General features: G+C 38.7%; 1 protein-coding gene and 1 non-coding gene across 13 annotated transcripts; one reads left to right on the top strand and one right to left on the bottom strand.

Moving 5' to 3' along the window:
* Nucleotides 1–4,029: 4,029 nt before the first annotated feature.
* KIF20B (kinesin family member 20B) lies at nt 4,030–105,853 on the bottom strand. Of its 12 annotated transcripts, none has more exons than XM_036265274.1 (34): nt 105,705–105,853; nt 104,622–104,769; nt 99,457–99,543; nt 99,226–99,342; nt 98,362–98,500; nt 97,627–97,811; nt 95,304–95,340; nt 94,600–94,827; nt 93,057–93,168; nt 91,835–91,906; nt 91,602–91,748; nt 90,011–90,173; nt 89,164–89,454; nt 85,567–85,706; nt 82,953–83,091; nt 81,578–81,806; nt 79,855–79,907; nt 77,575–77,694; nt 73,558–73,702; nt 56,331–57,546; nt 55,851–55,989; nt 53,737–53,856; nt 51,786–51,846; nt 47,420–47,545; nt 46,438–46,565; nt 44,253–44,408; nt 39,443–39,619; nt 38,094–38,201; nt 36,049–36,246; nt 35,200–35,268; nt 33,183–33,284; nt 32,475–32,625; nt 28,754–28,896; nt 25,874–25,930 (listed from the first exon to the last, which is right to left on the bottom strand). In XM_036265274.1, exons 2-34 carry the CDS (start codon nt 104,766–104,768, stop codon nt 25,889–25,891), a joined length of 5,487 nt encoding a protein of 1,828 aa, XP_036121167.1. In that variant the 5' UTR covers nt 104,769; nt 105,705–105,853; the 3' UTR covers nt 25,874–25,888. The 12 variants fall into 12 exon arrangements, with proteins under 12 accessions (XP_036121174.1, XP_036121167.1, XP_036121169.1 ...); XM_036265276.1 differs by lacking the exon at nt 25,874–25,930 and adding an exon at nt 27,125–27,151; XM_036265280.1 differs by lacking the exon at nt 25,874–25,930 and adding an exon at nt 27,328–27,420 and having other exon boundaries at nt 81,578–81,686.
* A 31,606-nt stretch (nt 105,854–137,459) lies between these two features.
* LOC118632800 lies at nt 137,460–137,564 on the top strand. The gene has a single exon (XR_004960064.1). It is a non-coding gene; the product is annotated as a U6 spliceosomal RNA (small nuclear RNA).
* The last annotated feature ends 6,615 nt before the right edge of the window (nt 137,565–144,179 follow it).

The raw sequence follows: 144,179 nt of genomic DNA on the forward strand, positions 1-144,179 counted from the left end.
GAAAATAGGTCAGGGAGGCCAGGGAGGAGGGCGAGGAACTGGCAGTGAGTGATTACATGCCCATTGGCTTTTACTATTTGTATACTGGATATTAAACAGAGGAGTAGCTAGATCTAACTTGTGTCTAAAAAGATTACCTTTTAGAGGGGGGTAGTTAAAGGGTAGAGTTTTTGTATGTGATCAAAGTTGTTAGCAGTACAAAACACATATATATAATCCATCTAGAATTCTCTATCCAGCAAAGTTGACCTTCAGAAATAAAAGGGAGACTAAAAAAAAAGGACTTTCCCAAACAAACAAACAAACGCTGAAAGAGTTCATTCATCACAACTAGTTCTGCCTTACAAGAAATGCTGAAATGAAAGGATACCAATTAATAACATGAAAATATTCAACGCGCTTGTAAAGGTGTTATGTAGTCAAATTCAAAACACTCTCATACTGTAATATGGTGGGGTGTTAACCACTTAACTCTTGTATAAAGGTTAAAGGATAAAACTATTAAAAAATGACTATAGCTACAATTTGTTAATAAATACAGCCTGATCGATGTGGCTCAGTGCTTGAGCATCGCCCATGCACCAAGAGGTCACCTGTTAGGTTCCCGGTCAGGGCACATGCCCCGGTTGTGGGCCAAATCCCCAGTGGGGGGCATGAAGGAGGCGGCCAGCCAATGTTCTCTCTCTCCCTCTCCTTTCCTCTCTCTAAAATCAATAAAGAAAAACATTTTTAATAAATAAATACACAATATTAAAAAGGTAAATTTATGACATCAAAGATACAAAAGGGGAGGAGCAAAAGGGTGGAATGTTTATGTGATCAAAATTAAGTACAATAAACTGTTACATCTATAAGATGTTTTATGTAAACCTCATGGTAACCACAAAGCAAAAACCTATAAATACATAAACAAAAGATAAGGAATACTGAATCAAAACATACTACTATGGAAAGTCACGAATTCACAAAGATAGGCAGCAAGAGAGGGGGAAAAGGAACAAGGAAACTATAAAACCGTCAGAAAACAGTTAAAAGACAGCATGAGTATATCCTTACCTGTCAGTAATTACTCTAGATGTAACTGGAGAAAATTATCAAATCAAAAGGCATAGAGTGTCTGGAGAGATAAAAGTTCAGACTCAACAAATACTGCCTACAAAAGTGGCACTTTAGCTTTAAACACACACAGGTTCAAAATGAAGGGTGTGAAAAAAAAAAATTCATGCAAATGAAAACCAATAGAGAGCAGGGATAGTTACATCAGACAAATTGACTTTAAGTCAAAAAATGTAACAAGAGACAAAGAAGGTCTTCATATAATAATAAATAGGTCAATTCATCAAGAGGATATAACACTTGTAAATATATACACACCCAACATTGGAGCACCTAAACATATTAACTAACAGATTGCAGACAGATATAGACAACCGTAAAATAATAGTTGGGAACTTCAATACGCCATTTTCAACAATGAATAGATCATGCAGACAGAAAGTCAATGAGGAAACATTAAACTTGAACTATACTTTAGAGCAAATAAACCTCACAGACCTTCTTCTCAAGTGCACATGGAACATCCTCTAGGATAAGTCACATGGATCAAATCATCACATTGTACATCTTAAATTTATACAATGTCGCTTATGTCAGTAAAGCTGGTAGAGAATAGATCACTCTTGCTACTCTGTTCAGAAAACTTTCAGGAGGCCTGGGAGGTGGGCTAAGGGAGGAAGCACACAGAGCAGTTAGCAGGCTGAGCGAGAGGCCACGGAGGTAAGGGGGGCTTGGCAGCAGTGAGGTGATGGGAAGTGATCAGATCCTGAATACATTCCAAAGGCTGAGGCACCAGAATTTCCTAAGGGTTGGATGTGAAGTATAGGAAAGAGGAGTTGAGCCCTGGCTGGTTTGGCTCAGCGGTTAGAGCATCAGCCCACAGTCCAGGGAGTCCCAGGTTCGGTTCCCGCTAAGGGCACATACCTCAGTTGCAGTTTGTCCCCGGCCCTGGTTGGGGTCATGGGGGTGGCAGCCACTCGATGCGTCTCACGTAGCTGTTTCTCTCTCCCTCTTCCTCCCTCTCTCCCTCTCGCTCTATCTGAAGATAAATGCGAAAATGTCCTCGGGTGAGGATTTAAAAAAAAAAAGAAAGAAAGAAAGGAGTTGAGGATGACTTCAAAAATGGAGAAGTCTGTGGAGGACCCTTTTTCTTGGGGAGAGGGATGAATGTGAGGAGAAGGAGGTGAAGTCGAGCCAAGTTCAGCTGCGCATATGCTGTGTCTGAGATGTCTAGTAAACCTCCAGGGGAGATGCGCCCAGGCAGTTGGATGCATGTGTCAAGATTCAGGAGCGAGATTAGAGCTGGAAACGTGAACGGAGACATAATGTTTCGATATATAGGTGGTGTTTAAGGGCATGAGGTGGGCTGAGATCCCCAAGTGAGGGAGCCGACGAGAAGAGGACTGAGGATCCAGGCGGAGCTAGGGCACTCCAGGAATCTGACGGGGGCAGGGGCAGCAGGCCGACCAAAACCTGACTGATGAGGGAGGCCAGACATTAGAAGGCTTAGTATCAAGTACTGAGGAGAGGGAACCTTTAAGTGAATCACATGATAATGGGTCAAATAAGATGATGACTGAGCATAGAGAATGGGATTTAACAGCATGATAGTGATTCCACACTAAACGAAGACTAACAGGCCCTCTGAGACTCCATTCTTCCCCTGGGTATATGCTCATTAATGTGACTGATTTACTAATTAGTGCCAATGTGGGCATTTACTGAGTGTCTTCTGTGTGGGTCAGGCGGCACATTAAGATTCAAAGATTCAAGGGAATTATGACATGGTCTCTAATGTCACAGATCGGGTCTCGTGTTCACTGCGAATAGTCAATTACGGAGCGGGGTGATGCCCACGCCCGGTGGATCCGTGAAGCACAGCAGGAAGAGCACATCCCTGTCCTCCGGAGAGTAGCCAGGTCAGCCTAGGGGTTTAACTCTTGCTCCACTCCTTGCTGGCTGGATGAGCTCAGGCAAATCGACCTTCCTGAGGCTGTCTCCTCACCTGGGAAATGACATCCGCTTCAGAGCATTCTGCAGCTGGTTAAATAAGATTATGCATTTCAGACGCCCAGGAAGACACCTGATGGAGAGGATGTGGTCAATGTGATCCTTCCTGTGGATAATCAGTGTATTAAGAAGCCCATACAAAAGGGCCCAAACCTGCTAACTCTGACACTGCCTGGGGAAGTGGAGAAAATGTCAAAGACAAGGTGACATCTGTCATGAAGGGTAAGCATGTCTGCCAGGCAGAGGAAAACAAGATGCTCCAGGAAGAGATTCCCTGGACAGAGGGTGCTCTCGAACACTGCCCAGTCTAGCCTCTGGAACAGTTCTGACCGGCACCCTGGGAGAACGACCAGCCACCTCAGGGGTCAGGAGAGCCAGGACAGCACAGAGCTGCCTTCCATATACTTTTGACTATGTAGGAAACCCACCCACTGCCAACACAGGAGGGGAGGTTGAGGCAGCCTTAAGGGAAGAAATGAAGGGCTGCAATCTTCACCATGAACAGCTCCAGGGGGCACCATTCACACTGTGCTCTAAATGCACGGCACCCATTAAGCACAACACAAGGAATGGCCTCTGGAATGAGCAGTACAGCTGCCTTGCAGAGGATCCCTCACAGCCTCCACAGTCTCAGAAGAGCCAAGCCATGGGCTCCTTGGACCCAACAAGTGGCCCAGACCCCTGAACCTCCTGCCTAACAGACCCAGGACACTTCAGAACAGCTTTGGAGCAGCCACTGACTGCACTGCCAGGCAGTACTAGGAAGTTGCATCTAGGAGAGGAAGAGCTAACCCGGATATGCAGGCAGATGTGCAAAAATGGAATAGTCTAGATTTTTCTAAGTGTAAGGTAAGTTTGTAGAAGATCATAACTTCAAAAATGTTTTAAAACCATTTCTCCTTACCCCTTCAACCATTTCCTCTTCCATCTCTCTGAGGTGGCTGCTTCTGTGGGATCTTTCTCCACCTTTCCTTGGGTCATTTTATAAGTGGACTGCACTGGGAACGTAAAGATACTTCAGAAGAATGAACGGCTTTAGTGGGACTTCAGGTGTTACCGGTTGGCCTATGGTGAGGAATTTTTGAAGTGAGACTCTTCCCAGTAGAACCCACCTACCTGCTTCCAGGTGTCGACGTAAGAAACATCCAAACCTACAGAGAAAATTGGTGAGTTTATTTGAGCCAAACTGATAACAACTGCTGGGAAGCAAAACCTAAACGAATTGAGAAAATGCTCCTGAGAATGGCGGTTTTGCGGTTTATCTTATATATTACCATCAAAGTAAGAGGCGTAAGGAAGGTTAGGTGAAATCTATTGGGGATAGATTAGGGAGGTGGGGGTAAGCAAAGCTGGGAAATCTCTGAGATCGGATAAAAAGTAAACTGGATAAACAAATACTTCATGTACACTGAGGGGAACAGGACAGTTAACAACGAGCCGTTTTCAACTCGGAGTTGTTGTCTTTCCAATCCTAATAAAATCACCTGTTTATAAAGCCCAGCTGGTGTGGCTCAGTGGTTGAGCATTGACCCCATGCATCAAGAGGTCACCAGTTTGATTCCCAGTCAGGGCACATGCCCAGGTTGTGGGCCCGATCCCCGGAGGGGGGCAGGGTATGCAGGAGGCAGCCAATCCATGTTCTCTCTCATCGATGTTTCTGTCTCTCTCTCCATCTCCCTTCCTCTTCTCTAAAATCAATAAAGAAAAAATAATAACAACAATGGACATTTACAGCACATGGAGATGGTGTGCACAGAACAGGGTAACAGTGGGGTTCTGTGGTTTCCTGCACTGGTGGGAGGTTGTGCCCGAGGGATCTGGACAAAGGGGATTACTCTGACATGCCAAAGGTATGTTATCCTAGATGCAAAAAGACAAAAGACAAGCTCAGTTAAAGTAAAGACTGACTTTTGTCAAGGAAGATACCATCCTAGGACATGACTTCCCACCATGACTTGCTTTTAGTTAGGAAGTGTTAGTTGCAGGCCAGCTGTGTGGTTACGTTCAGTGTCTGAGTTTGTAAGACCACCATGCAGGCCTCCCCCGAGCTTGGCAGGTTTAGTATGTGGCCCCTTGTTTGTCCACACAAGCCCCTGACAAAGAGGGCCTTCACCTGCCCTTCAACTTGACTAACCTCTAGATTCTTTACTTTCTGACGAGGCCCCTGACCAACCTCCCTTGTCTCAGAGCACGTACTCTGGGACATTTGCAATTGTACATTCTTTCTCTGTTCTTTGAGATGTACAAATTCTACAAGCCAGAACTCTTTCTCTAGGACCTGGAAGTCAGCCCTTTGAAATGTAATCATCAAGAAATATAGGGCCCCTACTTCCCACGCTCTGAGGGCGAGAAGGAGCCGCACTTTGGTCAGAGACAGTAAGCAAAACACAGAGGCCTCATCACACTGCCCAAGGTCCTCCAGTACTTTTCCACTTTTCCAGGACTTACCTCAACGTTGCAAGTCCCCCTTACTTTGATTTCAGTGGAGTTGAGTTCCCTCTCTCTCTCATATTGCAATAGTTTTGATCCCTCCTGAATGGAGTCTCCCTTGCCTGTTTAACTGTCCAGTGTAATTTTTCTGTAACAACATCTTCTCTTTTAAAAAGACATCCACTGTGTGAGGCTCTGGGCATTGCCCGGCCTGTTCTCAGCAGGCCAAGGGAAGTTTCAATCGTAGCAAACTCCCAGCTGCTACTTTGCCACCTAGCTAAGAGCAACAGCCTTGTGCTTGGGTTCCTTTCTCATGAGCAGACACAGCAGAGAAGGGGTGGCAGACTTCACTATGCCACACGAGAGTGCATTCTTCCTTTGTCTCCAGGGACCCAAAGCTCAATTCTGTGTATGCGTAAAAATTCATTTCCATTTCTACATTTTTTGTCCTGGTCAAATCAAACCATTTTCTGACAGCCAAAATCTGGCAGAGAGATGGCAGGAAAGAGCACAGGTTCTGGTTCTGGTTCTGCCACTAACTGGCTGGTTTGGTCTTAGGAAAACCTACGTCTTTCCCTGGATATTATCTTTATCAGAGCAGAGAAGTAGAATGAGGATTCTCTGTCTTTCCTTACTTAGGTCCCACTTATTAGCAGGTCACTTAACCTGACTTCCGTCATGGGAGGGCCCACAGCCAACTTCTCCAGGGGAGGATATTGATATAGGCCCCCTGTTGCTCTATTTATCAATTTCTATGTGTTTAAACATTGCAGTGATAGAGCTGAGACTAAATTGTATTGCTATCGTTTCTAAGCACAAGAAAAATAGTAATTCCATTAGGGGTGGAAATTTGTAATCATTTCATTGGCATATATGTTATTGCTACAGTAAATCTAAAATATAAACTTTTTTTTCTTCTTTATTGATTTGAGAGAGAGAGGAAGTGAGAGGGAGAGAGAGAGAAACATCGATGAGAGAGAACATTGATTGGCTGCCTCCTGCATGCTCCCCACTGGGGATTGGGCCCACAACCTGGGCATGTGCCCTGACCGGGAATTGAACCGGTGACTTCTTGGTGCCTGGGTTGACACTCAACCAGTGAGCCACACCAGCCGGGTCATAAAGGTATTTTTAATTGTAGTGGTATCATGTATAATAAGATGAGAGTGATTAAAATAAATAAGAGATCCGAAATAAATAATCCATTGCTAGAGATATCATACTCACCCATGAACCTGGGGTTTGAGTAAGTTACACAAGGAGGGAATGAAGGTTCACACTCCCTTTCCCTCCAACAATTCTGAAATTGGCCTGCATTCTCCCTTAACCCCCCCCCCCCATACACACACACACACCTCTCATTTCTGTGCCTTGTTATGCAGGTCAAGAATGCTGAAGGGTCAGCTGGAAAGCCTAGATTTCCACAAGGAAGGAAAAAAATAATTATGAGAGAAAAGAAAAGAATCAGAGAAATGAGAGAGAGAGGTCTGGGTTTGGAAGAACATTTAGAGTTGGGAGTTGAGAGACAATGAGAGTTTCTTCGAGCTTTCTGTCCATGAGGAATGAGGGGTAATGACTGGAACAAATGCTTAAGTTTTGCTGTTCTGTACATTTGGAATGTTCTTTGCCACCTCATTAGTCTGAGTAAAGTTTTTTAAATCACTCCTTTGTTATTGATGTGGGTTCCCTTAAAATCGTCCCTACGCAGTCCCTGTACACTACACAAGAAAGAAACCCAAGATTGCCTTGTATTATTCAGGTTAGAGTTACAGACTTTATTTTTATCCTGAGCACCGCTCTCCAGCACGTCTGTCATTTACATTACATATTTGTCAGTGATTGCCTGGTGTTCCAGTTACACTCCTGGTGTGGCACAGGTTGTAGTTAGTGTTTGGAAGACTAGGACAGAAAGCCACCCCTCCGCGGTGGCTCCTGCAGCTGTCTCCACGATCTGTACTGAGCTACGGTTTTTCCCTAGTATGATGCTCTTCAACATACATGGCTTGGCTAGCTTGGTTTAAAGGCTCTTCCTGCTCTTACACAAATAGGTAAATACATCCAGCAAGTGCGGTAGTCTGTATCCTTGGAAACATATCCCAGGCTTGATTCTGGACAGAACAGCCACGGAGTCTAGACAGAACAGCTACTGACTCGGCTAAATTGACCTATGGGGTTCTGGCTGTTGACATTCAACTATAAAGTTAGCCGGATCTACCTTCCAGAAGAATGCACACTTTCCTCTCACCGAGGTATGGTGACAAAGATTCTCTCCTTGACCAAATTCTAACCAGGCTCCGCTGAGTTCTTTTCCACAATGCCTCATCCTTGGGTACATCCTCACGAGCCCAATTTTAGCAAGAATTCTGCTAAATCAGTTTAGCCAGAATCCCTCATCCTCCACATCTCACTGTCTAATCAGGTTCTTCATCCTCCACCATCCCTGGGGTGATGTCTGGGCATCCTGGCCTGCCTTCAGCAAGAATCACAGTAGGTCAATTTAGCCAGAATCCCCTCCCCCTCCCTTACGCTTGATGTTTCCTCTTAATAGTTGTCCAACCCCCTCCCTACACACTCCTTCTTGGCTACAAATTCCAATGTTTCCTGGTATCAGGAGGTAAGCCCAATCTCTCCCCTCTACAGAAAAGCCCCATTGTACTACGTCCTATACTGACTGTGAGAGTCCTGACTGAAGCCCGTCTTACTGTCTTAACAAGAGTCATAAATAAATTTTTTTATGGCCAGAAGACCTCAAAGACCAGAGCTGATCACAGGGTGTCCTGCTGGCTATCAAATGTATCTGTGGCAGGATTTGGTTTAAAACTTGCTTTCATCATAACCTAGTAAAAAGCTGGGAGTAGAGCAGGCACATAGAACCCTTAGCAGCTTCTAATCATTCAGAACTACTTTCATTTGCCCAAAAGAACCTAAATGTTGTACATGAACAAGTTGGTTTGAGTCATTTCACAGTGATGATGCAGACTGAAGGTCAGACGATCTCCCCAGCTACAACATTCCACAATTTTACAATTTATCTAGAATGTGCACCCCATGCCTGGAGGCAGTTACATAACCGTGGAGGTGCCCCTTGTCTCTCAGGCTCCGTTTTGGTGTTGATCTTTCCCATCAACAGTAGATAAAGAAAGTGACGAGGTTTTTCCGAAGCCAGCAATCCCCATTTTCAAAGGCATTATTAAGTGGTGATGGCATAATTGATGTTAGCAATCACTGGAACTCAACAATAAGGCCCACCCAGAGAGGGAAATGGGTTTGTTCTCTGACCTGCTTGTCCAAGGAGGCTTCCCCCTGAGTCATGCCACCCCAAGGGAGGTATTATTTGTGGAACGAAACTGTTCCACTCCCTTCCTCCTTACTTGTCTGGATTGAAAGCCTCGTACTGATGTCTCCTGCTGCTCTTTCAATGGAGGGTCCTTTCTCCTGCTGCAGAAGTTCTGCCACTTCAAGGGAAAACCAGCTGGAGACCAGGAAATGGGATTTTAAACTCTCTGGGTACCTGGCACTGACAGGTAGAGGTGCCTACATGAACTACTGGTTATGTTTCCATAGAAACATGAAGCAGTTTGGACATCCAATGTTAGCATTAACCAGCACTGTTCCACAGACAAGCTATCTCTCTCATCTCAAACCAGATTCAACTCAACCCAGTATTTTGGTGAACACCTAGTATGGGCCAAGCACTGTGCTACTGTGAGTAAAAAGGTGAATGAAATGGACATAGTCCTTTGACCGTATGAAACTCAAGTCCAGCAGATCCAAGGTACATTAAGAATGTAAACCAAGCCAATTAGGCCATTTCTCAAGAGGAAAAATTTAAAAGATGAGTAGAAGTGATAGAGAGATAGAGTGTGAGAACTTTTATAAATAAATGCAAAATTGGAGATCCATGTTTTAAAATGTTTTTCACTACTAAAGTGAGTGCTCAAAATGTTAGAACATCACTGCCCACAGCAAATGACCCCCAAACTTCACTTCACTTAGAATTCCCCAAGGTGCTTATTAAAAGGACAAAGTCCCAGTTTTTACCCCTACTAATGATGTTTGGTAAATTTGAAGTGAGGTCCAGGAAACAGTTTGATAAACACTCCATGCGATTTTGATGAGTCCTGTTCTGCAGACAAGTTCCCTGAAAAGTTAGTTTATTTTCTCTGCCCTCCACTCTCAACAAAGGACGTTGTCTGGGGCTAGCCCACATTTCAATTTAGGGTGAGGAGTGAATTTTCTTTGTTCGTGAGTTTTTGTGACATTTGAACGTCACCAGACCCAATTGATGCCGGCGAAGGCTGGCCCTGCCCCAGCACAGTCCAGGCCCTCCAGGCCCTTGACTCGTGCAGGAAAGAATTGAAGGCAAGTCTGAGAGAGAGGAAAAGCAAGTTTAATTCAGGTAGAGACAAAGTGGATAGGATGCCCCACTGTCAAAGAAGCAAAAGTACATGCCAAGCGGACACAGATGAACTCGCGAGTGAGTGGCGTGCGCGGTCAGTCAGTTCTTAGAATTTTATGTTTCCAAGGATGGGTTATTCCTGAACTTTGTGGTGCCAAAGTCTGACTCTGCTAATATGGTCCATTCCATAGTGTCATGGGGTTCATTCCCTTGGGTCCCCCGTCTACGTGTGGTGTCAGTTTTCATTATAATAATGGTGTAATGAATTTTGCTGTCATTCTCTCGTCAATTTTTCCTGCATCTTGGCTTGACCTGGTTTTGGCCAGCTCTTATTGTTGGCTCCTGCAAATACTGCCGGAGCTTCCTGCCGTAAACTGTTTTCCCTGTGATCATGGGTGGAGGTGGGTGCTATCGGCCTGTTAAGTCCACTCCTACCCCCTCATCCACTTGTCAGGAGGTTCTCTAACTTCTTTCTATCGTGCCTCATGAACAGTTTGCTTATTGGTTATCCAGAGTGGCCTCAGTGACCTCTCTAACTTCTGGGTCTCCCCAGTAACTAAAGAGTTCTATTTTGTGACTCTGGGAACCAATCCCCCACCTGGACTTCCCTTACCCTGACCCCAGCCTACAGCTCCAGAGTTCACCAAGGTGGTCGCTTTCTCAATGATTTACCTTGGTCCTTTCCAGTAGGGTGACTAACTGTCCTGGCTGGTTCAGAATAAAGAGGTTGATGGGAACTCAGATTTTTAGTGATATCTGGAGCTAAAAAAATATTAATAATTGTCCTGCAACGTTCTAAGTTCTTCTGGCTAGGCTAACTGTCAAACTAATGGAAACAAATTAACAGGAGAAAATTAAAGTTTGATACATGTGCACAGGGAATTCACACGGCCATCATTCCTAAGACAGTGAGGCAACATTGGGTGTATGAGATGTTTGGACAAAGGAGAAAGGAGGGGAGTGGGGTATGAGATTTCAGAAGTGAGAATGGGTGATTAACAGGTGGTTGAGAAAAAGACAGGTGGTTGAGGAAGACATAGGGCAAGACAACCCTTGCCAGGTGACTCAGAAACCATGGGACACAGGGATATTTAGCTACCAGATCCCTGCCTAACGCCCTGCTATTTTCCATACTTAGTTCAAGTTAGACTAAGGTAACTTCCTAATATCTCCTTCTGGAAACAGATTTTTTCCTGTCTGAGTCTCTTGGGCAGGAAAGTGGGAAGGGTCAAGGGTTCTTTCTGAGTCTTCTGTTTGTTAATAAGCTGCTTAAAATCAACATCCCAAAAAGCAACTTGAGGGTGGCAGAACTTAGGTCAGATATATCCGGGGAAAGCCCAGGTAGACCAAGATGCGTTGGTTGGTCCTGGGAACAATAAGCTTGGCTTCCAATCAACATCCGGGCATTTGAAATTCTGGAATATCAGGCCAGAGCCAAAAAACAACCACCAAAAAACAAGTGAATGATTCTTAGGGATGGTTTCTTCAGTCCAATCATTTCTAAGGCTTTTATTTTCCATCAAACTTCCACCTAGATCCATGGAAACAGGACTCAGAACAAGGTGATTCCCTGGAATTTGAAATTCTCTTGTCAGTTTTAGCTGCCTGCATCTTGGCTTGCAGACACTGCCTGCAGACACTTGAAAAGGCTATTTTTACATGTTCCTAATGCTATTTACAGGGGGAGAGTAGTTAGCAAACCAGTGTCCATGTTTGTAAGTGTTGTCTCTCTCTCTCTCTGGCTCCAGATGCTCAGGAGTAATGTGCGTTCAGTCCTGTGGCTTAAAGGGTTGTAGCAGATTCAGAAGAGAACTGCTCCTCCCTTGTAACCTGCATTAAAGCAAGAACTGGAAAGAGGGTTGGGTGAAATCCCTTCCCCTCCATTTGTGTCCAGTCCCTGCCACCCCAGGCTTACAAGATTGCCTAGTGAGAACGTCTTTCTTTCTGCTGCTGGAGGAAGAAATGAGCCAATATTCACTGTGAATCATCTGTGCGTTAGGACCTGCCACAGCTATTTTAAAAGCCCACTCTGTCTTCATCCTCAAATCAACCCTAGGAGGAAGGCATTTGCAACTGACTTTGACAAATGTGGAACTCAAGGCACAGAGAATGTAGGTAGCCTCGTCCGGGCTGCACAGCGAGGTGTGGAGCAGAGATTCACCCGCAGACATGGATCGCTCTCCCTGAGCCACAGCTTCCCCTCCACCTGCCATGCTCTGCTCCTCCCCACGGGGTCGCTGCTCTTTCCTCCTGTTCAGTTTAACTAACATAAAGCAGGGGAGGACGATACGCTTGAAAACCCAGAATTCAGCAGTGGAAGCTCCCAGGCTCTCTCCCTTCCCCCGAGCAGCACCTGGATTGTCAGATGGGCAGCATCTATTCAACTACTCCCCCCCACACACACACACACACACACCGCTGATGTGCTTCTGGCTGGGCTAATAACCACTTCACAGACAGATTTACAGTAGGAAATAAAAATTTTAATACATGCACATGGGGAAGTCACATAAGCATGATTTTTTCCCCAAAGACAGTGAGGCAATATTGGGAATACATGCCTTCAAGGCAACAGGGGCTTAGATTTTAGAAGTAAGAATGACACATTTACAAGTAGTTGAGGGAGAGGGGAACACATGTTGGGCAACTTCTGGCTGGGCCACCCAGAAACAATGGGACACAGGGGTATCTAGCTAACAGACCCCTGCCTGAAGCCCTCCTATTTATTTAATGCAAGTTAGGCTCAATGGGGCATCCTAAGATTTTCTTCCTGAAGCAGAGTTTCTGTCTGAATTTCTTGTGTAGGAAATGGGGGAAGGTCAAAGGTTTTTTTCTAAATCTTGTTTCTTAATAAACAGCTTAAAATGAATATTTTTAAATAAATATTTTGCTGCCTCAGGGCAGCAAAACTGTAATTCCCTTCAGGTACCAGGTTTTCAGTGCATTGCTATTGGGCGGGGGGGGGCATGAAATGTCCTCTGCCCTTCTGACTTCTGGCTTAGCTAAGAATCAGGTTAACATAAGGCAGATTCATAGGAGAAAAATGACGAAATTGTTACGTATGTGCACATGGGGATTCTGTAAGAATATGAGACCCCAGGACAGATTGGCAGTTAAGGCTTATATGCTATCTCAAGCTAAGGAGAAGTTTAGGGGGAAGGTTGAAGGTTTCTTCTGAGTCCTTTGTTTCTTAAAAATAACCAACTTAAAATAATCAATAGCCCAAAAGGCATTATTTTGGAGTAGCAAACTCTGCTTTCTCTCACTGTCAAGAAACTATTCTTTAACTCCTAGTTTGAATGATAAACCCATAAACTATTCTCTCCAGTGTGCTATTGTAGACAGAGTTAGGGTCAAGCATCTATTACAACAATTCTGGCCACTCACTGGGGTAAAATGAGTGGAAGGCATAACTAGTTGGCATTCCCTTAAAGACAATGTCTTGCACCTGTTCACAATATAGTGGCTCAAGTGGATGTGCCCATTTGGAGTTGAGGAGAATACATGTCTGTGTAATGGAGCTATAACATCTGCGCTGCTGACTTTTGGGGCCAGTTGGACAATCAAACCATAAATCACAAATTGCTTCTCTGTCTTAGGCATCAAGTTACATTTCTCCCCAGGTAAACACATATCTCTCACTTCCAGCCCCATTTTGTAATGTGCTCCAGTACAAATTCATTTGCCAAGCATACTGCTAGACATAGAGATAGCAAGATCCCCTCTCTGATGTGCCCACATTGTGGAAAGGGAGGCAAATGTAAAATATACAAGTAGAATGTAGTATGCTGAGGGCTATAATGAGTGTGCATAAGCATGAACCACTATGCACACAGGAGGGACATGTGAGACAGAAGCAAATTGGAAGTTAGACAAAGACGAGAAGGTAAGTTGGAACCACAGCGACAAGAGAGCATGATCCAAGGCTCAGCGGCATGAAATGCCATAGTGTGCTCAAGGGACTATGACTAGTACTGATGCTATTGTAATTAGCTGGTTATTAATAACAGACAAAGAGCAAAGGGAAGGCCGGACATTATAGGCATGTCATTGGGCAGCTTCACCATGAAGCTGCAACTCTGCACTCCCCAGGCCCGCTCCCTGAAGGTCACCGACGGAAGGGGTCCAACGAAGCAGAGATAGAGGCATGCATGATGAAGTTGGGGTGACTAGGAAAGGGGCCTGTCAGTCACACGTGGGAACAGAGTTCACTGGCCAGAATGGACACGGCCACTGCAAGTGCATGAAAACTTGGAAATAACACAATTCCCTAAACAGAGGAGCTCGGCCTCTTGTTGCTCTCGACTCTTGGCTCCTGGGGCTCTTTGGCTCCTGTTTCCTCGCATTTGCACGTGTTTCCTCCATAGCCACACGGCTCTGGGAACCCCACATGAATGAACTGGTGGACTGCGACTGGGAACACAAACTGAGCTAGCCTGATGCTGGACTGGATTGCTCAGCGGGGAACAGGAACTCTGGACACTGGGTCTGATCGTAGCTCTGCCAAAGGCAAAATGGGACTCCTTCCTTGGGGGGACTGAGGGAAACGGGACCTTGGAAACTCGGGGACGAAATTCCATGGAAATAAATTCTCTACAATACCTCATGCTCCCATGGAGGCCTCTGTAAATTCTTATTCCAGTGGTACTCCAAGAACCCCACGTTCACCAGTAACAACATAAACTCGGTAATAAAAATTGACAATGAGGTTAAAAATCTAGCTCTATAACATAAAATGGAAAACCACCAGAAAAACTTTAGGCAGGAATTAACACAGTCAGATACAGGATTCGGATAAAGCTGTCTGGAGGGGGTATGGAAAGGGATCCAGGATGGAGTGAAGGGCAGGGGGAGGGTAAAAATCCTGGCATCAAACAGTACCACGTGGTCCACCTAGAGGAGGAAGATAGTCTTGACTAGGGTGATAAGGAAGGGAAAGAGGAGACGAGAAATATTTAGGAGGTCAAATAGACGAGATGTGGTGGTTGGTTGTACATAAATGGTATGGGAGCTAAAAAAAAAATGTAATACTTTTTCTCCTACCTCGTAAGTTTTTCTAGCTGGGCTAATAATCAAATTAACAGGGACAGATTAATAGGAGAAAATAGGATTTTAATACAAGTGCATGGGCAATTCGCATTAGCATGAAAATTCCAAAGACAGTGAAGCAACATTTGGGTACACAAGACATATTGGACAAAGGAGAAAAGGTGGAGAATGGGGTGTTAGATTTCAGAAGTGAGAATGAACGATTTACAGACAGTTGAAATACACATGGCAGGCAAATTCTTGCTAGAAACAACTGGACACAGAGGGTATCCAACTAACAGACCCCAGCCTAAAGCCCTCTTGCTTGTCATACTGAATTCAAATTAGGCTCAATGAGAATCTTAGGATTCCCTTCCTGGAGTGGACATTTCCATCTGAATGTCTTAGGTAGGAAGGGAGAGGGTCAAAGGCTTGTTTCTGAGTCTTGTTTCTTAATAAACAGCATAAAAATCAATATGCCAAAAGGCTGCCTCGGAGTTGGAAAAGCCTCCGTTCCCTTCAATGGTACAAAAGGGAAAACAAAAAGTGACATTTGCCTTTCTACGTGGGTAATAATCTGCCAATTTAGACGTGAAGTTCCCCTGTTGACTCCCAGCACCCTGTCTCCATCCTTCATGGTCACAGATTGAAACAGGTAATTCTTTGTGTGCTTGTTAAAATAAAACACTATGGGGAGAGCGGGCCTGGGTTTGCATATGTGTCTCCCCAGCACCCCACCGTGAGCGGCAGAGTCAGCATCCATACATCCTGTCAGAGAGGAAGACAAATACCAAACCCCGCATGGTATCACATGTATGTGCAATCTAAAAAAAAGGTTGAACTCCTAGACAGAAGGAGAGAATAGAAAAGTGTTTGCCAGAGGCTGGGCATGGGAAAAGGAGGGAGAGAGGGAGAAGTCGGGGAACGGGTACACACCTGAGGTTACAAGGTAACCAAGGTCGGAGGATCGAAAGTACAACGTGGCGACATTAGTTGATAACACTGTCTTAAAAATAGCTGCGAAAACAGAAGGTAAAGAAATGCTCTCTCACATACACACAGAAGGTGAATATGTGAGGTGATAGACGTTTTAATCAACCTGTCGGGGGGAATCTTTTCATAATGTACATGAATATCAAATCATCACAATGTACACTTCGATTATCTGTTTGTGTTTTTTTTGTTTTTGTCAGACCATAATAAAGCTGAATAGTTGCCCAAAAGTTCACAATGAGAAAAGGAATATGCAGGAAGAAACGACACTTGAACGAGCTCCTTTTGGGCCGTGGTGAGTTTGAAAGGACTGAAAACATCCCGGTGCAGAGAACCAGGAGGCAGCTGGAGAGTCTGAAGCCCGGGAGATGGGCGGAGAGGACGATGTTCGCGTTCCCAGCTTGCACTGACAGCAGGGACGTGGGAAGGGCCTCAGGAGCCGCCCTGGTGGCTTCAACCCTCCCGGGACTGACTTCCTGCTCCCTCTGCCTGCTGGAAGCCCACCGTCACCGTGCCCTGGGCTGCCCACGGAGCTGGCCTAGGACACGCTCCCGGAGACACTTCTGTGCTGTGCTCAAGGGAGGGCCCACCGAGGTCCTTAGGACCCGAAGAGACATCATATGCTGATCCTCTCTTTCCCCACCTTTTACCCACCCAGTTCTCCCGAGTTCTTTGAACAGCCCCTGGATTCTGTGAAATCCTCCCTCGCTGGGCAGGATGGCAGAACAGCAATTACCCTGAACATCCAGCCATCGAATCGAAACTGCCACTGTGCCCCGTCAAAACGTACAACCCTTGCTCTTTCCCATCATTCTCCAGTCGGATACCTTTGTGTGTCATCTACCCTTAGCTCAAGCTAGGCCGGTGTTGATACAAATACTGTTGTCTACTGCCATTGGCTTATCGTTTCCATCCTGTTGTCTGGGTGCTGGGCCCTAGCAGGGTCTGTGTGCTTTGACCTGTGTGTGCCCTGGAGAAACCACGGCTGGGTCAGGTAGGGTGACGGCCTGGCTTTTCTAGCACCGCTCTGTTGAAAATAGTCACCCAGTAACCAGGTGACACGTCAAACTGTGCCTTTTGGCTTGGAAAATGTAGTTAGGGCAGGAATGCTAGGTAGATTGCATGGTATTTACAATGAGGCACTTAATATATGCTTTTTAGAAATAACGACCAAAAAAGGGAGTTGAGCTTCTAAACTAGTTTTGTCTAAAGCCCATAGGGCTTCTTTAACTGAAAAGGTTTAAAAATAAAAAATAAACAACTAGAAAAGATAAGGTCTAAGGTCAATAAAATAAATATATTTATGTCTATGTGCCAATATAACAACTTTTTAGGGATGAATCAATAGGAGTAAATGTATCTGGCTACCACAGGAAGCCGCACCCCCCACCCCATAGCAAGTTGAAGGTATAGGCCGTCCTAGGAGGACCCACTGGGACACGGGCTCCTCCTGCCTGTCCTCGGCCATCCTTAGTTATACTGGCTCTGTCTTCACACGTGTCACCTCGTGGACAGGGATGGCTGCTCCACCTCCAAGTTTTGTGTCCCCAAGAAGATGGGAAAAGAGGGCTTGAGGGAAAGGAAAGAATTTTTTTTGTCATTTTATTCTGGAAGGAAAGCCTCCCCAGTGGTTTTTACCTGCATCTCTGTGACCAGCCACAAGGGGACAGAGCTCAGGCTTGTGGCTTTCACAGCGTCTGTGAGAGAGCTGGGCAAGGGATGGGAGCAATGAAAGGTGGGAGCTGCCAATCAAGTACTGCAGATTTAGGAGTACACGTAAGTTACATTGTTACATCTGCATATTCCCTGTGAGCATATCTTAAACTAATTTACTCATACTGATGTTGATTTCTATTTGCACGATTCTTGGAGCAATCTTATGTCAAAATCTTCCACTGTATATGAATATTAATACCATCCTTTTTTACATGGTCTGTTTTATCAAAGTGAGCTAGGAAAAGGATTGAAAATATTTCTAGATGCTAGTTCAGTTAATTGGGTGACTAAGACATATTTTTATCCACATTATTTTTTAAGTTACTTCCTGGAATTTTTCCCAGTGGCAGCAAGACTATCTTTGGTGGCCTGGCCTGAGTGGCTCTGCTGGTTGAGCATCTTCCTGTGTACCAAAAGGTTGCTGGTTCAATTCCTGGTCAGGGCATTTGCCTGGGCTGCAGGTTTGATGCCTCTTGAGGGAGTATACAAAGGGTAATTGATAAATGTTTCTCTCTCTCTCTCTCTCCTTTCCTCTCTCTAAGCATCTCCTCGGGTGAGAATTAAAAAAAAAAAAGACTCTCTTTGGTTGGCAAGCAACAGTACCAAAGCTAATTTTACCCACCTTGCCACATGTTTGCCCTGCTTGGTACATTACATAAATTGGAGTTGCTGCAGCTGTACAGAGAATGGGCTTTGTGTGGAGCCTTTTCAGGGAGAAGTGCTTTGTCTCCATCTGGTGGACAGTCTTATCTTTGCAACATCAGCGCAGTTCTCACGCCTGGCTGCACTTCAGAATCACCAGGGGTGCATGTAAACAATCCCAATACCCAGGCTCCTCCCCAAACTAATTCAGTCAGGTCTGGGGTAGGACCAGGCATCAGTATTTTTTTTTAAAGATCCGTAAGTAATTTTAATGTGCAATTAGGGTTAAGAACCACTGAGTTAGAGGAAGCTCCAAATTGGTGAGAAGTACCGGACCATCATTACTCCAGTAAGACTGCCATAAAGGAAAAAGAACTAAGTGGGTAAATTCAGTAATCTGATAGAGGTCCTTTTACAACTTCCAGAGGGTAAGACATCAAGGAGCTGCTAAGGATACAAGAAATTTAAATCCAAATCTAAATTACTTCTTGTGTGACTCTCGCTATGATGAGTAGAGTGTGCTGAGGACACACACAATCAGCTGAGTCCCTGGGCAAAACTGTCAAGTAGTTTCAATCTGACTTGGGTACATTATGTGCTTATAGACAATTTTGTTACACACTTTCTCATTTAATTCTCTCAAAAACCTATTGTGGTTATTCATTTTTCCAATGGGTGTCCACACACATCTAAGAACAGAGCCCTAGATTATCTTAGGTGCCCACTCAGACCCTACTTTAAACTTATTTTGCTGAATAACACCGTATTGTATAATTGAAATTTGCTGGAGGAACTTAAATTTTCTCACACACATACAACAGGATAAATATGTGAGATGATGTGTTCACTTGGAGTGTGGGGAATCCTTTCACAATATATACATACATCAAATTATCACTTTGTACACTTTAAATATCTTGCGATTATTAAACCTCAATAAAGCTATAGAGAATAAGGGAATTGGGGTAAAGATTATATGAGCATTCTGTGTAAAATCCTTATTCTTGCTAATTTTCTGTAATCTTGAAGTTATTTGCAAATAAAAGGATGGTTTAAAAAAAATGTTTTAAAACTAGCTCTGGCTGGTTTGGCTCAGCAGACCAGTCTTGGGTTCGATTCTAGTCAAGGGCACGTACCTTGGTTGCAGTTCAGTCCCCGGCCCTGGTCCCAGTCATGCGGGAGGCAACCAATTGACGTGTCTCTCTCACATCAATGTTTCTCTTTCTCTCTCTCTCTGTCTGTCTCTCTCTCTCCCTCCCTCTCTCCCTCCCTCTCACTCTATCTGAAGATAAATTGAAAAATATCCTTGGGTAAGGATTAACAAAAAAAAAACTTTGCCAAGTATGCTTCTTTCTCAACTTGCTATCTTTAATTTTTCAACTGATTAGATTTATTTAATATACATTTGTCAAACAGTTGATCATTTTGAAAGGAAAATATATCAAAAGCACATATACAATTATAAAAGCTCTTATTATATGTGTAGCATAGAAAATACATTTATTATTTTTTACATATTCTAGAAGACATTCAAATTCAAACGAGTCACTACCTTTTTTAAAAAGCTTCTCAAACTAATTCCTACTGATAACAGCTCCGTTTTCATCGTGATACATATATTATTGGTATCAAATTTTGTATTGAAAAGACCAGTGCTGCTGGCATGTCTGTGTTGGATTGTCTACTGCGAGGGCTGGCAAACTTTCCTGTACTGGGTCAGATGGTAAATACTTAGGCTTTGCAACAACTCTGTTGTTATAGCACGAATGCAACTCCATATAATACCTAACTACAGGGCAGGACTGGGATCTAATAAACAGTCCCCTGGTCTATTGGGTCAATGATATGTATCTTGTCTTAAAATTCCCACATAATGTATTATCTGAGAAACATTTTGTCTCATTTGTTTTCTATTAAAAATTTCAAAAATTAGGTTTTACTTTGACCAACAATCCATGTACATATTTTATCTTGATGACTTTTAATGTAAATGGTTTTATGGTTATTCATTGCCAAATACGTTTAAATGACCATCTAAGGATAACGAGAGTCCCAAAATAAATGATACATGGAGTGATAACACGGGGGCTAAGAGTTAGTGTATAAATTGCGTTCCTGAAGCACACCCCTGCTAGGCCACTGGCCTATCTGCCCTAGTTCTCAGGACTAGCAACCATCACTCATATTGCTGAACTGGTGTACAAAATGCACTAAAATTATGTATGTAAGTTTAAATTATACATAGTACCTAACCATACTGAGTCCATACCTTGAGGCCTGTTTGCTATTGTACATGGATTTATGATTTTGATACACATGGAAGGTATTAACTGGAGAAAATAAAAAGTGAGTTTTAGAACCAAAAGACTAAACAGACCAAACCTTTACTAATAATGGCCGAAAAGAAATAATTTTGGGCCCTGGCTGGTGTAGCTTAGTTGGTTGGAGCTTCATCCCATGCACCAAATGGTCTCCGGTTCGGTTTCCGGTCAGTGCACATACCTGTTTCGGGTTCAACCTCCAGTCAGGGCGTGTACAGGAGGCATGTGGATGTTTCTCTCTCCCTCTCCCTTCCTCTCTCTCTAAAATCAATCACACACACACACACACACACACACACACACACAAATGTGTCCTTGGGTAAGGATTAAAAATTTTTTAAAAAATAAAAAACTTAAAAAAGCCCGGCCAGTGTGGCTCAGTGGTTGAGCATTGACCCATGCACCAAGAGGGCGCCGGTTTGATTCCCAGTCAGGGCACATGCCCAGGTTGTGGGCCCAGTCCCCAGTGGGAGGTATGAAGGAGGTGGCTAATCGATGTTGTCTCTAATCAATATTTCTATCTCCTTTCCTCTCTAAAAGTCAATAAAGAAAAAATATTGAAAAAATCTCTTAAAAATAATTTTTGTATATACTATTAATTAGATTAGGTCATGCTAGCTCAAGCCTTAGGTTCAGAAAACCTAAAATAAAGGCTCCCACTTGTGGAAGTTTAGCCTATATGACCATGAAACAGGTCTAAGCAAAGCCTAAATTTCATTAATGAGTTCCATTATTTTGGGAAACTAGAGACGTGTGTGTGTGTGTGGGTGTGGGTGTGTGTGTGTGTGTGTGTGTGTTTCTGTAACACTGAGAGTTCAGGTAAGGGCTTTGAAGAATCTAATTAGCCAATCTGGTCACTGTTTGGAATTTTACCAAAGCAGATATATTGACAGACTTTATGCTTTACAAAGTATATGGAAGGGAAGGGGAAAATGCCCATTTTGACCAATTGCAAGTGTAGCAATTACAGCTGCAGTGATGGTTGTAAACAGAGTTCAAATAGCTACAGTGCTTTCATCTTGCTCCTAAGCAGTGATGGGAGCAAGAGCAAGATTAGTCGGGAAGCCAGGCAGCTGGGAAGTGAGGCACATTTTGATAGGTAGATCAGGGAAACCAAACATTCACTAGCTTTGCCTCTACTTGAGGCTTCAATTTGCCTTCCCATGAACTGCCTGTATCTTCTTTAGTGAAGTATTTATTCAAGTCTTAAGCAGACTTTTATGGGGTTGGTTGTGTTACTACAATTTTGTTTCTTATATATTCTTACATATATCTTTTGTCTAATTTATGTAATTGCAGTATTTTCTCCCAGTAAGCACCTTGCATGCTATGTGTTGTTCTCAAGATTTTCAAAACTCTGCTGTTTTTCAAAATGAAGAATAAAAACCACATGATCATATCAATAGATGCTGAAAAAGCATTCGACAAAATCCAGCATCCATTTCTGATAAAAACGCTCAGCAATGTAGGAATAGAGGGATCATATCTCGACATAATAAAGGCCATATATGAAAGACCTACAGCCAACATCATACTCAATGGACAGAAACTAAAAACATTTCCATTAAGAACAGGAACAAGACAGGGATGTCCACTTTCGCCACTCTTATTTAACATTGTACTGGAAGTCTTAGCCACAGCAATCAGACATGAAGAAAAAATAAAAGGGATCCAAATTGGAAAGGAGGAAGTGAAACTGTCATTATTTGCAGATGACATGATATGGTACATAGAAAACCCTAAAGACTCCATCAAAAATCTATTAGACTTAATAAATGAATTTGGCAAAGTAGCAGGATACAAAATTAACGTCAAGAAATCGACGGCATTCTTGTACATCAATGATGAACTCACAGAAAGAGAAACTGAAAAAACAATCCCATTTACCATCACGCCAAAAAAATTACGATACCTAGGAATAAACTTAACCAAAGAAGTAAAGGACCTATTTGCAGAAAACTACAGGTCATTGAAAAAAGAAATAGAGGAAGATATAAAAAAGTGGAAGCACATACCCTGTTCATGGATTGGAAGAATTAACATAATTAAAATGTCCATACTACCCAAAGCAATCTATAGATTCAATGCAATCCCCATCAAAATACCAACGACATATTTCATAGAACTAGAACAAATACTTCAAAAGTTCATATGGAACCAAAAAAGACCCCGAATAGCCACAGCAATCTTGAAAAAGAAGAACAAAGTAGGTGGAATCACAATACCAGATATCAGGTTATACTACAAAGCGACTGTAACCAAAACAGCCTGGTACTGGCACAAGAACAGGCATATAGACCAGTGGAACAGAACTGAAAATCCAGAAATGGACCCAAGGCAATACGCTCAATTAATATTTGACAAAGGTGGCAAGAGCATACAGTGGAGTAAAGACAGCCTCTTTAATAAATGGTGTTGGGAAAATTGGACAGCTACATGCAAAAAAAAATGAAACTAGACCATCAACTTACACCATACACAAAAATAAACTCAAAATGGATAAAAGACTTAAATGTGACCCGTGAATCCATAAAAATTCTAGAAGAAAATGTAGGCAACAAAATTTCGGACATCATAAGGAGCAGAATTTTCACTGATATATCGCCTAAGGCAACAGAAATAAAGGAGAAAATGAACACATGGGACTACATCAAACTAAAAAGCTTCTGCACAGCAAAAGAAACAATCATCAAAATGGAAAGGCAACCCACTGTATGGGAGAACATCATTGCCAATGATGTATCAGATAAGGGGTTAATTTCCAATATATATAGAGTGCTCATACAACTCCACAAAAGGAAGACAAAGAACCCAATTAAAAAATGGGCAGAGGAGATGAATAGACACCTCTCCAAACAGGACATACAAATGGCCAAGAGACATATGAAGAAATGCTCAACATCACTAATCATCAGAGAGATGCAAATTAAAACAACAATGAGGTATCACCTCACACCTGTCAGAATGGCCGCCATCAACAAATCATCAAACAACAAGTGTTGGCGAGGGTGTGGAGAAAAGGGAACTCTAATACACTGCTGGTGGGAATGCAGACTGGTACAGCCGCTATGGAAAACAATATGGTGCTACCTCAAAAAATTAAAAATTGAACTTCCATTTGACCCAGTGATCCCACTGCTGGGAATATACCCTAAGAAGCCTGAAACACCAATCAGGAAGAATATATGTACCCCCATGTTCATAGCAGCACTATTTACAATAGCTAAGATCTGGAAACAGCCCAAGTGTCCACCAGTAGACAAATGGATAAAAAAGCTGTGGTACATATACACAATGGAGTACTATGCAGCGGTAAGAAAGAAAGATCTATCCTTTGAGATGACATGGAGGGACCTGGAAAGTATTATCCTAAGTGAAAGAAGCCAAGCAGAAAAAGACAAACACCACATGATCTCACTTATATACGGAATATAATGAACATAACAGTCTGAGGAATACAGTAGACCCAGACACATGGAAGTAGGGCACAGACTGACATCCCTCAGAAGAGGGGATGGGGGGTGAGGGGGTGGGAAGAGATAAACCACAGAACTTATATGCATGTATGCATGACCAATGGACATGGACAACTAAGCCGGGGACAGGGTGGAGGGGGGTGGGGTGGGGGTGCCAATGGGGTAAAAAGGTAAAATATCTGTAACAAAAAAATAAATAAAAATTCATAAAAAAAAAAAAAACTTTGCTGTTTTTTCTGCTTTCCAATGTTCTCTTTATTGTTGATTTTCAGTAGTTTGACTACCTTCATAGTGTTCTTGGGTTTATTGTAGGATTTACAGAGCTTCAACATTTCTTCATAAAATTTGTAAAATGCTTGGCCACTATTTCTTCAAATATATTTTTCCTGCCCCTATTTTCACTTTTATCCTCCTGGATCTCCAATTACATGTGTGCTAACCCACTGGATACTGTTCTTTGGGACCCTGATGCTCTATTCTTCTTCCTTTAATCTCCTTTTCTTCAGATTGGATTTGAATTGATCCATTTTCAAGTTTACTGACACTTTCTTCTGACATCTCTAATCTGCTGATAAATCTATCCAGTAGTTCTTCATGTTATTTTACTTCTCTGTTGTTAACAATTCACTTGATTTTCTTTATACCTTCCATTTCTCTGCTGAAATTCCCTGCTCATTGAGATGACATTTCTTTTAAATCTTTGAATATGCTTTAATAGCCACTTAAAAGTTTTTGCAAAATTCAGCACATCAGTTTTTCTTAACTGCTTTAAAAAAACAAAACAAAACAAAACAAAAAAACATGGGACTTTTGCTATTTCTTTCCATACGTACTTACTTGACTCAATATCAACACACTATAAAACATATGTTGTAGAGAATCTGTATTGTATCCTCCCCTGAAGAGTGTTAATTTTTATTCCAGTGGGCATTTTGATTACTACTTTCAATTTATGTATGCTCTGTTAGTATGAATCTGTGGAAAGCCGAAGGTGTTTCTAAAGCCCTTGCAGATCTTGTCGCAGTGTGATTTCAGTCTATATTCAGGGACATGGACATTTGTTTACGGTCTGAGAGCTGAAATAGAAAGGCAGTGTTCACCCTGTTCAGCCTTAACTGAGAACATGCATGTTGGGCAACTCAAATTTTTCCCACACTGTATGTCTGAGAATGACTACAAAAGTGCCTACAGTACTGATTGGGGCATTAAATAAATTTTAGCAAGTAAGAAAACTTGTAAATATGTAATCTCTGAATGAGGATTGACGATGTATTTATTTTTAGCCTAATAAAAACATTTCCGTGCTACCCTGGCCGGTTTGGCTCAGCAGTTGGAGCGTCGGCCTGCGAGTCCTGGGCTCGGTTCCCGCCAGGGGCACACAACAAAAAACAAAACAAAACAAAAAATCATTTCCGTGCTTAAAGAGATTACATAATTAACTATTTTGATGGTCTTTCCCCTAAACATGGTATTATCTCCTAAAGACACCAAAGATAATTACTCTTCCTGATTTAAGGTCATCATTTAATAAAGTAAACAATGTTAAAATACAATAAAGTCTTTAGGTTTTAGATATATATTTGCTCTTAGATTAAAAAGCTCCATTTGGCAACAATTCTTGAGGCGTGTTTGGTTTTTGCCCCTTGTTGTTTTGTTTTTTAAACAAAAGCTCAACTTATTTTAGCTGTATAATCTAGAGAAAGTAAATTTTATAGGTTTGTTTTCTCATCCATAAAATGAACAAAATGCATTTCCAAGATCCTTGCAGGTCTAAAATTCTACCTTTTCTAACTATCAATACTTTTGGCCTCTAAATGCTATCTCCTTTTTGTAACTTTCTGCTTCTGATCTTCTGTGTCCTGGAAAAATAAGAAAGCCAACTCCATTAGATTATAAAAATAGGATATTTTTCTAAATTATGCATCTACAGTAGTTCCCCTTATCTGCTCTAAGAGCCCAGTTGATGCCTAAAACCATGGAGAGTACCAAACCCAAAATATATGTTTACCTCCTACATACATGCCTATGAAGTTTAATTTATAAATTAGGCACAGTAAGAGATTAACAACAATTTAATAAACTAGAACAGGTATAACAATATACTGTAATGAAAGTTACGTGGATGTGGCCGCTCGTTTCAGGAGACCCCTTGCTGAAAGCTTTGTATACAGGCTCAGTGCTTTCTGACGCAAATGTTGCTGTCAACCGGAACACGTTTTCTGTTCATGCCTTCCGCCACAAATTCAATGCCTTATCCATATTGATCACACGCTATGGCCAAAACTTTTGGAGTTTGAGGTGTGACAGCAAAACTAGCAACTTCTTTTGCCTTCTTAATTTCACTAAGACCTACATTCTTACCATAGATCTTAGCAACCTCAGCATACAATTTTTTTCTTCAAGTTGAAACTTTCACCTTTTCATTTAAAGAAAGCACTTTACAGCTTCTCTTTGGCATATCTGAATTGCCAGAATCATTATTCTTGCACTTTGGGGCCATTAAGTAAAAGGGTTACTGAACACAAGCACTGTACTATGACAGTCAATCTGATAACCAAGCTGGCCACGGACTAATGGGCGAGGAGAGGATACAGCATGAATACGCTGGACAAAGGGATGAGTCACACCCAGGTGGAATGGGGTGAGATGGAACAAGACAGTGTGAGATTTCATGACGCTAATCAGAATGGCGCACAATTTTAAACTTAGAAATTGTTTATTTCTGAAACTTTCCATTTAATATTTTTGAACCATAGCTGACCCAGGTAACTGAAACCAAGAAAAGCAAAACTGTGGATATGGGGAGGACTACTGTGCATATTTTGGCAACAGGAGATCTGTACGCACTTACTCCCTGGATCTTAGCTGTAATCCAAACAGATACATAAAATCAGTGGCATTTCCTAACAGAGTAAAAACAATTCATAAGACACTGTTAAATATAAGTAATCCAAATAACTGACCTGTGGCGTCTATGTCTAGTAAAACAAAAATAATATCTTTCCTAGGATCCTCACTGATCCCATGCCTGGGATAATAGAACAATACATAAGTTTGAAAAGAAGCTATTATAAAAAAGCCTTAGAAAAGAAGACAAGTAAATTTATTGTTGACTTATTTTCTTTATTGAATTAAAATTACTATGTATAAAACAGCAATGTATATACAGAGAGATTTAATACCATAATATATACAACTATCTTTAAAGTCAGGATGCAAGTATCAATAATTATGAATATAAAATTTATATTAAGACATCCTCCATAGTGATTTATTTGGCTGTTTTAGTTCGAAGTCGTCGTTTGAGAATCTGATGATCACTTTCCTTCACTCTATGATCCATCAAAATCTAAAATAAACAATTACACAATTTTTAAATAAAAATAAAAGTTTATTATAATTAGTAAAATATGTTCATGTGCTTATTAACTGAAATAATAGGTACATTATATTTTTTTTGTGTTCTTAGACTACAAGTATACTATCTTCTTCCAAAAAAAAGCATACCTAAAGTAATATATTTTGTAAAACATTATTTCAGCACTATATAATTCTAGAATTAAAATAGTCTACGTTCTGTATCAAATTCAGGACATAGCCCAGCTGGTGTCGCTCAGTGGACTGGGCATCATCCCATGGACTGAGAGGTTCCAGTTTGATTCCCGGTCAGGGCTTCAGGCTCGATACCTGGTAGGGAGCATTCAGGAGGCAGCCGATTGATGTTTCTCTCTCACATCGATGTTTCTATCCCTCTCTCCCTTGTTCTCTCTCTTTAAAAAAAAAAAAAAATTCGATAAAAACATATTTTAAAAATAAATCAATAAATTCAGGTGACTCAATTTTTAAGAAATTATCTTTAATGGCAACAACTATATAACTTAACAAAGTTGAAAGAGAATTATATTGCAACTAAAAAAAAGAAACAATTTCAGCCAAGGAAGGAAATTATGTACTAATCAGACAGATGGTGAAAAGTGATGAAGGGAATAGCACTTCTAATAGCATGTCCTAACTGACCCCATTCTTTGCCACTTGCTTTTAAGTGTCCATCCTACATCTGATAGCTGCTGTTGCAAAAAGACTCCCTGATTTTTCTTGGCCATTTCCTGCTGAAGGCTTTTCCTTTAATTACTTTTCTATTTTCACTTTCCTCCACTAGGCAAATGTAAGCATGATAAAAAATTAGAACTTTCCCTGTAACAGCACAGTCTGTTCTGAGTGAGGAGAATGAGTCATAGAGTCATGGTGACAAACGACAGTGTTTTCTCAATAGAACCTGGAAGGCTTAGAGGGAAGGTGGGAGGAAATGACTGAGTGTCAGTTCTGCATCTTTACCAGGCACACTGAAGCCCAGATTTGTACAGCTCTGTGATAGAGATAACAGGAAAAATAGATGTTAAAGGCAAATTACTAAACAGTGATCATTCTACCGATGGAATTAGAATTCCTGATTAGTTTATAAATGCAAATGAATAAATTTGTATGCAATAATGTCACATTTATATTTAATTACCATAAATTTAACACATTTGATATCCAAAGTATAACATTTAAAGCATGTTTTAAGAGATTTAATGTAAAGAATAAAAATTCAAACTATTATAAAATTCAAAATGCTATGAATACTTCAGAATTTAAAATAACACAGTTTTACTTTTAAGAAAACTGAAATATTAGCTTACCACTTGGCCAGATATATCAATAGGAGATGAAATTTCATTTGTATATAATTTCCGTTTGGCCCGTTTTGGTCGAGATACATTTTCCTTACTTACTTCTACATTTGAGAGCTTTGAAGAGCTCATAGTTTCAAATATCTTCTTTGCTATGAAAAAATATATATTAGTTAAATCCTGAAATAATTTTCTAACTGCAAAAGTTTAAAATTCTTAATAAAAAAAATAAAAGACCAAATAAAAAACAAAACACTGTAATTTATAAATGGTCAAAGGACATGAATAGACAATTCACAAAGAAAAAAAGTAAATGCCTAATAAACACATGAAATAAGGATTAAGAGCAAAAACAAATAAGTAAACTATCATTTGACTAGTAAATTATAGTACCATGGTAAGCTTCGGGCATTTTTAAAGACCTGCAAGAGGTTTAGGCCACGTGAACAACGAAGCAGGACACAGAGTGGACCGTGCAGCACTGAAAATAAGGGGGCAGATCTAGCTCAGTACCCACATGTAAACGTGTCCACAGGAATATTAAGTAAAGGTAGTTTGTAACTGTGAGCCCTTTACTCACAGTTAAAACACACTCTCTCACACACGCGCACACACAGTAAGAGATAGCAAATTGCTAACAGTTGACTGCTTCTGGGAAGTGGCATCGAAATTTTAAAATTTCTTTGTACATTTTTAAAATTTTAACAGACACATAATGGTTTTAATAAAAAATATATTTCCATTTGGGAAAACTCCTGGATTAAAAAATCCAGCTCCATAAGGTAAGTTATATTTTTTAAAAAACAGTAAAAACATTTAAGGAAACATGCTAAATTAAGGTCCTACTTGTCAAGGGCTAGGCTGAGCTTCAGAGAGCTGAGCTGCCTGCCAGGTGTCAGAGTATCCAATTAAGACAAGCCAAATAAAAGTAACACTTGAGCTTTTAACCACTTACAGCAACAGAATAAGCAAGATGTTAAACCTGAGAAATCACCAGCTCCCATCCACTCCTTTTCCATATTTTTCCATTTAACTATTTGCTATTTGTCCCTCCAGAGATTTTCTATGCTTGTGCAAACTATACCTAAATACATGGGTGTGTATTTTTTTAAATATATATACAGTTGATCTGGTAAGTTTGAAGTCCCCAAACTGCTCAGAGACATGTGGCAGCAAACTCACAGGAACACCGGTCCACTCTCCCCTCTGAGACAATGTTGAGCAGCCTGCTCGGACACTAACAGTGACAACAGCTCAAGGTGGTTCCATTTCAAAGTGATACTGACTACATTCCTTTTGATGCTGACTCATCTCTGCAACCTGGATTTTTCAGAAGCTGAATTTTCAGTGGTTGTTTGGTCTTAAGTACCAAAGAGATGGAACTACTAGGTGTTTCTTTAGGTGCAGGAGCACAATAAAAAGATTACTGAGTTTCAAAGGCATTTTGAATCAAGAAAGTTTGGGAACCTCTGTGTAAGTTTTACAGAAAGTATATTTACACAGCCTACCTGAATCAATTCAACTGTCCCCTGCCTTTTTTTTTTATGAATTTTTATTTATTTTTTTGTTACAGATATTTTACCTTTTTACCCCATTGGCATCCCCCACCCCACCCCCCCTCCACCCTGTCCCCGGCTTAGTTGTCCATGTCCATTGGTCATGCATACATGCATATAAGTTCTGTGGTTTATCTCTTCCCACCCCCCCACCCCCCATCCCCTCTTCTGAGGGATGTCAGTCTGTGCCCTACTTCCATGTGTCTGGGTCTACTGTATTCCTCAGACTGTTATGTTCATTATATTCCGTATATAAGTGAGATCATGTGGTGTTTGTCTTTTTCTGCTTGGCTTCTTTCACTTAGGATAATACTTTCCAGGTCCCTCCATGTCGTCTCAAAGGATAAGAGATCTTTCTTTCTTACCGCTGCATAGTACTCCATTGTGTATATGTACCACTGCTTTTTTATCCATTCGTCTACTGATGGACACTTGGGCTGTTTCCAGATCTTAGCTATTGTAAATAGTGCTGCTATGAACATGGGGGTACATATATTCTTCCTGATTGGTGTTTCAGGCTTCTTAGGGTATATTCCCAGCAGTGGGATCACTGGGTCAAATGCAAGTTCCATTTTTAATTTTTTGAGGTAGCACCATATTGTTTTCCATAGCGGCTGCACCAGTCTGCATTCCCACCAGCAGTGTATTAGAGTCCCCTTTTCTCCACACCCTCGCCAACACTTGTTGTTTGATGATTTGTTGATGGCGGCCATTCTGACAGGTGTGAGGTGATACCTCATTGTTGTTTTAATTTGCATCTCTCTGATGATTAGTGATGTTGAGCATTTCTTCATATGTCTCTTGGCCATTTGTATGTCCTGTTTGGACAGGTGTCTATTCAGCTCCTCTGCCCATTTTTTAATTGGGTTCTTTGTCTTCCTTTTGTGGAGTTGTATGAGCGCTCTATATATTGGAAATTAACCCCTTATCTGATACATCATTGGCAATGATGTTCTCCCATACAGTGGGTTGCCTTTCCATTTTGATGATTGTTTCTTTTGCTGTGCAGAAGCTTTTTAGTTTGATGTAGTCCCATGTGTTCATTTTCTCCTTTATTTCTGTTGCCTTAGGCGATGTATCAGTGAAAATTCTGCTCCTTATGATGTCCGAAATTTTGTTGCCTACATTTTCTTCTAGAATTTTTATGGATTCACGGGTCACATTTAAGTCTTTTATCCATTTTGAGTTTATTTTTGTGTATGGTGTAAGTTGATGGTCTAGTTTCATTTTTTTGCATGTAGCTGTCCAATTTTCCCAACACCATTTATTAAAGAGGCTGTCTTTACTCCACTGTATGCTCTTGCCACCTTTGTCAAATATTAATTGAGCGTACTGCCTTGGGTCCATTTCTGTCCCCTGCCTTAATAGCCCCTACCCTTCTCTATTCTCCTCACCTCTAGTCTCCAATTTATCCTATTGCTACCACTCAGGTAACCTCATGAAAACCCACTCCTCCACCTGTCCGCTCCTCCCCAGTAATCTCTCCACAGTCTACATGCCAGAAGCATACTGCTACCTGGGATGGCCTGCATCTTCCCTATACTCTCCTGGTACTCCACCTCTGTCAAATTGTCCTCTCTTATAGATTGTGTATAAGTGTGTGTACATATATATGCATGTTTTTGTTTATGTATGATGTACACAGAGTGCACATCTAAGCATATATTAACACATAGGTATTAATGTGGCTAAGAAAAAAGCATTAAGCAACTAAACTCAATAGATATTTATGGAAGTATATGGTTTTGATAAATATGAGTAGGTAATATTTATCTATACATAGAAAAAACCACTAGAAGGATATTATACCATGACAGTAACAGTGATTATCTCTAGCAGGTGTAATCCTGCCAACATTTCAATACTAAGTTAAATTTCACATCTTCTATAAAATCTTCCCATAGCCCCTAATTAGAATAGCTCATTTCCCTCCATCACGACCACAGCACTTTGCTTGTACCTCTATAACTACATTGAGCAGCCTGCTCTGGAACAGTTCCTTAAATGTAGGTCTTTCTTCACTACATACTGAACACCTAGGCATGTCATCCTTTCATGTTTCCTCCCACAGTACCTAACACAGGACAGCGTACACCTGAAATATAATAATTGTTGAGTTTGTATACCCATCAGATATTAGGACATAAAGGGCATTTAATTAATTTTCTGCAAACCTTTTGATTGAAGAATTGTTGGAGAACGTTGTAAGAAGTCTCCAAATTTCTGCAGCGTTCCTTCTTTTTTCTTAGCGGCCAAGTTTACATTAACTGCAGATGCCTGACTCCGTAAAGAATATGTTTTCTGAGATGATGGTCGTGTGGTAACCTAATAAACAAACATTTTTTGTTATTGTTGATGAGAACAGTTAGAAGGAAATATAACAGCCACAGTTGAATTAAACAGGCCAGACTCAGGTTATGAATTCTCAGGAAATTTGCAATTAAAAACATGAGGGAGCCCAGTCCCATGCACCAAAATGTTGCCAGTTCTATTCCCAGTTGGGGCACATACGGCAGGCAGCCAACTGGTGTTTCTCTTTCTCTTTCTCTCTCCCCCCTCTCCCCCTTTCTCTCTCTCTAAAAATCAATGGACATATCCTCAGTGAGGATTAAAAAAGAATACAAAGAGGATGAAAGGGCCAGGAAAGGGCAAAGTGAGTGTGACAGGCAGTGCTATGTTGAGAAGTGAACACATTAAGAAGTGACTGCTACTGGCCATATGCTAACATTCTAAGCTGAATCAGATGAATAGAAATGGAAGACAAATGAGTTATAATTGGACAAAACTGGAAAATTACTAATAAAATTTGACATCTTTAATTTCATCTTCTACTTTATAAATATAACATTAAAATGGCCAATTTTGGACATATTAAGACCAACCGTTTGTTCCTTTTTAACAGAAGAATTTCTATGCTCAGAAGCAGGTGACTTCAGATTAGTTCTGGGTGTTGTATTCTTCTTATTTTCACATTTCACCAATTCCTAAAGATAATACATTTCAGCACCGGTTAATTTAGTGACAATATTTTCTTTCTGTAGACTCAAAAAGAAAGAGAGAAAGGGGCGAAGAGGGGAGGGGGAAGATAATGGTTCTTAACCAGGGATGATTTTTGACCCCAGGGGACATGGGCAATGTCTGGAGATATTTTTGGTTGACATTGCTGGAGGAAGTGGAGTTTTATTGGCAAATAGTGGTAGAGGCCAGAATGCTGCTAAACACCCCTATGATACACAGGACAGCCTTCCTAAAGAAAGAGATTATCTAGTCCCACATGTCAACAGTGCTGAAGTTGAGAAACCCGGACTGAAAGTTATAAATTTTTCCCAACTTCATTTGAAGTATTGAAGTATTATTGACATATAACATATAGAACTTCAAGCTGTACAATATGATAATTTAATACATGCATATATGCAAAATGATTGAAGGTATTTTTTTACACACCATACACAATAAAATCATGAGCTAAATGGAAAAGATGAGAGGGAGAACGTCTTTTATTTGAACCTCGTCTTTAAAATACAGCACAGCAATATGCCCTTTCCTCAACTTCCAAATCCTGCAAAGTATCCATGTCTAAGACCTCTAAGTGAAATCTGGCAACACTGAAAACAAAATAAAATAGAAACAAATAAAAATCTTCAATATAAACACAGGCAAAATGTGAAAATTAATAAACACACTCTGGCCAGGCCCACACGTTCAGTGGATGAGCATCACCCCAAGGACTGAGAGGTCCTGGTTTGATTCCTGGTCAGGGCACATGCCTAGTTGCAGGCTTGACCCCCACCCAGTGCAGGGTGTGCAGGAGGCAGCTGATCAATGTATCTCTCTCACACAGATGTTAGTATCCCTCTCTCCCTTCTCTAAAAAAATCAATAAAAAACATATTAAACACACACACACACACACACACACACACTCTGTCTTCCTTACTAAATAGGCATGACATCTTAGGAAAAGCCTTTTGTAGTATTTATTATTAACTGAACTGAACTAGTAAAAATCCTAGTTATAACAAAGATTATAAGCATAAAAAAGGAAAAAAAGGCAAGAAGAGAAGCAGAAAAAAGATCATGGCTGAACCTCAGAATTCAAGTCACCAAGTAGAACCCATTAGGGTCATAAGAAGCAGACTTCCTTAAAGGGGAAGACAGATGGCATCATGGGAAGCAAACAAAGATGACAGACTGTCACTCCATCACACCTGTAGTGTTTGATAAAGAGCGCTTTGGAGTCTTCACTGGAACAGAATATAACACTGTATATAAAATTTTCATGAGGACCTCAATTTATTACAGCAATGAAGAGCTGGCAAAATCAATTACAACTTGTAAGTTTTACATGATTCACCTAACAATCTATATCTATTCTGAAATACACGTGTAGTGCATAGGAGAGTATAAACCAACAGTAAAATGAATAATTGGCCCGGCTGGTGTAGCTCAGTGGATTGAGAGGAATCAATCTCAATGGAGTCCTCTCCCATGGACTGGTTCCATTCCCAGTCAGGGCACATGCCCGGGTTGCAGGCTCGATTCCCAGTAGGGGGCATGCAGGAGGCAGCCAACAGAAGTTTCTCTCACATCAATGTTTCTATCTCTCTCTAACTTCCTCTCTAAAAAAAATCAATAAAAACATTTTTTTAAGTGAATAATTATATTTTAGCCCTCTGCATACACAGCAAAGTTTCCTTTTCCCTTGAATAAATAAATCAAGGAAAAGTCAACAGAGATGATAAAATTAAAATACTTAGTATTTTAATGGTATAAAATGTATTAAACACAAATTAAATATAGAATAAAAGCTAACTAAGTCTCTACAAAACAATCTTGAAAGGTGTTTTAGGTAGAGCAAGAAATATACTCAATAACATTCATTTAACAAATTTATTACCTGACAGAGAGCCTCAGGAGTATGGTTAATACTATTTCTGCTCTTCCACCAGCTTGAAAATATAGTACTCTTTAAAGGTGTAAAAAAAAAAAAAAATGTTGAAGATAAAGTTATTGTGCTAGAGAGCTTATAATTAGTTTTAAACTTAAAACAAGTTACTTTTAAAATAAACATTATCATTTATTACCTATCTATGACTTGTGGAACAAAAACTAAGCATATCATTCTTTTACTTCCAAAAGGAGGAAACTGAGGGTCAGAAAGTTTATATGACACGGTAGAGAATTTGATAGCCCTACAATCAGAAGGCTGCAATAAGAAGAAGTAAACAGTTTTTAGCCTATCACTAATTAGAGGTCCAATTTTTAATATACTGGCTGTTAGAAAAAGAATTTCTCTTCTAAAAGAAACCATACAGAGTTATGACAACAGAGACCTAAGATTTTAGTTAAATAACAAAGATTATACTCAAGCAAGACAGCCATTTCAGTTTCTCTAATTTCTTTATCACCCATTTTTCTCTTCCACTGAGGGAAAAGTGACTAGCTGGAACAGGATACACTGAAATAGCTCTCCAATAAAACCCACCACCATTTCACTTAACACAACTTCACTGAGACAGGGATAAGCTATATATTTTAATATCCATGACAGTTTTGTTTGAAGGACTATTAAACTACAGTGATATTGTTAAAGAGTATAGACTATGTCATAAACTATGACTTGGGTCTCTTAACAGCAGTGCTTATGAATAGGAGGGCAGTGTAACAGAGTTTAACTATGTATTATAACTGAGCTCAATAATAATCATGTTTGCTTGTTAAATTCACTCATCAGTTAAGTATTTACCTCCTCCATTTCATTACTCTTCCTCTTTCGAGCCTTTGAAATCTTAACCGTCACTGGTAAGGTACAACCAGGGTGCTTCACTGCCATTTTGTTTGGCCGCAAAGGTGTAAATTGAATCTCTAACTCAGGTTTTGGAAATCGAGTAGTTTGATTATTTTCTGTTGACACTTCACAAGAGTCAAGGACTACAAATTCATCCTACAATAGAATTAAAAACAAAAACAAATCTTACTTGCAGAATATAATTTAATAAATCGCAAAGAATTAAGTCTCTCAAATACCTATTAAAGACAATGAATTAGAAAAGATAAAAAGTGTGCTTGGATTAAATTTGCCAGAGCAAGGACAGAGATTGGATTACCATCCACCTTCTCCAAGCTTATACATGGTACATTAAAATCAAAGAAAACTAACAGATCAGTATTTCCCAGTATGAGCCTAAGAATTATCTAGAGAATTTGTTTAAAAGATTCTCGGACCCTATCACAAACCTACAAAATCAGAACTTTCCAAGAGTCTAGAATTTTTAATAAGTACCCAGTTTATAGTTGTTTAAAGTTTGCTGCAAATTCTTTGCTACTCTTCCCAATGAGAGATGGAGTTTCATTCTTTCTGTGAATCTGAGCTGGCCTTAGTGACTTCTACGACCAATAGGAAATAACATCCTGGTTCTTTTGAGGCTCAATCATAAGAAGCCTTGTAACTTCCACCCTATATTTTTGGAACACTAACTTATAGGGTACTCTCCCCTCCTCAAAATGCCTGGCTTCAGAATCTAGCCACTGTGCTGTAAGAAGCCCAAGCCACAGGGAGAGCCATATATATGACCTCCCCAAATCAGCTCTGTGAATGAATCATTTTAGAATTTCAGCACAATTGAACATGTCGATTTCATGAAGGCAAGACAATATGCAAAAAGCCTAATAATACCATTCTCCAAAACTATCAAGTACACAATAACTGCTAGAGTTCTTAGTAGAAAATTGCAATCAAGAGGTTTTAGGACAGCATACATAAATTTATACAGAAAGAAATGTTCCATATGTGATTGCCTGTGCAATCAAGAATTAATCTTGTCCGTGGATCAACTTCAATCTTTTCTACAAATAGTGTGATCTGCAGTGGTCCCTAAGGTCAGTACTAATTATCTGAAAAGAAATGGCTCAGGTTATTTCCCTAGATTAAAATGCCCTTCTCTTCTTGTTCTCTGCTTGGCAAAATTCTAGTCACCCTCATGACCCTGGATGACGTTAACTTCGCTAATCCACATCCACAATCACTTGGGCAACATTTATCATATCTTCCTCAGTCAGTGTTTCTTCTTAGTACTGTGATCACAACAGTTAGCTCAAAAGGTAAAGTCAAACACAGTGGTTGGTCATTTATGTATCTGTCTTAATAGATTCTTTCCTCCTTGAGGATGGCAATCATTCCTTATTTATGTTTATATTCTCAGTATTTAGCGAGGTTCCCAACACATGCTCCCAATAAATGTGTAAAAAATTGTTTTGAAGAATTTTATCTTCAAAACTTTAAATGCATAAAATTTTTATCTACTTCATATAAAATCTGAGGATCTCTATATTATCCAGATTCACAGAATCCTAAACTCACTACAAATTATGGAAATTCATTGTGAGTTATTGAGATTTGGTGTCAAAGTTATTAAGTGGGTATAATTTTAAGAAGATACTATTTACTAAAATACTAATTCAAAAGACCTCTCAGAAGGGCCAATAATCATCCCTGCCTTTTTATGTGGGATTTTCTAAACTGACCAACAAGTTTGTTTATATTAACATATCTCTTATTTGAGATCAATATTATTTTTAGAGGAGATTAATATTTGGAGACCTAATCTCTTAAAAGAATCTCACCTCTACTCAGAAGCCTTTAGCTTTCTTTCCCACAGCAGAAAGAATATATAGCTAATTGTACAGCAAAGTACCTACAATAATGGATTAAATTATATTTGCTTTTCTTATTTGATGATTAATGGTCATGTAAAGAGAGTAAAAAGGTGGACTGTGTTACCAAATGCCTACCTCTACTTCATTGCTGGCAATTTCAAAACTTGTTGACTGAGGTTCAGTTTCAACTCCAAGGTCTGTTGAACTCATATGTCTGGGCTTGCTAAGCCTGGTTTCTTTTTCCTAAAGTAAATATTAAAGCAACAAGTCATTGTAACTGAAAATAAACTAAAACACTTCACCTAAAGAACAGAATATCAAGATCTGAGTGGACTAAACGGGAAGTAATCAAAGACTTATTCAACGACCACTTAACTCTCTTCCCTCCTCTCTTCCATCCTCGGAGACCCAGGAGAGGCTAGACAATTCTCCATCCTCTTCTGAATTTGATATAAAGAGAATTCGAAAGATTACTTTCAAATTCCAAGGTGTTTACATATACTCTTTCATTTTACTTTCATTGTAACCTTTGAGTTAGATTTGTCAAGAACCATTATTCCTACTTTCCAGATGAAATAGAAAATGACATAGCCAAGGCCTGTACTGAGTTGGGATTTGAACCTTGATAAAACAATTTTAAAACTAGTGTCTTAGAAATGCAACTATAGCATTACAGTAGAAAAGACCATACTGAAAACTAAACCTTTCCTGCTAGACACTACACTGTTCATACCACTTTCTCAGTCATATTCCTAAACCCTACTTAAGGGATCTATAAAGAAGTATTAGAGCCCTGGCCAGTTGGGCTCAGCGGTTAGAGCATTGGCCCATGGACCAGAGCTGGGTTTGGTCTTGCTAAGGGCACGTACCTCAGTTGCAGTTTGTTCCCGGCCCCAGTTGGGGTCATGTGGGTGGATACCAGTAGATGTGTCTCTCACATCAGTGTTTCTCTCTCTCTCCCTCTTGCCCCCTCTCTCCCTCCAGCTCTATCTGAAGATAAATACAAACAAGTGTCCTTGGGTGAGGATTGAAAAAAAAATTAATAAGTATTAGATTACATTTTTAAACTTGATAAATTCTGATGTGTGCCTTCTCATCACTGCCATCAAAATAAAAAGTCAACACTTCTTTCTGTCACCTACCCAGAACTATCAAATAAGAAAGATTCTATTGAATTAAAATGTGGGGACAACAGCATGTACTGACTTCCACTGACGTAGAAACTGAACTGTGCTAGTTGTTTTTCACAAATGCTCTCAATTACTTTTCAAACTCTATTTAGGAAGACAACATTATCTCTGAACCAATTATAATAATAAACTCTATAAAAACTCAAAATTCTTGAAAAATATCCATATAATTTTTCAAAGTCTGATTCCCCGCTGATCTACTGAAACTTCCTTTTTTAACCTTTATAGTTAAACAATTGTGAAAAATTTCTACGTTCAATTTTTTTAAAAAGCATAAAAGAAGATTCTACTGACTGTTTTAGAAGCCTCTGATGTGATCCTTCTCAACTGTTCGATTTCGTTATCTTTCTGAGAGTTACTGGAAATCAGTGCTTTCAGCTGTATTTCTAACGCTGCGACCAGCTGATCCCGTTCTTCTCGCCACTTTTGAAGGTTATTATCTTTCTCTGCCAGCTGTGCTGTAAGTATTTCCTAACCAGGAATTAGAGAAAAATGTTAAAGTATATCTTGAAACATTATGTATTGAAAATTTTTTTGAAATTCTATTGTAACACAATAAAAATAACTGTGAACAAGATGCATAACAAATTACATAATCTAGAGAGACTACTTACTGTATTTGTAAAACAAAACACATGCCTTTAGATATATTTAATGTCCACATGCTGTTATTTACCCCTAGACCATCTGATTCCAAAAATCAGCTTATTGGTAACTTCTTTCAATAAACAATTATAACTCTGAAACTAATATCATTACTGAGAAACAAGAGGATAAAATACAGTAAATCAGCCCGGCCAGTGTGGCTCAGTGTTGAGCATCGACCCATAAACCAAGAAATCACCAGTTCAATTTCTGGTCAGGGCACATGCCGGGGTTATGGGCTCGATCCCCAGTACAGGGTGTGCATGAGGCAGCCAACTGATGTGTCTCTCTCATCAATATTTCTCTCTCTCTCCCTCTCCCTTCTCTCTTAACAAAAAAAAATTCAATGAAAACATACTTTTTTAAAAAATACAGTTAAACAAGTGACAAAATGAACGGCAACAAATAGAGAAATGAAAATTTAAAAAATATGTGCAAGACCTAAATATGAAAAACCGTGAAACACTGCTGAAAGAAATTTCAGAACACTTAAAATAAACAGAGAAATAATCTGTCCAAGGATCAAAAACTCATTATTTTTAAGATGTCAATTCTCGCCCGGTCGGCATGGCTCAGTGGAATGAGTGTCGTCCTGTGGACTGAGAGGTCCCGGTTTGATTCCTGGTCAGGGCACATGACCAGGTTGTGGGCTCGATCCCCTGTGGGGTGTGTGCAGGAGGCAGCTGATCGATGTTTCTCACATCGATGTCTCTATCTCTCTCTCCCTAAAAAAATCAATAAAAACATTTTTAAAAAATGTCAATTCTCCCCAAATAAACCTAAAAAAGATCTTAAAATTTTTTTAACTTCCACATCTATAAGTCTATTTTAAATGTTTTTTATAAATTGATTTTAGAGAGAGAGAAAGGGAGAGAGCAAGGTCGAGAGAGAAGCATAGATGTGGGAGAGAAACATAGATCAACTGTCTCTTGCTTTTGTTTCCTAAAATTAACTAGAAGCCTAAAATAACTAATAGCCAAAGAGACATAGTTTGGAGTGGCAAACTCTTTTTCCCTTCACCCCTATCTCACTCCAACACAAAAATCAATTCTAGGATCTAAATATGAAAGGTAAAATCCTAAATAGAACATAAGAAAATACACGTTCTTGAGGTTCATTTGAGCTAAAATAAGTTCAAGAAATTATACTCTTCATGAAAAAGTAGTAAAAGAATAAAAAAGTAAACTAGAAATGGAAAGAAGGTAGGTACTCACAACACATTACAGACAAGGGGCTCCTGTCCAGAAAGTATAAGCAACTCTTACATATCAAAAAGCCCTTCCTTTGTTTCACTGTCCCCAGCTTTAATAAGGTACTCTCAAAATCACCTGGACCCATGCCATGAAATCTTCCTTGAACAAAGTCAAGAACCCATACATTCCAGACTATGCTAGGGCAGACCTGCCTTAGTCCCAGTCCCTTTCCGATGACACTTTGAAGATCAGTGTGGCATTCTACTACAGTTCCACATATGATTTAGCTAGCCATTCTATTCTTAGCTAAATATGTAACAGAAATACATGCACATGTGCACTAAAGAAAATGTTGAAATGTTTATAGAATTTACTCAATAGCCTCACACAAGAAATAATAATCCACACGTCTTCAACATGTAAATGAATTGACTATGGTATCATCATGTGCTAAAATACTCAGCAATGAAAATAGACTAACTCTAGCTATATGCAACAACACTGATGATCTTGACAAACATACTATGTGAACAAAAGCCAGGCACAAACAAATGTATCCTATATATTTACATTTATATAAAATTCAAAATAGTCAAAACTAAGGTATTAAACTAGAACATTTAAAGACAGAATAGATAGTACCACTGGAAAATAAACAGAAGACAGGGCCTTGATGGTGACAGCAATGTTTGTATTTCTTGAACTGGGTGGTAGTTAAGTTGTTGTTGGCTTCACAATAATTGTAAAGAAATACTTAGGAAAAAGGAAGAAGCTAGCTTTCTCTAAGATTAACAATTCGAAGTAGCTTTACTTGCTGGTGTTGCTGCCAGAGGGTCGACTAACTACAAAAAGAAAGTGGCCCCATTCCTGGTTTGGAATTAGAGCGATTATGAGAGCCAACAGTTTTAGTTTCACTTCTTGCATCTTATTATTACCCAGAATGGCTTGTTGGGCTGTGGGACAGAAACAGAGAACCAGCAACAACCTTTCCTGTTATGATAAATGCAGCATCAGAATCCCACTCAACCTAACACTTCCTGAAGGTACTCCTCCTAACACTTCCTGAAGGTACTCCTCCAATCTTGCAGAATTGGTACATGCAATGAAATATATTGCCACTTCAGCCCAGCTGGTGTGGCTCAGTGATTCAGTGTCGACCCATGCACCAAGAGGTCGCTGGTTCGATTCCCGATCAGGGCACATGCCCAGGTTGTGGGCCAAATCCCCAGTGGGGAGCATGCAGGAGGTGGCCAATCGATGTTCTGTCTCATCAATGCTTCTCTCTCTCTCTCTCCTTTCCTCTCTCTGTAAAATGAATAAAGAAAAAATATTTTAAAAAAGAAATATATTGCTACCTCAGAACTGTAGCAATGACAAGTATTAGTCTCACATGATTTGGCATATGACAAAAAAAGTCAAGACTCTAAGAAAACATGACAACTAAATATGCAAAACCCTAGATTAGATCCTAGACCGGGGGGGGGGGTGTATAGGAAAATGGGTAATATTCTAATAAAGCCCATGATTTAGCTAACTGTGATATAATAATATAAATTTGTTGATTTTGATCACTACACAATTAAGTAAGATGCAACATCAGAAGTTGCGTGATGGGTATACAGGAATTCTCTGTACTAGTTTTGCAACTTTTTAATAAATAAAATGATTTGAAAATAAGAAGCAAAAATGTTTTTAAAAATCAGTGGAAAATCATTTTTATTTATTGAAAATTAGCATTACTGTCTTCCCTGAAAAGTTTAGCTGTTATCAGTAAAATTCTGTCATAAAGGCAATACCAACAGACAACAATGTCATACTACCAAGGTACTATTATTGTAAATAGAGAACCAGTTTTTCATTTAAAGATAATGTTACTATGTTGCTCAGTAGTTTCCCTAAGATCAATGATGCCTTTTAACTGTTTTTTGATTAGCAACACTGGGTGTCAAATAGACTAAATTGTCAGTTAAACAGGAGGAAATAAAACAAGCTAAGACAGAATTGCTGTAGGACAAAAAGCTAGGCAAAACTGAAAGTTATTTCTACCTATAGCCTACTGGAAATTATTTAGTTAACTTTTTTAAACGTACTGATAAAATTAGCATATGAGATCAAATAGACACACCAAGTTAGTAGAATGCCCAGTTCAAAATGTGGGGGGAAAAGCTTCACAATGCAGTAGGGATAACCCTGTGACCGTCAAAAGGAATAAATTTTAAGTTCTGTATCTCGATAAAAATGTAATTAGGCATTTCCCAATTTGCTTTAGAGGATGAAAAACATTTAAAATAAGAACATAAGTGAACTTCAAGATAAAATGGGACAGAGAGTCTTCTTTTCTTTTTGGTACACGCCCTTAGTGACTCTCTGGTCCACAGACCCACACTCCAAGCGCTGAGCCAAACCGGCCAGGGCCAGAAGAGTCTTCTTATTGTCCAAGAAAGAATGTCCAAACCTATAGAAAAGTTTTATAAGAGTTTATTTGAGCCAGATTTTTGAGGGCATGCCCAGAAGCAAGAACTCAACAGATTGAGAAAATGCTCAGGAGAATGGCAGTTTTGCAGTTCCTTTTACTCATTAGAGTCAAAGGAGAAAATGTAAGGAAGGTTACATGAAATCCACTGTGGTAGATTAAGGAGATAGGAGAAAGCAAAGCATGGAAATTTCTAGGATTAAATAAAAAGCAAAATGGGAATACACACTTCTTTTACATTAGTGGGTACGGGAATGTTAATAATTAACATACACAGCACATAGAGATAGTATGCAGGGAACAAGATAACAACCGAGGGTTCTGTGGTCTCCTGCTCTGATGGTCTTACACTCTGGTGCCTGCAACTGTGCCTTCAAGGGGTCTAGAAAAAAATTACTCTGACACTTCAAAGGTTTGTTATCCTAGATGCATAAGAACAATGGACAGAACTCACTTAGAGATTGAACTTTGCTAAGGAAGCTATGGGCCTAGGATGTGACTACCCACCATGGCCTGCTCAGTTAGGAATTTGTGATCAGAGCATCCTGTGTGGTTGCTTAGTCACTGAGCTTGTCAGGCCTGCCATGTGCATCCCCTCACCCCCACCCCAGCTTGTCAGGTTTATTATACAGCCCTTTTTTGATTCACAATACAAATAGAAAAGCTCGCTTTAAAAACAGAAAGAAAGAAAACAGTCAACCATATAGAGACAGATAAGAATCCCAGAGATAAATTTAACAAACCAAAAACAGCAGGTGAAATACATTAAAGAGAAAGCATAATTGCTACCGACCACTTCATTTTGTTGCTTTAAACCACGGTCTCTGTCTTCAGCATATTTTTTCATTTCTTTGTTTCGTAGAGTCTCAGCTTCTTTTGCTTGAGTGATCAGCATCATTTTTTCATCTAACCATTTCTTTCTATCAGATTTATATTTCTGTTCAGATTCCTTTATATAAAATCAGTACAAATAATTATCACATGATTAAGTAGTCAAAAACTTATTTTTATACCCTTTTCATAAAACCCACTTTTTACCTTTTTAAAAACTTAAAATTGTTTTTCTTTTAACAGTGACAAGATCCGTTTATTTCAGCTTATAAAATGAACACTGTTGGTTTGTTTTCCTGAGCAGTATTTCCCTTATAAACTTCACTTTGCTAAGAAGTTCATTATTTAAAGACTTTAATCAGTGAGCACAAGAAGAAATAAATATTAAATTCCTGAAAGAGCCCGGCCAGTGTGGCTCAGTGTATTGAGCATCATCCCATGGACTGAAAGGTCCTGGTTCTATCTCCCGTCGGGGCACATGCCTGGGTTGCGGGCTCGATCCCCAGTAGGGGGCATGCAGGAGGCAGCCAATCGATGTTTCTCTCTCACATCAATGTTTCTATCTCTCTCTCCCTTCCCTTCTAAAAAAAAAAAATCAATAAAAAAAATATGTATTTTTTTAATTCTTGAAAGAGCTACAAAGACCAAAGTCTTCCTAAATGCCAGGAGAAAAAAATACTTGATGGTCATTTCTAATTGTATGGTTCCAAAAATAAAATATTCCTGGGTACATAAGATGTCAAATAAAGAATAGCTTGTGTGCCCTGGCCGGTTTGGCTCGGTGGTTAGAGTGTCAGCCTATGGACCAAAGAGTCATTGGGTTCAGTTCTGGTCCAGGGCACAAACCTTGACTGCGGTTTAGTCCCTGACCCTTGTTGGGGTCGTGCGGGAGGCAACCAATCAGAGCATCTCTCTTACATTGATGTCTGTCCGTCTCTCTCTCGCTCTCTCTTTCTCTCTCTCTCTCTCTCCCCTTCCCACTCTATCTGAAAATAAATGGAAATATATCCTTGGATGAAGATTAAAAATAATAATAACTTGTACAATAGGACATTTATTAGTTTAAGGATCACTGAGAACAGCTGGACAGAGAATATAGATGACCAGTAATTTTCAAAGTGGTTCAAAGGCATCTAATTTATACATTCAAAATTCAAATAAACAAAAACAAAACACCACTTTAAAATATATATCCTACTGTTTTAAGAACTTCTAAAACAACTGTATTAGATGAACTATGGCAGTCCATTTCAGAATTACAAATGTTATCATCTGAGATATGTGATTATATCACTCGAGAGCAATGCAAACATTCCAATACTCCTTAATATAAACATTCTCAATATAGTTAATGTATTTTTTCATAGTTAATAGAGCATTTACTTGGAGTTTTCACAATGGAGAGGGTAAATTCTAGAATACATAATGAACAGTTACAAAAGAAAGTAACATTTTTTTGTATTTGTTCAGCATCTGATTACATTCAGCCTGAATTGAAGAAAATAATTTAGAGGCAGCTAACTTTTCAAAATCATTATTATGTTTTAATCATTCTCAAATCTAGTTATGAATGCAACTCCTAATGTACAAAATTTTAAACAGTATTTGGAAAATCTCATTAAAAACATATTCCCCTCACATGTATTCTATACACAGTATGTTAGTTGAACATGGAAAAAAATACAAACACTAAACAGAATATCTTCTATACAGTATGGTTTCAAATATGTCCAAGTGTCCAGATATACACCTCTGTTCTTTTCCAACTTAACAATTACATACTGAAAAGATTTACAATAATCAAAATAATTTTCCTAATGGTCATCTTCTTAAAAACAGTATTTGATGAATAAGAAGTGCAAGGAGTAGAAAAATAGGTAAGACATGGTGATTTAAGTATTAAATATATAGAATATAAAACTGAAGACCCAACCACTGTATTTTCATCAGCAATTAGTTTGTGTTTTGGGAATTTCCACCCTGTGTCATTTTAATGTATACTGAAAAAATTATATCAATATATTAGCACTTCCTAGGAATTATTTTAGCCATATCTGAGACAATTATAAAATATTTACTGAATTCTCCTCTCATGAGAAATATAATGACTACATAAGACATTTATACACCTATAGATAAAATCATACCTGTAATGCATCTTGAAGTTTATTGAGCTTTTTACTAAGCACATCTGTGTTATCCTCAAGTTCCTTGTTTGACCTTTGATTACTTTTGGTTTCCAGATCTTTGTACTTTTCCTTCAAATTCTCCAATTCTATTTGAAAACATAAAACTTTCTTTAAAAGCACATTCAAATTTTACCATTTAGAGATATATGTGGCATGAGATACAAACAAGAATCACAGGGCTCAGAAAAAGAACACAGATCAAGATAGAACTAGCCCTGGCTGGTTTGGCTCAGCGGTTAGAGCATCAGCCCACGGACCAGGGAGTCCTGGGTTTGGTTCCCACTAAGGGCATGTAACTTGGTTGTAGTTTGTCCCCAGCCCTGGTTGGGGTCATGTAGGTGGCAGCCACTTGATGTGTCTCTCAGATTGATTTTTCTCTCTCTTCCTCCCTGTCTCCTTCCTGCTCTATCTGAAGATAAATGCAAACATGTCCTCCAGTGAGGATAAAAAAAAGACAGAACTAGAACTATACTAAAAGCCTCACTGTTAAGATTTCTTACCAAATTCTTAGAGAACAGGAACTAGGGCACCCACTGAATAGTGTTCAAAGTATACAATATAAATTAAATGCATGTCAGTCTTAATTATATAGAAATGGTATTCTGAAGGATAGAATCAGAGTATTTATATAAGATAATACTAAGAGCTAGATAGATGTAGTTGAAAGTGTATTCTTAACATCTGGGGAACCAATGCAAGTTGTCATCCAGTTATTATGAACCTGTCCTTCTTCCCTCTTTACTGTACACAATTTTACTTAGATAAAACAATTATGATCACATTGGAAAATGGCAAGTGACAGGACATTCCAAAATCACACTAAACGTCTTCATTATAAATTATTATAAATACTATAATACATTAAAAAAGAAAGAAATCTAGAAAAATAAAGAAAATGCAAGAATATGTCTTGAGATATTCAAGCAATCTTGTCTTTTACCTGTGGCCAGCCGTGCAGCTTCCTCTAATTTAGCTTCGAGCACTTGATCTTGTTCTACCTGGGTCTGTTCTTGTTCTTCCAGTGTCATTCGCATGTCTTCAATCACTTTTTCTTTAATACTTAGATCTAAAAATTTGCGGTGAACATTTTAGAAATTACTAACATCTCCATCTAGAGATCAGATTTTTCTTGAATTGTTCTAAAAACTAAAATACACTTTTATTAACTATAATAGGATATGAGTTCCATGTACACAGGAACTTTGTCTTATTCACTGCTGTACCCTCACTGCCTGGAACAGCACTGGCATATATAAAGCACCAAATAAATATCTAATGTACAGTAGATGCTTGAACGATTTAAAGAATGAATGGATAGAGGGCAAGATTGAAAAATAAAAGGGAGAGTGAGTGGAAAGGGAGAAGAAAAGTTATCTCTATTTGCAAAAGACCCGACCTTATATATAGAAAATCTTAAGGAATCCAAGAAAAAGGAAGAAAAAATAAAGAAAACCTTATTAGAGTTCATAAACTAGTTCAGCAAAGTTGCAGGATACAAGATCAATATAATCAAATCAATTCTCTTTTTATAGAATACTAACAAACAATCCAAAAATGGTATTAAGGAATTAATTCCATTTTAAAAAGCATTTCAAAGAATAATATACTTAGAAATTAACAAAAACGTGCAAAACTTACACACTGAAAACTAAAAAATATCATTGAAAGAAATTCTAGGTCTAACTAAATAAAATGATATCCCACATTCATGACTAATACTGTTAGGTTGGCAATTTCCCCACATAGACACTCAGATTTGACAAAATCCCCATCAAAATTCCATCTGGCTTTTTTGCAGAAAATGACAAGCTGATCCTAAAATTCATGTAAAACTCCCAGGAACCCCAAAATAGCCAAAACATTCTTGCAAAAGAAGAACAAAAGTGGGAGCATTCACACTTCCCATTTCAAATCTTACATAAAGCTACAGTAACAATACAGTGTGGTACCAGCTTTGAAATAGACATATAGCCCTGGCTGGTTTGGCTCAGTAGTTGGAGCAAAGGCCCAGTCAAGGGCACATACCTGGGTTGCAGTTTGATCCCCAGCCCCAGTCCTGGTCACGTGGGAGGCAACCGATCAGTGTGTCTCTCTCACATTGATGTTTCTCTCTCCGTCCCTCCCTCCCTCCCTTCCACTCTTTCTAAAAATCGATGGAAGAATATCTTCAAGTGATGATAAGCAAAAAAAAAAATTGAGAGTCCAGAAATAAATCCTTATATTCATGGTCAACTGATTTAAAGATAATACAATGGAGGAAACAGCCTTTTCAGCAAATGTTGCTTGGACGACTGAATCTCCCTATGCAAAAGAATTAAGTTAGATACCTACCTCAAACAATATACAAAGTTATACTCTAATGGATAAACTCAGAATGTATCAAAGATCTAAAAATATAAGAACTTAAACTATAAACTCTAAGAAAACCTAGATGACTTTGAAATAGGCAATAGTTTCTTAGACATGACACCTAAAATACAAGCAATCAAAAGAAAATAGGTTAACTGAAGTTCATCAAAATTAAAAACGTTTATGCATCAAAGAACAATGCCAAGGCCCTGGCTGGTTTGGCTCAGTGGTTAAAGCGTCGGCCTGCGGTCGGAGAAACCCGGGTTTGGTTCCCGCTAAGGGCACGTACCTCGGTTACAGTTTGTCCCCGGCCCTGGTTGGATCGTGTGGGTGGTAACCACTCGATGTGTTCATTTCATGTCAACGTTTCTTTCTCTCTCTCTCTCTCTCTCTCTCTCCCCCCCCCTCCCTCTCCCTCTATCTGAACAAAATATCGAGAAATGTCCTCGGGTGAGGATAAAAAAAAAAGAACGCTGCCAAGTAGCTGAAGAACCCAAAGAATGAGAGAAAACATTTGCAAATCCTTTATCTGATAAGGGTCTAGTATCCAGAATATATAAAGAACTCTTACAGCTCCATAATAAAAAGACAAATAACTCAATTTTAAAATGGGCAAAGGGCTTAACAGAAATTTCTCCACCGAAGATATACAAATGGTCAACAGATGAAAACTAGATTATCAGTATCATTAGTCATTAAAGAAACACAAATAAAAAACACAATGACATACTACTTTATACTCACCAGAATGTTAAGTTAGATAGTATTCCCAAAAATTGTATGTTCACCCATTATGAATATGACCTTATTTGGAAATAGAGTCTTTGCAGATGTAATCAAGTTAAGAATAAAGTCATACTGGATTAGGATGGGCCCTAAATCTAGTATGACCAGTGTCCTTACACAAAGAAGGAAATTTAGACAATACTCATGACGAGAAGACACCAATACAGACACAACAGAGGGAAGATGGCCATGTTAAAACAAAGGCAGATAGGAGTTATACTGACACAAACCAAGAAAGACAAAGGATTGCCATTAATTACCTGAAAAGACAAGAAAAGATTCTTCCCTAGAACCTTCAGAAGAAGCATTTCAATATCTTTTTCTCAGGGCTGTGAGAGAATAGTTTTTGTTGTTTTAAGCTACCCAGTTTGTGGCACTTTGTTACAGCAGTCCTAAGAAACTAATAAAGATAGCTATAACTTTAAAAAAGAAAAATAACAAGTGCTAACAACATCATGAAGAAACTGCAGCCCTCATCCACTAATACAATCATTGTGAAAAACTTGTCAGTTCCTCAGAGTTGGACATAGCTACCATGATCCAGTAGTTCTCCTAGATATATATCCCCAAGAGAACTGAAAATACACATTCACTCAAACACTGTACACAAAAATCCAGAAAGGCCAAAAAGTGGAAACAATCCAAATGCCCATCAACTAATACATAAATAGTGACCTACTCATATAATGGAATATTAGTTAACCATAAAAAAAGAATGAAGTACTTACTGATACATGCTATAATATGGATGAAACTTGAAAACATGCTAAGTGAAAGAAGTCAGACACAAAAGGCCATATGTTATATGAATCAACTTACATGAAATGTACACAACAGGCAAATCCATAAAGACAAAGTAGATTAGTGGTTGATAGGGACTAGCTAATCGGTAAACAGGGTTTCTTTTTGAAGTGAAGAAAATGTTCTGGAATAAGATAGTGGTAGTGATCTACAACCTTATGAATATACTAAACCCACTAAAACATATACTTTGCAAAGGGTAAAATTTATGATATATGCATTATATCTCAATTTTTTTTAAACAAATTTACTGAGATAGGTAAGTGAATGGCATTCAGTATTTTTTTTTTTTTTAAACCCTCACCCGAGGACATTTTTTGATATTTTGTTCAGAGAGAGTGGGAGGGAGGGGGAGAGAGAGAGAGAGAGAGAGGGAGAGAGAGAGAAACATCGACATGAAAGGGACACATCAAGTAGGTGCCACCCACACAACCCAACCAGGGCCGGGGACAAACTGCAACTGAGGTACGTGCCCTTAGCAGGAACCAAACCCGGGTCTCTGGGGACCGCAGGCTGACGCTCTAACCGCTGAGACAAACTAGCCAGAGCTGGCATTCAGTATTTAAGTAGAAACGTAGAAGCCAGGAACACCTCAAGAAATAAAAATGCAATTTTTTGTCAAGGGGTGAGTGAATGATGAAAAAGAGAGGAATCTATATAATTTTATAAACAGAAAATCAGGGGTAAGCAGTGGGTAAGAACTCTGCCAAAGTGTGCATGAGTACCACAAGTAGACAACAAAAATGTGTAAATAATGAAGGCCAGCAATATGAGCACTTACAAGAGTGTACCTAAGTGCACTGTGCCATTGTGACATTCTTTTGAGTTAATAAAGTTATTGTAATAATCATAACCTGCTTGTGTTTTTTCATATGAACAGGTAAACTTATTGTATATAAGAAATTTTTATAATATTTCAAATTTAAAAATCAATACAATTTGAGTTTAAAAAGCATAATTCAGCACATACAAGTTAAACCTAAAGTTTTAAATGGTTCTTTTAAACTTTATAAAAATAATTTTTTTAATGTTAAAGTTATTTTACTTGAAGTATATTCTTTACATGAATTTTGTCTAGAAAACCATTTCATGCATTGTGACCTATGTAACTTTGTCTTTATTTTTCACATAATACTGGCCATTACCTAGAGATCAATGTAGCTTTCACTGAATATTTCTTAAGGTTAAAATTTCAAGAATAACTTTACACTGATATGTTACTCATTAGAATCAATGCTTTCTCTTTTGACAATGTTATAGCTTATATTGCCCTCACTTTACTTCAGAATTTTCAAAGGCAAATTGTTAAACCAATTATTATTGCAACTATTTTGCCAGTCATTTTATAGAAGTAAAGGTTTGTTCCTAACCTTTGCATACTCTCTCATACTGTTGTATAGTTTCTTCCACTTTCTGAATACTTAACTGCTCCTGCAAAATAAAAGAATATGAATTAAATGCAAATATAACAAACACACAACAAATTTAATAGTGAGGACTGAAAACAAGGTTCAATATTAGGTTTGAAATCTGTCTCCTACAAAGCCATTAGTCTCAGGCTTCCAAGTTTCTTACAACTTGGAGAAAATGGCAGAGGGAGTGTAAAAAAAAATAATAATAATAGTAATAACTTTATAACTTTAATCTACCTAAAGTTACTGCCCAGTTACTTAACATTTTAAGTTATTGCGTTATTTTATACACCACAAAAAAAAGCTAATCAGGGAAATGGAGGTTTACTGTGTAGTTAATAAAGGAGGAATAAGAAAAACCATTAAAAAGTTCCTTATCAGCAAATTCAAATGCAGAAAAATAGGGCCCTCTATCCCCTCTATGTAGAAGTAGATTGAAGGTCTGAAAAATAACCTAAGCCTTAAGAGCCAAGATTTCAATTATGGGCAGTGAAAATCCTGCAATTCCAGTTTTAACCTGTCAGGTAGTTCAACCTTACTCCTTATCTCATCTAACTTCAGCACTGTGTTCTCACTTTACAAGTCTTAGCATGAATTATTACAGACCTGGAAATCTCTGAATTGTATTACGAAAGTACAGATTTCTTTATTAGGATTATAGTCAGTTAAAATTTTAAATCATATGTTTACACCTGAATATTCATGTTTGTTTCATTGAAAAGTAAACATGCAAAGAATATAATGACCTTTCTTTATTGTTGCCTTATCAATTAATTGGTGTCAAGTAAAATATAACCATTTAAGATGCTTAAGTGTCACTTTAAAAAATTTTTTACAAGACCTGAGCTTTTTCTTTTTACTTTTTGTTTTGAAATAATTTTAGATTTATAAAAGAACTGCAAAGATGGCAAAGATTTCCTGTATAACCTCCACTTAGCTTCTTCTAATTGCAACATCTTCTATTACCATGGTATATTCATTTTAAAATCAAGAAACTAACATAGGACACAAACAGCAGCTGAGTCCCAAAGCTCTGCTATTTAGAAAATGGAAACAGACCTGGCCAGTCTGGCTCGGAGTTAAGAGTGTTGGCCCACTGACCAAAGGGTCACGGGTTCCATTCCCAGTCAAGAGCACATACCTGGCTTGCAGGTTTGACCCTTAGCCCTGGTTATGGTCATGCAGGAGGCAACCAATCAATGTGTCCCTCTCACATAGATGTTTCTCTCTCTCGCTCCCTCCTTCCCTTTCACTCTATCTAAAAATCAAAGGAATAATATCCTTGGGTGAGGATTAACCAAACAAACAAAAAAAAGAAAGAAAATGGAAACAATGATTTTTGTATGGAAAAAAGAAATCAGCATGGTATAATACTATCAACAGTACAGACTATCTGGATTTCACCAGTTTCTCCACTGATGTTCTAGGATGCCATACATGATACAACACTGCATTTAGTCATCATGTCTCCTTAGTACCCTATCTGTGACAGTTTCTCAGTAAATTTTTCTTTAATGACCTTGACACATTTTATTAGTCAGTATTTAGTAAAACATGCTCAGTTTGGATTTGTTTGATATCTTCTCACAATGAGACTGAGTTAGTGGATTTGGAGGAAGAATACCATAGAAAAGATGTTCCCTTCTGATCACCTCAAATCTGGAAATCCATGTTACCAATATGGCTACCTCAGGTGACACTACTCTTGAACACTTGGTTAACATTGTGTCTACCAGGTTTCTCCATACTCTAATCATTAGAAGCAAATTACTATGACCTTATTTAATTTTAATCAATTTGTTTTTCAATTCCAAAAAAGGTCAAAAGATAATTTGGTATAAAAAACTGATTTCTTTAGACACTAAAACATACAGACTCTACTTAAACCATCCTTTTAAAAAACTCATACCTTGAGTTGCTGAATGGTTCTCTGTTTCATATCAATTTCCTGAGAACATTGGTTTTTCTTTTTCTCTAGTTCATTCATTTTAATCCTCAGTAATTTTTCCTCATCACGCATTAGAGATACCTACAAAGTAATGATTATAAAACAAATTAAATACTTCTTTTAATATTAATTGCTTTTAGTTTAAAATTCATGGCCACTAGTTAAAGATTCGTGTCCTTAAAGACCCATTAAAAAATTAGCCCGGTGTGGCTCAGTGGTTGAGTGTCAATCCATGCACCAAGAGGTCACCAGTTCGATTCCTGGTCAGGGCACATGCCCAAATGGTGGGCCAAATCCTCAGTGGGGGGCATGCAGGAGGTGGCCAATCGATGTTCTCTCTCATCAGGGTTTCTATCTCTATCCCTTGCCCTTCCTCTCTAAAATCAATAAAGAAAAAAAAAAAAAAAACATTAAAAAATAAGATTCTAACATAGTACAAGATTCAGCTTCAAAGTATCAGAATATTTCTTATAACTAAAGGAGAATGCATATGAAGAAATCATTTTTTTCTTACATTTTAAGAATCTCAATCTCTGTAAGTGCTCTCAAAAAAGAATCAACAGCATCTTGCATACAACAGCAAAATCATTAGCATAATCAAAATCAAGAAAAATGGCAAGAGGGTGAGGGAATATGTAATTCATATCCTCAAAAGGCTAAATTTCCTGAATATGTAATAAACTTCTTTAAAGCAATAATAATAAAACCAGCAACCCAAGCTAAAAAGACAAAGGATATGAATACACAGTTCACAGAAAAAAAAAATTCAAGTGGCTTTTAAACAAAAAGATGCTGACTCATAATTAAAGAAATGTAAGTAAGATTTATAGTGATACTCTCTTTACCTGTCAAATTAGCAAATATCAAGAAAGTATGATAAAATACTACTTTGTGGGTAAGGGTATAGAGAAAAACATTTCTCGCCCTGGCCGGTTTGGCTCAGCGGTTAAAGCATCCGCCTGTGGTCCAGAGAGACCTGGGTTCGGTTCCCGCTAACGGCATGTACCTCGGTTGCAGTTTGTCCCCGGGCCCCCGGCCCTGGTTGGTTGTGTGGGTGGCAGCCACTTGATGTGTCCCTTTCACGTTGATGTTGCCCTCTCTCTCTCTCTTCCTCTCTCTCCCTCCCACTCTATCTGTGCAAAAAATGGAAAAATGTCCTCGGGTGAGGATTAAAAAAAAAAAATAGAGAAAAAGATATTCTCTTATTCTCATACATTACTTTCAGCACATAAACTGGCATAACCTCTAAAGAGAGTAATAAATATCAAAATTACAACTGTACAAACCCGTGACCCACAAATTCTACTTTTAGGACTTATAACACAGAAAGAATTGAAAATGTTCAAAATGACATTGCTGTATAATATGAATCAGCAAGAGAGTAGAAACTATCAGAACTGTCCAACAATAGGGGACCAATTAACTCACTGTAAATACATTTTATAGCCATAAAAAAACTTTAGAGACTTTTTAAATCCTGACATGAAATACTATTAAGTTAAAAAAAAAATACAAGATTTATAACAACACTTATAGAATGTCTATATTTTTTATAGGAAGAGAAAGAAAGAAGGGCAGAAGGCAGGAGAAGTAAAAAGAATAATAACTGATAACACTCAATACCTTGCAGAGAAACCCGGTGGCTGGGAAGGTAGCAGTTTTTCTTCTTACTGTGGGTTACTTTTATATATTTTGAATTTGGAATCATGTGATTGTATTTCCTATTTTAAAACTAAACTATAATAAAAACTTGTTACAATTGCACTGCATCCTCTCCTAAATATTATCTGCAAAGTAAGTTTTCTTTTTACATTTTGGGGGGAAACTTGAATTTAGCAGTCCTTAAGAAAAACAAAAGACCCCAATCCTACAAGCGGCACATATTTTTCTAAATGCTGGACATTCTTCAGTTTAAGCTGACTCAATTTTCTTTTGTGAAATAACTGTTTTCATCATTTTAACAAAAATTATGGAGTTGCAAATGTTCTGTTCCATCCCATAGTGTCTAAACTCAATATATAAGAAAAACCACTTTTATCATTTAAATCAGATGCAAAGCTTTTCAAGTAGCCTACCTCTTTCTGTACTTGCTTAATCTGCTTTTTGGCATCAGTCAGCTTCTCCTTCAGCTCAGCATTATCTTCCTCCTTCCTCTGAAGATCTGCTTTCAGGGTCTGGATAAGAGCAGAGCTTGCCGAGAGCTCCTCTTTCAGCCTATCAAACACAAACCACTTTTCTATAGTGACATGCCATCAGTCACTTAGGATCATACGTGTAAGACAGTAACAATCTACAAAATCATAGCTTTTCACAAATTTAGAATGTCCAAACCATGAATGAGTCCTTCAGAGAAAATTTCAGATTTTATAAAAAGATCTTTGTATATAACTATTGTTCCAAAGGTCTATATAAACAAAGTTGAAGTTCTTCACTCATCATACATGCTCTACTTCACCAGATTGTTATGACCACCTAAATTATTTAAAAGCTACATAAGAAAATCAGTAAAATAAATGCTTTGCATATTATAAATATTTGAATAATATTTAGCTTACTTTTCTGTCTCCTGCCAGTTGGTTTCTTTTTCCTCTTCCTTTAATTGAAGGGAATGCTTTGCATCTTGCAAATTATTTGTTAATTGTGTGATTTCTTCTTTCAATTTGACTTCCCTTGCATTTAAATCTTTGATGTTTTTGATACAATCCGGATGATTTGCTTGAAATTCCTTCAGATTTTTTTCTAGCTTCAAGATGATAGATTCCTTTTCCAAAATTTCTTCTTCTAACTTGGCTGAATGACTACATTCAGTTTTCTGAGTTTCTAAGATTGTTTCAAGTTCCTTTATCTGCACTTTATAGCAGGCAATGTCCTGTGTAAGTTCTGAAAGTGCTGTCTTTCCTTCAACTACTTGCTGCAGTTGAACATTGAGACTAACATTTTTTTCTTGCAATTCTTCTTTCAGTTGCTGTATAAGACTTTCTTTTTCTTTTAGTAGGGCATCTTGATTTGTATTCTCTGTTTTTAGTCTCTTCTTTTCATCCTCATAGCCTTTTAGTTCTGCTTGTAATTTTTCAATTTGTCGTTCCAGTTCCTGGATCTGATGACTTTTTTGGGAGGAGGCCTTTACAATCTCCTTACATTCTTCCCAAATGGCATCAATACTAGAGTGAAAAGAACTTTCCCTATTGGGTTTAACCTGCTTACTTACCAAATAATCACTACCCAAAGGGTGTAACTGTGTATTTGGCAAATCCTCCTCCTGAGAACCACTTGAGAGATCACGGAGATTGAGGAAATCTATGTTTGAGATCTGAGAAACTGAATCAAGGGTTCGTAGTTCATCTATTTTTGCTTGCATCAATTTTATTTGTGAAACATTATTTGTGATGTTTCTTCCAGCGATTTCTATCTCCTCTGACAATTTTATGATCTTTTCCTTCTGTTCTTGATTTATACCCCTCTGCACTTGTAATTCAGAAACGGCATTGTCATAAATTGACTGAATTTGCTGGATATCTATACGTAAAGAAAAGCTCTTCTTCTCAGAAAAAGAAAGTTCCTGCTGCAAACCAACAATCTGTTTACTTAATTCTGCTTTTTCTTCCTTTTCATTTCTAAGTTCATTCTCAACAATGAGTAATCGTGTTTTCAGCTCTTCATTATCATTATTTTCTTGTAAAACTCTGTTTTCCTCATCTTCTGAAATACTCTGTTGCATTTTTTTACTTTTATTTTGGTCTTCAGTGATAGTTGAACTAGCATGTATAGGTCCTTTAAAAGAAAGGAAAATTGCTATTAATCTGGCAAACCTAGATAAAACCAAAAAGTAATCAGATTAAGCTAATATTCACACATAGGAAACATAAAAGCCAATGAAAAATAAATAAGCTACTGAGTGATAACGCAAAACAGGTTGCAAAACATACATGGTATAAACCCATTTATGTAAAAATTACAGTTCTGTAAATTAATGGAAAGAGTTAGCAATGGAAGTATACCAAATGGCAGTAGCTACCTCTGAGGATTACCAGTTATTTATACTTCCTTTTTATAACTTTCAATATTGTTTCAGTTTTCTGCCACAAATCTTTATTATCATTATAATATGGGACAGAAGGAATAAGATCACATGAAACACCCCAAGACATCCATATCCTAAAGTACAGTTTTAGAGTACAATTATATGAGAGATCTACTAAATTGGTGATTTAAAACTGAAGTACCTTAATTTTTCATGGCTAAACGGGGGGGGGGAGGCCTTGAAAATCTGTACAGAGTTCAGTTAATTAAAACTAAATAAAACTTTCCTTTTTTTCAGGCTGAATATCTACATTTATAGAATATTTCTACCTGCCCTACTTATTCTACAGAATAGTGGTAAGAGGCACAAATAGTTAATATATAATGTATGTTAAAGTATTTTGGTCCTGACTGGTTTGGTTCAGTGGCTGAAGTGCTGACCCATGGACCAAAGAGTCTCAAATTTGATTCCAGTCAAGGAAATGTACCTCGGTTACAGTTTGGTCCCCAGCCCTGGTCCTGTGAGAGGCAACCAGTAGATGTCTCTCTCTCTCTCTCTCTCTCTCTCTCTCTCTCTCTCTCTCTCTCTCTCTCTTTCTCTCCCTCCCTCCCTCCCTCCCTCCCATCCTATCTGAAGATAAATGGAAAAATATCCTCAGGTAAGAATTAAAAAAAGAAAAAAAGTATTTTATAAATGTTTATATAAATACAAGAGCTTTAACAATAATATATGCCATAAATTGAACTATGCCCAGTGAATATTCACTATTAGCTAAAACTTAATATTTAATGTTCATTTTGACAAGTCAATCCACCTCACACAACTGTCAAGTAAAATTATGTTCAAGTTTTTCTTGCAGATTGTATGATTAAATCTTGAAACATAATTCTTAGTCCTCTAGATACACACATTTATTTTTTTTGTTCTCATATAATTTCCATTACTATAATCAGGGTCTAGTGAATGTATCACATCATAGGAAATCATTTCAAAACACATAAGAATCTGACTCTATGGGTCTAAACTTTTGTTTTTCCTGCTCTATTTCACTTCATGATTTGATGTTTATACGTGAACTTTTGACTTTTATTCACTATTGATTTCACCTATACTTTTATTTGGTATCCTCACTAAGCATGTAAGATTCAAATTCCTCATGCTTAAAGAATCCAGCTAGAACTGAAGTACAGCAGTACTAAGCCACAAAAGCAAAAGACAGTTTTAAGGGAGGATTGGCTTGAAATCCTCCTTGTTAAAAAAACCTATTACTTTCAGTGCAATGAATTAAAAAAGTATATTTCGCAATTCTTTTCTTTTTAGTGAGCCCCCATGTTATCCTATGCATATCAGTGCATATTATATTGAAATAATGTTTGTTATTCTTACCTACTAGATTCCAAACTCCCTGAGAGCAGACTCTATGACTCTACTCATCCTTACATACCTGGACAATAATGCTAAATGAAATATTTTTAAATTTTACTACATCATGTACATTCTCCTTTTCTTTTTTTTTTTTTTTTATTCTCACCTGAGGATATTTTTCCATTTTTTGCACAGATAGAGTGAGAGGGAGAGAGAGGAAGGGAGAGAGAGTGAGAAACATCGATGTGAAGGGACACATCGAGTGGCTGCCACCCGCACGACCAACCAGGGCCGGGGACAAACTACAACCGAGGTACGTGCCCTTAGCGGGAACCGAACCCGGGTCTCTCCAGACCGCAGGCCGACGCTCTAACCACTGAGCCAAACTGGCCAGGGCCATTCTCCTTTTCTATCTCTAAGACATATCATTGTACTAGAAAAATAGAATTTTTGCAATTAGTAACCTATTTTAGTTCTAGATATACAGTATACAAATTCAAAACCTGACATACTTCAGTTATATTAACTTGGTTACTTTAGTGTAATTTTATATTTAAAATTTTAAGGTCCTCTCTTTACATTTTATTTTTTTCTTTACTGATTTGAGAGAGAGAGAGAGAAACATCAATGAGAGAGAGAGCATCAACTGGCCCTGCTTGCCCCCCACCGGGGACCTGACCCACAACCTGGGCATGTGCCCTGACCGGGAATCAAACTGGCAACCTCTTGGCACATGGGTCAATACTCAACCTTTGAGCCACACTGGCCGGGCTACAACATCTTTTTACACAATGGTGATTCTCTAGTTTTATTGGGCAGAATTACCAAGGGAGCTTTATTATTAAAATGCAGATTCTTGGGAACAAATACCAAAGATACTGATTTGATAAATCTGGTGTATATTATACACGCAACACATTTAGAATAACTGCTCTAGGCATTTTTTTTTAATTTCTGGAAGAAGTTGACAGTCACCTGTGTTATACATCTGGAATTTACACATACCAGTTGCTTCATTACCAAGCCCCTATCTGGCAGTCCTATTACATGTAATGTAGTTATAAGATTTAAGCTCATGAGTTTTTCCCCTGCCTCTGGCAGGCTTTTGTGAATCCTAGATGAGAGATGACAGTAGCCCAGGAGATACACATTTAATGAATCTGTTCAATGAAGAAGGCAACATGATTTTAGATCATAAAAAGCTCTTTCAAATGAAATCTACCATCCTACATACAAATAAATGTCTTAACTTCCTATATACTAATCACTGTTGAAGTTGTGCGCAAACTAATGAAAAGGATAGCATTTATGAAAGGTTGTTCATCATGTAATATGGGGAAATAAACTTAAGTGATTATTTGTTCTCAATCCCAGCCCTCTACCAGTATCAATTTGATACCAAAGCCAGACAAAGGCATAATGAAAAGAAAATTACTGGCCACAAATCCTGATGAAGATAGATGCAAAAATTCTAAGCAAAATATTAGCAAACCAAATTCAAAAGTACACTGAAAAGATCATACACCAAGAAAAAGTGGGATTTATCCCAAGGATGCAAACACGCTCAAACATATGCAAATCAATAAATGTAATACACCACATTAACAAAATAAAGGACAAAATCATATGATTACCTCAATAGATGTAGAAAAATCATTAAACAAAATTCAACATCCTTTATGATAAAAACTCTCAACTGCCCTGGCCGGTTTGGCTCAGCGGTTAGAGTGTCGGCCTTCGGTCTGGAGAGACCCGGGTTCGGTTCCCGCTAAGGGCACGTACTTCGTTTGCAGTTTGTCCCCGGCCCTGGTTGGTCGTGCGGGTGGCAGCCACTCGATGTGTCCCTTCATGTCGATGTTTCTCTCTCTCTCTCTCTCCCTTCCTCTCCCTCCCACTCTATCTGTACAAAAAATGGGAAAAAAAAATATCCTCGGGTGAGGATAAAAAAATAAAAATAAAAAAAAATAAAAAACTCTCAACTGCATAGAGAGGAAACGTACCTCAACAGAATCAAGGCCATATTATGACAAGCCCACGGCTAATATCATACTGGACACAGAAAAGCTGAAAGCTTTCCCTCTAAGACCAGGAACAAGGCAAGGATGCCGACCCTCACCACTTCCATTCAGCACAGAAATAAAACTGGCCCTGGATGGTTTGGCTCAGCGGTTAGAGCGTCAGCCCGCAGGCCAATGAGTTGTAGGTTCGATTTTGGCCAAGGGCACATACCTTGGTTGCACTTCGTCCCGGCCTTCATCGGGGTCGTGCCGGAAGCAACCAGTCAATGTGTCCCTCTCATGTTGATGTTTCTCTCCCTCTCCCGCCCACTCTCTCTGAAAAATATCCTCAGGTGAGGATTAAAAAAAGACACAAAATTGTCCATTTGCCGATCATGTGACCTTATATACAGAAAACCCTAAATACCCCATCAAAAAAAAAAAAAAAAGTAGAACTCATAAAAGAATTCAGTAAAGTTTCAATACACAAAATCTGTTGCATTTCTATGTACTAACCATAAACAATTGGAAAGAGAAAGTAAGAAAACAATCCCATTTACAAGAGCACCGAAAAGAATAAAATACTTAGGAATAAATTTAACCAAGGAGGTAAAAGATCTATACACTGAAAACAATAAAACACTGGTGAAAGAAATGAAAAAGATACAAATAAATGGAAAGATATTCTGGGTTCATGAATTGAAAGAATTAATATTTTTAAAACATCCATACTAACCCTGGCAGGTTTGGCTCAGTGTTAGAGCATCGGCCTGCAGACTGGCGAGTCCCAGGTTCGGTTCCCGCTAAGGGCACTTACCTCAGCTGCAGTTTGTCCCCTGCCCCAGTTGGGGTTGTGTGGGTGGCAATAAGTCAATGTGTCTCTCTCACATCGATGTTTCTCTCTCTCCCTCTTCCTCCATCTCTCCTTCCTGCTCTATGTGAAGAAAATGCAAAACTGTCCTCAGGTGAGGATAAAAAAAATAAAATAATAAAAAATAAAATATCCATACTACCCAAAACAATCTACAGATTCAATGCAACCCTTATCAAAATTCCAATGGCATTTTTTACAGAAATATAAAAAACAACTGTAAAACTCCTAGAAAACATAGGTGATAACTTCCTTGATTGGTCTTACAGATGATTTACTGGACTTGACACCAGAAGCAGAGGCAGTAAAAGCAAAAACAAGCCCTGGCCAGTGTGGCTCAGTCGATTGGGTGCCATCGTGTACACCGAAAGATTGCTGATTTGATTCCCAATCAAGGTACATCCCCAGGTTGTGGGCTCAATCCCTGACTGAGGTGTGCAGGAGGCAGCCAATCATTGTTCTGCTCTCATACTGAGGTTCTCTCCTTTCTCTCCCTCTCCCTTCCTTTCTCTCTAAAAATCAATGTAAATAATCTTAGGGAAGGGAAGGGAAGGGGAGGGAGGGGAGGGAGGGAGGGAGGGGAGGGGAGGGGAGGGGAGGGGAGGGAGGGGAGGGGAGGGGAGGGGAGGGGAGGGGAGGGGAGGGAGGGGAGGAAAGGAAAGACAGATAAGTGGAACTACATCAGGCTAAAAAGCTCTGCACAGCAAAGAAAACCATCACCAATGAAAAGACAACCTATGGAATGGGAGAAAAGATTTATAAATCATATGTCCAATAAGAGGTTAATAGCCAAACTAAACAAAGAACTCATAACTCATACAACATAAAAGCAAAAATAATAATAACCCAATTAAAAAATGTGCAAAAGACCTGAATATACATTTTTCCAAAGACATACAAATGGCAACTACGTAAATGAAAAGGTGTTCAATGTCACTGATCATCAGGAAAATGTAAATGAAAACAAGATACCTCACACCTATTAGACTAGCTGTTATAAAAAAGAGTAGAGATAAATTCAGGCATAGATGAGAAGAAAAGCAAACCCTTGAGCACTGCTGACAGGAACATAAACCTGTATAGCCACTATAAAAAGATATGGAGTTTCCTCAGAAAATTAAACAGAACTACCATATGATCCAGCAATCCCACTCCTGGGTATATATCCAAAAGAAACAAAATCCGTATCTTGAAGAGATACCTGCATCACATGTTCATGAAGCATTATTTACAATAGCCAAGACATGGGAACAACCTAAATGTCCATCAGCAAATGAATGAATTAAAAAAAATAATTGTAGCCTAGCCGGTGTGGCTCAGTGGATTGAGCACCATCCCATGGACTGAGAAGTCCCGGTTTGATTCCCAGTCAGGGCACATGCCCAGGTTGCGGGCTTGATCCCCAATAGGGGACATGCAGGAGGCAACAAATCAATGTTTCTCTCACACATTGATGTTTCTATCTCTCTCTCCCTTCTTTTCTCTCTAAAAAAAAAATCAATAAAAACATATTAAAAAAATAATAATACAAACTTTCAGTTATAACATGATTAAGATCATAGGAACTCATGTACAAAATGGTGACTATAGTTAATAACACTGTATCATATAACTGAAATTTGCTTAATGAGTGCAACTTTAGTGTTCTCACCAAAAAAGACAAAAGAGAGGGAAGAAACGGTAAATATGCAAGGTAATGGTATGTTACTGGTGGGATAGTGGGAATCCTATATGTATCAAATTACCACATTTTACACTTCAAATACATTATAATTTGTCAATTATAGCTCAATAAACCTGGAAAAAAATCATCACGTTTTATACTTTAAATACAGGGAAGGCAAAGGTTCACAGTTGTTCATATGTAAAATCATGTAATAATTAATAAATAGAATAAACTCTGTGTCTTGCATACTCACAACTGTAAAACTTTTGCCCCATCCTGTATATTATAATTTGTCAATTACATCAAAATAAACCTGGGAAAAAAATCCCAGGTTTCTCAAGATACTTATTTATCCCCAGTGAAAGTAGGCTCCCACCCCAAAATTGCAGTATAATCAGGGAATCTCACCTCCTTACTTCATCCAAGAATTTATCCAGTTTTACTTTCCATAGTATACATGCAAAAACAAGCTGTATTGTATGTTTTTACTTTTCAAATACAATCCATATTCTTTTCTTCACCCAACTGTCTAAATGCTTTTGGGCAGCTGTAATTGTGTAGACCCATTATAGAATCCCAAGATCTCTTATTTAATACAGACTAATTTTAAAAGCTCACTGGACCAAGTTATATTACCTATAATTTACATAGCTATCTCCTGCCTCAAAGAGAACGGGAGAAACATGGCATTACCCCTGCTGTACAGACTCACTTAGATTCTCAGTTTATTCTAAGGGTTTCAGCTACTCTGGAATCTTAAAGATTTACCCTTACTTTACTTTTTTTTTTACAACAAACCAGCCCACTAACTCTTATAGATTTTTAAAAATAATCTTCAACCAATATATCTTATAAAGTTGTGGCAAGTCATCCCAAAGTGAAATAACCTGGTCTTCTCCACTGGTTCAGACTTCTGTTCTACTTTCTACTCAACGTAATTCTCTACTTCTGATAATATTTTCATACCTATGAGTTCATCCGTGGAAATCACCGAGAAAACTAAATGATGATGCTAAGAGCCCTGGTTTTTTTTTTCATTAATAAACATTTAAAAAATTCTCTTACCCTTTGCCCTGGTTGGTTTTGCTCAGTGGTTAGACTATTGGCCCATGAACCAGAGTTGTGGGTTCGATTCTGGTCAAGGGCATGTATGTCAGTTTCAATTCAATCCCCAGCCCTACTTAGGGTCATGCGGGAGGTAGCCGGTAGATGTGTCTCTTTCACATCGATGTTTCTCTCTCTCTCTCTCTCTTTCTCCCCCTCTCACTCTACCTGAAAATCAATGGAAAAATATCATCGAGTGAGGATTTAAAAAAAAAATCATCTTAACCTGTAAAAAGATAAATTATAAAAATGTCTGGCTCTGGCTGGTAGGCTCAGTTGAGTGTCATCCTGTGCACCGAAAAGGCACATACCCAGGTTGTAAGTTTGATCCCTGGTTGGGATGTGTATGGGAAACAGCTGATCGATGTTTCTCAATGTGGTTTCTCTCTCTCACTGATGTTTCACTTGCATGCATGCGCGCGCTCTCTCTCTCTCTCTTCCCCCACCCTCTCCTCCCTCCCAACCTTCCTCTCTGTCTAAAGTCAATAAAAACATCTTTTAAAAATATGTCTGAACCATTTATTAGGAAAGAGAGATGAGATCTAAGCAACTTAAAAATGACAGCAATCAGGAATTCAGAGCTCACAAATAGATCCTGACTCTTTCAAAAGAAGAGATTTGAGTCATGCATAATATACACACAGTCCCTGAACCCTAAAGTGAATATAGAAACCTTCTGTGATCAAGTAATGTTCTCTTAATTTCATTATATTTCAAGAACCAGGATACAATTGGTGATCATTTTGTAAGTTATATAAATGTCTAACCACTATGTTGTACACCTGAAACTAATATAATTATATGTCAACTGTCACAGGAAAATATTTTTTAATTAAAAAAAATATATAATACATAATAGAAGGCAAATTAAACTAATTTATTTGTACCTGATTTTTTTTCAGATATCTGTACTGTTTTTTCAGAAATGTTTTAATGTTTTACAATCAAAAGATTTATAAAACATATTCAGGACAGCCTTGTTAGGGGGAAATTAAAATTAGTCCAACAGTAAAAATAGAAAAAACTCTATAGTATCTTACAACTTACTTATAAACAATGAGAAAGAAAGACAGTTAACTCTTTAATTCAATATTTACACTACATGCATCCTATACTTATTGTTGTAAAAAAATTAGTTTTAAATAAAAAAATCTTATCTCTGCTTTGTCTCCTTCATCACTATCTGAAGGCTTATTTCTTGGACTGGTTACATGGTTACCAGTTTCCCCAAATATAGATACAGTGACCTCCAACAAGTAAATTCACTTTAATAGAAAAGAAGCTCTGCATTCCCCCTTTTTTTTTTTTTTAAATCCTCACCCGAGGATATTTTTCTATTTATCTTCAGGTAGAGAGAGAGGGACAAACAGGGAGAGAGAGAGAAACATCGATGTGAGAGGAACACATCGACTGGTTGCCTCCAGAATGACCCAGACCAGGGCCAGAGATGAACTGCAACCGAGGTACGTGCTCTTGGCTAGAATCAAACCTGAGACTCATTGGTCCACGGGCCAATGCTCTACTGCGGAGCCAAACCGGCCAGAGCTGCATCCCCTATTAAGAACAGAAAACATTCTTCCAAAGAAACAATCAATTCCCTCCTATCCTACTGATTATGAGAGTCACATGTTTTGTTCTGGAGATTTTTTAAAATCAGGGAAGGAGGGTGGTTATGGCTATAATTTTCATATGATCCCTTATGTAATCCCTAAAATGTCTAAAACATAAATAATGGAGAAGAAACCAATGTGGTTATGATTTTAAAAAGAAATAAAAAGTTATGTTCCCTAAATTTACTCAAATCTACCACATCCAGATTATTTAGCTATAGTTCTTACATAATCTTCATGAATGGGTTACCTTTAGGATTAGTCATACTGTGTAACACTTGCTCCTAGCCACTTCCTAGTTACCTACATTCTCAACTAGTCTATGACACTGACCGAGGTGAAAGAAAGAGAGGAACAGGCCCTGGCCGGTTTGGTTCAGCGGTTAGAGCGTCGGCCTGCGCTCCTGAGAGACTTGGGTTCGGTTCCCGCTAAGGGCGCGTACCTCGGTTGCAGTTTGTCCCCGGCCCTGGTCGGTCGTGCGGGTGGCAGCCACTCGATGTGTTCCTTTCACATCAATGTTTCTCTCTCTCTCTCTCTGTTCCTCTCTCTCCCTCCCACTCTACCTGAACAAAAAAATGGGAAAATGTCCTTTGGTGAGAATAAAAAAAAAAAAGAGAGAGAGGAACAGTGCTGTGGAAGTCTCAACAAGATTATCCTCCCGGTAGCAAAACACCCCTCCTTCAATGGATGAAAGAAGGCACATGCAGATTAGTCTCAAGCTACCAGCTCACACTAGCACTGAATATCCTAGAAACCATTTACCTAATGTTGTATTAGCCTTTAAAGTACCTAGTTTTAAAAACATTCGCCCTGGCCGGTTTGGCTCAGCGTTTGGAGCATCAGCCTGCGGACCAGAGAGTCCCGGGTTTGGCCCCCGCTAGGGGCACACACCAAACAAATAAATAAAATAAAATAAAAACATTCACTTTAGTTAGGTTCTGTGAGGTGTTTATTATGTTGGTGTGTCACCCAAATGTTTTCATACTTGACAACCTCAGTAGGCTAGCACTATTTAATTTATTTTACTAATGACCAAAGTAAGACTTAACTTACCCATTTTTCTCAAGGTAAAGCAGCTAGCCAGGTTGCCAAAGCTAACGTACTTTCGACTGCGGGTCAAGATGGCAGCGTAGGTAAATGCGGTACTCAACTCCTCCCACAACCACATCAAAATTACAACTTAACTATAGAACAACCATCATTCAGAACCATGTGAAATCGAACTGAATGGAAGCCCTATAACTACAAAATTAAAGAACAAGCCACATGGAGACGGGTAGGAGGGGTGGAGGCACGGATGGGCTGGTCTAAAACCCATGTGTGGAGGATAAAAATCATCCACCTATGGAGTATAAAAAACAGGACGGAGACCTTGGCTGGGAAAGTCCTCCTCCCTGGGGAGCAAAGGGTTCCCATCCCACACCAGACCCCACCTCCAGCTCAGGGTTCCAGTGCCAGGAAGAGAAGTCCCCATAACTTCTAGCTGTAAAAACCAGCAGGACTTGAGGCTGAGGGAGGCTGAAGCTGCTGGAGTCCCAGGTAGTTCCTCTTAAAGGGCCTGTGCATGGACTTACTCAGACCCACTCCCTCCAGGCTGCAGCACATAGGAGAGGAAGCTTGAAAGGTGCCAGAGACATACAGGGAAGAACTGAGTTGTTTGGCATCAGGGCAAGGACTAGAGAGGCAGCTTTCTCCTGGACAGATGTGCTGGTGGAGGCTGCTGTTCCTTTGGGGCAGGAAGGCAGACGGGCACCATATCTGGGACTCCAGCAACTTGGCTCACACTATTTGCCCTGCCCTGGTGATTCCCTGTGGCCAGGCCCCACGCAACTTTTAGGCCCACCAAGCTGTTTCCAGTGGCTTTACCACAGAATTGGCCTGTTTTGGCTCCTGCTTCAGATTTTCCTAAGTTCTCTCAAACAAGCAGCATCTGGCCACAGCAAACCCCATACCTCTCACTAAATGACCCAGGCTTGGCAATAGAAGCAGCCAGTCTTAGTTCACAGCTTGGCTTTGTCAGGGCACCTCCAAGCCCAGTACAGGAAGCAGCCATCGGCAGATCACTTTGTAGCTTATGCCAGATTGCCCCGGGTAGAACACAGGCAGTGGCTGACCTTGCCCCAGAGCCAGCACACCCAGTGTACAGCTTCAAAACACATCGAAGCACCACCACCCAACCATCTCCACAAGTGACACACTCAAGGAATTGACTCAGTGGGTACCAGAGCCCTGCTACAGTAAGTCTTGCTCTGTGTGGTGGGCCCCTGCACAGCTGATCCTTCAAGGTAGTCAGAGGTCTGTGGTCAGTGGGCACAGCCAGTCCTTGCAGCTGATCAGCTTGAGTAAAGCCCTCCCACTAACGTGCCAACAGCAATCAAGATTCCATTACAACAGAAGGGTAGATAGTCCACATGAGGGGTGCACCTCAAGGGCTTAGCTGGGTGACCAGGGAGGCTGTGATACTGACCCTTACACGATACCTACTATAACAGGCCACCTTAGGAAGCCTAGGAAACATAGCAACTCTACCTAATACATAGAAACAAACACAGAGAGGCAGCCAAAATGAGGAGACAAAGAAACATGTCCCAAATCAAAGAACAGAACAAAACTCCACGTAAAGAACTAAACGAAATGGACATATGCAATCTGACAGACCCAGAGTTCAAAGCACTGCTTATAAGGGCGCTTAATGAACATAGTGAGAATTTCAAGGAACACTGTGAGAAAGTCAAGGAACTTAGTAAGGACCTCAAGAGCATAATAAAGGCCCAGATAGAAATGAAGGATGCACTAAATGAAATAAAGAATAATCTAGACTTCCAGTCAAGATGGTGGCGTAGGTAAACGCAATATCGCGTCCTCCCACAACCACACCAAAGTTACAACTACAGAACAACCATCATTCAAAACCGCCTGAAATCAAGCTGAATGGAAGTCCTACAACTACGGAATTAAAGCAGCAGCCACATGGAGACTGGTAGGAGGGGTGGAGGCGTGGACGGGCTGGTTCCACACCCACGTGTAGCGGATAAAAATTAGGACACCTCGGCTGGGAAGGACCTTCCTGAGGACCGAGGGATCCCTGTCCCACACCAGGTGCCCCGCTCAGGGTTCCAGTGCCAGGAATAAAAGTCCCCATAACTTTTGGCTGGAAAAACCAGCAGGAACTAAGGCTCAGGGAGGCTGAGGCAGGTGGAGCCCCAGGCAGCTCCTCTTAAAGGGCCCGCACACGGACTTGCTCCCTCTAAGCTTGGAGGGGAGGCAGCTCAAGGGGCACCAGAGACATATGGGGAAAAACTGAGCTGTTTGGCATTGGAGCGAGAACTGGAGAGGGGGCTTTCTCCTGGACAAACGTGCTGTCAGAGGCCTTTGTCCCTTTAGTGAGCCCTTCCCTGGGTTGGCAGACAGCCGCCATATCTGAGACTCCAGCAACCTGGCTCACACTGGTAGCCCCGCCCTGGTGATTTCCTAAGGCCCCACCCCACCCAACATTCAGGCCCACCCAAGCTGTTGCCAGTTGCTTTACCAGAGGATTGGCCTGTCTTGGATTCTGCTTCAGGTTTTCATAAAGTCTTTCAAACAAGCAGCATCTGGTCTCAGCTAGCCCCATACCTCTCATTAAGTAATACACAGAAACAAACACAGGGAGGCAGCCAAAATGAGGAGACAAAGAAACAGGTCCCAAATGAAAGAACAGAACAAAAGCCTAGGAAAAGAACTAAGCAAAATGGAATTAAGCAACCTAACAGATGCTGAGTTCAAAATACTGCTTATAAAGATGCTCAATGAACTTAGTGAGAACCTCAGCAAACTTAATGAGGGCCTCAAGAGCATAAAAAAGGACCACTCAGAAATGAAGGAAGGAAATGAAGGAGGCACTAACTGAAATAAAGAATAATTTACACAGATTCAATAGTAGAGTAGATAAAGCCAAGAAGCAAACCATTGATTTGGAATATAAGGAAGCAAAAAAAAACACCCAATCAGAACAGCAAAAAGAAAAAAGAATCCAAAAAAAAATGAGGATAGTGTAAGGAGCCTCTGGGACAACTTTAAGCATGCCAACATTCTCATTTTGGGGGGTGCCAGAAGGAAAAGAGAGAGAACAAGAAATCGAAAACCTATTTGAAACAATAACGGCAGAAAACTTCCCTAACTTGGTGAAGGAAACAGACATACAAGTCCAGGAAGCACAGGGAGTCCCAAACAAGATGAACCCCAAGAGGCCCACACCAAGACACATCATCATCAAAATGCAAAAGGTTCAAGACAAAGAGACAATCTTAAAACAGCAAGAGAGGCCCTGGCCGGTTTGGCTCAGCGGTTAGAGTGTCGGCCTGCGGTCCTGAGAGACCCGGGTTCGGTTCCCGCTAGGGGCACGTACCTCGGTTGCAGTTTGTCCCCGGCCCTGGTCGGTCGTGCGGGTGGCAGCCACTCGATGTGTTCCTTTCGCATCGATGTTTCTCTCTCTCTCTCTGTTCCTCTCTCTCCCTCCCACTCTACCTGAACAAAAAATGGAAAAATGTCCTCGGGTGAGGATAAAAAAAAAAAAAAAAAACAGCAAGAGAGAAGCAGTTAGTTACCTACAAGGGAGTTCCCATAAGGCTGTCAACTGATTTCTCAAAAGAAACGTTGCAGGCCAGAAGGGAGTGGCAAGAAATATACAGAGTGATGAAATGAAAGAACCTACAACCAAGATTACTCTATCCTGAAAAGCTGTCATTTAGAGTCGATGGCCATATAAAGAGTTTCCCAGACAAGAAAAAGTTAAAGGAGTTCATCACCACCAAACCATTATTATGTGAAATGTTGAAGGGTCTTTTTGAAGAAAAAGATAAAATACATGAACAAAGAAAATGGCAATGAATACATATCTATCAACAAGGGAATCTACAAACAAAACAAACAAGCAGAACAGAAACAATCTCATAGATACAGAGACTATTTTGCTGGTTGCCAGATGGGAAGGGGGTTGGGGGAATGGGTGAAAAAGGTGAAGGGATTAAGAAGTAGAAATTGGTTGCTAGACTGACAAACCTCAAAGGGAAGGGGGTTGGGGAGTGGGAATAAATAAACCAAAGAACTTATATGCATAACCAATGGACACAGACAACAGTGTGGGGAAAGGCAGCAGGGGGGTGGGAGTGGGGAGGAGGGGATCAATGAGGGGGAAATGAGGAACATCTGTAATACATTCAACAATAGAATAAAATAAAAATAAAAATAAATAAAAAGAATAATCTACAGGGAATCAATAGTAGAGTAGGTCCAGCCAAGACACAAACCATTGATGTGAAATATAAGGAAGCAAAATTCATCCAATCAGAACAGCAAAAAGAAAAAAGAATCCAAAAATGAAGATAGTATAAGGAGCCTGGGGGAAAACTTCAAGAATACCAACATTCACATCATGGGAGTGTCAGAAGGCGAAGAGAGAAGGCAAGAAATCGAAAACCTATGTGAAAAAATAATGACAGAAAAGTTCCCTAACTTGGTGAAGAAAACAGACATACAAGTCCAGAAAGCACAGAGAGTTTCCAACAAAGATGAACACAAAGACATCCACACCAAGACACATCATCATCAAAATGCAAAAGGTTAAAGACAAAAAGAATATTAAAAGCAGCAAGAGAAAAGCAGTTAGTTACCTACAACAGAGCTCCCATAAGGCTGTCAGCTGATTTCTCAAAAGAAACTTTGTAGGCCAGAGGGAGTGGCAAGAAATATTTAAAGTGATAAAAAGCAAGGACCTACAACCAAGAGTCCTCTATCCTGCAAAGCTATCATTTAGAATAAATGGACATATAAAGAGTTTACCAGATAAGAAAAAGCTAAAGGAGTTCATTACCACCAAATCAGTATTATATGAAATGTTGACGGGTCTTCTTGAAAAAGAAGATAAAAAAATATGAACAATAAAATGGCAATAAATACATATCTATCAACAACTGAATTTACTAACAAAATGAGCAAGCAGACCAGAAATAGACTCATAGATACAAAGAAAGTTTTGTTGACTGCCAGATGTGAGGGGGTTGGGGGAATGGGTGAAAAAGGTGAAGGAATTAAGAAGTATAAATTGGTTGTTAGACTGATGAACCTCGAAGGGAAGGGGGAGGGAAGGGGAGGCAGGAAGAGATAAACCAAAGAACAGAAATGCATCGATGCATAACCAATGTACATAGACAATAGTATGGGGAAGGCGGCGGTAGGGGTGAGATCAGGGAGGAGGGGGTCAAAGGGGTGAAAAAGTGGAGACATCTGTAATACATTCAACGATAGATAATTAAAAAAACAAATAAACCTTCAGCCGATGAGGGTCACTGGTTGATCATCTACCCATGCACCAAGAGGTCATCAGTTCGATTCCTGGTCAGGGCACATGTCCAGGTTGTGGGCCTGATCCCCAGTAGGGGCATGCAGGAGGCGGCCAATTGATGTTCTGTCTCATCGATGTTTCTCTCTCTCCCTCTCCCTTCCTCTCTCTCTAATATCAATAAAGAAAAAATATTTTAAAAAATAATAAATAAAGCTAATGTACTTTCTCTTAGAAAGCCCTACCTCCCTAAATCATACTACAAAAGTTTTCCAAAAGAAAGAATGAATTGTTTAGAAAGAATATAAACACTGGTGTTTTCTTCCACATAAACAGGAAGATAAAGAGTAAGTATGCACCTACTTTTTTTTTTTTAGTTAATTCTATAGTAAATACAAGAACTCGAACACATTTGTCTTTAGTAATGTCTAGCTCAAAGTGTTCCTAGAAATGTCCTTTTCTCCAAATGAATAAAAAAAATGCAAAGGTAGAAAACAATTTGGAGAGATTTGGGCAAAAAAGAGTACCATCATGATGAAAATAAAAGAGCTATGTTTTAACTATTATAAGCACAGAAGTAAAAGAAATATAGGCTTGCAAAGGTGATAAAAGCACAATATCTAGAAATATATTTATTATAATAAAAGACAGCTTTAAATACACCCATCCTCTAGACAATTCATAACATGTTAGCATAAATACTACGGACACTTAGATTTCCTCAGGGTTTTTTTCTTAGACAAGTAAATGTCCTCCATTTGCAACTTGTCTGTGTACCGGTTTAGGAACTAGCTTTCTCAAGGCCTCTTGATGACAAATTAAGTAGTACCTTTCTTTGCTGGTGGTTCATCTTGTTGAAGTTCATTTTCATTTAATCTTTTTTTTCCTGGATAATTTTTAGTTTTGCTGTCCTTAGGAGTTGCATTACAAGCCAATTTATTGTTTATTATTAATAAAGATGTACCAGCCTTGTTCTAAAATAAAATAAAGTCAGATTAGTGCAATATAAAAAGCTATGATAAATGTAAAAACTATATAAATTGTTTCCATAGTCTAGCATAAAAATTTTATTTTCAAATTTGTTGAAAGATTTCCAAGCTATTTCCTAAGTCTCACCCTAAAATAACTAATGGCTCTGCAAATGTGTAATATTAACTGTGTACACTCACTAAGGACAAAAAGAGCTTGTCTTAAAGTCAGTTAAACATGTAGTTTCACCTAATACATAAAAATAAATTCATCTTTAGATTTTCTAAGGTGATCAGGTGAATTACAGACTTGTTTGAGAATAACTATAGAACCCTAAAACACCTACCCCTAAGTCACATATGTAATGTGCTCTGAAAAGAAAAATACAAAAACACTAAGACAAAATTGTTTCTTAAACTTTTACTTAAAACCTTCAGCTCACACTCTAAAAATTCAACAAGAGTTTTGTTTTGTAACCAAACCCTCTCAAAGACAAGTACTAATGTCTTACACTTTAAGAACTCCCATGAAAAGTTTTGACCATAGCCTCTAACCCATGTATATTCAAAGACAAATAGGCTACATACAGCTTTAGATTTGAGTTCTTAGTTTATCTAAATGATAAAAATCTCTCGGATTTTTTTTTTTTTAAGGCAGGTACTATGCCTCTCTAAAAGGCTGGCAGAAAGGAGGTACAATACAGTGTTATCCAGAAAGAGGAAGGTAAAACTCAGCAGCTAAGTGCACAGCTATAAAGTAATCAAAGGTACAGTATAGACACGGATTTTTTTTTAATGCAGAGATTACTTAAATCCCTATATATTGGTAGCAATCCATTTTGAAAAAAAAATTTATAAGAAAACAAAATGCCATGTACATTATAAAATCAGCAAACATTTTATTCTTAAGATAAAGATAAAATTACTTTTTAAGTTGTGGATTATTGAAAAAAAATGTTTTCAATAAAACATTTCAATAATGTTTTCAAACATTATTCAAACAGTCAATAAAACATCCGTAAAAGCAATGTTTTTAAGAGATATCTTTAAACAAAGGATGTCATGAAGAACAATCTCTGTGCTTTCTCACAATTAGCACCTTGGTGTTACTGATAAATGACAAAATCCTGGGATAGATGATCACACCTCTGACAGAGCTAGAGAGTTTTCAACTCCATGACAGGTTCAGCTGTCTCCTTCCCTCACTCTTAAACCTATCATAATGACCTGATTATTTTTTTCACCTTCATATTATACAATCCTCACCAAAAAAATCTATCCTCCACAGCTCAGTTATTGAAAGTAATGTTTTCTTTCAATAACTAGGGTATGTTTGGTTGAAAGAACCATAAGGAACCGCCATTCAAAATAACCACCATTTTCCATCATTAGAGTCACTTTCAAGACCAACTTTGGAACAGTGACCCTAGATCAACAGTTAATGAGCACAGTCTGGTTAAGTTCCAAACTACTTCTTACTTTTTATTTATGTATTTATGTGAACAATTTAGCACTGTTATAAGTTAGCTGATAACTGTTTATAGGCAAGGACTACTAAATTAGAAATAAGCTTATTTTATATTGCTTTTTTACTATTACTTAAACATTACTAACACATACTATAGAAATTAATGCAAACATACTACAGAAATAATTATTATTCCTTGTTAAATTATGAACAATTTTCTTTGAAACTGTACCACCAGAATGATCTCTCTGCTTTATTTTTCTTGTTTTTATGTTCCTTCACCAAACCAAAGATCAGACATAACATCCAAATCAAGTGATCAGAGCAAAAGCATGTGGTAAATAAACAAACAAAAGTGCTGAGAGCCTTGAGGCCCAGCAATTTAGTTACTGGAAAATGCAAGCCCTACATTCCAAAAAGTTTATCAACCCTCTTATTTCACAAATAAATCTGTTCTTCTTAAACCCTGCCACCACTACTCAACTATCCTAAATCAAAGGCCTCATGAACTATGACATGAACTCTTTCAAGAGGCTTCTAACTGGTTTCTCTGCCTCCAGTCTAATTCCATCTCAATCCCATCCTCCAAGTTTCCAAAAACATCTACTCAAAAAAAAAACCAACTTTGCTACTCCACTACTTAAAATCACTGACTCCTCACTATCTACAGAATAAAACCCAAATTCTCGAATGCACTGCTTATAGGCCTTCCACCATCTTACCCCAATCTACCCCCTGCCTCACTTCTCACCTTGCCTTGCATCAAGCTTTCTTCTTGAACAACAAATTACTTATACTTTCCTGACTGAAAGGCTTCTCATTTCCATGACTTTGTGCATGCTGACTGTTACTACTGAAGGTCAATATATCTTCTTGTCTCTTGTGGCTATGAACTACATACACCCTCTGTCTACTTTAAACCAGCTAAAAATTTTAATCACCCTTTAAAGCTCAGCTTAGTCATTTTCATCTCCAGAAAGTATTCCCTAAACACCGCCTAATTCTCAGCTTCTTGCACATACTGACTACCAATGCACTTTTCACTATTATTGTGTTTATGTGGTTTCTCTCTTACTGGGGAGTTGTTAAGGGGACTACATTTTATTAATCTATGTAATTCCCAGAATCTAGCATAGTACCCGACACAGTACCCACTCAGTAAGTGTTTCTTAACTGAAATAATTTTATGCTTCTCATCCTTACTCTCTGCGTTACAATGATGTTTCTCTCAGTTCGGGCACAGAAAATCGGATTAAATAGCCCAGATAATAAATACCAATAGAGAGGCCTGTGACCAGAGATTAGACAGAAGGTAAGCCACTCTTCTAGAATGCTTATTTACCCTTGTAGTATCCAAAGCCCACCTAAAGTTGAGATGATTCAAAGAATGTTGGTGGGTATGAGAGTATGACTGTCAAGATACAAAAGAGGGTCAATAGTCACATAAGATACCACTCTTGCTTCTTCTGGTCAGAAAAAACATATACAAAAGCACCTCTAAATCAAGTAGAGGTGTTTGGATATTAGGTTACTCAGTCTATTACGTTATTACCATATATTTTACCATTTCTACTTAAGAAATAACTTGAAGCTTGCAATAAACACCCTAAGGGAAAACCAAAAACCAGTGTTTAAGCATCATCCCATGTACTGAGAAGTTGCTAGTTCAATTCCTGTTCAGGGCACATGCCCAGATTGTGGGCTTGATCCCCAGTAAGGGGGCATGCAGGGGGCAGTCAATCCATGTTTCTCTCTCTCTCTCCCCTTCCTTCCCTCCCTCTCCCTTTCTCTCTAAAATCAATAAAACATATTAAAAAAAAAAAAAAAAGATAGGCTAATCATCTTAGACTAAACTAATTGAATATGAAATTACCTAAATTTGTATTTATGAAACCTTTAAAGGCCACAGTACGTAATGGAATGTTTTAAAGAAAATATCCTAGCTTAATTAAGCATACGAACATTATCCAAAATGCATACAATAAAAACAAGTTTCTAAGGAAAAAAACACCTTATTTTACCAAGTTTCATTTATAGTTCTATATATACATACAGATATAGATAGGTTTAGATAAAGTGATAGGGATCTTTATGATCTGTGGCTATCTAAGCATATCAAAGTTCCTTTTACCCCAGAGCTCCCCTTCCAACTAGCTGAGGCTTAAACTTGCAAGGGCTAGAAATTCTTCTCATACCATATTCTTCCATATATGTTCAAGAGGCCAAATGACCTCCTCTAAGTTCTCAACAATTCATATTTGCACAACAGTAAACTGAATTCAAGAACAGAATAAATAATTTAACATTCTTAGAAAATTAGTCTGTTATTTAAGCCATTTTAAATTATTTTGAATCAAAACATACTTTTTAATGTAATTTATAATGCAGAAAAATAAAGTTAAATTCTTACACTGCTTTGAAATGTGTCTTCCACATGAAATTTTAGGTTCTGAAAGTTGTTAATAGTATCCTCTTTGTGATCAATTATATCTTTCAACTCTTGAATTCTTTGATTCTGCATAAGTATTTTCTTTGGAAAGAAGAAAAATAGCAGTGTTTAGTAAATATATTTAAGGATAACTAAAATACAAATACAATGCAGTTTTAGAACTCTTTCAAAATTTGGGGGGGGGGGGTACATGCCCTTAGCGGGAACCGAACCCGGGACTCTCTGGTCCGCAGGCCAACGCTCCAACCGCTGAGCCAAACCGGCCAGGGCAGAACTCTTTCAAATTTTAAGACTAAGTAAAAATACCAGAGATCACACACTATGCACAGCATGGTATTTTTGTTTTAAAGATAACATGTTTAGCCCGGGCTGGGGTGGCTCAGTTGGTTGGAATGTCATCCCATGCACTGGAAGGTCTCAGTTTTGATTCTAAGGTTTCAGGTTTGATCCCAGGTCAGGGCATGTACGAGAAGCATGTACAGGATATGTACCTCTCTCACATTGATGTCTCTGTGTCTCTGTCTCTCTAAGGTTTCAGGTTTGATCCCAGGTCAGGGCATGTATGAGAAGCATGTACAGGATATGTACCTCTCTCACATTGATGTCTCTGTGTCTCTGTCTCTCTCTCCCTTCCTCCCTCTCTAAAATAAATTAAAATAATGTGTTTATAAAAACAAAGGAAAGAAAAGCAATATAGCCCTGGCCGGTTTGGCTCAGCGGTTGGAGCGTCGGCCTGCAGACCAGAGAGTCCCGGGTTCGGTTCCCATTAGGGGCACGTACCAAAAATAAAAAAATAAAAATAAAAAAGAGAAGCAATATAGCATATTGGGTAAGAGAAATCTGTATTCAGACTCTCTAGGTTTGAATCCTTATTGTTCTACCTTCTACCTGTGGCACCCTGGGCAAGTTATTTAATGTCTCTGTAAAAACCAAAAATAACAGTATCCACATCAGAAAGTTGTTCTGAGATTTAAATGACTTAATATATGCAAAGCACCTAAAAGAATACATAGTAAGTGTTCTATAAAAAAAATATATAAAGTAAATGTCTAAAAGAGCTACCAACCAACTTATTGATTTTTCTCCCTTTTTTGTAATTCAGGAGAAAGATTACAGGGGACTTTTTAAATTTTCTATCTTGTATAGTTTAATATAACTGAATTTTTACAAATAGGATCTACTATTTTTATAACTAGAAAAAAGGTAAAAGGTTAGGAATGGTCTAAACAGTAGCTGTAATGTCTTCTGCTAAGTACATTACTGTGGCTATTTCTTTAAATACTGGGTATTAGACACCAAGATCTTGAGTTATTTATATCTGAGCATATCTTTTTTTTTATCCTCACCCAAGGACATTTTCCCATTTTTTGTTCAGATAGAGTGGGAGGGAGAGAGAAGAGAAACATTGACGTGAAAGGGACACATCGAGTGGCTGCCTCCCGCACGACCCCATCCGGGGTTGGAACAAACTGCAACCAAGGTATGTAGCCTAAGCGGGAACCGAACCTGGGTCTCTCTGGACCACAGGCCAACGCTCTTAACCGCTGAGCCAAACTGGCCAGGGCTATATCCGATCATATCTTCAAGTATTTAGTTCTTCAATAGGATGAATGTAAGTTAAAACAAGACTCATGCCAAAGAAGGTCAGAAAACATCGTAACTTTAGAGTTCTAAATTTACTTCATCTCCATGTATGCTTATAATTTCATATTTAGACCTATCAATGTCAAATCTATCTACAACCATTTGGAATGGTTATCTGATCTAAAGGGAGAAGATGCCAGAGATCTTCAGAATTCTAATGCTGCAAACTACTCAGGCCATATCTCATAATTTAAAATACTCAGTAATGTGAGACAAAATAAATATAGTTTAAATCATATAATCATCACTATGTACCTAGCTAAAAAAAATGACATAGATCTGTATATGCTGATGTATTAATCTCCAAGACATCTTTTAAGGGCATAAAGCAAGACACAGAACCATAATCCCATTTGTGTAAACTCTAACAAATGTGTGTATGTGTATGCATGTATGTGTTATATTATATATATATATATGTAAATATTTTCTGCAAGGGCTGAGATATGAAGGTGAAGATACGTCTTTTTTCAATATTTTAATCAATTCATTTATTACTTTAATTGTGTTTAAAATAAATTTACCTTGTCATAATTCATGCCCCTTCATTACTTATCAAGTTCTTTATCAAGACAAAAATAAAGCTTAAAGTATTACCTCATTAGATTTCTCAAGCTCTTCAGCCAATGAATTTAAGTTAATTTCTGACTCTGCAAAAAAATTAAAATACTGAAAAAAACATCTAAGCACCTAAAATAATATTATCACTAAATAATCACAAAACATAAGCTGCTACAGTAGACAGTTCAAGTAGTGTTATCTTCAGGAAAAAGAATTCTGACAGTATCAGAAGCACACAGCACTCAGCTACTAATTCTATCATCAGAGGGTAATGTTTTTGAAAAATCTACTTTAAACACTCAGAGTAAAAATGAATGACATATGCTAAATAGTAAAATATTTCTAGCATAACTTTAGAGAAGAGAAGGAGCTAGTACCTTTCTGACTGCTTTATAATGTAGAGGCACAACTTACCTATTTTCTTTCTTTTTTAAATCCTCACCTGAGGATATTTTCCCATTTATCTTCAGGGAGGGAGGGAAGGGGGGAGATAGAGGAAGGGTGGAAAGGGGGGAGATAGGGAGAGGGAGAGAGATAGAGAGGAAGGGGGGGAGAGAGAGAGGAAGGGAGAGAGAGAGAAAAAAAAAGAGAGAGAGACATCAACTGGCTGCCTCCCACACAACCCCAACCAGGGCCGAGGACTGAACTACAACCGAGATATGTGATCTTGAACAGAATAGAACTCTTTGGTCCATGGGCCGACGCTCTAACCGCTGAGCCAAACCGTCCAAGGGCCTTCTTTTAAAATAAACATATATATATTCACGTGCACACACACACAATTGATTCAGAGAGAGGAAAGGAGAGGGAAAGAGAAATAAAAACATAGATGAGAGAGAAACATCAATTGGCTGCCTCCTGCACAGCCCCTACTGAGGGTCGAGCCTGCAACTAAGGCATGTGCCCTGAACAGGAACTGAACCAGCAACCTCCTGGTGCATGAGAAACGCTCAACCAACTTAGCCACACTAGATAAGCTTACCTGCTATTTTCTACCTATCTTGTTTCAAAGAAAAGGGCACAGTATTTCATCTAACTCTCTTGAAACCCAGATATGATCATCAGAGCTAGAATAAAGCATCAATCTAACAGACTTCTTGAGACCTCTCACAAGAGTCACTCTATCCCAATCTTGCAAGCCAAGAGTAGACTTTACTACTGAATGAATTCATTAAAAATATGGAAGAGTTCATAAACAATAAAGAACAAAATTTACAGCTTTACAACTTCCCATGAGATTTCTTAATTTGCTCATGAACTAATACTAGTTTTTTTTTTGAGAAGTCCATTTTCTAATAATATTAATATAAAACTAAATAAAAGCAAACATATATTTTAATAGTAAATTACTATAAAGACATAAAAACGGTAAAATACTAACTATGTTAATCCAATCAAATAATTTTCTGGTCACTATGGTAAGTAAGTTGCATAAATCTCTTCTACTGTCTTGGCCAATGGCTCAGTTGGTTAGAGCATTGTCCTATACACCAAAAACGTTGCATGTTCGATTCCCAGTCAGGGCACACACATACCCAGGTTTCGGGTTCAATCCCCGGTTGGGGCATGTACGAGTATGAGGCTGTTTCTCTCTCACATTGATGTTTCTCTCTATCTCTATCCCTCTCTCTTCCTCTCTCCCTAATATCAATAAACATATCATCAGGTGAGGGTTTAAAAGAAAAAGAGCTCTTATACTAACCAGCTGTCTTTTTATACATTTATATCATCCAAGTATGAGTAAAATACAGCTACTTACCATTTTCTCTCTTTTTTAACTCTTCCTGGGTTTTGATTAATTCTTCTTTGGTTTTAGCTAATTCAGCTTTAACTTGATTAAACTTTATTTCTAAACAAGCAATAGCTTCCTGGGGGTCAGCAAGAGATGCAATATATAAGTGAGCAATTTCAGCCTGTTTCTTAATATCAGTGACATCATCTTGAAGAGAATCAATAATATCTTCAATTCCTACATAATTATGTGCTTCCTAAAAATAGCAAAAACCACATGCCTAATGTTAACAGTGGCTTTCACTCTTACAGTGAGATACCATCTGATTTAGACAGTTTTAAAAATACATAGCAAAAAAATTAACAACTTGAAATCATTTAAAATAAATTATATCAAGTATTTCCAATTATGAAAAAGTTGTGTTCTATTATTCATTTTCTGTTTTATGGAACATGAGACATAGATCCCCATTCAAAACAATGTTGTAAACTATGGTAACATCATACAACAATTATGATTATCTAGTTGTTATACTTTCAGTTATAATAATGAGTCTTCAAAGGTTTTGTTGGGACAACCAAGAAACAAAGCTCCCTTTTCCCAGCTTAGACCAAGACCCAAACCATTTCAGGAACACAATGACAGTTTTTGACAGCAAGAGCCTGGACATCACCAACACAGGCCCCCAAACTGAGTAATTAAAAAATGAAACAAGCCCTGGCTGAGTGGCTCAGTTGGTTGGAGCACTGTCCTGTGCACCAAAAGGTGGTGGGTTCTATTCCCAGTCAGGGCATATGTAGGAGGCAGCCAATCGATGTTTCTCTGTTTCTCTCTCCCCTCCATCTTCTAAAATCAACAAAAATAAAACAACAAATAACCTCAAAGGGATGTGATCAATTTCAGCTTCAGTGGAAACAGCAGAAAAGAATAATGTTTCTTCAATAGTAGGAAATGGTTAGTTGTCTAGCAAAAGCTATCCTTTTTATATATAAACATTTTTTGTTTTAATCAGGGCAGTAAGTAAATGGCCCCATTAGGTCCCTTATAACTTTAAAATTCTTTAAGTTTAAGACAAATCTGAGAAGAGTATCCCACGATCAGACCAAAGGGAACCTACCTACCTACAATCAACACGACTCAAGCAACACCAAAATGAGATACAAATGTAAGAGATACAAATTTTCCAAGTCCAAAGCTATATTTAAGTTATGTGTGTTTACATTTCTAACAAATAATACTTAATTATAAAAAGCTATGCCCAGCCAGTGTGGCTTAGTAGCTGAGCTACATAGTAAGTCTTTTAATTCTAAAATACATTAATGTTTCACATCATTTAATTGACGTGGTACATTAAATCCTGGTACCAAAATCCTCAACAGATTTCATACTTCAGTTAACATACTTTGGTTTCAACTTTCATTGCACAATCTTGATTTACTGGTTCTTCCTGAGGGTCAGTTTTACCAACCAAATCTTTGAAGATGGCCAAACGACATTCAGCATTTTCTTCTAATATCTCTCGTTCCTGACGGAGTGTTTCCCTGCAGAACAAATGAATCCCATTAACAATGAATAAAGGACTATCTTGTGTTTTGTTTTAAATTTCTAAGATTAAGAACATTATAAATTAAAATAAGATTTAAGTAATTATCCATGTATAATTCAGAATCATCATGGAGATTAATAACAGCTATTTTTAAGCCTATAAAGTGAGAATTCAGAGACTTCCGGTCAAGATGGCAGGTAGGTAAACGTGGTATCGCGTCCTCCCACAACCACATCAAAGTTACAACTACAGAACAACCATCATTCAAAACCGCCTGAAATCAAGCTGAATGGAAGTCCTACAACTACGGAATTAAAGCAGGAGCCACATCCAGACTGGTAGGAGGGGCAGCGGCGCGAGGGGCAGCAGCAGCGGTGGTGGTGGCGGCGCCACGGGCTGCCCTCACACCCAAGTGTGGCGGATAAAAATCAGGAAGCTCCCATGGCTGGGAAGGTCCTTCCTGAGGACTGAGGGGTCCCCGTCCCACACCAGGTGCCCTGCTCAGGGTTCCAGTGCCAGGAAGAGAATCCCATAACTTCTGGCTAGAAAATCCAGCGGAAACTGAGGCTCAGGGAAGCTGAAGCGGCTGGAGCCCCAGGCAGCTCCCTAAAGGGCCCACGCACGGACTTATCAGACTCTCTCCCTCTAAGCTTGGAGGGGAGGCAGCTCGAGGGGCACCAGAGACACACAGGGAAGAACTGAGCTGTTTGGCACTGGAGCGAGGGCTGGGGAGGGGGCTTTCTCTGGGACAGATGTGCTGTCAGAGGCCTTTGTTCCTTTGGTGAGCCCTTCCCTGGGGCGGCAGACAGCCACCATATCTGGAACTCCAGCAACCTGGCTCACACTGGTAGCCCCGCCCTGCTGACTCCCTGAGGCCCTGCCCCGCCCCACCCAACTTTCAAGCCCACCCAAGCTGTTGCCACTTGCTTAACCATAGGATTGGCCTGTCTTGGATCCTGCTTCAGGTTTTTCCTAAATTCTTTCAAACGAGCAGCATCTGGTCTCAGCAAGCCCCATACCTCTTATTAAGTAATACACTGAAACAAACACAGGGAGGCAGTCAAAATGAGGAGACAAAGAAACAGGTCCCAAATGAAAGCACAGAACAAAACCCCAATAAAAGAACTAAGGGAAATGGAGATAAGCAACCTAACAGATACTGAGTTCAAAATACTGCTTATAAGGATGCTCAATGAACTTAGTGAGAATCTCAGTGAAGTTAGGGAGGGCCTCAAGAGCATTGAAAAGGACCAGTTAGAAATCATGGATACACAGTTAGAATTGAAGGAGGCATTAACTGAAATAAAGAATAATTTACACAGCTTCAATAATAGAGTATGTAAATCCAAGGAGCAAACCATCGATTTGGAATATAAGGAAGCAAAAAACCCCCAATCAGAACAGCAAAAAGAAAAAAGAATCCAAAAAAATGAGGAGAGTGTAAGGAGCCTCTGGGACAACTTCAAGCGTGCCAACATTTGCATCTTGGGGGTGCAGGAAGAAGAGAGAGAACAAGAAATCGAAAACCTGTTTGAAACAATAATGGCAGAAAACTTTCCTAACTTGGTGAAGGAAACAGACATACAAGTCCAGGAAGCACAGAGAGTCCCAAACAAGATGAACCCCAAGAGGCCCACACCAAGACATATCATCATCAAAATGCAAAAGGTTCAAGACAAAGAGAGAATCTTAAAAGCAGCAAAAGAAAGGCAGCTAGTTACCTACAAGGGAGTTCCCATTAGGCTGTCAGCTGATTTCTCAAAAGAAACTTTGCAGGCCAGAAGGGAGTGGCAAGAAATATTCAGAGTGATGAAAACCATGAACCTACAACCAAAATTACTCTATCCTGCAAAGTTGTCATTTAGAATCGATGGACATATAAAAACTTTCCCAGACAAGAAAACGTTAAAGGAGTTCATCACTACCAAACCGTTATTATATGAAATGATGAAGGGTCTTTTTGAAGAAAAAGATAAAAGGTATGAACAAACAAAATGGCAATGAATACATATCTATCAACAATGGAATCTACAAACAAAACAAACAAGCAGAACAGAAACATTCTCATAGATGCAGAGAACATTTTGTTGGTTGCCAGCTGGGAGGGGGGTTGGGGGAATGGGTGAAAAAGGTGAAGGGATTAAGAAGCACAAATTCATTGCTAGACTGACAAACCTCAAAGGGAAAGGGGTTGGGGGGGTTGGAAGAAATAAACCAAAGAACTTATATGCATAACCAATGGACACAGACAATAGTGTGGGAAAAGGTGGGAGGGGGGCGGGAGTGGGGAGGAGGGGGTCAATGGGGGAAAAATGTGGAACATCTGTAATACATTTTACATCCAACAATAAAGATTTGAAAGAAAAAAAAAAAAAAGTGAGAATTCAGAAGCCACCTAATATAGAATAAGTTTTAAAAAATTAAAGTGAATAAAAACCTCAATTTTCAGAACATGAAAGAAATAACTTACTTAAAGTCAGCTTCTCGTTGAGCCAAATACTGAGTGAACTCCTGTGTAACTTCTTCACGAATTCTAAATTCCAATGTTAACTTTTCTTTTCTTTCATTTACCAGTTTTATTTTCAAGTCTTCTATTAAATCCAACAGTTTCTAAAACATACAAATATTAAAATTCTAATAAAAGAATATATCCCAAGAGAAATATTGTCCAAATATTCAAAATAAAACTTTTCATTTAGTAAATTGTAATTATGCATCTTTTTAACAGTGATAATATTCTCACTGAAAAGTATTTGCAGAGATTCATTAATCTGAAAAATCAGGTGGACCATTTCAAATTTCAGAAAGACTTTGAGTAACTGAAATGTCTCACTGCCTACTATACCAAGAAAAGAAAGGAAAGAAAAATTTGAGCATCTATTATCCCTCACCAGTGAACTGCTTTGGGGAATTAATATTTGATTTCATTCAATCCACACAATTTTCTGTGAGCCTGGTAGTAGCATCTACATTTCCTGGCTGGGGAAAGTAAAGACCAGGTCTGTAGTAAATGCTTACAGTTGGGTTTAAAATTAGTCTGTCAAAATCTAAAGCCTAAATGTTATATAGAGCAGTTACTAAGTACCCCAAAACACTTTCCAAAATGGCAAAAAAAGATGTTACATAAACTTATGCTTACATAAACTATCCAAGTGTGAGCAACAACTCTATAGTCTTTGAACATAAATGTATAATCATGTAATATGGACAAAGAATAAAGCAGTTAACACTTGACACGGCCAAAAAGTTTGTAATAAAATAAATCATAGAATTAAGATAGCCTGATAATCTTCTGTCCTGATTAAAGTTTCTCAACAATACGTTAACTCTCTCAAGTCCATGGATCTTTCAATGTCCCACTTTCATATTTGAAAATACTTTTATAGATATCCTGACTTTGAAATTCCACTTCCAAGAACTTATACTGAGAAAATAAGTATATAACATGACCCAGTGTTTTGGTTGTTAAGCATGGTTATGACAGCATTGTTGTTTGGTAGCAGTAGTTGTGTTTAAATTTTAAAAAGTAGAACCCAACTCCGTAATTACACAGAAGAGATTAGTTCAATTATTGTACCATCAACTACTATAATAATGATGGCTTATATTTTACAATTCATGCTTTTCACATTTTAAAATAAAAAAAAAATGTTATAAAACAGATGTATGGTAAAAATCCATTAAGTAGTAGATTAGAAAGATCTTTATATTTTCCCATCTTTATCCTCTTCCAGGTTCCACCATGATTACATAATACTGTCATAATTTTAAACAACCACATAGTTTCCCACTGTTTAAAATAGTAAACAGTGATTACAGAAGAAGTACTGTGGGAGATTTAGAAAAATCTGCATGAATGTGGGAATACCTTGGGAAGAAAATTGGTTTATCTTAATAATTCTCAACATTTAGATTTTTATCATTGTCAGTATCTGATAAAGATTTTGCTGAAAAAAATTCTGGCTACTTATTCTAAATAAATTGTAAGTCTAAACATTCCAATCAATGTTTTATAACAAATTTCAATGTTCCCAATCCTTCAATTAAAATACTAATATAGCCCTGGCCAGTTTGGCTCAGCAGTTAGAGTGTCCGCCTGCGGTCCGGAGAGACCCGGGTTCGGTTCCCGCTAAGGGCACGTACTTCAGTTGCAGTTTGTCCCCGGCCCTGGTTGGTCGTGCGGGTGGCAGCCACTCGATGTGTCCCTTCACGTCGATGTTTCTCTCTCTCTCTCCCTTCCTCTCTCTCCCTCCCACTCTATCTGTACAAAAAATGGAAAAAATATCCTCAGGTGAGGATAAAAAAAAAAAAAATACTAATATAAAGCTTGCAAAGCCTAATCATTTTCATTTTTAAAATTAGAAAGAATTGCCCTGGCTGGTTTGGCTCAGCAGTTACAGTGTCAGCCTGCAGACCAAAGGGTCTCAGGTTTGATTGATGGTCAAGGGCACATACCTGAGTTGCAGGTTTGATCCCTGGCCCTGGTGGGTGTTGTGTGGGTGGCAATCAATCAATGTTTCTCTCTCTCTCCCTCTCCCCGGCCCACCTTCCACTCTATCTAAAAATTAATGAAAAATTATCCTCAGGTGAGGATTAACAACAAAAAAGAAAATTAGAAAAAACTTTGATGAAATTTTTATTTTATCTATCAACATTATAAGATATGCATTTCCACTATCTATTATAAACTCTAATCCATTAACTGTAGCATCATTTTCCTTAGTAAATTCAGAAATACTGGTAACATTTCAAGTTTAATTGACACTATATATAAACATCAGCTTTAAGATAAGTACGTACTAAAACAGGACTATTAATGGCTGTTTGTCACTGAGGGAAATACTAAACTACAGAAGCCCAAGGTAAGCGAGGTCCAATCACAGTGACCAGACAACTGGAACTAGTAGCATCTGCAGTTTTCATTCTCATTTCCAAAACAGGTGCAAGGATGGCTTTCAAGGACACTGAAGTAAATTATTAAAATTAGTATTTAACCCAATACAGTGTCCATCTACTTGGATTTCTATGGTCCAAAAGAATACTATGATGTGAGATGTTAACACCATTAAAGCACATCCATGAACACAAGGTTACTGTATTTGGACAGAGGCTATTAAACCTTAATTATGTAATTTTAAGATAACCAAGCAATTTGTTTTTGAGGAAATACTGGGTAGACATTTTGAGCTATGTATTTAACAGTGCAAAGTAAAAGTTTGATGTAATATACAAAAATCATTGGGCAAAAAGATATTGAGGAACAAAATATGCACATGGTCTTGAAATATGATCCCACAGATGATATTCTTTTAAACCAGAGAGATCTGAAACACAATACCTTAATGAAGTGAGCAAAACAACATTAGCAAGAACAGGAAAATTAGACATTATGTGGCTCCTGATGTGATGCAATGGGAAATTCACAACTTCACCTATATAACAAGCTTGCCTAAAGTGTTAAAACTGGATCACAAGGAACTAATCAAACAAATCCAGATTGGGGGTAATCTAAGACAACTGGACTCAATTTTTCAAAAATATCTATGCTATATTATATTAGAGATAATTAAAGAAACATGACAATCAAAAGTAATGAGTTAAGTTTAGTTGTAGACGAAAAAAAGTGGCTATAAAGGACATATTGGACTCACTAGAGAAATTTCAATGTGGACAGTATAACAGATATTATTGTATCAATACTAAAATGCTTAGGTATGAAAATGGTCTGTGATCATGAGGGAAATATCAATGTTCTTAGGAATATATGCTGAAGTAGATATAAGGTATCATTATAACTGAATCTTGCTTTCAAATGGTACAGGAAAAAAAAGTGTATTCAAATACTTGAGAATTAAAGCAAATATAGTAAAATTTTAACAAATGGCAAATCCAGGTGAAGTGTAAATGGATATTCATTGTACTCGTCCTCTTGTAGATTTTAAACTTCTTTAAATATAAAATTGAGAAATAAAAAATTTAGTGTTATTGGAAGAGAGGGAGCCTTGCATATTAACTCTAACTTCAGAATAATAATAAGCCAAGCTTAGAAGTATGAGTTAATACATACTCTCTTCTCCTCATGGCTAATGGAAGCCTTGTCTTCCTCTAGTGTTTTATTTAGATCTTCATCAGTAAGTTGAGTCTCCACATTTTGGTTTTCTTCAGCTACTTCTAGATCCTCAACCAAATCTTCATCTTCCACCAGATCTTCCAGACTACTTTCCCATGAAATTGTAGATCTTTTTACATTTAATATTTTATTATCTGAATTATTAATGTCTGATGGCATATCTTGAGAAGATTTGACAGGTCCATATAATTTCTCTTGAGAGGAATTTAAAGTGTCTGGAACACAAACCTGTTAAAATATCCAATGTGACTTTTAATACAGAAAGGCAAGAATTAGAACTGTCCACTAAAAAATAATTTTATAAATATTAAGCCAAATAACAACTAGAGTGTTTAAAATAAAACCAAGGCAAACAAATATTCAAGAAGAAATTGGCACCCTTAAATGAGCATTCTGATAACAAAAAAGCTAATTACACATTATACTACAGGTAAATTTACTGGGTTAGGTTGTTAGTACTACTCCTAGCAGGGGGCAACCCGATTAGCCATAAATAAACCAGAATGGAAAAGCCTACAATTCACTGCAAGAATAGTACTCATACTTTGTAACAGGTGTCTATGATTAACACTTATTACTGAGGTCATTTCAATCCTAGCAGGGGTAACTTTTCAATCTTTACCCACATCCTCCTCCTTGGTAAAACATTTACATTTTTAATTTTCAATTATAATCTTAGATTTGGTTATAAGAGCAAAAAATATTGGCTATTCCAAGAAAAATATCATTAATATTTCAATAATAAGAGATTTAATAGATTCTGCAGAAGTTTGAATATATTTACTTTTTGTGCAATGGCTGAGAACTTCAACACATTGAGTGTTTCGTCATAGGCAAAACAGCATTGGCTAATGTTGACAATCATACATATCTTCCCTTTACCATGAAAAAAACTTTGAAAATAGTGGGTCAGTTTACTCTCCCGGAAAGGCACATGCTGTTGAAACCTATGGAAAAAATTTCAAATAATTATAAGTTAAAACAAATTCCATGAAGTCAAGATGCTGATAAATTTTACAAAGGAATAATTCACCTAGCTATCATGGACTAAATTCTAGGTTAGTGATTACTTCTGTCTGTAAAAGTCATTTTCTGTTTATGCTGTTTTCTTTAAATACTACTACTGCCCTGGCTGGTTTGGCTCAGCAGTTAGAGCACTGACTTGTGGACCAAAGGGTCATGGGTTCGATTCCCAGGCAAGGGCATATACTTGGGTTGCAGGTTCAATCCCCAGCCTGGTTGGGATTGTGTGGAGGCAACTAATTAATGTCTCTCTCTCTTTCTCTCTCCCCACTCTACCTAAAAAAAAAAAAAAATCAATAGAAAAATGTCCTCAGGTGAGGACTAACCAAATAAATAAATACTACAAATAATAATAATACTCATAATTATAACACATTAGGTAAAATGTTAAGAAAGTCACACAAAACTGGATTGTGTTCTTTAGTGTAAAGCAGTTACAAAATATATGCCATGAAACACCTTAACTAGATAAAAATAATGATGACTGAGAATTTACTCAGCCTAAAAGGTTCATTAATGCAAAAATCTATCACATCTAGAAGAACACAATGTAAGAATAAAGGGATTTTAGAGAACCCTATGGTGTAAAGTGCCTATTGATATATATTTGCTATGAAAAATATTGTGAGCCCTGGCCGGTTTGGCTCAGTGGTGAGAGCGTCAGCCTGCGGTCTAGAGAGACCCGAGTTCGGTTCCCGCTAGGGGCACGTACCTCAGTTGCAGTTTATCCCTGGTCCTGGTTGGGTCATACGGGTGGCGGCCACTCGATGTGTCCCTTTCACATCAATGTTTCTCTCTCTCTCTCTCTCTCTCTCTCCTCTTCTCTCTCTCTCTCTCTCTCCCTCCCTCCCTCCCACTCTATCTGAACAAAAAAAATGGAAAAAAGTCCTCAGGTGAGGATAAAAAATATATATATATTGTGGTTATTTCATGAGTCACTAGCATGTACTAACACTTTTTTATTTCTACCATTTTTTTAACCCTAGATTTGAGTATTTTATTTATTTTTTATTTTAGAGAGAGGAAGGGAGAGCGAGACACAGAGAGAAAACACCCACATGAGAGGAAAAATATCAATCAGCCACCACCCCCACACACCCCAACTAGGGACCCAACCAGCAACCTGGGCATGTGCCCCAACCTGAAACTAAACCCACCACCCTCCAATGCACACACTCCAATCAACTGAACCACACTGGCCAGACATCCTCTGAGTATTTTAATTGTAATCTATACATTGGCATTATATAAGGAGCAGGTTAAAAACAACCAAAATTTTCTAAAACTAGTGAAGTTGAAAGCTTAAGTATTATAATACTTAATATGCTAATAACACTTTCAGCAACACTTACTTTGACTTTTCACTGTTCTTCAAAGCATTAATACACTTTCCCAGAGTCAACAAAGACGTGTTGATATTCCCAGTCTCTCTTAACCTTTCACCTTCATTCTGTGTCCTCATGCTTCGTTCTGAACCAGCAAGATCACATAAAGACAATCTGAATAAACGAACAAAAAAATCTTTAAAAGTTCTTCAAAACAAAACAATTAAAAATAACTACAATATGAAAAATGCTCAACTTACTCACTGACTCTCATTACATGAGGCATTTCAGAATTTTCAATCTGTAATATTCGAATAGTGAATATGCTGTGACTAAAAGAAATATACAAAGATCAAGTGTTACGTCTCATTTTAATTTCTGTATTCTAAACAGGAGCATAGCATCTAAATCAATATCTATTTATATCCTAATACTAACCATAGCTTCAGCACTAGATTTTCTAATTAACTGCCAGATATTATCATCCAGTGTTCCACTACCATCTATATTCCCTATGGTCTAAAACAAGTATCTTATCTTTCATTTAGCCCCAAATCTCTTGAACCTACTCCTTCTCTTAACACTCAACTTCTAATCTAATCATTGTAAAGTCTCCATTTGCTCATTATTAGTTAAAATAGTATTATGTAAAGCTAATCTTCTTTAAATATATACCTAAAGCAAAGCATCTATCTGGCCTAATATGGGCTTATCTGGATCATATATTATCTTCATAACAAACTGAGTATGAGGGTTCTTTCCCACTTAAAAAAAAACCTGTTTTAAATATCTCATTCCTTAAACATATTTCCTTTTGTCTCTCATCCCCCAATACCTCCCTTCAAAACATCCAATTTTTTCTAAATGGTTCATTAACAATCTTTTTTTATTTTAATGTGTTTTCATTGATTATTTTTTTTCCTGAGACACAGAGAGAAATAAAGAGGGAGGGAGAGGTAGAAACATTAATGAGAGAGAAACATCCATCAGCTGCCTCCTGCACACTAGGGATCGAGCTGCAACCCAGGCATGTGTCCTAACCGGTAACTTCTTGGTGCATAGGATGACATTCAAGCCATTGAGTCACACAGGTCAGGCAAAACATCCTATTTTTAATCCCTTGAGATTCTCTCTTAACAGTATGCACATAGTGTTTGTGTTCATGGGGTAAATGGAAAAGACACAAAGCAAAGTCCTGCATTATAGGTAACTCTTAACACGTTATGCTCAGATAGTCACATAAAGAAAGTAAAAATACCTCAGAGACTTCATGCAAATTAGTAAATGTGTTGTGAGAACAAGAAATAGCACTGACAGTTTTATGTGTTTAGCACTCTTAGTTTACAGAATGTTTTTATGCCTATGAATTTATTTAACATATCAGAAAACCTACTGCCCACTTTAAATTTCAATTAGTTGTATTTACATTAGCACAGAATAGCCTGGGTGTTTCAGGCTTACCCCATAGGTTTTATTCCTTACCTTCTACTAGAAGCATTGTTCATTTTTGTGAAGGCAACACTCTGGTGCTTTATGCCTAGTTTTAAAAGTCTATACGCTTCTTTGGAATCAGACACTTGAACCCATTGTAGATCTTTAAAAATAAAAAGGACACATATCAATTAATAAAAACCCAGCATTGGTTGTATAATGTAATCTCACTGAATATTTGTAATCTCTTTTCCCAAAGACATTTAATGTAATCTTTATTTTAATAACATGCCCTAGGTGGAGTCAACTCAGCTATTCCATATTCCACTAGAAAAGTGGTACACAAAATAAGAATATTTTAATAATCTTCCAATATTTAAGTTATACAAACATGCAAAGTATGTTCTTTTATAGTCACCCAAAAGAAAAATTAAAACACAGGTAAGCCTGGCGGGTATGGCTCAGTGGACTGAGCATCATCCAATGGACTGAGATCCCGGTTCCATTCCCATTAAGGGCACATGCCTGGGTTGCAGACTTGATCTTCAATAGGGGGTGCGCAGGAGGCAGCCAACTGATGTTTCTCTCTCACATCAACATTTCTCTCTCTCTCCCTAAAGGAAAAAAAGAATCAACAAAAATATTTTTAAAAATCAATAAAAAAATAAAAACAGGTAAGATTCCTTAGAATTAGACATCCAGGGAAAAAAAAGGAAACAAACCACAGTACATATTAAACCTACAAAACTACCTAGCTGTGAAACATTCCAGATTACAACTCATTAATGACTCATAAATCAAATTTATTTAGTCATCACCAGCATGTTATAAAAATGAAGTAGATGCCCTGACTGTGTTGTTCAGTGGTTAGAGCATTGGCCTGAGCACCAAAGGATTGCAGGTTCGATTCCTGGTCAAGGGCATGTACCTGGGTTGCAGGTTTCATCCCAGCCTCGGCTGGGGCGCATGCAGGAGGCAGCCAATCAATGTGTCTCTCTAACATTGATGTTTCTCCCTCTCCCTCTCTTCCACTCTCTAAAATCAATGGAAAAAATATCCTCAGGTGAGGATTCATACAAAAAAATGAAGGAGAATATAGAAAACATCAAAGTGCATTCCTAGTAGTAAGGATAAGTATAATTAATAAAACTTCTGAGTCATAAGTATATATACATATATTTATACAGAGGTACTGGGTCACCATGTTATTATGTATGTATCTCCTACTGCGAGTAGTGGTTTAAAAGGGTTGGAAAGATACCATGTGGAAGAATAGACACATCTCTGAATCCCCAAAGTTTAGACACTTTTACAAAGCAACAGAATAATGTGAATATCAACACACACAGCTTTCCCCATCCTTAAAAATTCAATCAATGATACTCAAATAAACACGATCCTTACTAAAATAAACCTATATTCAGGTTTAATTAACATACCAAATATATTTGCAAAGTACATACTTCACTTATTATCTTAATGTTAATTATTAGTAATAAAATTTTCCATTTCTAGTTTCCTTTATATAGCTAATGACAAAGCCTAGAAAGGAACTTCAGAGCAATAAAAAAAAAAAAAAGTACAATTAGTATACCTTTTATAAAAGAATAGCCCTTTACATCTTGGGAAAGGCGTAGCATCTTTCTCTTCTGGAACTTGGATGACACAGGAACAAACAAGTCATAAATATATTCATTATAAATCTCAAAGAAAGAAACCCACAGAGAAAATTTTATATTATTATCCATATTCAAGCTAGCTTGTTCACAATCTTTCATGGATTCTTCAAACTCTGAGATATTCAAAGAGTTTGTTAAACTTCCTACAGAAAATAAAAGAAGATAATCACAATTAAGCAATTAACCAAAAAATAAGAAAACAGATCAAGACTCCTATATTTCAAAAACTAAGTATCCTTAAATCTTTTGACCAACAATGTTAAATAAGTTTTGGACCAGGGCAGATATAAATAATATTTGTTTTAACCAAAGTCTGGCTTCCTCTTATCTTTTCTTTTTGAAAATATACCAATGAACTAAACTGAAATTAAATGTAAAGGACAAAAATAGAATAGTGTCTACCTTGAATTTAACATGAAAGTTACAACCAATGAAATATGTATCTGTGATATTAAATCCAAATAAAACTTTATAGTAACTGACATTTTATATAATTATGTACTATTTTCCAAGTATTATTATGTCATTGAAGAAATTAAATCACAAGTTTTTCAAAATTTAAAAGCTTTTAAATATATTTTTCATAATCAACATTTTAAAGGTGAGAAAGAAACCTTACCATAAAGACTATCATAATTGTCATTCTGCATAACAACCTAAAACAGAAAGATTTCAGAAGTTAAAAACCATTTTTAGTTAAGATTAAGTAACCAGTATATTAATTACCTATCCAAATAAGTCAACAACCAAATCACCACCCTTCATCTACTTAATTCAATGACTTCTGTCCATTAAATTTTTTTTTATTGACTTGAGAGAAAGAAAGACAAAGACTGAGATTTGTTGTTCCACTAATTTATATATTCATTGCTTGCTTCTTATATGTGCCCTGATCAGGGATCGAATCCAAACCTTGGGAGTATTAGGATGACACTCTAACCAACTAGACTGCCCAGCCAAGGCCTATTAATTTTTTTCCTAGTTAAATAATATTTTCACAAAGGAAATATGGGAAACTACAGTAGAGTATTAAAAAGAGTATCCTATATAATCCCTGCCATTCCGGGGCAATCACTATTAATATTTCAATACATTCCCATTTATTCTTTTCTCCAAACTTACTGCACTGTAACCTTTTTCTCTCTATAATCAGCATTTATTTATAAACATTTACTGGCTGCATAACTGAATAAATATAAAATGACTTAATTATTCCATTATTGAACATTTATACTATTTACAAGGGTGTGTCATTAAAAATAATAAGATAAATATCTTACTATATTACTTTTTATTCTGTATGCTAATAATTTCCTTAGGATATATACCTAAATCTTTTTCTTTTTTAATATTTCTTCTCTATTGATTTCAGAGAGAAAGGAAGGGAGAGGGAGAGATAGAAACATCGATGAGGGAGAATATCGAATGGCCCCTTCCTACATGCCTCCCACTGGGGATTGGGTCCACAATCTGAGCATGTGCCCTGACCAGGAATTGAACAGGCGACCTCTTGGTGCATGGGTCGACACTCAACCAGTAAGCCACACCAGCAGGGCTATTTAACATTTTTAATTTCATAGGAAAAAATCTTATTTTGTTTTAAATAGATAACAGGAAAATTTTTTTCATTATTAATGATTAATTTTCTCTATTATCTATGAAATTATCTACCAATCTCCATAATTTCTGTTAAAATACTATTTTACTTTCACAGACCATAATCATAAACTCTGAATTCCACTAATAAACAACTTTTTACTACCTTGAAACCCTGAGTTATAAATGTCTTAAAAAAGAAAATCCCCACCATATTTTGGTAATATTTATAAAAACTATTGATAATTTTTAATAATCCCGAATAGGATAAATATCCGAAAACAAAATCTAGAAGGAAGAGGAGAAATAGACAAAAAGAAAAAAAAGAGGTAAAAACATAACCTAATAGATACATGAATTGAGGTAGTAAGAGACTTAAAATATATTAAATGAAAGAGCAAGTTAAAGAACATGTGTATAGTAAAACCTCATTTTTGTTTAAAAGACTATATCCTACATACAAAGATATATACTACTACATATATGGCTGTATTTGTGTGTGTATATATATGTACAGACATACACAGGGGTGAGCAAAAGTAGGTCTACCATTTTAAGTATGCAAATCAGCTTATTCTTTATTATTATGTACTATTAAATTATGCATTTGTATTACAATGTATTTGTATTACCTACTTTTGACCACCCCTGTATAGAAAGCTCTGTGTATAGATTTTGTAATACAGAAAAAAAGATCATAAAGGGTATTTTTCAATCTGTTAATGGTAGTTTTTTCTTCAAAAGTGAAATTATAAGAAATTTTCACATTTTATTTTTTCATATTCCTTTCTTAGATTTTGTGTATACATATTACTTTCAATTTTTTTTAAACTTTTAATCATTACATAGTAAGTACAATGCTGTTTCTACACGAAAAGATTTCAGAACCATTTACATTTCTTTTGTTTAAACATTTCTGCTGTTTGTACAATGTAAAACAAGAGATGTCTTCAAACAAGCTTGTAATACTTTTCTCAAAAAGAAAAGACAAGCCCTGCCTGGTTTGGCTCAGCGGTTAGAGTGTTGGCACACGGACCAGAGAGTCACAGTTTCAATTCCAGTCAAAGGCACATACCTCAGTTGCAGTTCATCCCAGGCCCTGGTGTGGGTCATATGGAAAGCAAACAGTCAATGTGTCCCTCTCACATCAATTCTCTCTCTCTCTCTCCCTCCCACTCTATGTGAAGATAAATAGAAAAATATCCTCCAGTGAGTATTAAAAAAAAAAAAAAAAAAGACAGCTATCACAACCATTAACATTCCAATATAGGCTGAAACAAACTAAAGAGCTTATAAAAGGTCATGATTTATATATATTTTAGATACTAAATAAAATACTTCCATACCTCTTTAACTTGCCGAAGCAATGCACTTTTGCTAGCAATTTCTTCTTTCTCTTGGTCTGGTGACAACCGTAAATATTCTCTGGATCTATGTGGTTTAAGGTTCATTTTTGTATACAGCCTTCCCTGAAGACTATCAAATAATACATTCAAAGTTCGAGGCAGAATGCCAATATTTTCTTCTGTGCCTGTGAAAAGAATTTTTGTTTTATACTCCCTCAAAGTTAAGAAAGCAAGAACATCCCTGGACTACCAAGGCTCCTTTTATACCACCATAGGCAAGAGTAAACAGCTAACACAAAAAGTGAAGAATTAGTCAGTTTATCACTTCGGTCTCTACTGCATAATAGACATTTTATCAACTATTATTTTGACACAAAACCTAAAATTTTACCTTCAGATCAAGCTATAGATTTGCAATCACCCATAATCACAAAATATAAAAGTAAAATGAAATATAAAGTGTTTCCCTGGTTATCCATACTTAATTCACTATGTCACATTAATCGTTTTTCTGAATTTTTATGATCTACTTCTCTATCATATAGATAAAAAAGTTTCACAAATGAATTAAATCAATCTGAATTAAAAGCCATCAGGAGTATACATTTAATTATTCTATTACTATTAAAAATGGAGCAAATGTACTAGGTAATGGAAACACAACTAGAAGCAAGTATTATATGAGTGAACATTAGTACTTCCTTTTTCCTTTCCAGCAAAAATAAAACAATTTACCTTGAAATGTGTATGTTTTTCCTGAATTGGTTAGCCCATAAGTAAAAATCAGTCGACTTTGTCCTTTCAAAAAGTCTTTTACTGGCTGCATAATGCAACTCTGGAAGAATTCCTTCTGTGTTGTTTCTGGACCAAAAACCTAAATAAGCATTTTTTTAAAACAAATATTTTTAGAAAATTCAAGTTAATATTCACAATGACTTCTACCCTCTCTCTCATGTTTAAAAATTTTATAATCATTTTATAAGATTCATTCTTAAAATAGGTGCCATATCCCCAACTCCCACAAATACACTTGATAGTTTACCTACTCTCATAAAGTTTTCAAGATAGAATTCTGGCCTAGCCTAATAAGTTTTCATCTGAATTCTGGAAAAAAAAAGTTTAAGCCCTGGACGGTTTGGCTCAGCAGTTAGAGCATCGCCCTGTGGACTGAGGTTTGAGAGTTCAATTCCCAATCAAGGACATGTACCTGGGTTGCAGATTCAATCCCTGGCCCCAGTTTGGGTCAAGTGGGAGGTGGCCAGTCAATGTGTCTCTCTCTTCCCCTCCCTCCCTTCCACTCTATCTAAAATTCAATGGGAAAATATCCTTGGGTGAGGACTAATAAAAAAAATAAATAAATAATATATGTTACTTCAAAAAAAAGATTTTAAGAGCTAAATTGTGATTTATTCACTTCCAATATGTATTTATAGACTTGAAATTTGAGTCCTATCCTTGAAAAAAAAATACTAGTGCCTAAGATCTAAGTTCCATAAGCACAAGATGTATATAGCTAATTATATACAATCATGTAGCACTTTAATCTAAGATAAGTCTCTTTTCCTTAAAAAATCTTGTTTCACATGGGTACTTACTTACCTTAGAAAAACTGAATTTCTGTGCCATCTGCCCAGAGCTTTTCTCACTTAACCGAGCAAGGATACTTTGAGGATCTTTCAGCAGAACAGTCTGTGGGTCCAGCATATACACACAGCCCTTGAACAAACAAATAAAAACAATAATAAATCCCACAATAAATAATTAAAACAATTATATTTTGCCCATTTAATGAAGATGTAATGGTAAAACCCAATTAAATTCGATACAAACCTCAGACTCGTGTTCTTTTTCTGACTGTGTGAATGGTCTTATTCGAAGACAAACCTGAAGATAATCTTTGGAGTCGAAACTATTTGCCTAAAAATGAAGAACAAAATAATTGTACTTAAAAAATACAAAATATGGCTTCTCAGAGATCATCCTTCTTTAAATCAGCTGATTGTTACATAACAATCAATCTGAGATTATACAAAATCTCTAAGCAAACAGTGATTCTTCTGTTTTTAAGCATGTTATATGTATTAAAAAAAAATCTGCTTTTAAAAAAAAGATATGCGCCCTGGACAGTTTGGCTCAGCGGTTAGAGCGTCGGCCTGCGGTCCGGAGAGACCCGGGTTCGGTTCCCGCTAAGGGCACGTACTTCGGTTGCAGTTTGTCCCCGGCCCTGGTTGGTCATGCGGGTGGCAACCACTCGATGTGTCCCTTCACATCGATGTTTCTCTCTCTCTCTCTCCCTTCCTCTCTCTCCCTCCCACTCTATCTGTACAAAAAATTGGAAAAATATCCTCGGGTGAGGATTAAAAAAATAATAATAAAAAAAAGATATGCAAAATTTCCTCTACCTTCTATATTTATACTTAAGGTTTACAAGTAAGTCTTTTTTCCAATAAAATCCTAACCTTTCTAACTAAATACTAATAACAGGGTTCTAAAGCACTAAAACATAAAACTCTAGAATAAATCACAAGTAATCAGAATAGTCTACTAACCCAATTGCTCAATTCCATCATGCATTTAGAGTATTTTTGCTATATAGCATTCTCTTTACTGCTTCCTTTAGGGAAGAAATAAGCCTAGCTCATTTCTTAAAATGAATGTATTATATCCATACAAAGATTTGTACACTAAAGTACATAGGAGCTTTGTTCATAATACCCAAACAGTGTAAACACAAATGTCCACCAGCAAGTGAATAGATAAACAAATAGAATATCCATAGCATGGACAGTAAAAAGAAATTACCTTCTTTTACACACAACATGCATGAAACTCAAAATAATTATGCTGAGTGAATGAAACCAGAGCTCCCACCAAAAAAAAGAAAACATGACTTTATGATTCCATTTATATAAAATTCTAGAAAGTGCATACTCATGTATACTGACAAAACACTGATCAGTGGTGACTTGGATGTATGATGTGAGGAAGGGATTACAAGGAAACTTTTAGGGATGATGAAGATATTCACTATCAGATAGTGACTATCTGATTTTAGTGATGGTCTTATGAGTATATGCATATGCCAACACTTGTAAAAGTTTATATTCCAAATATGTGCAGTTTATTGTATCTTAATTATACACCAAAGCTGTTAAAAATACTTGGCTGGGTGGCTCAGTTGGTTGGAGCATCATCCTGTACACCAAAAGGTCTCAGGTTCGATCCCCTGTTGGTCCATGTACGGGAGGCAATGATTTGATGTTTCTCTCTCACATCAATGTTTCTCTCTCTCCTCCTTTCCTTTCTTTCTAAAATCAATTAAAAAACAAAATATATATATATGTGTGTGTGTGTGTGTGTATATACATATATGTGTGTGTATATATATACATACACACACACCCTCAAGTGAGTATAAAAATAAATAAGCTGTTAAAAATATGGTTTATAATAACATCAAATACCATGAAATATTTACAAATATATTTAAGAAAAGACATGAAAGACCTCTCTTCATTGAAAAATACAAAACACTGCTAAGACCTTAAAGACTAAATAAAGGGAGAAATATACCATGTTCATGGATTAAAATGCTCAATATTATTAAAAGATCAATTCTCTCCCAATTGATTCATAGATTCAATGCAATCCCAGTAAAATATCCCAATAGGCTGTTTTGCAGAAACTGGTAAGTCAATTTTAAAATTAATGAATATGCACAGAACCTAGATAAGCCAAAATATTCCTAAGAAAACAAAGTGAAAGTATTGATACTACTTTATTTCAAGAATTATTATAAAACTACAGAAACAGACAGTAAAGTGCAGCTGTAAGGATAGACAAATAGGTCAATGGAAGAGAATAATCCAGAAATATATCTACATATAGATACAGTCATTTGATTGTCAATAAAGGTACTTAAACAATTTAACAGAAAAAAATTGAAGTATTTTAAACACATAATACTGAAACAACTAGATAAGTTTTCAAAAAAAATCCAACCTGAACCTCTATATCAACTATAAACAAAAACTAATTCAAGATGGATAACAAAATATAACAAAACAAAAGCTACACCCTGGCCTTGTTCCTCAGTGGTTAGATTGCCGGCCCTTGCACCTAAGGGTTGCAGGTTTGATTCCCAGTCAAGGGCATGTACCTGGGTTGCAGGTTCAGTTCCCTGCCCCAGTGGGGGTTGTGCAGGAGGCAACCAATCGATGTGTCTCTCTCAATGATGTTTCTTTATTTCTCTCTCTCTCTCCCCTCCGTCACTCCCTTCCACTCTCTCTAAAAATCAATAGAAAAAATATCAAGTGAGAATTAAAAAAGCCATTTCTAGATGAAAATAAACCTCTAATAAAGACACCATTAATCTGATAAGAGATATGTATCTACTCTATATATGAAGATCTCTCAGAAATCAGTAAGACAACCAACCTAATTTTTTTTTTTTTTTTTTTTTTTTATCCTCACCCGAGGACATTTTTCCATTTTTTACTCAGATAGAGCGGGAAGGAGAGAGAGGAATAGAGAGAAACATCGATGCGAAAAGGACACATCGAGTGGCCGCCACCCACACGACCCAACCAGGGCCAGGGACAAACTGCAGCCAAGGTACATGCCCTTAGCGGGAACCGAACCCGCGTCTCTGTGGACCGCAGGCTGACGCTCTAACCGCTGAGCCAAACCGGCCAGGGCCCAACCTAATTTTTAAATGGGGAAATTAACTGAAAAAATATTTTATAAAAGAAGTTACAGAAATGGCCAACATACTTGAAAAAGTGCTCATTAGGGAAATACAAACTAGAACCCTGATAAGGTTCTACTGCACACTCAAAATTACCAAGTGTCGGCCAAGAAGTGGAGGAACTAAAACCTGTACTACTGGTGCTAGTATAGTCACTTTGGAAAACAAAGTTCCTTATAAAGTTAAATATGAATTTATTTTACTACATATTTAACCAAGAGAAAAGATAACACAAGTTCACAAAAAGGCTTCTGCATAAATGTTCACAGCAGCATTATTTGTAAGGGCCCAAAACTGGAAACCACCCAATATCTATCACATTATAAATGGAAAGAAATATGGCATATCTGCACCACGGACTACTACTTAGCAATAAAAACTAATAAAATTACTGATACATGATGCATGATGAATCTCAAAAACACCATGCTCAGTCAGGGGTCGGCAAATTTTTTTTCTGTAAAGAGCCAGAGAGTTAATATTTTAGGCTCTAAAGGTCCTACTATCACTGCCACAAGTACTCAATTCTGCCATTATAGTACAAAGCAGAACTAGAAAACAAATAAATAAATGAGTATGGCTATTTATTTATAGATAGTGAAGTTTAAATTTAATAAAATTTTCACATCATAAAATATTATTCTTGTGAATTTTCTTCATTTAAAAATGTAAAAACCTGCCCAGCTGGTGTGGTTCAGTGGTTGAGCATTGACCCATGCACCAAGAGGTCGCCAGTTCGATTCCTGGTCAGGACACATGCCCAGGTTGTAGGCCCAATCCCCAGTGGGGGCATGCAGGAGGTGGCCAATCGATGTTCTCTCATATTGATGTTTATATCTCTCTCTCCTTCTCCCTTTCTCTCTCTCTAAAAACAAATAGAGAAAAAAAAATTTTTTTTAATGTTAAAACCATTCTTAGCTTGTGAGGACTACAAAAACAGGCAATACAAAAAAGGCCATTATTTATTGACCCTTGTGTTAAGTGAAAGATGGCCACACAAAAGACTACATAATGTATGATTCCATTACAGACCAAGAGGCACTTGTCTCCTCCTACCTTCTTTTCTCTTTCTTTCATATTAAATGAGCCAAAGTGAAAGAGCCTGACACATGATGGTATTAAATAAGCATTGTTCTTTCATCTTGTTCCCTATACACCCCTTCCCCTTCCATCATTATTTATAAATTGGGTACGTCCCAATTTATAAAGCATCAAAATTAACAATCTAAAAGGTAATAATTAGAATACTGAATCAAAGTCTAAAAAGAGACAAAGCAAACACTACAGTGGTAGTAGGTAGGGTGGTGAAAGGACTTTTATTTCTTTTTTTTTTTTTTAAGTATTTCATGTTTATTGGAGAAACCATACAAACAACAAAATAATCAAAGAAAATAAAATCCACCCAGAATCATCAGCATTTTGTAATATATTCTTCCAGTCATTTTTCCATGTGTGTGCAAAGACTTTTCCTTCTTAAACACTACTGAGTTATTTTAACTTTTAAAAATCTGTATTTTTTTTTTTAACTAAGGCCTGCAATTCCTAGGGGCATAGTGGAAATTGAAAAGGAACTGTTATGTATTCAAGGCACCAGGAAAAAATCACTGAGATAAAAAGTGTGAGAGCTAACAAAAAAATAATTATCTTCCCACCTTCTAAGTTCTTCTAGCTGGGCTAAAAAGTTAAATTAACAGAGACAGACTGATAAGAAAAACTGTCCAAAGTTTAGTATACAAATGTACATTTGAAGGACAATAAGAATATGAAAACCGCAAAGAGGCACTGGGCAATTCAAGCTTATATGCCATTATGAAAAAAAGAAGGGAGGCAGGGGTTTCAAAGGGGAAACAGGCAAAGACCATAATACATGTAAACAAATTCCTGCCAGGTAACCCAGAAACATGGGACCAGTAGGGGGAATCTAGTTAAGAGGCCCTGCTTGGATCCTTCCTACCAAAATGAATTCCAATTAGGCTAAGATGAAAACCGTTATGATAAACATGCTAAGATTCCCTTCCTGGCCTTTCCATCCAAATTGCCTTAGACAGGAAAGGGGGAAGGTCGTTTGTTTCTTAATAACCAACTTAGAATCAATATCCCAAAAGGCTCATCTTTGGATGGCAAAACTTTGGTCCTCTTTAGAAGGTTGCCTTAAATCCACAAAGTTTGGAAAGCTCTGCTCTACTGGTACCTGTTTGCCACACATTTCCACTCAATCATGATTATGTAATATTTTTCTTGTACTTACCTCAGTGCTTGAAGCAACTAAGGAAAATTCACGAGAGAGATCAAGCTTAATGCTGTCAAAATTTACTTCTGAAGGCCTTGCAATCGGGTCAGCACTAAAAACATATGATGGTCTAGGCACCCCATCTTGATTTAAATTAGGCTCCATTCTGCAAGAATAACAACAACTTCTTTAGACATTCTTAATTTTTCAGCATTTCAGACTATGGAGTTTAAAAAGTCTGAGTCTAGCCCATACTTTTGCCCATATAATTAGATTTCCAGAGAAGGAAAACATTGGACTGCTTCATCTATAACATGATGACCCATGGGAAAAAAAAGATCAAATTATTTACAGATTCTGAATCAAATACAACTGGACACAGCCTACCACTATTATCCATATGATCCAACCTATGAATAAATTCATCAAAAGAGATTTCATTAGTAAAGGTAATCCATAAACTAAGACAATATAAAACATTTATATTTCTGTCTAAAATTAAAGGTCAATATGGAATAATACATCAGTAAACTATTACAACTAAATGAAACATCGAGTCACTAAACGTAAATTTAGGGATAACCTTAACTGAAAAAAATATTAAAATTTAAAAATTTACTGAGAATCTACTAGGTGCATAATACCAGGTAGAAAGAGAGCTCCCTCTTGTTTTTTGACATTATGAAATATCCAGAACAGTGACTCCCAAACTGCAGTTCCTGGTTCAAGAAAGTTAATAATGGGCATCCACGGGTGTTATATAAATGAGCCAATATGGACCCTGTATACTGGTCCTACGTTGTTTTCTTCTCCACAGCAGGCCAGGAACACCCACTGAAATGCCAAACTCACATTTTTACACATCCATTTGCTTTTAATATAGCTCAAACAAGCTTATTTTAGCCATTTAGAGCCTAACTGCTTTGCATATCCCATGAAACTGTATCCAACATTTGCTAGCCACAGAACTGTGAAGACCCCTAGCCACTGATGCCCTTTAGATTTTATGCCTCAGGAACTCCATGCTGTGTTGCTGAGTAACATCACTTAGACACCTAAGTCCTCTTTCTGGTTCTCCTCTCCCGACGCCCAGTTCCTTACCTTCTGTCCCCTTCTAGGTAGTGGCCCTTCACTATAGTCTCTGGAAGGTTTCATGCTGTGGGGACTTCTCTTGCATGCAATCCTGTACAAGTGCTACCCCAATAAAGCTCCTCGTGTGCTCCTGCCACTTTGCAGTCATAGCTTTTTCCTTGATAAGTCCTGAAACCCCACAACTCAATATAACAAGGTTGTTTTTCTAAATTGCAAGAAGACTAAGAAAATTTTACATTTACCTTCAACAAGGCCCAATAAACTACAGAATCAACCTCCATACAATTAAACAAATGTAACATCCTATTTTTTTTTTTTTTTTTTTTGTATAATCAATGATGTAATGAAAACAGGGAAAACACTTAAGTACAATTTGCTGGAATATTTCAAACATGCAATTTATGGGTGAAAATTAAGAAAAGGGTATCTGATAGAGTAAAAAATGACCACTGGTCTGGAACATAGGCAAAATGCTTGCAAAAACATTATAGTACTGGCTTGACATTTTATAATTCAGATTTCATACAAATGCTCAGGAAACTGGAAAGTAAGCTTCATTCTTTGCCTTCAATTAATTTTTTTCTCCCCAAAAAAATGTATTGATTATCTTCTATAAAATTCCTGAATTAAAAATAATTATTCCTTAATTAAAAATAATATTTGTGCCTCAGTGGGTCGAGTGTGATCCCATGCATGGAGAGGTCGCTGGTTCGATTTCCAGTCAGGGCACATGCCCAGGTTGTGGGCTCGATCCCCAGTATGGGGGGTGCAGGAAGTAGCTGATTGATGTTTCTATCTCTCTCCCCTTCTCCCTTCCTCTCTATCTAAAAAAATCAATATATTTTTTAAAATAATATTTTTATATCCTTTAAAAAGGTTATAGTACATTGTACTTGTTCATATGCTCATTTTTCAGTAAATATACTTTCTTAACAATTATAAAATTGTTGAGATGTACTGTCACTTCCTATACATATATTTAGTTAACTTCTACTTATGTGGCCTCCCTAAGTAGACTAGAAACTTCTTGAGGGCAAGGACTTTGTTTTATACTACTCTACCTCCTACAACAAATTCGGAGATGTAGGAGTAATGACTGTCTAGTGACTTAAATAATGATAATAAAATCCTCTATACTACCTCCCCTAAAATATGCACTTTTTTTTAATGATAACTTAAACAACAGCAGAGTTCAAGACCTCATTCCTCATTTCAGAAGGCTGTTGCCATGACTGAAAAACTGAATCTTTATCTTTGCTCCAGGAGAGTCCATGATTGAAGATGGGGTGGTGGGTCTGCTACTGAATGAGGTCTTTTTTTCTTTTCTTTTCTTTTTTTTTTTTTTATCCTCACCCGAGGACATTTTTCCAGTTTTGTTCAGCTAGAGCGGGAGGGAGAGAGAAGGAGGAAGGGGGAGAGGGAGAGAGAGAGACAGAGAGAGAGAGAGAGAGAGAGAGAGAGAGAGAGAGAAACATCAACGTGAAAGGGACACATCCAGTGGCTGCCTCCTCCACGACCCAACCAGGGCCGGGGACAAACCGCAAGGGAGGTACATGCTGTTAACGGGAACCGAACCGGGTCTCTCTGGACCACAGGCTGACGCTCTAACCGCTGAGCCAAACTGGCCAGGGCGGAATGCGGTTTCTTAATGTCATCAACAAAATATAACCTCAAAAAATGTCTTCATGACTAATTGATAAGTCCTTTATATTATTTTGCAACTTGAAATCTTGGATCTTGGACATCTAATAAAATATATACACTGCTACTCTGCTTCTGTGTAAACATGCTACCTTATTTTAAAAACAAAAACCTCAATTTGATCACCTTAAACAAGGATCACTTAAGGCCATGAATGTGTCAACCAGTCCTTCAACAAGGAACCTTAGAGAATTGTGACATTAGAGATTAGAGAATCTCTGAAGCAGTGGGTAGAAGATGGGGGAAACCTTCCAACCTAGCTGATGACAGACAGCAATCACTGCACTGGCCACACACACCCCCTTCCTCTTGGCACTGCAAAGCCCCAGGCACCGGCAGCAGCCTGGAAATAAATGCAGAGGACCACGGCTGGGCTCACACGCAAAAGAGGCCACATCATATAAGCCAAGCAAAGTGACACCTCGGGGATTCAGGAAAATAGATTTGGCAATAGAAGCCTATGCCTCAACAACAATTAACAGCAGCAACAATCAAAATGCTAGTGACTGCAAACACTTACTGCTTACTACATACGGGCACTGTTTCTAACAACTTTACATAAATCATTGTATCTTCGCAAGAACCTGAAGAGTAGGTACTTTTATTATTATCCCCACTTCACAAATAAGGAAACTGGGGCCCAGAAAGATTTAATGTTACCTTGCGTCACTCAGCCAACAAGAAGTGGAGACGAAATTTCAATCCTAGCCCAAATGTATGGCACAACCCACCAAGGCGCACCGGGTGCCCCAGGGGCCTCCGTGCTCCGTAACCCAGTTCCCGAGAGTAACCTCAAGGGCGTTACGAGCCTCTTAAAAAGGGGCTCAGATCGCCAGAGCCGTTTCCCCGCCTCGGGCCTGGTATGCGCGTAGTCACCACAGCCTTCCTCGCACCCTCACCTGGGCACCTCCTCACCTGTAAGTACAGCCTAACCTGCCTAACTTGCGAGTACCACGGCGAAGTCCCGGTTTTCAAATTCAAACGATGGCGGCCAGGCCACCGCACTGAATGCTGGGAGTGGGCGGAGCTTTTGGAACGACGCCGGTGAGTCCGCTGGCTCGCGCTGTGGGCTTCCCACCCGCTCCCGGAAGACGCTTTCAAATCTAGGGGCGGATCTCCTAACGCCGAGCGGCCAATGGGTGGGGGGAGTGGGAGGGGCGGGGTACAGAGGGTGGGAGTTTCCCGCGGGGCTGGCGCGCCTTGCTGCGGGGACGCAGGTCTCGGATACCATAGAGACGATAAAGACGCGGCGGAGGCGTGGAGGTGTGGCTGCAGCCGGCCTACTAAGCCCCGCGACTCCCCTAGGGATGGTTGAGGAATGGCCGGTCCCGTCTCTGTGGTCCGGAGAGTCCTTTGAACCCAGCGCCGCCCGCACCCTGAGGGTTACTCCCCCCGGTGCATGACCCCACCTGTCTTCTACAGCGGCCCTAATGAACGGAGTAAATTTTTAACAGAATAGATTTTTACAGGCATTTTCTTTATGTTCCTCTCTGAGAACATAAAGTAGCCACCGCTGGAGGCGTTGTACCTTGACACTCTCAATTCCAGGCATAGGCAAGGTCTTGCAGTGCCCAAAATTAAGTGTAGTACATCCTGTGTGCTTCTTTTTTTTGTTTTGTTTTTTGTTTTTTTTTCATCATCCTCAGCCGAGGACATTTTTCCATTTTTTGTTCAGGTAGAGTGGGAGGGAGAGAGAGGAACAGAGAGAGAGAGAAACATTGATGTGAAAGGGACACATCGAGTGGCTGCCACCCGCACGACCAACCAGGGCCGGGGACAAACTGCAACAGAGGTACATGCCCTTAGCGGGAACCGAACCCGGGTCTCTCCGGACCACAGTGAGCCTCTTCTTTTGAGTGTGGTGCTGTGACATCTATATGGCAAGCATTTACTACTTTGGCCGTCTCTCCCTGCTGTACTTCATTTTAAAGAAAAATAACTGCTAGCCTTAATTGAACACTTATTTACCTTGTGCCCGTCGTGGTGCTAAGCTTATAAAATGGATTGCCTTACTGATCCTGAGAACAACCCTTTGAGGTAGGTACTATTATTATCCGCATTTTATTGATTCAAAGGAAACTGAGTTCATATGATTCAGTAGTTTACCCAAGGTATTTGGGTATTCCTGGTGGAGCTGCGATGGAAACTCAGCCAATTGACTTTAAGACCCACCCTCTTACATGTGATCTCCTTTTCAACTATTTCACTTGGTTAGTAGCATTTTCAGAATAGGTAATTGATGAGCTTACTGTCTTCCTTTCCTTATCATTCTATATTTATATCTCTATAATCTACCCCTCCTCTCACTAACTTCCCACTGTCTCCTCACTCAATTTGCCTTCTTCTCCCACAAAATAATTATATTTGAGGCGAGCCAGTTTGGAGTAGAGAAGAGGATGCAGGGCCAGGAGTAAAAATGAAAGAAAGTAGCTGTAAAAGGAAGAAAGCAGGAAAAATAAAAACGTTTCCTAGTCAGGTTGGAACTCAAGTCGTTAGTGGGCTCTTTGACAGAGTCTCCATTGCTTCTTCAGGGAAGTCTACCCTTCCTGTCATACTTCATATAATATTTTTATTGCTTTTACTAGCTCCTAACTGATCCCCAGATCTCAAACCTTCCGGGTACTACATTTATTTATTGTTTGACACATATTTATTGAAAACTTCCTATGTGCCAAACACTAGGCTAGGAGTTAGGAGGAGACTGAGAAAAACAGACACTAACCTTCAAGGAGCTTACATTCTAATGGGAGAGACAATCAAGTTAAAAAATACAAATAATTGAGAAAGTACAACTGTACTCAATGGTTCGAAGGAAAGAGCTCTAAGACATTATATCACAGGAAACCTGAGTAAAAAATGTTTGGGATCTCCAAGGGATGCTAGGATTTAACTAGATTTTTAGTGTTTTTGTTTTTGTTGGGTTTTTTTGTTTGTTTGTTTGTTTGTTTGTTTGTTTTAATCCTCACCCGAGGACATTTTTTTCATTTTTTGTTCAGACAGAGTGGGAGGGAAAGAGAGGAAGAGAGAGAGAGAGAAACATCGACGTGAAAGGGAAACATCGAGTGGCTGCCACCCAGATGACCAACCAGGGCCGGGGACAAACCACAACCGAGGTACGTGCCCTTAGCGGGAATCAGATCTCTCTGGACTGCAGGCCAACGCTCTAACCGCTGAGCCAAACTGGCCAGGGCTTGTTGTTTTTAAGAGAGAGGACTAAGCCTGGCTGGTGTGGCTCAGTAGTTGAGCATGGACCCATAGAGCAAGGTCGCTGGTTCAATTACCAGCTTGGGCAGTGCCTAGGTTTCAGGCTCATCCTCAGTAGGGGGTGTACAAGAGGTAGCCTATTGTGCTGACATGTTTATAATCCCATAATAGATGATTGGTAAATTATTGTTCTGACTTGTTTATAGCTCCATAATTGATGAGTGGGAAAGTCACTGTGTGCCCTCTAGCTGAACATGTTTTGTAAAGAATTTAATCAACAGGATAGAGATCAAAATAACCTCAGTAAATTGGAATACTCCCTGAACCAAGAAATTGTTGGGAGCTGGCTACTGTCTGACAGAGTCTATGGATCCTGGAGGTCTCGAGTCAGACCCAGACTCAGAGACTTGACCTCCCCCACAATCTCAAGGAATTAGGTTTGCATTGTGTTTGTGCAGCTTGGGGCTAAGTGTGACCCAATGTACCTTGAAATACCTCAGATAACAGACTGGGTGTGCCTGGGCGTTCCTGTTATCCACAAGGCAAACTAATTCTATACAGCATTGTTGTAGCCCTGGGCATTATATTAAGAAGATCCTATTTTCTTATATCATTAAACTTTTGCTGTAAGGTATAAAAGGCATGTAATGAAGCATATCGAGGCTCATCTCTGAAGACTCTGTCACAGGGGCATTCAGAGTCAGACGCCGGCTGGCAAATAAACAGCTGTTATTTGGACTTCAATTCTGTAGTGGTCTTTCATTGACTCTGGCACGTCACAACACTATGGATGTTTCTCTCTCACGTCAATGTTTATATCTTTCTCCCTTCCTCTCTCTCTCTCTAAAATTAATAAAGACAAACAGTTTTTTAAAAGAGAGAAAGGACTAAGCATTCAGGAATAGGAAATATAATAATGCCAGGAGGAAGGATAAATACAAAATCCAATGGATTCTCTGTCTTATTCTAGCTCCCAGAAGCATTCCACATAGTTGAATGTAATATCCATATAGTTAAATGTTTGAGCCTTGAAATGCCTCATTTCACTTTTAGGTTAGCAAAAGGTCACTCTCTCTTTGTTTACTCCTAACCTCATTGGCCACCTACCTTAGTCCCCTTTTCTATCTCTTCTAAGCTCTGAATGATGGGAGTCCTTGAAGCCTGGTTCAGAGTCCCCCTTGTTCTCTCCTCTATTGTCTTCTCTTGGCAACTTCATCAACTCCCATGGATTTAGATATTTTTGTACTGGTGATACCTGAATTCCTTTTCCTTCCCAGATGCCTCCTCTGAGCTCCAAACAGATGCAACTATCTAAGTACTCGCTTAAAATCTCCACTTGGATGTGTAACAGGTATCTAACTTAACATACTCAGTGTGGGACCTGATTTTTCACTCCAAAACCCAAATCCTCTTCTCCCTAATCTCCGTCTCAGTAAATGACACTACCAGGTATCTACCCAGTTACTCAAGACCAAAGAATCATCTTTGAGTCCTCCTTTTCCCTCCCCACCCTCATCTAATTCATAAAAAAATGTATCTGTTGTACTTTGTCATTATAAGTAAAACAAATACTCCTTTCTCTATTCATTGCCCAGACCCCATGCCACATCCTCCCAATTCATCTCCCAGCTTCATGTCCTACTCTCCTCCACACCATTGTTTACAGAGTGACCAAACTAATCTTCTCAAAATTGAAAGGATCATGTCACTCTCTGGTTTAAAACCCTTTACAGTAATGGCTTTTTAGAATAAAATGGTATTTATATATTATCTTCTTAGAGAAAACTTCCTGACTACCTTATCTCAAGTGGGTTCTCTTTCTTATTTACCATCTCAGTTCTATTCTCATACAAATTAACACTAGCAATTATTATATTTGTCTAGTGATGTTATTATTGTTCCCCCACCTGCTAAAATGTAAGTTCTATGAGTACAAGAACTGTGTTTCTCAGTCACGGATGCATCCTTGATGACTCTATAAGTACATGGAAATAAAAAAATAAGTGTTGAATAATGAATGCAGGCTGATGTGTCTGGGGGAGTGGTGAGTGTAAACCATAAGGAGGAATGGGCCAAGACCAGACCCTATAAGACTTAGCTAAGTTACTGACTTAAATCCTTATTCTAGGAGCAATGAGAAATGACTGGACTGTTTTGAACATGAGCACATTACAATCTAATTTGCTTCTATGTTTTAAAAAGGTTAATCTGGAGCAGAAAATAGAGACAGCCAAGGAGGTTGCTATTGAACCAGTTCTGAGGCTGTTGCAGCCATCCCACTAAGGGATGATGATAATGTGGACTTGGGAGATGGCAGAGCAGGTACAGAAAACTGGATGGACTTCAGAGGTCTTTTTTCCTACATTTTTCATTTTAGCACCAGACACTGAGTTTTCCTTTAGAAAAACAGAGCCTACTTGATTGGGAGTTACTTAAGATTTACTCCCATTCAAAATAATTTCATCTGTGCCCTTAAGTGAGCATAGGGTGAAAAGATTGTTATCTCCTGCTTTCCTACCCTGGTCACAGCCTCTACCTATAGAAATAGTAGACACTATTCTGAGGTCGCCGGTTTGATTTCTGGTCAGGGCACATGCCCAGGTTGTGGGCCAAATCCCCAGTGGAAGTCATGCAGGAAGCAGCCATTCAGTATTCTGTCTCATGGGTGTTTCTGTCTTTCTCCCTCTCACTTCCTCTCTCTCTAAAATCAATAAAGAAAAAAAAATTGGCTAGCGGTTAGAGTGTCAGCCCGTAGACCCGAGAGTCCTGGGTTTGGTTCCCACTAAGGGCATGTACCTTGGTTGCATTTTGTCCCCAGCCCTGCTTGGGGTGGTGTGGGTGGCAACCATTCAATGTGTCTCTCTCACATCAATGTTTCTCTCTTTCTCTAACTCCCTCTCTCCCTCCCACTCTATCTGAAGATAAATGTAAAAGAATGCCCTTGGGTAAGGATTAAAAAATAATAATAATAATAATAAATAAACAAATAGAATGGTTTTTAATATATTTTTGTATTAAGTTTAGAGAAAGATGAAGGGAGAGAGAGAGAGAGAGAGAGAGAGAGAAACATCGATGAGACAGAAAAACATTGATTGGCTGCCTCCTGCAGGCCTCCTGTGGATCGAGCCTGCAACCCAAGCATATGTCCTGACCAGGAATCACACCCACAACCTCTCGGTGCATGGGATGATGCTCAGTCAATTAAGCCACCACTGCCAGGGCTATTCTAAGCACTTTATAGTCATTTAATTCTAACAGTAACCCTATGAGATATTTTGTTGTTACTATTATCCCCATTTAACAGAGGAGGAAACTGAGGCATAGAGCAATTCAGTGATAGTAAAGGTATCTACTACATAGAGGTGTTAAGCAGTTTAAATCAGATAATATTTCTGAAATACTTCTAAAAGTACCTGGTATGTGTTAAATAATAACATTAAATTTGTATAAAAAATAAACAGTGAAATTGAAATTGGAGTTGGAATCTGAGTGGTCTGGCTCCAGAGTCTGTGCAATTAACCACTGCATTCTACTGTGTCTCTACTGTGGACTCAACACCCCTGGAATTCTGTTTTAAAAAGACTGAGTATGGGGAGCAGGGGAGATAACTTATATGCATATATGGATAAACAAGGACATAAACAGTAATGCTGGGTGGAGGCGCAGGATTGACAGGAGGGTATCAATGGGGGGAAAAGGAGAAATATCTGTAACAAAAATTAATTAATAAAAAAAAGAAAAGAAAAAAAACACATTGTTGGGAAGAAGCAACAGAAAAGCACCTGGAGAGGACCCATATTACCAGGGACAGAAGGGGGACACTAAATCAAGCCTGGTAGGAACATCAGAGGTGCAAGAGGGTGAGCTGGGAGCCTACAGACAGCAGCTGTTTTAGCTGTGAGCACCTCCCTCGGGGCTAAAATCCCAAGCAGGCTCCAGAGTACAGGGGGCTGGGACAGAGCACTAAATTAGCTATAACCACACACCTTGGGCTCTAGCAGAGGGAGGGAAGACTGGACTAGAACTGTGTGGAGAGACTTGGGAGCTTAGAGAGCTGGGATGGCAATGGGAGTTTCATGCTGCAACACTCCCTCACAGGACGGTAGCCATGTAACTCAAAAAGCTCCTTCCCAGAGCCCCAGGGAGAAGCAACAGCCCCTCCTTCAGAAATTTAACACCACACAGCCAGGCAAGAGAAATGCAAATTGGGGCTCATTAACAGCCAGGAAGCATCTGCCCAACCAACTGGAAATCCTCTTACCCTGAACACCTGAAGGGTTTTTTCATTCAATTGAGGTCTTTAACCCAAGACTCATCAAGTAACTGAGAGTAATAGCCTCCAGGCAAAAAGCTAGAGGATAACTGAATCATTCCTGGGCTTGCAAATCTACCCAAGAAAGTACAATATGACAGTGGTGTTTAACATGGGTTCTGCCACACTCAACCAAACCCTGTATAGGGTGCCACAACCAGTGGAACACCAACACCTACAGGGAAAATTTGGCAGGCTCCAAAACCCACTGAGACAGCCAAAATGGTGAAACAAAGAAAGAAAAGCCAAATGAAGGAAAAAGATAATTCGACAGAAAATGAAATAAATGAAAAGGAATTGAGCAAGATATGAGAGGGAGAGTTCACAGTAATAATCATGAGGGAGCTCAACAGCATGAGAAAAGATATAGTAGCATTGAAAACCAACCAATTGGAAATGAAGAATGGCATAGCAGACATAAAAAACATATTGGAAGGAATAACCAGCAGAATAGAGGAAGCTGAGGACCAGATCAGTGAATTAGAAGATGGGAGAAAAAATTACCCAGAGAACCAAAAAGAAAAAAACAATTTAAAACAAGGAAGACTCCCTAAGAGAACTGTGGGACAATATGAAATGTAAAAACATTCGCATCAAAGGAATTCCAGAAGAAGAAGCAAATGAGCAAAGTTTAGAGAATATATTTCAAGAAAGAGTGACAGAAAACTTCTCTAACTTGGTGAAGGAAAAAGGCATACAAGTAAGTACAAGAAGCATAAAGAGTCCTAAGTAAGAAGAATCCAAACAGGCCCACACCAAGACACATAATAATTAAAATGCCAAATATTAAACACAAAGAGAGAATCCTAAAGGCAGCAAGAGATAAACAACAGGTTACCTACAAAGGAACACCCAAAAGGCTATAAGATGACTTCTCAACAGAAACACTACAGGCTGGAGGGAATCGAATGAGGTAATCAACGTAATCAAAAACAAGGATCTGAATCCAAGACTACACTATCTAGCAAGGCTATTATTCAAAATATAAAGGTCAAATAAAGAGCTTCCCAGACCAAAAAAAAAAGGCTAAGGGGATATACTAGCACCAAACCAGCACTGCAAGAAATGTTAAAAGGACTGCTGTATTTAGTAGAAGAAATAGGAAGAAAAATAGAACCACAATAAACAAAAATGGCAATAAATAAGTACATATCAATTATCACCTTAAATGTGAATAAATTGAATGCTTCCATCAGAAGACACATAGCAGCTGATTGGATAATAAAGCATGACTCACATGTGTTGTTTACAAGAGACCCACCTCATAACAGAAGAATAACATAGGTTGAAAGTGAAGGGAAGGAAAAACTCTTCCAAGCAAATGGAAAGGAAAAAAGAGCAGGGTTAGCAATACTCATATCCGATAAAATAGACTTCAAAATGAAGACCATAACTAGAGACAAAGAAGAACACTACGTAATATTGAAAGGATCTATCCGATAGTAAGATATAACCTTGGTTAATATATATATACACAACATAGGAGCACCAAAATATATTTAAAAACTTCTAGAGGACTACAGAGGAAAAATCGACAGCAATACAATCATAACAGGGGACTTCAACACCCCGCTGATATCACTGGATAGATCCTCTAGACAAAAAATTATCAAGGATGCAGAGACTCTAAATGCTGCACTAAATCAAATGGATTTAATAGATATCTACAGAACATTATACACCAAAACTACAGAATTCACATTCTTGTCAAGTGCACATGGGACATTCTCAAAGACAGACCACATATTAGGACACACACTAAGTCTCTACAAGTTCAAGAAGATTGAAATTATATCAAGCATCTTCTCAGATCACAATGGCATGAAATTAGAAATAATTACAGCAAAAACATTCTACACATGCACACTAAATATTATGTTATTAAATAATGAATGGGTTACCACGGAGATCATGGAAGAAATTAAAAACTTCCTGTAAACCAATTAAAATGAACAAACAACAACACAATATCTACGGGATACAATGATTCTGAAAGGGAAGTTCATAGCACTACAGGTCTACCTCAAGAAACAGGAAAAATTTCTAATTGACTATCTAACTTCACAACTTAAATCACTAAAAAGGAAACAAACAAACAAACAAAAAAACCCAGAGCAAGTAGAAGGAAAGAAATAGTTAAGAGCAGAGCAGAAATAAATGACATAGAGACTAAAAAAACAATTCAAAATATCAATGAAACAAAGAGCTGGTTCTTTGAAAAGATAAACAAGATTGATGGACCCCTATCTAGATTCACCAACAAACAAAGAGAGAGGACCCAAATAAACAAAATCAGAAACGAAAGAAGTAATGGACACCAAGAAATACAAAGAATCATTAACAAATACTATGAACAAGTATACACCAACAAATTGGACAATCTAGGTGAAATGGACAAATTTCTAGAAACACATAGTCTCCCAAAACTGTACTGGGAAGAGATAGAAAACTTGAACAGCCAATAACAACTACAAAAATTCAAGTTGTAATCTAGAATCTTCTAATAAACAAAAGCCCAGGCCCAGACCACTTCATGGGGGGAGTTTTACCCAACATTCAAAGAAGAACTAACACCCATTAGTCTCAAACTATTCCAAAACATTTAAGACAAAGGGAGACTTCCAAACTTGTTTTATGAGGCTAGCATAATTCTAATTCCAAAACCAGATAAACACACTACAAAGAAAGAAACTACAGGCCAATATCCCTGATGAAAATAGATGCCAAAATACTTAACAAAATATTAGTAAATCGTACCCAGCAATACATTAAAAAAAATTACTCACACCTTGGCCGGTTTGGCTCAGTGGTAGAGCATTGGCCCTCACACCAGTGAGTCTCAGTTTTGAGACCAGTCAAGGGCATGTACCTTAGTTTCGGTTCAGCCCCAGCCCTGCTCAGGGTTGTGCGGGAGGCAACCAGTGGATGTGTCCCTCTCATATTGATATTTCTCTCTCTCATTTTCCCTCCTTGTCTCTCCCTTCCACTTTATCTGAATCTAAATAGAAAAATAACCTCAGGTGAGGATTTTTAAAAAAATTATTCACCATGACCAAGTGTGAGTCATCCCAGGGATGCAAGGCTGGTACAATAGTCACAAATCAATAAATGTGGTACACCACATAAACAAAATGAAAGATAAAAATTATACAGTCATATAAATAGACACTTAAAAGCCTTTAACAAAATCCAGCACTCATTTCTAATAAAAACGCTCAGCAATGTGGGAATCGAGGGATCATATCTCAAATAATAAAGGCCATATATGAAAAACCTACAGCCAACATCATACTTAATGGGCAAAAATTAAAAGCATATCTCTTAAGAACAGGAACAAGACAAGGATGCCCCCTTTTGCCACTCTTATTTAACACAGTACTGGAAGTCTTAGCCACAGCAATTACACATTAAGAAAAAATGAAAGAGATCCAAATTGGAAAGCAGGAAGTGAAAATGTCATCATTTCCAGATGGCATGATATTGTACATAGAAAACGTTAAAGATACCATCAAAAATCCCCTAGATTTAATAAATGAATTTGGCAAGTTAGCAGGATACAAAATTACATCAAGAAATTGACAGCATTCTTATATACCAATAATGAACTCACAAAAAGAGCAAGTAAAAAGAAATCCCATTTACTAGTGCATCAAAAAAAAGTAAGATACCTAGGAATAAACTTAACCAAAGTAAAGGACCTATTCACAGAAAATTACAGGACATTGAAAAAAGAAATAGAGGAAGATATAAAAAAGTGGAAGCATATACCTTGTACATGGATTGGAAGAATTAACATCATTAAAATGTCCATACTATGCAGAGAAAGCAGTTCTGAGACAAAAGTTCATACCACTACAGGCCTACCTAAAGAAGCAAGAAAAATTTCTAATAGTCTATCTAACCTCACAACTTAAAGAACTAGAAAGCAAACAAAAAGAGAACCCCAGAGCAAGTAGAAGGAAGTAAATAGTAAACATCAGAGCAGAAATAAATAACATGGAGACCAGAAAAACAATTTGAAGATCAATGAAACAAAGAGCTGGTTTTTTGAAAAGATAAACAAGATTAATGGACCCTTAACTAGAATCACCAAGGAACAAAAAGAGATATCCTAAATACACAAAATCAGAAATAAAAGAGGAGAAATAATAACTGACACCACAGAAATACAAAGGATTATTAACATATATTATGAACAATTACACGGCAACAAATTCAACAATCTAAGCGAAATGGACAAATTTCTAGAAACACATAGTCTCCCAAAACTGAACCAGAAAGAGACAGGAAACTTGAACAGACCAATAACAACAAAATAAATTGAAGATATAATCAAAAGTCTCCCAGCAAACAAAAGCTCAGGCCTGGACGGCTCCATGGGGGGAATTTTACCAAACATTCAAAGAAGAACTAATACCCATTCTCCTCAAACTATTTCAAAAAATTTAAGAAGAAGGAAGACTTCCAAACTCGTTTTATGAGGCCAGCATAATTCTAATTCCAAAACCAGAAAAAGACACTACAAGCAAAGAAAACAACAGACCAATATTCTTGATGAACATAGATGCCAAAATCCTGAACAAAATACTAGCAAACCTAATCCAACAATACATCAAAAAAATTATTTACCATGACCAAGTGGGATTCATCCCAGGGATGCAAGGATGGTACAATATTCGCAAATCAATAAATGTGATACACCACATTAATAAAAGAAAGATAAAAAACATATGACCATATCAATAGACACTGAAAAATCATTCAACAATATCCAGCACCCATTTCTGGTAAAAACGCTCAGCAAGTTAGGAATAGAGGGATCATATCGTGACATAATAAAGGCCATATATGAAAGAACTACAGCCAACATCATACTCAATGGGCAGAAACTAAAAGCATTTCCCTTAAGAACAGAAACAAGACAAGGATGCCCACTTATTCCACTCTTACTTAACATAGTACTAGAAGTCTTAGCCACAGCAATTACATTTGAAGAAAAAATAAAAGAGATCCAAATTGGAAAGGAGGAAGTGAAACTGTCATTATTTGCAGACGACATGATACTATACGTAAAAAAAACCAAAGACTCCATCAAAAATATACTAGACTTAATACATGAATTTGGCAAAGTAGCAGGATACAAAATTAACGTCAAGAAATTGATAGCATTCTTTTTTTTTTTATATATCCTCACCCGAGGATATTTTTCCATTTTTTGTACAGATAGAATGGGAGGGAGAGAGAGGAAGGGAGAGAGAGTGAGAAACATCGACGTGAAGGGACACATCGAGTGGCTGCCACCCGCGCGACCAACCAGGGCCGGGGACATACTGCAACCGAAGTATGTGCCCTTAGCGGGAACCGAACCTGGGTCTCTCCGGACCGCAGGGCGACGCTCTAACCGCTGAGCCAAACTGGCCAGGGCTGATGGCATTCTTATATACCAATGATGAACTCATAGAAAGAGAAACTAAAAAAATAATCCCATTTACCATCACGGCAAAAAAATTAAGATACCTAGGAATAAACTTAACCAAAGAAATATAGGACCTATTCACAGAAAATTACAGGTCATTGGAAAAAGAAATAGAGAAAGATATAAAAAAGTGGAAGCACATACCTTGTTCATAGATTGAAAGAATAAACATCAATGAAATGTCCATATTGCCCAAAGCAATCTATAGATTCAATGCAATCCCCATCAAAATACCAACAACATACTTCACAAAACTAGAACAAATACTTCAAATTTTATATGGAACCAAAAAAGACCTTGAATAGCCACAGCAATCTTGAAAAAGAAGATCAAAGTTGGAGGGATCACATTACCAGATTTCAGGTTATACTACAAAGCCACTGTAATCAAAACAGCCTGGTACTGGCATAAGAACAGGCATATAGACCAATGGAACAGAACAGAGAACCCAGAAATGGACCCAAGGCTCAATTAATATTTGACAAAGGTGGCAAGAGCATACAGTGGAGTAAACACAGCCTCTTTAATAAATGGTGTTGGGAAAATTGGACAGCTACATGCAAAAAAATGAAACTAGACCATCAACTTACACCATAGACAAGAATAAACTCAAAATGGATAAAAGACTTAAATGTGACTCATGAATCCATAAAAATCATAGAAGAAACTGTAGGCAACAAAATTTCAGACATCATACATAGCAGAATTTTCACTGATACTTCACCTAAGGCAAAAGAAACAAAGAAAATGAACCCATGGGACTACATCAAACTCAAAAGCTTCTGCACAGCGAAAGATACAATCATCAAAATGGAAAGACAACCCACTGTATGGGAGAGCATAATTGCCAATGATATATCAGATAAAGGGTTAATTTCCAATATATAGAGAGTACTCATACAACTCAACAAAAGGAAGACAAAGAACCCAATTGAAAAATGGGCAGAGGAGCTGAATAGACACCTCTCCAAACAGGACATACAAATGGCCAAGAGACATATGAAGAAATGTTCAACATCACTACATCAGAGAGATGAAAATTAAAACAACAATGAGGTATCACCTCACACTTGTCAGAATGGCCGCCATCAACAAATCATCAAACAACAAGTGCTGGCAAGGGTGTGGAGAAAAGGGGACTCTAGTACACTGCTGGTGGGAATGCAGACAGGCGCAGCCATTATGGAAAACAATATGGTGTTACCTCAAAAAATTAAAAATTGAACTTCCATTTGACCCAGTGATCCCACTTCTGGGAATGTACCCTAAGAAGCCTGAAACACCAATCAGAAAGAATATATGTACCCCCTTGTTCATAGCAGCACTATTTACCATAGCTAAGATCTGGAAACAGCCCAAGGGTTCATCAGTAGACGAATGGATAAAAAAGCTGTGGTACATATACACAATGGAGTACTATGCAGCTATAAGAAAGAAAGATCTCTTATCCTTTGAGACAACATGAAGGGACCTGGAAAGTATTATCCTAAGTAAAACAAGCGAAACAGAGGAAGACAAATATCACATGATCTCACTTATCTGTGGAATATAATGAACATAACAGTCTGAGGAATGGGGTAGTGCCAGAGATGTGGAAGTGGGGTACAGACTGACAATCCCCAGAAGAGGGGGTGGGGGGAGGGAGATAAACCACAGAACTTATATGCATGTATGCATGAACAGTGGACATGGACAACAAAGCTGGGGACAGGGCGGGGAGGGAGGAGAGAGGGGAATCAGTGGGGGGAAAGGAGAAACATCTGTAACAAAAATTAATTGATTAATTAATTAAAAATAAAAATAAGTAAAATGTCCATACTACCCAAGGCAATCTATAGATGCAATGCAATCCCTATTAAAATGCCAATGACATATTTCACAGAACTAGCACAAATACTGCAAAAGTTTATATGGAACCAAAAAATATCCAAATAGCCACAGCAATCTTGAAAAGGAAGAACAAAGTAGGAGGAATCACAATCAGGTTATACTAAAAAGTCACTGTAAGCAAAACAGCCTGGTAAATTGAACAGCTACATGCAAAAAAAAAAAAAAAAGAAACTAGACCACCAACTTACACCATACACAAGAATAAACTCAAAATGGATAAAAGACTTAAATATGACTTATGAATCCATAAAAATCCTAGAAGAAAATGTAGGAACAAAATTTCAGACATAACATGCAGCAGAATTTTCACTTATACAATGCCTACGGCAAGAGAAACAAAGAAAAAAATGAATACATGGGACTACATCAAACTAAAAAGTTTCTTCACAGCAAAAGAAACAACCATCAAAATGGAAAGGAACCCACCATATGGGGGAGCATAATTGCCAACCATACATCAGATAAGGTGTTAATTTCCAAAATATATAGAGTACTCATGCAACTCATAAAAGACAAAGATCCCAATTAAAAATTGAGCAGAGAGCCCTGGCCGGTTTGGCTCAGCAATTGGAGCATCAGCCTGCAGATCAGAGAGTCCCGGGTTCAGTTACCACTAGGGGCACATACTCCCCCCCCCACCAAAAAAAAATGGGCAGAGGAGCTGAATAGACACCTCTCCAAACAGGACATACAAATGGCCAAGAGACATATGAAGAAATGTTCAACATCACTACATCAGAGAGATGAAAATTAAAACAACAATGAGGTATCACCTCACACTTGTCAGAATGGCCGCCATCAACAAATCATCAAACAACAAGTGCTGGCAAGGGTGTGGAGAAAAGGGGACTCTAGTACACTGCTGGTGGGAATGCAGACAGGCGCAGCCATTATGGAAAACAATATGGTGTGTCCTCAAAAAATTAAAAGTGGAACTGCCATTTTACCCAGTGATCCCACTTCTAGGAATATACCCTAAGAAGACTGAAACACTAATTAGAAAGAATATATGTACCCCTATGTTCATAGCAGCACTACTTACAATTGCTAAGATCTGGAAACAGCCCAAGTGTCCATAATTAGATGAGTGGTTAAAAAAGCTGTGGTACATATACACAATATAACACTATGCAGCTGTAAGAAAGGGAGATCTCTTATCCTTTGAGATGACATGGAGGGACCTGGAGAGCATCATACTAAGCGAAATAAGTCAATCAGAGAAAGACCATGATCTCACTTATTTGTGGAATATAATGAACAAAATAAGCTGATGAACAAAATAGACCCAGAGACTAGAAAGGGGTATGGTTCAGACTGACAAACCTCAGAGGAGGGGACGGAGGGGAGGGTTGAGAGAAACTAAAGAACTTATATGTATGTATGTGTAACCAATGGACATAGACAACAATCCTGGGGGCAGGGTGGGGATCCGGAGGAGGGTGTCTAGGGGAGATAATGAAGAAATATATGTAGTAAAAATAAATTAATAAAAATTGCACACACACAAAAAAAGTTTTTTAAGCTGTCTTTCATTTGTTTGTTTGTTTTTTATCTTTATTGTAGAATGTATTACAGATGTTCCTCATTTTTCCCCCATTGACCCCCTCCTCCCCATTCCTGCCCCCCTCCTGCCTTTTCCCACACTGTTGTCTGTGTCCATTGGTTATGCTTCCCACCGCCCAACCCCCTTCCCTTTGAGGTTTGTCAGCCTACCAACCAATTTGCACTTCTTAATCCCTTCACCTTTTTCACCCATTCCCCCAGCCCCTCTCCCAGCTGGAAACCAACAAAATGTTCTCTGTATCTATGAGACTGTTTCTGTTCTGCCTGTTCATTTTGTTTGTAGATTCCATTGTTGATAGATATGTATTCATTGCCATTTTGTTTGTTCATATATTTTATCTTTTCTTCAAAAAGACCCTTCAACATTTCATATAATAATGGTTTGGTGGTGATGAACTCCTTTAACTTTTTCTTGTCTGGGAAACTCTTTATATGGCGATTGATTCTAAATGACAGCTTTGCAGGATAGAGTAATCTTGGTTGTAAGTTCTTGCTTTTTATCACTCTGAATATTTCCTGCCACTCCCTTCTGGCCTGCAAAGTTTCTTTTGAGAAATTAGCTGACAGTCTTATGGGAACTCCCTTGTAGGTAACTAACTGCTTTTCTCTTGCTGCTTTTAAGATTCTCTCTTTGTCTTGAACCTTTTGCATTTTGATGATGATGATGTGTCTTGGTGTGGGCTTCTTGGGGTTCATCTTGTTTGGGACTCTCTGTGCTTCCTGGACTTGTATGTCTGTTTCCTTCACCAAGTTAGGGAAGTTTTCTGCCATTATTGTTTCAAATAGCTTTTCAATTTCTTGTTTTCTTCCTTCTCCTTCTGGCACCCCCAAGATGTGAATGTTGGCACACTTGAAGTTGAACCAGAGGCTCCTTACACTAGCCTCATTTTTTTTTTTTGCTGTTCTGATTAGGTGTTTTTTGCGTCCTTATATTCCGAATCAATGGTTTGCTTCTTGGCTTTACCTACTCTACTATTGAATCTGTGTAAATTCTTCTTTATTTCAGTTAGTGCCTCCTTTATTTCTGACTGTGCATCCTTTATTTCTGACTGGTCCTTTTTATGCTCTTGAGGCCCTCACTAAGTTCACTGAGGTTCTCACCAAGTTCATTGAGCATCCTTATAAGCAGTGTTTTGAACTCAGCATCTGTTAGGTTGCTTATCTTCATTTCGCTTAGTTCTTTTCCTGGGATTTTGTTCTGTTCTTTCATTTGGGACCTGTTTCTTTGTCTCCTCATTTTGGCTGCCTCCCTGTGTTTGTTTGTTTGTTTCTTTTTATTTTATTTTATTTTTGGTTTTTATAAATAGTTTTATTGAATTGCAAGTAATTAAAAATGTATTTGGACAGACTTTGGAACTTTAAAAAAACTGTGTTCATAAGCATCCTCATTCAGATCCCTGTGTTTGTTTCTATGTATTACTTAACGAGAGGTATGGGGCTAGCTGAGACCAGATGCTGCTTGTTTGAAAGAATTTAGGAATACCTGAAGCAGGATCCAAGACAGGCCAATCCTATGGTTAAGCAACTGGCAACAGCTTGGGTGGGCCTGATAGTTGGGTGGGGCGGGGCCTCAGGGAGTCACCAGGGCGGGGCTACCAGTGTGAGCCAGGTTGCTGGAGTCCCAGATATGGCGGCTGTCTGCTGCCCCAGGGAAGGGCTCACCAAAGGAACAAAGGCCTCTGACAACACGTTTGTCCCGGAGAAAGACCCCTCTCCAGCCCTCGCTCCAATGCTAAACAGCTCAGTTCTTCCCTGTATGTCTTTGGCACTCCTCAAGCTACCTCCCCTCCAAGCTTAGAGGGAGAGAGTCCGATAAGTCCGTGCGCGGGCCCTTTAAGAGGTGCTGCCTGGGGCTCCAGCCGCCTCAGCCTCCCTGAGCCTTAGTTCCCGCTGGTTTTTCCAGCCAGAAGTTATGGGGATTCTCTTCCTGGCACTGGAACCCTGAGCAGGGCACCTGGTGTGGGATGGGGACCCCTCAGTCCTCAGGGAAGATCCTTCCCAGCCAAGGTGTCCTCCTGCTTTTTATCTGCCAAACATCGGTGTTGGGCCAGCCCGTCTGCCTCCGCCCCTCCTACCAGTCTGGATGGGGCTGCTTTTTTAATTCTGTAGTTGTAGGACTTCCATTCAGCTTGATTTCAGGCGGTTTTGAATGACAGTTTTTCTGTAGTTCAGTTGTAACTTTGATGTCTGTCTTTCATTTGTTATCATAGACCTCTTCTGTATTTTTTAAATAGCTGAAAAGAATTGCTTTCTATAAAAGTTTGTTAAGCTGTCTTTGCTTTGTTATTATAGAACTCTTCTTTTAGACCATTGCATTTTTTTATAGTAGTCTAAAAGAGGTCGAGGGGTGGTCACCCCCACTGCACATTCTAATTATATTCAGTATATCCCACACTGGCCAAAATACCCAAATTCTAAAGCAGCACTTTGCCCTTAAGAAAAATATGTATAAGAAAAATAAGCATTAGACAGATTTTTATGTGCTTTGACTAATTATTCAAGGGGGCTTTCCCAAAACCAATCATTTGAATTGTCCCTTTGATGATTAGTCAGGAGATTTTACTCTTTTATTTTTATTTATTTATTTTTTTTTTTATCCTCACCCGAGGACATTTTTTCATTTTTTTGTACAGATAAAGTGGGAGGGAGAGAGAGGAAAACATCGATGTGAAAGGGACACATCGAGTGGCTGCCACCCGCACGACCAACCAGGGCCGGGGACAAACTGCAACCGAGGCACGTCCCTATAGTGGGAACCGAACCCGGGTCTCTCCAGACCGCAGATGGACGCTCTAACCGCTGAGCCAAACCAGCCAGGGCAGATTTTACTCTTTTAAACCATGTACCATGGAAGATTTCAGAGATGTGAGGATGTGCCTTTTTATATATATATAAATATAATATAAAGAATGGACTATAATGAAGGGAGCTGTGGAAATGCAGAATGTTTGTTCAAGGCAAAGGAAAAAATATGTTGAAGCAAGGGAAAGGTGAATAAATAGGGCCACATAGTCCAATAAATGGGTGGATTCCTGGCTGTGTTACTCTGGAAGTTTGTGACATTGGACAAGGTTAACATACCTTTCTGAGTCTGATGCTTCTTAATTGCCAGGTTCTCTTAGGTACAGAAGATACTCAATAAATAGAGGTTACTGTTACAGTGTAACAGGAGAGTCCAGTAAAGAAAAATAATATGGGAGTGATCTAGCCCCCACCCAACAAATATAATCTCTTCCTCTCCTAAGGGGAGAATCCTCACTAGATTTTATACATATCTTGTATTTATTTGCTAGATTTTAAGCCCTTTTGGAATTACAGGAACTGTGCTTTACTCATTTTTGTAAATCCTTCAGCCCAAAGGACTACCCTTGACCTAACGGGAAAGGAGAAAGAGACTTGGGACTGAATCAACAAGTCCTGTCTCTTTTACAATAGTTCATATTAGATGCTTGATGAAGATATAAACAAATATGGAGATGATGAGAATGAGAAAGAAAAGCTGGCTCTCTGAAAATAGGGCCAAAACCAGGGAAACTTAAAAGGCATTCAAAATTCTAATGAATTCTTTCTAAGTTGAAGGAAATATTTTAGTAGGATTCCTAAAATACACTTTAATTCTGAGTCACAGTTGTGATGTACAATTTGTGGAACAGTTAAAAAACAAATAGGAAGTCTTTCAAATGAGTGGATATTTAGGGGAAATTTGTGGGAGTATTTGGGACATATTTGAAATGAGCTGTTTTCTTTCTTTTTCTTTTTCTGATTGCTCATTGTAGGGTAATACGTGACTAGGAGTAAGTACCAAACAGATACTTTGGTACAAAGAGAAACATCTATATTCAATGACTATAAATTTAGCATCTCTAGCCTCTTCTTGCCAAGTCAACTTTGTGTTATTCAACATGGGGCTCAGCTACTGACTGTGTCAGTCAAACAGCCAAGAGTATCATGTTCTTTTGCTAGAAATATTGCAACTCAAATAATCTTGGCAACAATACCCTCTCCAAAATTTTTGTCTAGTAAAGTAAATTTTAGGAGACTAAATTGAAGCAGAAAAAAGAAATCTGTATAACCTTGGGCAAGTTAATTATTGAGTCTGTCTTTTCATCATTAAAATGGTATCAGGACTCTTTGGCAGCAAAACCTGCTGTAGATAAACACAAAACCTAGGTTATGTCTCAAAGCTCATATCCATGAGCAAAAGTCATGCACCTTTTGCTATTTGCTGACATTTTGTGACTCGGGGACTAATAATTGCACTATGAAAATGCCCAAAAGAATTAAAGACATGTCTATGGGTAACAGTGAGAATTAACAAAAATAAGCATCTGTCTTTTTTTTTTTTTTTTAATCATCAGATAGAGTGGGAGGGAGGGAGAGAGAGACAGAAACATCAATGTGATAGAGCCGCATCGACTGGTTGCCTCCCACACAACCCGACCAGGGCCAGGGACCTGCAACCGAGGTACTTGTCCTTGACCGGGAATTGAACCCGCGACTCATTGGTCCATGGGCTGATGCTCTAACCACTGAGAAACTGTCCAGGGTGGTATTTGTCTTTATAACTCAGAAAGTGGAGTTATTGCAGAAGCTTGATGGTGGTGTGTCTGTGAAACATCTTACTGAAGAATATGGTGTGGGAACCATCTCCATATATGACAAAGAAACAGAAAGACAAGTTGTTGAAATTTTACTGTGACAGTGATAACCAAGAACTAATGAAAAATAGAAAAACACTGCATAAAACCAAAAATGGTCTTGACTGTTTTGATTGAATGGATTCAACAACAAAGAAGTAAAGATATTCCACTGACTGGTTTGTTGGTCATGAATCAATCTAGACTATACCATGAAGAACTGACTGAAGGTAAGTGCGAATATTCAGGATACTGGCTACAGAAATTTAAAAAGCATCATGGGATCAAGTATCTTAATTTTTTATTGTTGTTGTTAATCCTCACTGGAGGATATTTTTTCATTGATTTTTTTTTTTTTTACATAGAGTAGAAGGGAGGGAGGAAGGAGGAAAAGAAAGAGAGAAAATTTGATGTGTCCACATCAGTTGGTTGCCTTCTGCACTGCCCTAGGGCTGGGGATCAAATCTGCAACCCAGGCACTCGCCTTGACTGGAAATCGAACCCATGACCCTTGAGTCTGCAGGCCAATGCTCTAATGGCTGAGCCAAACAAGTTAGGGCTGGGATCAATTATCTTACAATCTGTGATGAAAAAGCTATTGAAACCGCTGAAAATTACATTGATAGATTTGCTAAGATAATATCTCCAACCTCTTCTCACTCTAAACAGATTTACAATGCTCATGAAACCTCTGTGTACTGCTGTTAGGTTCCTAGAAAAACCTTAACAATGGCTGTGGGTAGGGCACCAAAATGAGAATTCAAAAAAAATTTTTTTTATTTTCAAAATACATATGGTCCCTAGGGTTTTGGATAAGAGATTTCACACCTGTAATATTTACCTTAGAGATTAGTTGAAAAAAATCCATTGTAAAATGCTTGGCACAAAGTAAATGCTCATTAAGTATAATTGTTATTATTCCATCTCCCTACTCTTTTTTTTAAATCCTCACCAAGGACATTTTTCCATTTGTTGTTCAGATAGAGTGGGACATAGAGTGGGAGGGGGAGAGAGAGAGAGAAACATTGACGTGAAAGGGACACATCGAGTGGTTGCCACCCACACGACCCAACCAGGGCTGGGACAAACTGCAACCGAGGTATATGCCCTTAGCGGGAACCAAACCCCGGTCTCTTGGGACTGCAGGCCGACACTCTAATCGCTGAGCCAAACCGGCCAGGGCTGTTTGATGAGTCTTGGTTGTATCCTTACATTTGCGTTTTTAATTACCTGTTAGTCTACCTGTATGTCTGTGAGTACTTAGCTGTTTATTTTCTGTTTCCTGTGCTTGTAGGTGAGAGGTAGAGCAAACTACCAAACTAAGTGGATCAGTAGCTCATATTCTGGGTATGGGACCCCTGCTTTCTCTTGAGTACATTTGCCTCTTGGGTTCTACCCTGCTTATCATGGCCAAGTGGTCCCATTCATTGGAACTGCCTTTGCTGTTTGCTGCATAGCATAGGTCAAAGGAGGAAAGAAGGAATGGCCTGCTTGTCCCTACGGTTATAATGGTTCAAAAATTATACTGCATGTTGATTTGGGACCACCTCCTGCTCCCCATGTCCACTTTCCACAGGCTTAGAGCAGGCTGAAGCCTGTCTCTGCATAAAGGCAGGAAGTGGTTCGCTCCTTCCATGTTATCCCAATTCTGCTTTCTGTCTTCCAGCAGTTTCCCCAGAATTGCTGGTCCATTGAGAGAGTAATTCGTATTGTAAGGCAGCATGATCTTCTAATATCTATATATCTATTTACTTATATAGATCCTTTAGATTAGTTTTAGGATTTAGATCAGGAGAGGAAAGCTGGACAAACATGTATTTGTTTATATTGCCATCTTGATCAAATTATCGCTGTAGAAGTTTTCAAACATTTTTAACAGGTATGCTGCTTTTCAAACAAAATCCTGCATAGAGGATCAGTATACCAAAGAGGTGAAAGCAACACTGATCTAGTTAAGGCAAGGGAAGCAGCCTCAAATGTGAACTGGTCAGTCTGCCTGCTGCTCTCCACGGGAGTGCCCAAGGTCCTCTGTGGAATCTTGGAACTCTACAGAACAGTTTAAAAACCACTGACATTGCCCTGGCCGGTTTGGCTCAGTGGTTATAGTGTTGGCCCGCGGACCAGAGTAGACCCAGGTTTATGGCAACCAGTTGATGTGTTTCTCTCTCTTCTTTCCTCTCTCCCTCCCACTCTATCTGAAGATGAATGCAAAAGTATCCTCGGGAGAGGATTAAAAAACAAAACAAAACAAAAAAAACACTAACATTGTTTATTGTCCAGCAGTGTCTGGCCCATAATAGGTTATGAATAAATGGTAGTTATCATTATTGTTGCTGTTAAAAACATTGTTCCTCAATCTTCCCTAGCCCAAAGCCTTCCATAGGTTCTGATACCAGCTTCTGCCATTCATTCTGGCAGTCTCATCTCAGAGAGGAAGAAGTAACTGAGCACCTAGTAAATATGTCTTAGCACTTGCCCAGGCCTCACATGTTCACCTTGCTTAATCCTCACAATGACCTTATGAGACAGGTGGTTCGTTCTCCAGGGTATGATGAAATAGAGTCTCAGATAGGCACAGAAGAAATATGCACAAATTGAATTTGTAAGAAATGTCCTGTTTGTGCTGGCCGGTTTGGCTCAGCAGTTAGAGTGTTGACCTGCAGTCTGGAGAGACCTGGGTTTGGTTCCCGCTAAGGGCACATACCTCGGTTGCAGTTTGTCCCCGGCCCTGGTTGGGTTGTGTGGGTGGCAACCACTTGATGTGTCCCTTTCACATCGATGTTTCTCTCTGTCTCTTCCTCTCTCTCCCTCCCACTCTATCTGAACAAAACAAAACAAAACCAAACCAAACAAAACAAGAAATGTCCTGTCCTGTTTCATTTTCTTAAATTTAATTAAAACCAACTCCTGCCCAACCGCTGTGGCTCAGTGGTTCAGCTCCTACCCATGCACCGAGAGGTCACCGGTTTGATTCCCAGTCAGGGCACATGTCCAGGTTGTGGGCCAAATCCCCAGTGAGTGGCATGCAGGAGGCAGCCAATCGATGTTTTCTCTCATCAATGTTTCTAACTCTCTCTCCCTCTCCTTTACTCTCTCTCTAAAATCAATAAAGAAAAAGAAAAAAAGGACTTTTTGCATGATCCCACCAGAATGGCAGAAAATGACATCTCAGACATTCAGGGGTTTCACTCAGGACTTGACTCAGGATTCTCAGTCTTGCTCAGTGTGCTAAAACATGTCTTCTGTTTTCTATCCACATGAATATCTGCTAGATGCTCATTTTCTTTCTTTCTTTTTTTATATGCTTTTATTGATTTTTTTTTTTTTTTAGAGAAAGAGAGGAAGAGGGAAATAGAAACATTGATGTGAGAAACATCCATTGGCTGCACGCCCCCTACTGGTGATCGAACCCAAAACCCGGGCATGTGCCTCATCAGGAATCGAACCAGGACCTCTCAGTCCATGGGACATGCTCCATACACTGAGTCACTCCAGCTGGGCTAGATGCTCATTTTCTGTACCAGAAGAGTTTCCTGTAGATTGCATCACTCCATGGCTTCTGTGTGCTGGCGATGTCAGGATCTGTGAGAGATTGAGGTCCCACAGTCCCTAGGATTCAGTATCCCTACGTACACAGCTATTCTCTCTGAGCACTACCTTCCTACTTTAGCCACTGCACCAAGGGTTACCAGATCTCAAGAATCCTCTCACCACCTACCCCCAGACACTCCTTTTTTAGTACCAAAAAGTTTTTTTTACCTCTTCCTTCTGTTGCCCTAAAAGTGTTCCTTTCTCTGGTCCTAGGAACATCTAGCAGAATCTAGCAGAGTTTGAACTTTTACAAAATAAAGTCTGCTCCATAAAATGTATGCTTTCCTTGTGCAAAAAGCCCTGAGACAAGAAAATACCAAGACCGCTCTTCCCGGAAAGGGAGTGGTGAGCGCAGGGTGGGGAGAATATATGAAAACTTGATTTCCAGTAAATATAAGTGCCACAAAAATTAATTACTTGATTGATCCAAAGTCCCACAGTGGCGAGAGGCAGAGCTGTAGCAACACCTAGCTAGAGCACGTGCGAAGGTCAGCCTCCACTTGTCACAGAGCAGGTGCTCCTGGGCAGGGGAGAGCAGCAGCTGCAGGGCCCAGCTGAGAGCTGCTCCTCTGACCACTGTGGGGCAAGTGAATGAGTCTTAATAATTGAGTTTGCAATCCAAACTCAGAACTGTCTCACCTACAGAGGAGCATTCCATAGTCTTATACTAGGTAAACACAGTGTGTTCCGGGACAGAATCTAAAGTATTCTAATCTCAGAATTTCCACGTGGTTTATGCTTTTGAAAACCATGCTTGCCAGAGATAGAATGACAGCACTATTAAAGAGCATTTAAACAGAATAGGTGCACTTTTTCTTTCAGGAGCACACCCATGATGTACCCTCTCTGGCGTGCATCTTTACTTTTTTCTCCTAAACTCTTTTCTTCTTTTTTTTTTTAATCCTCACCCGAGGACATTTTTCCATTTTTTTTACAGATAGAGTGGGAGGGAGAGAGAGGAAGAGAGAGAGAGAGAGAAACATCGACGTGAAAGGGACACATCGAGTGGCTGCCACCCGCATGACCAACCAGGGCCGGGGACAAACTGCAACCGAAGTATGTGCCCTTAGCGGGAACCGAACCTGGGTCTCTCCGGACCACAGGCCGACACTCTAACCGCTGAGCCAAACCGGCCAGGGCTCTCCTAAACTCTAAGAGTCCCTCCCAGACTTGCAACCAGCGGAGCAATGGGCAGCAGCAACTCATCCCCTACTAACTCCCTGAACCTGGCTAAGGACCCCTCTTCTCTGACTTTTCTGTGAGCTAACAGCAGCCCTGCCCTGGCTCACTTCTTTCCTATAACGTCTCTAGAGAGCCAAAGCAGCCCCACGTAGGCTCCCCTGTTGCTTCTTCTATCCTAAGCCCTACCTTGTTTCACTGTCCCTGGCTTTAATAAACATATGCTCAAAATTAAAATTAAAATTAAAAAGTAGTACAGCCTGGCCAGTGTGGCTCAGTGGATTGAGCATTGTCCCATGGACTGAGAGGTCCTGGTTCAACTCCCAGTTGGGGCACATGCCCGGTTGTGGGTTCAATCTCCAGTAGGGAGTGTGCAGGAGGCAGTTAATCGATGTTTCTCTCACAACAATCTTTCTATCTCTCCCTTCCTCTCTCCTAAAAAATCAATAAAAATATATTAGCCGGGCTGGTGTGGCTCAGTGGTTGAGCAATGACCCAGGCAACAAGAGGTTGACAGTTCAATTCCTGGTCAGGACACATGCTCAGGTAGTGGGCCTGATCCCCAGTGGGGGGCATGCAGGAGGTGGCCAATCAATGTTCTCTCTCATCAATGTTTCTATCTTTCTCGCTTCCTTCCTCTCTCTCTAAAATTTTTTTCCTTTATTGATTTTAGAGAGAGAGGGAGGGAGAGAGAGAGATAAAAACATCCATGAAAGAGAACATCAATCAGCCACCTCCTACACACCTGGCACTGGGGATTTGGCCCACAGCTTGGGCATATGCCCTGACTAGAAATCGAACTGGTGACCTCTTGGTGCATGGGTCGATGCTCAACCACTGAGCCACACTGTCTGGGCTACTTCTTTTTCTTTAAAAAAAATTTTTTTTCTTTATTGATTTTGAGAGAGAGGGGCAAATGGTGAGGAAGAAAGAGATAAAGACACCGATGAGAGAGAACATCAATTGGTCACCTCCTGCAGGCCCCCCACTGGGGATTAAGCCCACAACCTAGGCTTGTGCCCTGACTGGGAATTGAACTGGAGACCTCTTGGTGCATGGGTGGATGCTCAACCACTGAGCCACACCAGCCAGACTCTTTTTCTTTTTGAAATGAGTTTTATCTCTTTCCTGTATCTGTTTTTTATTGGAAACATTTATTTTTAAACATAGATTTATGAAAGGACTTTTATAACCCATTTTCCCCCCAAAATTAAAGAAATGTTTTGTGATTTAAAAAAAGACACATAATATAAAACTTACCGCCTTAACCATTTTTAAGTGTACAGTTCAGTAGTGTTAAGTATATTTACTTTGTTATGAAACAGATCTCCAGAACATTTTTATATTACAAATCTGAAACTCTATACCCAATAAACAACAACTCTTCTTTCCCCCCTCCTCCCAGCCCCTGGAAACCCCCATTCTACTCTCTTTTTCTATGAATTTGACTACTTTAGATACTTTATATAAACAGAATCATATAATAATTGTCTTTTTATGACTGTCTTATTTTATATACCATAATGTCCTCAAGGTTAATTCTTGTTGTAGCTTGTGACAGGATTTTCTTTTTTTTTTAAGCCCCAATTTTGTTTAGCCATTCATCTGTTGCTGGAAATTTAGGTTACTTCTACCCCTTGGTTATCATGAATCATGCTGCTATGAACAGGGGTGTGCAAATATGTCTTTGAGATTGTTTTCAATTCCTTTGCATATTTACCCAGCAGTGTGATCACTGGATCATATATGATGGTTTTATTTTTAATTTTTTGAGGAACCTCTATACTATTTCCCATAGCAGTATAACCCCTTTAAAAAAAAAAGGAAATGGAAAATATATATAGATATAGATATAGATGTAGATATAGATATAGATTTAGATATATAGATATAGATATATAGATATATATAAATATCCTGCTTGTAGAGGATCCTGTTAGACCAACATCTTAGAATCACAAGAGGCAGGAATTGATTTCTTCAGCTTCCTTTCCTTGAATGTACCGAGAAGGGCACGGATCCTTTCCCACTGTCCCCATTCCTTTCCCTGATAAAGCCCTGATTTTGTTCAGGTGTTTACTCTTTCTTCAGAAGGTCCATGACTCAAAGGAATTGAACCTCATCCCCAGCTTTGGGAGCGAGTGTTGCTTACTTTAAACCACTCATGGTAATCCCACCACCCTGCCCCTGAATGGTGTCGGAACTCATACTTCAGTCATTCTGGGTACAGCTTTCCCTTGAGGAGTATCACTGGCAGAGGAGTGGGCATATGACCTAAGTGGGCCCAATCAGACTGAGGGGAAATGTTTCTGGAGCACATTTGTGTAAAAGGTTTTCTTTTTCTCTTGTAGAACATGAACAAAAAACACGTGTCCCCATTTCTCCTCTAAACCATTTATTAGCAGTGAGGGTCCTAATCAGGAGACAAAGCGATACACAAAGGATGACTAAAGCAAGAGAATATCAAAGAACTAGAGTGAAGCCCTTATGGTATTGGGCCTGGAGCCCTTCTGAGCTCTGGACTGCCTGTTAATAAACATAGTCATTGTTTAAGCTAGTTTGAGCCGGGTTTTCTGTTACATGCAGCGCAAAGCATCCTTCCTGTCTGATGTAACTCTCCTCTGCTGTTCAGGAACCTTTGGGAAAAAGTTTGAGAGTCAGTTCTCTATCTTCCAGCTCTGAGGTCTAACATGTGCTCCTGCTGCATTTCCTCTTTACACATTGGCTGGGCCATGTAGTCTTCCCACAACAACTTGGACATGACACCTCAGGACATTTTAAAATCTGAGAGGTTTTCATTCTATTTGCTGAAGGTTGAATAAGGAAAGGGGTTATTCCTCCTGTCAGGAGATGGCCTATGACTAAGATCTAATCCACAGGAAGAGAGGTTGTACTTTGGTGGTGGCTTTGGAGGGGATTCAGTGCAGGGCTACTGTTAGCCAATTCTGTATTTTTATGTGATTTGGGGTGGGGGGGTCGGGGGAAGGTTCTTCCCAAGATACTTTACTTCCATATGATGATAAAGTGCTATAATACATACATTGATTTTATTAGTAAAAAACATTCTTGCAGTCCAGCCAGTGTGGCTCAGTGGATTGAGCATCATCCCATGGACTGAGAGGTCCCAGTTTGATTCCTGGTCAAGGCACATTCCCAGGTTGCAGGCTCGATCCCCAGTGGGGGGCATGCAGGAGGCAGCCAATCAATGTCTCTCTCTCACATTGATGTTTCTATCTCTCTCTCCCATCTCCTCTCTCTAAAAAAAAACAACAACAACAATAAAAACATATTTTTAAAAAAACATTCTTGCATTTGCCAGAAATTATAATATACAGGTCTATGCTATCTATAAATAGCTCTCAGATCTGGCACCATGGAGCATGACACCATCTGGACAAAGGAATGTGGTAGTTTATTAGAGAGAGAAAGAACACAGACTGCAGAGCAGACAAGAAAGCTGGTAGAGACGTACTTACAGTACTTTTCATTCAGACATCATTTTAATAGGTAAAAAACGTTAAAAAGTAAACTGGGGAGATTAGGGTTTTTTAAAACTTTCCATTTTAAATTCATTTCAGACTTACAAAAAAGATGAGGGAAAAAAAAATCACCAAAACCCCCAAATCAGTTCTCATGTATCCTTCACCTAGCTTCACAAATGTTCACAACTTAACATAATGATACTACAATTATGAAAATCAGGAAATTAACTTTGATGCCATACTATTAACTAATATAAAGATCTCACTCAGATTTCACTACCTGTCACACTCATGTTTCTTCATGGTGCTCGATCCAATCCAGGATTACATGTTGCATTTAAGTCGCATGTTTTTTCAGTCTCCTTTCGTCTAAGATAGTTGTTCAGTGTTTTCTTTGTCCTTTAGGACATTGACACTTTTGGAGAGTACTGGCCAGTTATTTTGTAGAATATTCTTCAAGTTGGGTGTGTCTGAGGTCCTCCTGATTAAATTTAGGCTATGCATTTTGAGCAAAAATAGACAGAAGTGATACTGTGCCCTTCTCAGTATATTTCAGGAGTCATGTGCTTTTAACAAAATGTTTTATTAAATTTATTAGGGTGACATTGGTTAATAAAATTATATAGGTTTTTTCCTGGCCAGGTAACTGAGGTGATTAGAGAGTTGTCCCTATATACCAAGGTTGTGGGCTTGATCCCCAGTCAGGGCGCATACGAGAATCAATCGGCAGCACACTTCGGCAGCACATACACTAAAATTGAAACAATACAGAGAAAATGAGTATGGTCCCTGTGCAACAATAACACAAAAATTTGTAAAGTGTTCTATATTTTAAAAAAATAAAAACTTTATTATCATCCATCTTACTTCAGAAAATTATCTGTGTTCCCCAGTTTCTAACTGTGAGCTCCCCAAGACTATAGCTGCCTTGTTAATTTGCGTATCGGCAGAACTTATTACTGGTACCTACACAAAGAAGATGCTCAAAATAGTTGTTGAATGAAATTTCTTTCTCCTATTGATAAAGGTATTAACGTCTTCACAGAGTTGAGACTATTTAAAATGTTTCTCAAACAAATATCTTAGTTTCAAAATCTCTAATTTTAAGTAAAATTTTGTCAGTATACATTTAAAAAAAGAAGCAACCAATGAATGTATAACTAAGTGGAACAACAAATAAGTATTTCTGTCTCTCCCTTCCTCTCTCTCTCTAAAGTCAATAAATTAAAAAAATTATATAGGTTTCAAGTGTACAATTCTATAATACATCATTTGTATATTGTATTGTGTGTTTACCATTTAAAGTCAAGTCTCTTTCTGTCACTATTTATCTCCCCACCCCTCTCCCTCTCTGGTAATCACCAAACTGTTATCTGTGTCTATGAGTTTGTTTGTTTTTTAGTTTTGTTCATTAGATTCCACACAAATCTATGTTTATCCTCACCCGAGGACATTTTTCCATTTTTTGTTCAGCTAGAGCGGGAAGGAGAGAGAGGAAGAGAGAGAGAGAGAAACATCGATGTGAAGGGACACATCGAGTGGCTGCCACCCGCACGACCAACCAGGGCCGGGGACAAACTGCAACCGAGGTACATGCCCTTAGCGGGAACCGAACCCGGGTCTCTCTGGACCACAGGCCGATGCTCTAACCGCTGAGCCAAACTGGCCAGGGCCACAAATCTATGTTTAAACATAAATGTTTCCAATAAAAAGAACTAGATATAGGAAAGAGATAAAACTCATTTTAAAAAGAAAAAGAAATAGCCTAGCCAGTGTGGCTCAGTGGTTGAGCATTGATCCATGCACCAAGAGGTCGCTGGTTCAATTTCCAGTTGGGGTACATGTCCAGGTTGTGGGCTAAAACCCTACTGGGGAGCATGCAGGAGGTGGCCAATTGATTCTCTCTCTCCTTCTCCCTTGCTCTCTCTCTAAAATCAATGAAAAGCAAAGCAAAGAAAAAAAAATTTAGTACTTGGTTATGGTGGTATGTGCTTGATTTCTCCACTCTAAGTTATGCTTAGTTTCTTCATAATTAATAAATATCTTGTGTGGTGATACTTAGAAAATATGCATAACTCTGTTTCTTATCAAATTTTGTCCCACTGATTTTATAACCATTAATGATTCTTACCTACAACAATTATTACTGTGGTGTTGGTCAAATTGTGAGGCCAAGCTTTGAGCTTTAGAATTAAATTTGGAAAGACTCCCCAGAAGTAGGTGAGAAACATCTTGCAGTCTGAGTATAATCTGGTGACTAAGAGCAGGAGTTTTGCAATTAGAAAGATTCAAATTCAGTTACTGGCTCCACTGTGTATTAGCTGTATGACCTTAAGCAAATTAACTTCTCTGGGCATCATTTCCCACACTGGTAAAGTAGAGATTATGGAGACTACCTTATAGAGACTTTATGAGGAATATAATAAACATAAAGCACTTTGTGCAATGTCTGGCACATAGTTAATACTTTATAAATGTTAGCTACTATTGTAATAAAAATGGTTATTGTTATTATAGTAACATTCAGCAGAAAGAAAACCCAAAAGTACTTTCTTGGCATAGTTACTTATGTAAAAAAGTTCTTTCTTTAAAAAACATTTTAACCTTTTATAAAATCTGCCTGGGAAGAATATACTTCTGATGCACTAGTTAAATGGGCAAGAAACTAGAATGGATACACACACGCCACCATATACCCAGTGCTTCGGATATGATGACAAAAGAAAGAGACTAGCTGAAATAAAAGTTAATGTAAACATAATATCTAGGATTATTAATTACTTCCACAGATACTGCTGGGATTTCTTTTTTTATCCAGTAGCCAATCTTCTACTGGCAGCGGTAGAACTCTGCTGTGTATATAAATGGAAATATGCCCACCTAAAAAATATCAGTTGTTTCTTTTCAACCAAGGGCGGCTAATAAGGCTAATAAGCAAAAAATATGCTAGGTGTGACATCTACAAAAGCTATTTAACTTTATAAAAGAAACATACTTACCTGATACATGCCTTATAGCCTTCACTCCCCTCCCTTCTTCCTGCCTGGAACTCAAAAGCAAAGCTTATAGATGCAGAAGCCACCTTGTAACCTAAGGGCTGAAAGCCACACACTACAGATGGTAGAGCAGGAAGATAAAAGGATCCTGGTTTCTTGTGCAGTTGTTAATCTCTTTTTGGGAGTGAGGATACCAAGGCTCAGAGACATTAAGAAAATTATCCATGGTCAGCTAGATCTTAAGCATTGCAGCTGGGATTCAAATCTATGTTTGTGTGACTCCAAAGTCATCTATTTTCTTCTATAGTACAAAGCTTCCTAAAAGGATGAATATATTTAGAACCCTTTCCACATTTACACATTGTGATGAACAAAGCTAAGTGTCCACAAATATTCCTTGCATGTTGACCACTAACAACTCCAGCTTGATCAGCAAAAGTGATCAGGCAGGTCTCTGGCACTTCATCTTCTATTCATACTGTAGTAGGCAGACAGGCATGAGCAGAGCAGGAACAATGGGCCAGGTGCACAGGGTCACCACGTCAGAGAGCCCTGAGTGCTTAGGAACAGCTAAAAGCCCTTCCAAGACCACTCTCTTAAGCATTAACTCCTGGATATGACTTCTAGGCCTCAAATGTGCTTCAGCTCCAGGCCCAGAAAAGCAGCAAAACCAGGTGGAGTAAGGCCATGGCTGACATCAGGACCAGCTATATTGACTAATGACCCCCTGGAGCCTACCAGTCAGTGCAGACCAGGACCCTGAGGACACAGACTGGGAAAGCTGATGCATATTCTACTGAGACCCTCCCCTGGATGGGGAGTGGGGTGGAAGAGATAAACCAAAGAACTTATTTGCATATATGCATAACCAATTGACACAGACAATAATATGGAGAAGACAGGAGGTAGGTGGCAGAGAGGAGGAGGAGTTAATGAAGGGGGGGGGGACATCTGAAATACTCTCAACAATAAAGATTTAAAAAATTAAAAACAAAAAACAATAGACTTCCGGTCAAGTTGGCGGCGTAGGTCAAGGAGGTATATCGCCTCCTCCTATAAACACATCAAAATGACAACTAAATTACAAAACAACCATCACTCAGAACCACCTGAAATCAAGCTAAATGGAAGTCCTACAACTACAAAATTAGAGAAGCAGCCACATTGAGACTGGTAGGAGGGGCGGAGGTGCAGATGGGCTGGTCCCACACCCATGTGTGGAGGATAAAAAATCAGGAGAGGTACTTCAGCTATGAAGGTCCTCCCTGAGGAGTGAGGGGTTCTCGTCCCACACCAGGCTCCCAGCACAGGGTTCCTGTGCCAGGAAGAGAAGTCCCCATGACTTCTGGCTGTAAAACCAGTGGGAACTGAGGCTGAGGGAGGCTGAGGCTGAGGGAGTCCCAGGCAGTTTCTCATAAAGAGCCCTCATATGGACTTACTCAGACTTGTACCTTCCGAGCTGCATGGGGGAGGCAGATTGAAAGGCACCAGAGAAATACAGGGAAGAACTGAGTGGTTTGATATTGGGGTGAGAGCTGGAGAGGCAGCTTTCTCCCAGACACACGTGCTGACAGGGGCTGTTGTTCCTTTGGGGAGCACTTCCCCTACAGGGCAGGCAGAGAGGCACCATATCTGGGACTCCAGCAACCTGACTAACACAGTTTGCCTCACCCTGGTGATTCCTTGAGGCCCTGCCCCACCCAACTTTCAGGCCCACCAAAGCTGTTTCCAGTGGCTTTTCCATAGGAATGACCTGTCTTGGCTCCTGTATCGGATTTTCCAAAATTCTCTCAGACAAGCAGCATCTGGCCTTAGCAAGCCCCATACCTCTCACTAAGTGGCCCTGGGCCCTGCACTAGGGGCAGCCAGCCTTAGTTCACAGTTTGGCTTTGTCTGGGCACCTCCAAGCCCAGCACAAGAAGCAGCCATCTGCAGATCCCAGCTTATGCCTGGTGGCCCCAGGGTAGAACACAGGCAGTGGCCAACCTTGCTGCAGAGCCAGCACACCCAGTGGACAGCTTCAGACCATATCAAAACACTATTACCCAACCACCTCTACAAGTGACACACTCAAGGAGTGAACTCGGTACCGGCTGAAGTAAGTCTTTCCCTGTGTGGTGGGCCCTGCACAGATGATCATCCAAGGTAGTCAAAGTCCAGTGGTCAGTGAGCACAGCCAGTCCTTGCAGCTAACCAGCTTGAGTAAATCCCTCCACTGATGTGTCAACAGCAATCAAGACTCAATTACAACAGAAGGGTGTACAGTCCACATGAGGGGTACACCTCAAGGACCCAGCTAGGGTGATCAGGAAGGCTGTATCACTGGTCCCTATAGGACCCTACTACAACAGCCACCCTACCAAGCCTAGGAGACATAGCAGCTCTACTTAATACACAGGAAAAAACACAAGGGGGCAGCCAAAATGAGGAGACAAAGAAACATGTCCTAAATAAAAGAACAGAACAAAACTCCTGAAAAAGAACTAAGCGAAATGGAGATAAGCAATCTAACAGATGCAGAGTTCAAAACACTGGTTATAAGGATGCTCAATGAACTTAGTAAGGGCCTAAAGAACATAAAAAAGGACCAGTCAGAAATGAAGGAGGCACTAACTGAAATAAAGAATAATTTACACAGATTCAATAGTAGAGTAGGTAAAGCCAAAAAGCAAACCATCAATTTGGAATATAAGGAAGAAAAATCACCCAATCAGAACAGCAAAAAGAAAAAAGAAACAACAACAACAACAAAAAATTGAGGACAGTGTAAGGAGCCTCTGGGACAACTTCAAGTGTACCAACATTTGCATCATGGGGGTGCCAGAAGGAGAAGAGAGAAAGCAAGAAATTAAAAATGTATTTGAAAAAATGATGACAGAAACCTTCCCTAATTTGGTGAAGGAAACAGACATACAAGTCCAGAAAGCACAGGGAGTCCCAAACATAATGAACCCCAAGAGGCCCACACCAAGATACATCATAATCAAATTGCAAAAAGGTTAAACACAAAGAGAGAATCTTAAAAGCAGCAAGAGAAAAGCAGTTAGTTACCTACAAGGAAGCTCCCATAAGACTGTTCATTGATTTCTCAAAAGAAATTTTCTGGCCAGAAGGGAGTGGCAAGAAATAATAAAACTGATGAAAAACAGGAACCTACAAACAAGATTACTCTATCCTGCAAAGCTATCATTTAGAACTGATGGGCATGTAAAGAGTTTCCCAGCCCTGGCCGGTTTGGCTCAGCGGTTAGAGCGTCGGCCTGCGGTTCGAAGAGACCCGGGTTCGGTTCCCGCTAAGGGCATGTACTTCGGTTGCAGTTTGTCCCCGGCCCTGGTTGGTCGTGCGGGTGGCAGCCGCTTGATGTGTCCCTTTCACGTCGATGTTTCTCTCTCTCCCTTCCTCTCTCTCCCTCCCACTCTATCTGTACAAAGAATGGAAAAATATCCTCAGGTGAGGATAAAAAAAAAAAAAAGAGTTTCCCAGACAAGAAAAAGCTAAAAGAATTCATTACCACCAAACCAGTATTATATAAAATGTTGAAGGTTCTTCTTGAAGAAAAAGAAGATAAAAAATATGAATAATAAAATGGCAATAAAGAGTGTCTGGGGGGAAAAAGGAGAAATATCTGTAATAAAAATAAATTAATAAAAATTGGGAAAAAATTAAATAAAATGGCAATAAATACATATCTATCAACAATTGAATCTACAAACAAAATGAACAAGCAGAACAGAAACAGACTCAGATACAGAGAAATTTTTTTTGGTTGCCAGATGGGAGGGATGTTGGGGGAATGGGTGAAAAAGGTGAAGGAATTGAAAAGTACAAATTGGTTTTTAGACTGGCAAACCTCAAAGGGAAGGGGGGGGGTGCCAGAAGACATAAACCAAAAACTTCTATGCATATATGCATAACCAATGGACACAGACAATAGTGTGGGGAAGGCAGGAGGAAATCGGGAGGAGCGCATCAATAGGGGGAAAAGAAGGGACATCTGTAATTCATTCAACAATAAAGATAAATTTAAACAAATAAATTCATTTTTAAAAATAAAATAAAATAAAAAACGAAAACAAAAAAACAAACAAAAACCCTCAGGATAGAGGATGCCTTGCCTTTCCCCACCCACTTCCTTCCCCAGAGACTGAGGCAGGCTGGAATGTTCTTTCTCCTCCTTCCATCCACTGCTCCCTCTTTCTCCCTCCCCCGACTCCCTCTCCCTCAGCACACCTGAACCTCTCCTCCTCTTTTCTCTCAAGGTGAGTATCTTTCTATTTCTCTTTCTCTTTCTGTCCCTCTCGCTCCTCTTCCCTCCCCCTCCCCCTAAGCTCTCCCCTTTTGTTTTTCTGTAACTTGTTTTCTGAGCCCATTTCTTCTACATCTCACTTCTACCTCTGTGACTTTTTTAAAAAATATGTTTTTACTGATTCTTTAGAGAAAGAGGAAGGGAGAG

The sequence above is a fragment of the Molossus molossus genome, unplaced genomic scaffold (assembly GCF_014108415.1).
Source record: "Molossus molossus isolate mMolMol1 unplaced genomic scaffold, mMolMol1.p scaffold_m16_p_17, whole genome shotgun sequence".
NCBI lineage: Eukaryota > Metazoa > Chordata > Mammalia > Chiroptera > Molossidae > Molossus > Molossus molossus.

Excerpts from the sequence above, each read along its gene's own strand:
- KIF20B (XM_036265273.1), bottom strand. The coding sequence starts at position 104,768 with ATGGAGCCTAATTTAAATCAAGATGGGGTGCCTAGACCATCATATGTT. Across the intron at positions 46,566-47,419 it reads AGCTGCACGGCTGGCCACAG|AATTGGAGAATTTGAAGGAA; the intron begins GTAAAAGACAAG and ends GTTTTCAAATAG. Across the intron at positions 28,897-32,474 it reads AACAATTCTTCAATCAAAAG|CAAAGAAGATATTTGAAACT; the intron begins GTTTGCAGAAAA and ends ATTTTTTCATAG.